Consider the following 111,219-nt stretch of genomic DNA (forward strand, 5'->3'; position numbering starts at 1 on the left):
AGAAGCCAAGCCTGGCTAAGACACACAGGGATCTTGGGCCTGCCACGGGCAGGCGCTTGGTGAACCAGACTCTCATCATTTTGACTGGACACAACCAGATCTCCTGGCAAGGAGGGAGTAGGGATGTGTCCAGGAAGCCTCTGCCATGCCTAGGGGGACCAGCTGTCCCATTTTGCCCAGGTCCGAGGTTCCCCAGCCAATGGGGGCTGTCCCCACCAGAGCCAGAACAGGCCTGGGGAAACCGGCACTGCCAGTCTCCTGGCCACAGCGAGGGCCTTCTGTGTCTCCTTGGCCACAAACAAGAGCCTCAGCACCAGGGCTTGCTCTCCCATCTCCCAGCCGCTGGCTGCACGGCCTGGGGCTGGTGAATGAGCCGGGGCTGGGGAAAGTCAGGGCGGTGGCGGTGTGCCCACACCTGCTTAGCGAGGAGGCTGAGGCCGGGGCCTGGGCGACAGGCCCCTTTGAAGAGCTGGTGGAGGCTTGGGCTCTTCCCAGCCACAGGCGGCCCCCTGACCCGCAGGGCTCCTGCTTTAACGAGGCCGGGAAATGTTCATGGGTAGCTAAACCACAGGTTAATGAGGGGTTTGGACAGAAAGTGGCATTAACTTTAACGAGGAGAAAGTACCCTGTGAAGGCGGCCCACGCCCAGTGGGGCGCAGATATAAATCCAGGCCGGCAGCCGCGTCCCCGCTCCAGGGCGCGTGGCCTCCGGGATCTGTCACTCCCATCTGGGCGGCGGTGGCCATGGCTTCCAAGTGCCTCAAGGCCAGCTTCTCTGCGGGGTCTCTCAAGAGCCCGGGCGGGGCCCGGGGGGGCTCCCCTCGCGTGTCCGCCGTGTACTCCAGCAGCTCCTGCAAGCTCCCGAGCCTCTCCCGCGGGGCACGGAGCTTCTCCGTGTCTTCCGCGGGGCTGGGCAGAAGCAGCTACAGGGTGGCCAGCTGCCTCCCCGCCCTCTGCCTCCCCGCCGGAGGCTTCGCCACGGGCTATGGCGCAGGTGGGGGCTGGTATGGGGAGGGTGTTCTCACGGGCAGCGAGAAGGAGACCATGCAGCTCCTGAACGACCGCCTGGCCAGCTACCTGGAGAAGGTGCGGCAGCTGGAGCAGGAGAACACCAGCCTGGAGAGCCGCATCCGGGAGTGGTGTGAGCAGCAGGTGCCCTACATGTGCCCTGACTACCAGTCCTACTTCCAGACCATCGAGGAGCTCCAGAAGAAGGTGAGGGGTCCAGAGTGTGGCCTTGGCTGCCCGGGAGCCTGGTGGCGTCAGCTCTGAGCTGGAAGCCCAAAACACGGGACACTTGGGAGGTCATAAAGCATATTCCATGTCTGTGGCCTCAGGGATGTCGTGAGCCCATTTTACAGATGGGAACACCGAGGCTCAGCTGGTGAAGACAATTAACGGCAATCAGTGGCGCCTGAGCTTGAGTAGAGGTTTATGAACTGACTGCCTGGGTGACCTTGGATGCTACCATCCGCCTCCCTGAGTTTTAATTTTCTCGTTATTTGATGAAGAGATTGGATTTGTTAGGTTGGTGCAGGTCAGGTTTCCCGTAAGTGACTGGCGGAAGGAGACGCCTGTCAGAGAAGTTTGCTTCTTGCCCGGCCCCACTCAGGAGCGGAGACTCCCCATGCACACTGTTAGCAATGAGCTGCCCTGGGCGCCCCGTGGCTGGCAAGACAGGAAGAAGGGAAAAGCCTTGTTCCCCCAGGCCAGGCAGCACGCCCCTGCCCTTCTCTCTAACCCCCGCACACGGGTCCTGGGGGCTCTGCTTTGGAGGAGATTCCGTGGCCTGTTCCTGTGGCATGTCCACGAGACCCGTGGAGCCCAGAAGGGGTGACTTGCCCCCTCCAGAGGCAGCCCCTGTCAGCACAGTGTCCTGCACTGCCCTGAAGTCACTTCTTTACGCCCCCAGACCCTGTGCAGCAAGGCCGAGAACGCCAGGCTGGTGGTGCAGATCGACAATGCCAAGCTGGCGGCCGACGACTTCCGGACCAAGTGCGTCGCCCTGCTCGCCCCTTGGGCGGGAGCTGGGGGAGCCTGGACTCGGGCTTTGGGTGCTGTCAGTTACGGAGGGATTGAAGGCAGGGCTCGGAGCTCCTGGCCAGTGTGGGGTGGGACCCGACTTAGATGCAAGAAGGAAACGTGGCTGCAGGTGCCCCGTTCTGCCCCTGCAGGTACGAGACGGAGGTGTCCCTGCGGCAGCTGGTGGAGGCGGACATCAACGGCCTGCGCAGGATCCTGGACGATCTGACCCTGTGCAAGGCCGACCTGGAGGCGCAGGTGGAGTCCCTGAAGGAGGAGCTGCTCTGCCTCAAGAAGAACCACGAGGAGGTGAGCATGGGGAGCAGGTGACGCCGAGGGGCGCAGGGGGCGGCCGCGGCTGGGAAAGCTCGCGCTGACCCTGTCTGTCTGTGCACAGGAGGTGAACTCGCTGCGCTGCCAGCTTGGTGACCGGCTCAACGTGGAGGTGGACGCCGCCCCTCCTGTTGACCTGAACCGCGTTCTGGATGAGATGAGGTGCCAGTACGAGACCCTGGTGGAGAACAACCGCCGAGACGCTGAAGACTGGTTTGACACCCAGGTAGACGGGGCTGCGGCCGGCGCAGTAGAGGGACCCTGCAGGTGGCACAGCCACGGTCCCGGGCTCTGACTCGGGAAGCCCAGCTGAATCCCTGCAGGATTTGCTGTCCTCAGGGGTGCAGTGGACAGGTTGGACTGGGTCATCTGGAAGGTTTTTGGCTGGTGATTCTGAGTGGCCCCTGTAGACCTCAGTGTCCTGACTAGGGGTGTGTGTGTGTGTGTGTGTGCGTTGCAGACCGAGGAGCTGAACAAGCAGGTGGTGTCCAGCTCAGAGCAGCTGCAGTCCTGCCAGGCCGAGCTCATTGAGCTGCGACGCACGGTCAACGCCCTGGAGATCGAGCTGCAGGCCCAGCAGAGCATGGTGAGCCCTGAGGCTGGGAGGAGGTGTGGCCGGACCAAGGCTGGGTGTTGCAGGCCCCGGCGTCCATGCTCTGGGGTCGGGGGCAGGTTCTTGAGCATCAGGGCTTGTCTGTGCAGTGGAGAGGGAAGCGGGGGCCAAGCCCCAGTCACGGATGCCCCCGTGGTAAAAGATAAAAGGCCTGGAGCAGCCAACGTGTCTGGGCATCAGCTCCTGCCTGCGAGTAGGCAGACAGCTACCAGGGAGATATGCACAAGGTCACGGAGGGCTGCGGGGGTAACCAGCGCCTCCGGACTGAGATGTCTGATTGCCAGGCGAGTCCCTGAGCTTCCATTCTGGATTCTGGGGCCTCACTAAGACCCCAGTGGCTCTTCCTTGCTCCCCCTCTGACCTCTAACCCTCCTCCTCCCTATGGACAGAGGGACGCCCTGGAGTCCACACTGGCGGAGACGGAGACCCGCTACGGCTCTCAGCTGGCCCAGATGCAGTGCATGATCAGCAACGTGGAGTCGCAGCTGGGTGAGATCCGGGCGGACCTGGAGCGGCAGAACCAGGAGTACCAGGTGCTGCTGGACGTGCGGGCCCGGCTGGAGGGCGAGATCAGCACGTACCGGGGCTTGCTGGAGAGCGAGGACTGCAAGTGAGTTCACTCACTGCCTGGGCTTTGGCTTGCTGCGTGCCATCCACAAGGCTCCGGGAGAGACAGCCCTGGGCTCCAGTCCCCCTCTTATCACAAACTCCTCCCTGGACTCCAGCCGGCCTCTGGAGCGGGGTGTGTGTGTGTGTGTGTGTGTGTGCGCTTCCTCTTGGGTAAAGTGAGGGCAGGATCAGCTTCCTCCTCCACGTAGCAGATCCTGGCATTGGCTCTGAGCTGAAAACAGTACCTGGAGAATCACTTTTTTTTCCTCCTTTCTTTCTTCTAGGCTCCCCTGCAACCCGTGTGCCCCTGACTACTCGCCCTCCAAGTCCTGCCTCCCCTGTCTTCCTGCGGCCTCCTGCAGCCCTGGGGTGGTCTGCGCAGCCAGCAGCCCCCGCCCTGTCTGCGTGCCCTGCCCGGGGGGCCGCTTCTGAAAGCTGCTGCCCTGGCTTCCGTGCCCTGGCCCTTGCGTGTGCCCCTGCAGAGCCCGCGGCCCCGGTCGGGCTGAGAGGGCTCGCCGCGAATGCTCGCCCACGGTTCCTCGGAGCCTGTGGCTAAGAAGGCCTCAGCTCCTTACCACGCTCAGGCCTGCCTTCTGGGTGTGTTCCAGTAGTTTCTGAAATGCAGCAGAGAGCTGTGCTGGCAGGACAATAAAGCAACTCGCTCTGGCTCCCAGTCTGATGTGCGTGGTTTTGCTGTGGCTGTTTCTTGTCTCCGTGGGGGTGGGGAGTGCGGAGGGCTCTTGGGCTGATAAATGGGGGTTGCTTGACCTTGTGTGACCCCGGGGATGACAGGGTCTCGGTGCCCCTGTGTGGCATGCTAGAGACCTGCAGTGGGAGTTTTGCTTGGTCCCCCGATGAAGACCTTTTTCCATGATTCCAACGTGGCGACAGGTACACAGCCCTCATCTGCTGTCCCTCTTGGTATGCTTGGCTGCTTAGTGCTGAGATCAGTACAACGTGAAGCATTTCAGCCACTTTATTAGCCCCATGTCATCGTAAGAGCCGTGACGCGGTGCCCCAAGCCCAGGGTACCCTCCCGGGTGTGCTGACATCAGCGACTCCCCTCTCCCACTGAAGCTGTTTCCTGCAGCCCTTCCGATCTTAACAATGCACATCCCAGCCTTGCCTGGCAGGGGATGGAGGTGAGGTTACTATTAGAACTTCTGCCCACAATCTGGGGCTTCTAGTCCCTGTCCCCCAGAGGCTCATGCATGTCCCTGTGTGTTCCTGACATCCGGGGCTATGGCAGCTCCCAGCATCCCAGCCCGAAGCTCTCATTTGTGCTCAGGATGTCTTCCCCCAGCAGACTCAGCCAATGTCAAGGTCCTCAGTCCCAGCGGGAAAGGGGGAAGGGGGGAGGCAAAACTGTGCAAGCCAGGAAGGAGGGCTGGTTGGCCCCAGATGGCCCTGCACGCCTGCAAGGAAGCCAAGGCACCTGCCAGGGAGGTCGGGGACGTTAAGAGAGCTGCTGAGTGCCGGAGGCGGAGGATGCAGTGGCGAAAGACGGCGCCCGGGCAGGCCCAAGACGGCCCCCGTGAGGGTGCCTGTTCGAGATGCCCCTGAATCAGCCTGGAGTCCTCCCTGCTGACTCCCTGTAAGCGAGGGCCTGGGCCTTCGGTTCTCCCGGCCCCCGGCCCTGGCCTCAGCTCTGTCTTCCCCGAGCACCTCAGCTAGTCTCGCTAGGGCAGCTGGGATGAGGCGGTGGTCTCAGGGTCCCTTGCTTCATTCACAAACCCTGACCGAGCTCCCACGGGTACCAGGCAGTGTGTTCCGCTCCAGGGTAGGACGGGGCCACGTGGGAGCGAGGCCCTGGGATGGAGCCGTGCCGGGGGAGCTCACCACTTCCCTGCCTTCCACCTCAGTGGCAGGAGCATAAGGGAGGTGGGCTCAGCGTGGACTCACTGAGCAGGGGTTGATTCTCAGCCTCCTCCTACCTGCGTGGGGGTGCATGAGCAGGTCCCAGTCCCTCTCCAAGTCCCAAGTCCCTCCTGGATGAGACAGGGCATGTGACACTTGGGCTGCTCGGTCCCCAGTGCTCTGCCGGGCCTGTGCTGGGTGTCTGGACACTGGTCAATGTGACGGCTCTTCTGGCTGGATGCCTGGATTGTTATGAGGGTGAGCGTCCGCGTCTCCCTGCCCAGGGTTCCATTTCCGAGGTTTCCTTCTAGGTAGCGACTCCCAGGATAAACCAGGCCAGTGTGAGATGTTGCTACGTGGTTAGTCATCCAACTCCAACTCTGACCATGGTTGGTGGGGAAGTCATGGTCAGCAGTGGACGCTGCCTTTCCCTGCATGTGGGCTCCAGTGAACTCTGGGTGCAAGCCACCTCCCTTTTCCTTTACAGCATTCTCAAGGCCCCTCCAAACCCATCCTGACGCCCCCAAGTGTAACCCTGCCTCTACCGGTGTTTGCTTTATTTGCCTGTGTCCTTTAACCAGAATGCTGTTTCCGTTCAGCCAGGTGGTCTCAGCCTTGCCTGCACGTTGGAATGATCTGGGGAGCTTTACAAAAACACTCATGCCTTTGAGGCAGCACTGTGATGCAATGGGCTAAACTGCTTGCTGGTTTGAGACCCAGCTGCTCCACTTGCGATCCAGCTTCCTGCTAATGCGCCTGGGAAAAGCAACGGAAGATGGCCCAAGTGCTTGGGCCCCTGCCACCCATGTGGGAGACCCGGAAGAAGCTTCTGGCTCCTGGCTTTGACCTATTGTGGCCATTTGAGGTGTGAACCAGTGGATGGAAGCTGGTTCTCTCTCCCTTTCTCTCTGTTGCTCTGCCTTTCAAATAAATACATCAATATAAAAAGAAAAGAAAAAACACTCATTCATGCTCTGACCTCAGAAATTCTGGGCATTGATCTGGGCTGCTCCCTGGTATTGGGGAGTTTCAAAGCTCCCCAGGTGATTCTAAAGCCCAGCGGGAGGAGAGGGCGGCCCCCAGGGGTTGCCTGTGGGCAGCACACCTGCAGATGGGGGCTCAGGACTGCCGCGGCACAGACATCAGCGCCGGCAGGCTGGTCTCTGTCAGCCAGCTCTGCCCTTTCTCTCTCCTTCTGTATCAAGCATTTGAGCTGAATTTCTAATTTCAGTTATTCTATTTCCAAAGAGTCTTTTTTCTTGTTCTCTGTTTATTTCTCTTTTATAAATCCAGCTCTTGTTTCATGGATGTAACTGCTCTATTTGTCTTAGAGGTCATTATTAGCATTCTTATTCCATGGTTTTGGATTCCACGTTGTCTCTGTTTTCACTAATTTCCCTTTTTACTGTTTTGTTTCTCTCTTGCTTTGTCTCTGTTTTTAACATTGGGAGCTCCTTTCAAATGTTTGCTGGTCCTTTTGTTTCTATTTAATGCTGAGACATCAAGAGGCCTGTAGCAGGTGCTCTGAGTACAGGTAGGTTGGATGGTAGTGCAACTTTAAATCAATTAAAAATCATTTGAGGGGCCGGTGTTTTGGCTCAGCGTTTGAGCTACCACTTGCAATGCCAGCATCCTGATGTTGGAGTCCTGGTTCGAGTCTCGGCTGCTCCTCTTCTGATCCAGCTCTCTGCCAATGTGCCTGGAAAAGCAGTGGAGGATGGCCCAAGTGGTTGGGTCCCTGGTGTCTATTTGGGAGACCTGGATGGAGTTCCTGGCTTCAACATAGCCCAGATCTGACTATTGCAGGCATTTGAGAAATGAACCAGCAGATGGAAGATCTTTTTCTCTTTCTGTCTTTCCCCCATAACTCTGCCTTTCAAGTAAATAAAATAAGATTTTATTAAGAATTATGAGAGAGAGAGAGAAACCTCTTGCTTACTTTTTAAAAAAGATTATTTATTTGAAAGTCAGAGTTACAGAGAGAAGAGAGGCAGAGAGGCAGAGAGAGAGAGAGAGAGAGAGAGAGAGAGAGAGAGAGAGGTCTTCCTTCTGCTGGTTCACTCCCCAGTTGGCTGCAATGGCCAGAGCTGCGCTGATCTGAAGCCAGGAGCCAGGAGCTTCTTCTGGGTCTCCCACATGGGTGCAGGGGCCCAAGGACTTGGTCCATCTTCCACTGCTTTCCCAGGCCATAGCAGAGAGCTGGATTGGAAGTGGAGCAGCCGAGACTTGAACTGGCGCCCATATGTGATGTTGGCACTGCAGCAGGCGGCTTTACCCGCTACACCACAGTGCCAGCCCCTTGTTTACTCTTTCACTCCCCAAATGCCCGAGACCACCAGGGCTGAGCCAGACTGAGACCAGGAGCTGGAAACTTCTTCCATGTCTCCCACATGGGCCATCTTCTACTTTCCCAGGCAGATTACCAGGGAGCTGGGCTATGGGTGCCAGAGCCCCAACCACTTGGGCCATCACCTGCTTTCTCCCACGGTCCGCATGAGCAGGGAGTTGAAATCAGAACTGGAGCTAGGACTGAACCCCAGGTGCTCTGATAAGGGGTGTGGGCATTTAACCACGAGGCCGAATACCCACCCCCAAACTTCCTGGCCCTGAGCTCAGTTTTCCTATGTCTTTTCTCCGGGCTCACCAAGCTTCGTTCTCAAAGAAGGGACTCCTGCTTTTCTATAGGGGAGAGAGGGAGGAAGGGAGGGGGGGAGGGCAGGTCCAGGTCACCAGGGCATGTGCTGTCCTTATGGCTAGATCATGCCACCCCTCCCCGCCTCTTCCTCATTCCCCCACTGCCTTGGCTGCCTTGGCATCACTTTCCCGTCTCTCCCCAGACGCACCTGCCCAGCCGTCTGCTCTGGCGTCAGACAGCCTGGGTTACCGTGGCGGTTACTCACGCAGCGCCCTCCGGGGCTGACATACAGGCCGGAAGCATGGCCTTCCGTGGCCTTGAACGTACTCCAGTGCTTCCTTCAGGGTGGAAGACACCGCTCCTGCCAAGCGCTCACCCATAGTGCCCTTTGCTGAGGATTTCTGGGGGAAGCTGGGGTCACCCCTTCCGGGTCCTCTGCTCCTCACTTCTGCCTCCCTCCCACCTCCCCCTCCCACCTCCCCCTGCTTCCATGATTGTCCCGAGAACTCCAGCTTCTCCCCCCGCCCTGTGGTGTCTTGCCAGTTAAATCAAGGCACATGGGGGCCTAACTTTTACCCCAGGAGATTCTTTCCAGTACGGTTTTTTCACCTCCAAGATTCTCACAGCCACCAGAGGGCTTTGCTAAGCACAGGTGGCGGCCCTGCCCTCGGAGTTCTGGGTTCAGAATATCTGGGGTGAGCCTGATGAATGGTGTTTCTGAAAGGTTCCTGAGAGATCTCGAGACTGCTAGTCCAGGGACTCCGCCTGGAGAGCCACTGCCGTGCCTGGCCACAAGCATGGTGATCCTACAGCACGAAGCGGGTAAACCCACAGCCAGGGCCCTGCGTGTGTTCACTAGGGGGGCTGGTTATGGTTTTGGGGAAGGTCCAAGGAGTGTCACCCCACATTGTGTGTAACATCATCATATCTTCTCGCCTCTGATGCCCGCTCCAAACACTCCCCCCCCCCCCCCGCACCAGGCAAGGGCACCAAGGCCCAGACAGGCACAGGGACTCCTGCGGTCACAAGGCGGTCACAATGTCTTAAGGTGTTTTCCTTTTCCTGTTCCTTTACCGACATGTCTGGGGCCGCTGTCCATCAGGGGCCGCATGGTGATGCTTCGGTCAGTGACTGCCTGCCCCTGTGACGGGGGTCCCCTGAGAGGACAACATTCAATGATGTCACACCTCTACGATGTTTGCAAGATAGCAAAATTGTACAATGTGGTGTTTCTCAGAACTCCTCCCTGTCGGCAGCGACGCTAAACTGTTTAAAAATGACAAGGACGTGTCCCCAGTATAGTTTTGGGAAGATGAGTGAATTAATAAGTGGCCACCCCACGCGTGTACGTGAAGAGTGGCGAGCCCGCAGCTTTGCAGCCAGGACTGAGCACCTCTGCCCCAGCACGTGCTGCTTTTTATTTTATTATTATTATTATTATTTCTTGACAGGCAGAGTGGACAGTGAGAGAGAGAGACAGAGAGAAAGGTCTTCCTTTGTCGTTGGTTCACCCTCCAATGGCTGCCGCGGCCGGCGCACCGCTCTGATCCGATGGCAGGAGCCAGGTACTTATCCTGGTCTCCCATGCAGGTGGCAGGGCCCAAGCACCTGGGCCATCCTCCACTGCACTCCCGGGCCACAGCAGAGGGCTGGCCTGGAAGAGGGGCAACCAGGACAGAATCCGGCGCCCCGACCGGGACTAGAACCCGGTGTGCCAGCACCGCAAGGTGGAGGATTAGCCTAGTGAGCCGCGGCGTCGGCCTATTTTATTATTATTATTTTTTAAGATTGGGGATGGGGCCGGTGCTGTGGCTCACTTGGTTAATCCCCCTGCAGCACTGGCATCCCATATGGGTGCCGGGTTCTAGTCCTGGTTGCTCCTCTTCCAGTCCAGCTCTCTGCTGTGGCCCGGGAGGGCAGTGGAGGATGGCCCAAGTGCTTGGGCCCCTGTATCAGTATGAGAGACCAGGGAGACGCACCTGGCTCCTGGCTTCAGATAGGTGTAGCTCCAGCCGTAGCAACCATTTGGGGGAATGAACCAACAGTAGGAAGACCTTCCTCTCTATCTCTCTCTCTGTCTATAACTCTACCTGTCAAATATATATATATATATATATATATATATATATATATATATATATAAAGATTGGGCTATTTATTTGAAAGTCGGAGTTACAGAGAGAGGGAAAGTGAGCAAGACAGGTGTCTTCCCTCCCCTGGTTCAGTCCTCAGATGACTGCAATGGCTCAGGCTGGGCCAGGCCACAGCCAGGGGCTTCATCTGGGATAGCAGGGCCCCAGCACCTGGGCCATCTTCCGCTGCTTTCCCAGGTGCATGAGCAGGGAGCTGGATAGGAAGTGGAGCAGCTGGGGCTGGAACCAGCGCCCATATGGGATATCAGTGTTGCAGGCGGCAGCTTTACCTGCTACACCACAAAGCCTGCCCCTAGCATGTGGCTTTAAGGGAATGCCCAAGTTCTAGAACAGGGGACAGCTGCTCCTGGGCTCCTGGCTTAGCTCAGCCTAGAGCTGAAGGGCGTCCGTTCTCAAAGGACCTGCCTCTCACTCTGAGGTCCCGAAGCCAGGCCGCCTGCCCACCACCACCACGGGATAAGATAGAGCCTCTTCCAGCCCTTTCGGCGAGCCGACAGCCGGCACAGGACTTCTCTGCGCATGCGCAAGGAGAGTTGCGGGAAGGATCCGGAGACCGCGACGACGGAGCCTGTGCAGTTGGAGAAGGCCGTGGCGGCGGTCTGCTTCCCCCAGAGCAGGCTCTGCACTCTTCTCTCCGCGGGGCTTTCTGCAGTTCTCTCTCCCCCCTTAGCAGGAAGACGATGCCCATGAGGAACCCCCTGAGGTTCTTTTCCCCGCCTCGTGCATCAGACCACCACCAGTATCCGGGTAGCTCCTGTCGCCCACGCATTTCCTCTTCCTCTAGGGGATGTTTCATTGCCAGGAGCGACGGCTGCCCTGCATACTCGCAGTGTAGTGGGCAAGGCCCGCGGTGGCACAGGGCCAGGCCACTGGGGTCCCCCAGCGGCCCCACCCTACTAATGAGGGCCCCGGCCCGGAGCTGTCCTTTGAAGCTCTGTCCCAAAGCTCGTCCCTGGTGATCAATGACAGGGTCCCCAGTGCTGCTCTCGCTAAATGACCAGTCTGGCGTCTTTTATGGGGGCGGGCACTCCTTGCAGGAAACCCCATTACTGATTAATTGGTGGCTTGCTCTGGGACGGGGTGTAAACATCCACAGCCCCCCGGGGGTGGCTGTCCGGCGCGAGCCCCCTCACTCTCAGGGTATAAGAAGGGCAGGTTGAGATCGGCAGACATCCAGACAGCTGCAGAGGAAAGCAAGCAAAGCACCTTCTCGACATGACGACCTCCTGCTGCATCGCCAACAGCTCGTCGGCCTCTGCCAAGAGCTGCCCCCGGCCTTCCTCCGTCTGCTTCAGCAACGTGAGCCGCCGGCCTGAGCTGTGCCTGGGCTACGTGTGCCAGCCCACGACATCCATGTCTTCCATCTGCTTGCCCACCACCTACCAGCCAGCCAGCTGCTTCTCCAAGACCCGCCTGCCCAGCTCCTGCAGGCTCAGCAGCCACCGAGCGGCCAGCTGCGTCTCCAGCCCCGTGGGCATCTATGGCTGCTACTTCGAGGGCTCCTTCAATGGCAGTGAGAGGGAGACCATGCAGCTCCTGAACGACCGCCTGGCCAGCTACCTGGAGAAGGTGCGGCAGCTGGAGCGCGAGAACGCGGAGCTGGAGGGCAGGATCCAGGAGGCCTTGCAGACCCAGGTGGTCACCGCGGGGCCCAACTACCAGTCTTTGTTCAGGGTCATCGAGGAGTTCCAGCAGAAGGTGAGAGCAAGTGGTGACCAGCGGGCGACTGGCAGGGCAGGGAGGGTGCTGGCGCATGGCCTCCCTGATTCGAGTCTTGTTCATTTGCTAAGTTGAGTGCAGGGCAAAGAGGCCTCCCGGGGCACAGAAGTCTCTTCCGGCGTGAGCCCCCGGCCGCAGCCCTCCATGTGGGAAGAGACTGGGAGCTGGTTTCAGGGCTGCTCTGGAGCCACTGCGGGATCCCAGAGGTCCCCTTCCCCTCCTGCAGGCCTCGGTGTCTTGCCCTGTAGAGCAAGGGTCACCTTGGCCTTTATCCCGTGGTTGTCCCGAGGGTGCGGGGAGACCCCTCCCCACCCATGCTGCTCACTACATCCAAGACGAAGCATTTGTGTTTAGTTACTTTATTAAAGGATAGAGGTAGAGAGAGAGAGAGAGAGAGAGCGCGAGTGAGCGAGCGAGCGAATCTTCCATCTGCTGGCTCACTCCCCAGATGGTCTCAGCAACCAGGGCTGGGCTAGGATGAAGCCAGGAGTCTGGAACTCCATCTGGGTCTCCCACGTGGGTGCAGGGGCCCAAGGACTTGGCCCATCCTCCACTGCTTTTCCCAGGTGCATTAGCAGGGAGCTGGATAGGAAGTGGAGCAGCCAGGACTCAAACTGGTGTCCATATGGGATGCTGACTCTGCAGACAGTGGCTTAACTCACTGCGCCAGAATGCTGGCCCCAAGACGTTTGTGTCTGTGAAGAGTCAGATGCTGAGAAAACGAATCTGCAGCTCTCCAAGGACTGGCAGCTCCCTCCATGTCCCCCAGAGCTCCAGGCAGAGGGGCTCGGCAGGGACGGCTGCAGGGCTGCTGGCTCTGCCTTTGCAACGGTCTCCTCCTCATTCGAATTCTTTTCTCTCCTCTCTTCCTGGTCTCGTCCCCTCTGCCTGCCTGGGCCCCTAGATTCTGTTCACCAAGGCCGGGAACGCCAGGGTGATGGTGCAGATCGACAACGCCAAGCTGGCTGCCGACGACTTCCGGACCAAGTGAGCTTAGCCAGGGGAGGGGCTGGGGGAGCACCCGCATAGGTGGTGGGGCTCTCCCAGCACAGCCTTGGGGCAGTTTCTGTCGTTGTCACGGACGTTTGGAAAGTTCTGGCAGTTCAAGGCCTGCCCTGAGTCCTGGGCTTCGTTCCAGTTTTCATGTGCTGTGTTCTGCCCCTGCAGGTACGAGTCGGAGCTGTCCCTGCGGCAGCTGGTGGAGGCCGACATCAACAGCCTGCGCAGGGTCCTGGACGATCTGACCCTGTGCAAGTCGGACCTGGAGGCGCAGGTGGAGTCCCTGAAGGAGGAGCTGATTTGCCTCAAGAAGAACCATGAGGAGGTGAGGACAGGAGTCCCGCTGAGGGCGCCCTGGGGAGCAGAGAGGGTGGAACGTGGCTGAAGCCCCCAGGCCTGTTGCTGTGACTGTCTCCTCTCTGCAGACTGTCTGAGCTTCCTCCTCTGCACAACAGGGGTAATGTTTCACTATTATTATTACTAGTTTTTTGAAGATTTATTTATTTATTTGAAAGGCAGAGTTACAGAGAGGCAGAGGCAGAGAGAGAGAGAGAGAGAGAAAGGTCTTCCATCTGCTGGTTCACTCCCCAAATGGCCTCAATGGCTGGAGCTGAACTGATCCGAAGCCAGGAGCCAGGAGCTTCTTCTGGGTCTCCCATGTGGGTGCAGGGCCCAAGGACTTGGGCCATCTTCTGCTTTCCCAGGCCATAGCAGAGAGCTGGATTGGAAGTGGAGCAGCCGGGACTTGATCCTGTGCCCATATGGGATGCCGGCACTGCAGGTGGCGGCTTTTACCGGCTGCACAATAGTGCAGGCCTCTCATTATTATTTTTTAAAGTATTTATTTATTTGAAAGGCAGAGAGAGAGAGAGAGAGTGAGCTCTTCCATCTGCTGGTTCACTCCCTAAATGCTTGCAGCAGCCAGGGCTGGGTTATACCAAAGCCAGGAGCTAGGAACTCCATCCAGATCTCCCATGTGGGTGGCAGGGGCCCAAGCACTTGAACCATTATCTGTGTGTGGCCTTCCCAGGGGCATTAGCAGGAAGCAGGATCAGATGTGGAGCAGCCAGGTCTTGAGCCGGCCCTCCTGTATGCGGCTGTCTCAGGAGGCAGCTTGACCTGCTACATCAGCGCACAGGCCCCAGAGAGAAGGTTTTCGGACAGGGCTCCTGGGAGACTGGAACGGGTCTCATGGATCATGGCTGTGGCCCAGGTAGTGGAGATGAAACACCTGCCTGTTCGTGGGCGCTCAGAAATGTAGCCCCTTCTCTTCGGCATTTGCTGGGCTAGCTAGTGGTGTGCGCCAAGTGCTCGCCGGTGGTGACTGTGTTTGTTTTAGCCACAGCCAGGAGCAGAGGGGTGCAGTAGGGCCAGGGGTGGGTTAGATTCTGGAACGCACATCAGATGGCCTTTTCCACATCTGCAAGCTGGACTGCTGGCCCCAGCTCCTGCAAGGGGGAGGTGGATGGCGGAGGTTCTCTTCCCTTTGATGACCCCGCCCCTGCTCCCCTGCCTCTCTCCCATCCGCGCTGAGGCCACCTGCAGCCGCCTTCCTTGCTGGTGTCTCCCCCCTCTCCAACAGGTCCCCAGAGGCCCACCTGGGCCTGGTGGTTTTCCTGCTAATCTGGGTTTTTGGCCCTCGGCCCCTTGAGTTGGGATCTGGATGAACAAACACCTCTGATTCCCGGCTGGGTGTCTGTAGGCTTCGGTGAAAGGCACGCTCCGTCTCCACGGAGCACCCTGGGGCGCCTGACTCATCCCACTTAAGTCAGAGAACTGGGAACGGCCCCAAGGAGCCGCTAATGAGGCATCATCGCACAGCCCGCCAGCCCCGGTGATAACTTTCTCTCTTTGGCAGCCGGGCTGGGGAAGTGCCTGCTCCGGCTTGGGCCTTGAACCAAGTAAAGTCAAGCTCCAGGCCCCTCCTTCCCAGATAAACGCAGGCTGGAAGGGTGATTGGGAAACTGGGGGTACGGATTTCTCACTGGGGCCCCAAATGGCTCAGACAAACCCTAGCACTGCAGTTGGCTTCTGCCAGAAGTGGCGCCGGGCGCCGTGTAGGAGGGCGCCTCCCAGTGCGGGGATGTCTGACTGGAGCCAGGAGACCCTGGGGATTCTGCAGGGTGCACTGTGGCCGTCAGGGGGCCCCTCGCACCTTTAGATCGTCAGCACCTTTTGTTGCAGCTGTTCTTGTCTCCCTCGGGAGGAGAGCTAGGACTGGGTGATTTTCACACTTGCCGGGGGGGGGGGGGGCTCTTGTGCCTTTTCAGGAAGTCAACACCCTCCGATGCCAACTCGGGGACCGCCTTAACATCGAGGTGGACGCCGCGCCCCCTGTGGACCTGACCAAGATACTGGAGGAGATGCGGTGTCAGTACGAGACGGTGGTGCAGAGCAACCTCAGGGACGTGGAGGAATGGTTCAACACGCAGGTGGGCCTCTCGCAGGGCGTCTCCTCTGCTCTGCGTCCCTGGGAAGATGCCCCCAACCTTCCCCGTCTCCCCACTGCAGATGGAGGAGCTTAACCAGCAGGTGACCACAAGCTCCGGGCAGCTTCAGAGCTACCAGTCGGACATCATTGACCTGCGCCGCACGGTCAACGCGCTGGAGATCGAGCTGCAGGCCCAGCACAGCCTGGTGAGTGCCGCGGGTGGGCAGCGCGGCCCCTGCTGTCCGTCTGAGGCAGCACCGAGCAAAGGGGCAGGCAGCCAGGGAGGAGGAAGTGGAGGCCCAGGTGTCAGCTGGCCGGGATGCTCACCCCGCCGCCCTGTCCTGGAGGGAAGGTTTTTGTGGGGTGAGCTCAGGGACCACAGGCGCTTCGCACCAGAGGAGGGTGAGGTGGACGCTGTCCAGCAGGACGCCCCGGGAAGGCTCGTCCTCTGCTGAGCCTGCCCTTCAACCCGTAGTGTTCAAGGGCATGCACAGGGATGAGAGTCAAAACTCCTGCCACCCACGGACTTCTCTGGGCCAACTGGATCAGAGTCTCTGGAGGTGGGGACGGGGCGTGGCTATTTTTAGGGCTCCCATGTGGCTAACGCGCAGCCAGGGTTGGAAACCACTCTTATTTATTTATTTGTTTGAGAGGCAGACAGATAGAGATAGAGAGAGAGAGATAGCCCCCATTTGCTGGGTCTCTCCTCAAATGCCCCCAACTGCCGAAGCTGGGTTAAGCTGGAGCCAGGAGCTTGCAACTCCATCCAGGTCTCCCATGGGAGTGGCAGGGACCCTGCCCTTGAGCCCTCACCTGCTGCCTCCCAGGGTGTGCATGAGCAGGAAGCTGGAGTCAGAAGCAGAGCTGGGACTTGGGCACTCTGAGGTGGCACTCGGGGCTCCCAAGTGGCACCTGGACTGCTTGTGCCAAATGCTCACCCCAAGGACCACTGTTCTCAGTGGCGCCACAGGAGGCACTTGGTGAACCTCAGATCTCAGTCACCAGAGGTCGTAGAAGGAACAAGGTTATGCACAACCAGATGTAAGACTTGGTTCAAATTGTGTGTGCGTGTTTTTTTTTTTTTTTTTTTTTAAATTTGAGAGGCGGAGTTACAGACCGAGTGAGAGAGACACACAGAGAGAGAGAGATCTTCCACCCACTGGCCCCAAATGGCTGCAAAGGCCAGAGCTGGGCCGATCCAAAGCCAGGAGCTTCTTCTGGGTCTCCCACGCAGGTGCAAGGACCCAAGGACTTGGGCCATCTTCCAGCAGAGAGCTGGATCAGAAGTGGAGCAGCTGGGACTTGAACCGGCACCCATATGGGATGTTGGCACTGCAGGCAGTGCCCACTATGCCCACTATGCTCACTATGCCACAGCACCAGCTCCCCAAATCGTGGACTTATCACGAACCTTGAACAAGTTGCCCAGTGACTTAGCGAGGGAGGGGTTATTTCCAACACCACACAGAGTCTTGGTTCTTCTTGGCTTCGCTTCTCACGGTTCTGATTTTCCTGTGTGTTAGAGAGACTCCCTGGAAAACACGCTGACAGAGACGGAGGCCCGCTACGGCTCCCAGCTGGCCCAGATGCAGGGGCTCATCAACAACGTGGAGTCGCAGCTGGGTGAGATCCGGGCGGACCTGGAGCGGCAGAACCAGGAGTACCATGTGCTGCTGGATGTCAAGGCCCGGCTGGAGGCGGAGATCAACACGTACCGGACCCTGTTGGAGAGCGAGGACTGCAGGTGAGTGATCCTGCTGAGGCTTGCCCTCCAGGGGCCATCAGCTTAGAACCCCGTCAAGATTAAGAAGCCATTGGAGGGGAGGGTGTGTGGCGCAGCAGGTTAAGCTGCCACCTGTCCATTGGGAGGAAGTCGGGCCGGTGAGACAAGGCCTCTGCTGTCGCGTTGGTTCCGTGTGTTTAGGGAGAGAGGCGGCCGGGCCATGGGGAGCCCTCTTTGGCTGGCAGAGATGACAGAAGGTAGCTTCCTGTGACTGAGCAGTGGTGAGCAGCCGGGCAGGCAGGGCCATCCGGGGCCGGTTCTTGGAGAACCACAAAGGCCACACAGGGGAGGGAGAGCTCTACCTGACAGGCAGGGGGAGGGGCGATGGAACTAGCTGAGCTCTGCCCTCCCCCCCCCCCCCCCCATGGTAGGCGTCTGGAATGCAGTGCCGCCAGCATACGTGTTTAGTCCATGCTCAGCACATAGTCGAGGTGCAGGGAGCGTTTCTTGGCTGAGTCAATGAAACCTCACAGCTACTCTGTCAGGGAGGTCACCCCGAGGGCAGCGGGGAGAACTGAGAAGAAGCAGGACCAGGTGGGGACACTGTCAAGGGGGCCCTGGCCATGGCCTGGTTGAGCCGAGGCGAGGGCCTGCAGGAGGGCGGTGGAGGCATCGGCCCCCAGTGCTCTGCAGGCAGAGTCCGCAGGACTGGGGGGCTGCCTGGAGGCGGGGTACCTCTGGGCGATGCACACCTGGCGGGAGGATGCCTGTTGTAGCAGTTTCTATTCCACAGCTAAGCTTGCTTCTCTTCTCCGGGGCAAGCATGGCAAAGCCAAAGGTTTGCAAGGCCCAGGCTGTTAGCTCACATCGTGACATGGTCGTGGGGGCCCAGCAGAGAGCTCCAGCCCCACGCACGGAGGGCAGTGCCGACCGCTCGGGGCCACGTGGACCCTGGGAGCAGGAGGGCCAGCGGCGCTGGGTCTTCTGATTGTTTGAGGGAGGCTGGGAATCTGGAGTTCTTAAATGTTACATTCTCCTGATTTTTTAAATATTAAAAAAGCCTATAAAACGCGATTTAATAGAAATTAAAGAAACATATAGTACTAGTCAAATGAAGCGCATCTCAGGCTGCCAGTGGGTCTGAGCCATTTGGTCTCCGGCCAGCGTCCAATGCGTTGCTGCCGGTCTCGAGCCCACACCTGCCGGCCTCTGAGGTCATCCCTCTTCCTTTCACCGTGTGCTGATTGTTGCTCCTAATGAGCACATTCTTCGTTAAGCACCTGCTCTGTGCCAGCTCTGCAGGGTGGGCATCCGTCCTCGGCTGCCCAGCAGCAGAGACCGACCGCGGCAGAATCAGCGCCAGTCTCTGCGGAAGGGAGCGTGGGGTGGTGCACGGGCATCTGACTCTCAGCAGTGGGGGCTTCCAGGAGGAGGTGGCAGCTGGGCTGGGCTCCGAAAGGCCTTTCACTCCGCTTTCTCTTCTAGAATAAAACACCTGAGGCTGTTAATTTATAAAGAAAAGGGGTTTGCTTTGGCTCGCGGTTGTGGAGGCTGGGAGGTATTGGCTTCTGCCTGGCTTCCGGTGAGGGCTGTGTGCTGCTCCCTGCGTGGTGAGAACGCGGGTGAGAGAAGAAGCAGGAGAGAGCTGGGCCGGGGGTGGGGGGGCTCGCTTTGTAGCCGTCTGCTCTGGCAATAACCAGGCCACTCTCCTGGGAACCACAGGCAGCCTATCCTGAGGGTGGGGCCCCCTGAGCTCAGCTCTGAAGGACCCCAGCATCTCCCATCACTGGGAGTCAAGTTTCAAACTGGAGGCTTGGCCGGACACAGACCACATCCAAGCCACAGCAGAAGAGAAGAAACTGACTAGGGGTGGGGAGAGGGCAGAGTGTTTTAGAAATAGGAGCCGGGGCTGAAGCCCCGGGCCGAGCAGCATGGTCCATGGAGGAACTGGGAGGAGTTCTGAGCACCCAGGGCTGAGTGGAAGGGGCCTGGAGCTGAGGCTGGGCTGAGAGGTGGGGGCAGGGTTATCACGCAGGTCCTACCGGGAAGGCTACTCCTTATTCTGGGCACCGACAGGAGCCTCTGCAGGTGTTAAGCAGGGGAGGGACAGGACGAGATGGAGCAGGGCAGGAGAGGGGCTGGGCAGGTAGCACAGGTACAGATGACAGGGATGCTGGGTGGAGAAGACACCCAGTGGGTGTGTCTGAGGGCATCTGGGGCAGCTGGGGCGGCATCTGCTGCCGAGCTGGGCCCCGCACCAATCTCCGCCACTGTGGCTTTCTCCCGCAGGACGCCCTGTAATCCATGCGCAGCTTCCTCCGTGCCCCCTTGTGTGCCCTCTCCCTCGGTGCCCCGCACCATCTACGTGCCTTGCACGCCCTGTCCCCAGGGCTGCCACTGAAGTCCCTCTGCGCTGCGGATCCTGCCTGCTGCTGCTGCCTCCTTAGACCGAGCCCGGCCCCATCTTGGTGCTCGCTCGAAGAGCAGGGCCGGCCTGGCCAGCAAGGAAGACCTTGAGCCGGACCAGCAGGTGGACCATCTGCAGCATCTTCTCCTCCTACAGGGGGCGCCCTCACCTCCCTTGCTTCAAAACCTCCTCTTCTCTTTCCATGGGTGCTCTTTTCTTGCTGTCTGTGTTCCTTGAAAGAACATGCATTCTTAGATAACTGGCAAATAAAGCTTCTTTCTTGCAAACGCATCATTCTGTAGTTGTCATGTGTGCTGCTGTATCCACAGCCAGCTCTGCGCCACTGGGCTCGACAGCAGGTCCCTCCTGCTTCCGGGGAAGCTTGACAGGTGCTCACTGGAAGGGCCGCTTGGAGCCAGGCAGTCGGTCCAGAGCCAGGTAGTAAATGAATACAGAGGAAAGGGAGACACCGATGCCAGAAACCTAGGCCAAACTACAGTAACTGGGGATCCTACTGGAATGAATCCCTCCCTGCGTCTCATTACAGCCGGTACAATGGGATCATTCACTCCTTCCTGCAATAAGTCTCTGAGTGCCTACTGAGCTCAGGTTCCGTGTTAGGGGCTGGCTGGGCCGGGTGTTGGTCCTGGATGCCTTGTTAATAATGCCTTGTTTAATTCTTGCAACAACCTATGAAAAGGCTCCATGATCTCAACATGAGGAGGAAACTGAAGCCAAATGAGGCTAAGAAAGTTGCCCGAGTGGTCGACCCAGGGCTCAAATCGAAGCCCCCGGACTCCACAGATGCTCAGCCAGCCCACAGGCAGCGTCCTCAATATTTGCAAACTGCAGCTGGGTGCAGGGCTTGCAAAAGGTCCATGTGACCCTCATCATCTAAACACTTGGGGTGGGAGGGGAGCTCAGGCCAGAGTGTGTGTGGCCCCCCTCCTCCTTCCTCACCCAGGCCCAGGGAGCAGTGGCGCTGTCATAGCGACACCGCCACCAAGAACTGCTCCCACTCTGAGCGCTTCCAGTGCCCCAAGTCCCGGGGTGAGGGTATTCTAGAAATGAACTCAGGCATCGTGCGGCATCGTGTCCATTGTGTGCAGGGGAAACAGCCACAGACAGTGGCTGAGTCCATGTAAGGATCTGAACCCCAGTCCAGCTGCCCAGCAGCGTTAACCATTCTGCTACACTGCCCTACCCAGGAAGCCTGCACACTCGCAGAGACTGGGAGAAGGTAAGCGTGGGGGGATCTGAAAAGGCGTCTTGTAACAGGAAGCATTGACGGGGACCACGGGGCTGGAATAGATGGGTATAGCACCCGACAGGTGCACGTGGGGGTCTGTGGGGCAGCCGAGGTCAGGCTTGGCTGAGGCTGTGGGTTCCGGCAGGAGACTGCTGGGAGTAAAGCTCAAAGGAGAGGAGCGCACTGGCTGGTGGGAGGCCTCAGGGGTCCCCTGCAGGGCCTGGACTGTCTCTCAAGGGCAGTGGGAGGGCTGCTGCAGGCCTGGGGCCCAGGGATGACATGACTGGAGTGGTATTTCAGAAAGCTTCCCCCAGGGAGGCTCAGGGGCAGGGAGAAAGCTGACGGAGAGTCTGTGCGAGAGGCTCTCAGGGTCTTAGTAAGGGCGATGGCAGTGGCCACAGAAAAATAAGGCTCCACTCCGAAAGATGCGGTGCGCAGTGGCCGTGCACTGCGGCAGGTAAAGGGGAGAGAGCCGGAAGCATCTCCCTCCACCTCACTCTCCAAATGCATGGTTCTGCCTTAATGAGCTGAGAGGAAATCCCTACTAAGTATCTGCCCTCTGGCTTTGCCAAGAGGTGGTGAGAAATGCATTGGCTCCAGAGGCTGTCCGTGGGTTCCCTGGACCGATGTGGTCCTGCAAGACCCCCCACCTCCCCGCAGACAGGGCCCTTAGCCTGATGGGGCCCTAGCTCGGCACGGTGCTCCTGGTTGGTGGCTGGGTAAGACTTTAATGAGCTGAAATGCCAGGGGGAGGCCTTCTGTCCTCAGAACTGCAGGCGAGTGTATTTCTAGAATACACTCAACTCGAGCGAAGCAACAGACCAGGCCGACCAAATCTTTGGCTGGAGCAATTGTTCTGTCCAATATGGTAGCCACCGTCCACGTGGTTGTCCCCTTTGTAAGGAAAGACAATTCGGTACAACTGTAGAGTTCAGTTCCCCGGTTGCACCAGGCCCCCGTGGCTAAGGGGTTCCCCACAGGACTAAGCAGACGGGGAGGATTCCTAACATCGCGGGGAGCTCCCCCGGACAGGGCCAGCCTACACTGGCGGAACCGGCAGGCGCCTTGCAGCCGCCGTGGCCCAGCCTCTGCCGCCGTACAGACAAGGAGTCTAAGACCCCGAGGGGTGGAAAGATGCGCTCACAGGCCCACGGCCGACAGGTGGGAATGGGAGCCAAGTGCCAGACGCCAAGCCCTGCAGCTCTCCCCAGCGCCTCCCGCTCTCCCCCAGCACCTGGGGTTTATTATTGTTTCAGGCTAATAAATATTTCCCCATGAATGGAGGTGTTTGCTTTGAGAGGCTGAAACTCTTCCCTGGGAATCCAGGGAACCAGCAACCTCCGACTCAGAATCTGCTTAGCCTCGAGGGTGCGGCTCTGTAGCAGCAAAGACCAGGGCCGCGGCCAAGAAGCAGGCGCAACCGCCCAGGGGATGCCAGCCTGGAACCCAGGGCTCGGGGCCCCTTTGGGACTTCCACAGGCTCCCCATTGCCCTCAGCTGTACCTGTGGGTCACTCCGACTTGCCAAGACCTGTCTGACCACCCAAAGCCTGCTAACGCTTTTTATGTGAAACCGAGCCTCAGAGCCCAGGGCCAGGAGTGCCGTCTCCCTGCTGGAGACGGATGGCCAGGACTGTCTGTGTCTGGATGGTACTTCCAAGCTGGAGGCCTCAGGAGCTGTCCCCTCCCTGTCCAGCCCCCCAGTCTTACTGCTGAGCGGTGAAGCCGCGAGTGCAGGCTTGGAGGAGCACTTAGGCCTGCGCTCCGCACACAGCGGTTCTTACATCACGACATTGGGATTTAACTCACTCTGGTTTACAGGGAAGCGTGGGCAGGGCTGGGCTCAAGCCGTGAACACTCTGGCTTATTTGATGTCTGGGAGGAACTCCCACAGGTACCAGGCGTCCCCCAGTGGGAGTGGGAAAGGAAGCACTTGCTTCAAGTCCCAGCTTTCCCTGGGGCCATTAAGCAGCTTGGGCCTGGCACCTGCCACTCACCGACCCAGGGCAAGGCCTCTCTCTGAGGTCTGGGAGTGAGGGTCTATGGGACAGAATTGCCCCTCAGGGAAACCTGGCTTCCCAGACAAAGACCCAGGAGTCAGGCATAGGGCTGAGAGATGGGTCAGTGTATGGACTTAGACGGCTTAGAACAAATCTCTTCCCACTCCCTGTACTAGGAAAGCTTGGTACAATAATACTTGCTTTGTTTTGTTTTAAAGCTTTATTTATTTATTCAAAAGGCAGAGTTACAGAGAGGCAGAGGCAGAGAGAGAGAGAGAGAGAGAGAGAGAGAGAGGTTTTCACTCACTGGTTTACTTCTCACAATGGCTAGAGCAGCGCTGATCTGAAGCCAGGAGCCAGGAGCTTCCTCTAGGTCTCCCACATGGGTGCAGGAACCCAAGGACTTGGGCCATCTTCCACTGCTTTCCCAGGCCACAGCAGAGAGCTGGATCGGAAGTGGAGCAGCTGGGTCTCGAACCGGCACCCATATGGGATGCTGGCACTGCAGGTAGCAGCTTTACCTGCTATGCTACAATGCCAGCCCCAACTTGGTACAATACTTGTAATGAGCTAAACAGGGACATGCCTCTTTCATGCTGTAACCAGGAACCTCACCAATAAGAAAACAATTCTTTCTGTTTTGTAAATGTTAAATATTTATTTATTTTTAACATGTTTATTTATTTTTATTTACCTGAAAGGCAGAGCAATAAGGGGGGGGGGTTAAGAGTGGGGGGAAAGAGAGAGAGAGAGAGATCAATCTTCCATCTGTTGGTTCACGTCCAATTGCTGCAACAGCAGGGGCTAGGCCAGGCCAAAGCCAGGAGCTGGGGCCTCCATCAGGATCTCCCATGTGGGTGGCAGGGATCCAAGTACTTGGGCATCTTCCACTGCTTCCCTAGGTGTGGACAGGAAGCTGGATTGGCAGCAGAGCTGGGGCCGGACCCCAGGCCCTCCCAGAGGGATGCAGGCTTCACGAGTAGGCTCACTGCTGCCCCACAATGCCCACCCCTATTTATTTATGTGAGAGTCGGAGACACAGAAATGGGGGTGGTGGAGAGAGAGAGCAAGAGAGCGAGAGAGCGCGCTCCCATTTGCTTGTTCGCTCGGTAAGTGCCCACAGTGGCCAGAATGGGGCAGAGCGGAGACCTGGAGCTGGGAACTCCGTCCAGGTCTCCCATGCGGGTGGCAGGACCCAACTGCCGGCGCCATCACTGGGCTTGCTAGGGTGCACTTTAGCGGGGAGCGGGGGCCAGGTGTGGGAGCAGGGGTCGCAGCCCTGACCCTCAGATAAGCGACGCAGGCGTCTTTCCCCGTATTTTAACCGCCAGGCCGGAGGCCCACTCCGTGCTTTGCAGAATTTAACACTTGAATCTAATGCTCTCAATGTGGCTAAACAGCAAGTCCCCAAAGATCCTCTGATGTCTGTCTTCCTGAGCGACGGGTCGAGGTAATTGCTGCTCCACCCAGCAGCCTCTCTCAGCCACAGCAAGTGAGCGACACACACAGGAGCAGCTGGCCATCAGGGAGCGCTCAGCCGCTTTGGTTTCGGGAGCGCTGGGCTGCAGCGAGTCTGCCTGAGCTGTCTCTGTGCCTCTCTGCCTCTGTTTCACAGGCTGTTGGCCCCCCCCCCCCCCCCCCCGCCAAGGCCTGGGCGGGGCTCTCAGTGCTTGTAAGTGTCCGTGGAAGGAAATCGCAACAAATCCCGCCTCTCTGACATTCCCCGAGGACAAGGGCGGCCGGGTCACTGTTCGGAGCTCTGCTGAGGCTCAAGTTTGAGAAACAGCAGCGGCAGCGGCACAGCAGAGCCAGCCCACGGGCGCCTTTGCTTCAGAGGTTCCGGTGCACGTCCAGCCCTGGTCGCCGGGTGCTGGCGGCGTGGATTCCGGGGGTCCTGCTCCCGCCCCTGTCCTCTGACTGTGCAGCAGACTGGAGTCTTCCCTGTGCTCCAATTTGGAGGCCGCACTCCCTGGGCTGTGGGAAGCAGGGGGCGGCAAACCACAGCTCCCAGGTCCGGTGCAGCTGCCGCCTGTCCCGGTGAATGAGGTTCTTATCCCACGCTGTTTGTTTCTGCGCTGTTTGTGCTACAGTGGCAGAGGGTGGCCCTGGTCCAGGCGAGGGCGGCCCTGGTCCAGGCAAGGGCGGCCCTGGTCCAGGCATGGCTCTGGCACCGCCTTGCCGAGAGAGGAAGGCTGTGCGAAGGCCGCTGTGGAGGGCTCAGCTCCAGGAGGATGCCTGGAGGCCCGGCAGAAGGACCAGGAGGTAGGAGAGCAATTAGGAAAAGGCGCTCACAGCCTTGCTCAGGGGCCGGGACCAGTGAGAGCTGCAGGTCTTCGCCTGGAGTTTGCACATGGGAGCTGCCCCGTCCCCAGGCAGTCTTCTGTCCTGCAGCTGACCTGGACCCTGCACTGAATGAAAGAACCGTGCACCTAGAATCTTGTAAAAGCAGTGTTGCCTCAGGCGCCTCAGGGGTTCTAGTCCACCTCCCCATATAGGGATGGTGAAACTGGGCCCAGAGAGAGGAGATTGTGATGGACACAGAAGGAAGGTGCAGGGAAAGTGTTTTAGAGGCTGTGTCCTGAGGGTCCCTGGGAGTCACGGAAGGGCATTTTACAGATGAGGCCATGGGGGCGGGGTGGGAAGTGACCGCCAGGTGGCGCTGTTCCTCGGAGCCCGTGCAGCCGGGTGGGAGCTCAAGTTCCGTGTGCTGTATCTCAGGGTTTTGTTTTCTTTCAGGTAGTAAGTAAGTGGAAAGTGAAGAGAGACGACTCTGCATGGTCTCCCTTATATGATAAAGTCAAAGCAGGGACAACTGTGGGACCGTCTGCGGCAGGACGACGGCGACATGGCGCTACTGCCGCGGCCCTGCTGCCCTGGTGGTTACGTCTTTTTTTTTTTTTTTTTTTTTTTTAAGATTTACTTATTTATTTGAGAGGCAGAATGAGTGAGTGAGAGAAAGAGAGAGAATCTTCCATCTGCTGGTTCATTCCTCAAATGGCTGCAACAGCCTAGGCTGGGCCAGGCCAAAGCCAGGAGCCAGGAACGCCCTAGGCTCCTGCTAGGGAAGCAGGGGTCCAAGCACTTGGGCCATCATCCACTGTCTTTCCAGGTGCATCAGCAGGGAGCTGGATGGAGGCATGGAAGCCAGGACTCCACCAGTGCTCTGATCTGGGACGTTGGTATCACAAGTGGTGGCTTAACCCACTGTGCCGCAACGTTGGCTCCCAAAAGAAGCATTGCTTTTCTTCAATTGAAAAAAAAAAAAAAAGCAACCCATAACGATCAAATCCGGCTTGGCCGCCCTGTCCTTCTGCCAGCCCCAGCTCGGTTTTGGGTTGTCCCATAGCTGAAGGATCGTGAGTGGCCTTGGGGAAATGCTTCCCGAGGAGTCCCTTGGCTGAGGCTCAGGGACTGTGGCGACCACAGACTCCCGCTGCAGGAAGTGGCTCCAAGCCAGCGTGGCCTGACCTGCCGCACATCACCGGATGGTGGCGCTGTCTTCCCCCAGGCTCTCAGGCGCCCGTGGGGCTGTGTAGCGAGGCAGTGCCGCGGTTCCTGGCCCCTGCAGGCTGGAGAGCGGCCTTTGCCGCTCAGGGCTACCTGCCCCACGCGCACTGCTTGTCCTCAGCTTTCTGACGGTCTGTGAGGCTGCCGTCGCTCTGAGAAACAAACTGGAGCAGAAACCAAGGCCAGCCGCTGTGCTCCGAGTAAACACGTGCTGGGCCGGGGTCGGGAGAGGGAAGCACCTTCGGTCCTGCTGGGGCTGTGCTGTCCAACGCCATGCAGCACCCCCTCCCCGGCAAGGGCACCTGCACCCCTGGAGCCCCCCCCCCCCCCCGCCACAGCAGCTCCTCCCTGGTGCCCCCAGAGACTGTTTGTGGGGCTGGGGGACCATCCTGTGATGGCGGATGAGAGGGAGGTGGATCGGAGAGACTCACCAGGGCTGAAGCGCGCCTTGCCGGTCGTCTGCACCCAGACCCGGCACGGCGGACCCTCCGGCTTCTCACGGCTCCCACTTGCTGGGGTTGTCAAGGACTTCGCTCTCCTGCTTGGGAACCGCCATCCTTCTTCTGTCCCTGGCCAATCCACGGACGATGCCCGTGAGTCTGCTGCTGGCATCTCACGGGGGTGTGATGGGGATGCCGCCTGTGAGCTACAGCTGTGACTGTTTTGATGAGCAGGATGGGAGAGAGACAAAGAGAACAGAAAAGAGAGGCATTTGTATGTGAACTTGGGTCTCAGCACCCACGCGTGTGTGTGGGTTGCAAAGCACGTTACGTCGTTCTAACTCAGGTTGCGCTCACGAGAGTTGGGGCACATGGTCGGTGTGTTGCGTTCCCAGCTGAGGACCTGGGGCACAGCGAGCCGGCTGCCCTGGCCTGGCCCACCGGTGGCTGAGCGGCAGTGCCAGGGGCACAAGTGATGGAGTTCCCCTCCCTCGTGTAAGGAGAACACAGCCTTAGGCGGCTTGCCCGGTGGGAAGAAGAGGTCCTGACTGCCCGGGTCACCTGCCCTTGGGGGCTGTCCCCGAGTCCTTGACCAAGATGGGGGAGTCTTCTATCACGGTCGAGAGCAGATAAAGGACCCCAGTTGTTGGGTGTTGGGTGGAGGGTTTTCAGGGAAACCCCACTCCAGGTGAAGAGCTCAAGAGGGGACTCCCGGACCCTGAATCTTAGGAGACCCACGGCCCTGAACTAACCTCATAGTTCTAGGAGGACAAGACCTTGTCTGAGAGCCTCTCCATCCATCCCCCTTCCCCTCTTCGTGCTGGGCTCCACGGCAGCCCCGCCCACATGCTGGACTCCTGGGCACCTGGACCAGGGAGAAGCTGAGCCTTCCGCGTGCTTCTTCCCTCTGAGAACGCCCCTCCTCTGCAGATGATTGACATGTTAGAGGGGCCCCACCTACCACAGGGGTGTGGCTCCCTCCTCACACATCAGAATTCAGCAGCCCAGTCCTGGCATCCCTGGAACACACTCGGACAGCAGCAGGAGAGGTGACCCCTGGCAGAGCCCCCATGCATGGACTTCCATCCAGACCCCTGATGGCTTTGGAGACCTTGGAAGCAAACCAGTGACTTATTCTGCCGTTGCTCATTCTACCCCGGAGCCGGCGCTGTGGTGGGTCAGCAAGTAAATCCACTGCCCGCAGTGCTGCCGCCGTCCCACATGAGTGCCCTTTCAAGTCCCGGCTGCTCCACATCCGATGCAGCTCCCTGCTACTGTGCCTGGGAAAGCAGCAGAGGAAGGCCTCTGCACCTACGTGGGAGACCTGGAAGGAGCTCCTGGCTCCTGGCTTCAGCCTGGCCCAGCTCTGGTGGTTGCTGCCATTTGGGAAATGAACGAGCTGATAGAAGACCTCTGTCTCTGTCTCTGTCTTTTTCTCTGACTCTGCCTTTCAAATAAATAAAATAAATCTTTTTTTATAAAAGAAACATTAAAGACAAATGAGTTATGAGAAAATTGGTTTTCATATGTTTTTGGGTTGAAGAATTGAGGTGATCTTCCACTATTTTATTAGAAGTTTTTCTTTTTTTAAAGATTCATTCTATTTATTTGAAAGACAGAGTTACAGAGAGAAGTGGAGAGAGAGAGAGAGAGAGAGAGGTCTTCTATCCGTTGGTTCACTTCCCAAATGGCCACAATGGCTGGAGCTGGGCGGGTACAAATTAGGGGCCAGGAGCTTCTTCCAGGTCTCCCACATGGGTGCAGGACCCAAGCACTTGGGCCATCTTCTGCTGCTTTCCCAGGCCATAGCAGAGAGCTGGATCGGAAGAGGAGCAGCCGGGACTCAAAGGGGGTATGGGGATACTCCATATGGGATGCCGGCGCTGCAGGCTGGGGCTTTAACCCGCTGCGCCACAGCGCTGGCCCCTCAAAGTTGTTTTATTAGCAAGTGATGACTTTGCTTTGTGAGATGTGAATCATAGCAGGTAACATAAATTAACATGTAAGAAATGCGCTCACAAATTCAGACTTGGCAAGTGGAGGGCTCACGAGGGCCGCTTTTGCATGTCCATTCTCAACTCCATGTACGGTGACATCATCTTGGTAGCTTGGTGGTTGTTTGCATATTTATACCATGGAAGCTGGCACATGCTACAAACTGGCGTATTTTCGAGATGTGATTGACCAGCTCATCCCTGCTTGTTTATTCTCACATTGCTTAGGCATCTATGATGTTGTTCCAGGATTCAGTAACACGGATCTCGGCTTGGTCTTACTATGCTTCTCAACACCTGCTTAATGAAGCCCGTTCCCAGGGAGCCCTTACTCTGCAACCAGGCCCTGTGCTGGGCTCTGGGGATAGAAGCCCAGAGCAGGGGTGCGGAGGGAGGCGCCAGCCTGCAGGGGTGGGAAGAGAGGGCCAGAAGAGCGAGGGCTCCTCACCTGGGAAGCGAGAGAGCCTTGGAGGGCGCGTGCCTGAGCCCAGGCAGCTCACGTGTCCGTGGCAGATCCTGGTCACAGAGACTCAGGGTATGTGATGGTAGTGTGTTGATGATGAGCCGAAGAAAGCAGAATTTTGCTGTTCCCCTGTTTCCCACCATGGAGACCTATGAGCTATGCCAGAGATCTATTTTCACTCTGGCTTAAGTAGAATTCGGTATTTTCCTCTCTTCTCACACTCACAGTCCATTTTCTGGGGTCTTTCCCCGCTAACTGTCTCCCTGCAGGGCAGGAGGAGCCTCCAAAGTGAGTGCCCCGGAGCACGAGGCAGAGGGACTAGAGAGACGCGTGGAGCAGCAAATGCTACCCAGAGGCAGGTCTGAGGCTCACAGGCGCCGCGGCGTGCTGTGCAGATGGGAGCCCATCACTCTGCTCCCTTCCATGGGGCTGTTCCCCCACGCCCGGGCCAATACTGCGTGCTCTTATTCTACTTAAAAAAATCAGATAAGGAGAAAACGGCATCTTGTCATTCTCATAATTTTGTATTTCTTCATCTTAAATGAACCTACACTGATAGGCAGGGAATTATGCACAGCCTTTCCTCTCCAGTCTCCAAGGTTTCCTCAACCTATGCATTTCTGGAGCACCATTTCCTGACGCCTGGGAGACACAGCAGTACCAGATGCTACGCGAAGTTGCCGTCTTAAAGCCTTGCACCCCCTGCAAAGTGTGGGATGGGCACAACTCCTGGGTGTGCCTGGGCAGCTTCCTGCGGTAGGAGCCACATGGCAGAAAAGGTGAGGCAGGCAGAATTTCCAGGAGCCAGCCTGCAAGGGCACAACTCCATCTCCCTCTGGCTGCCACACACTCCTGTGCACCCACACTGGATTTGAAAACAGCAACTCAAGACCAAACCACCCCCTCTGCGTGCAGCAGCCCTCCTGCCTCTGGAGAGCGGCACGTGGGGAGTCAGAATGGGAGCAGAGAGCCTGGTGCACACAGGTGCACACGGAGGGCTGAGGCTCCCTCCATACACGCTCTGTCTTCGCTTCTGGTCCGCTCACCTGTGGTCCCCAGGCACTCTTTTTAAAGTGCTGGAAGGGTAGGCAGTGTTCTCCACCCCACCAGCACTTCCTCTGAGAAAAATACAAATGAGTGGAACCCAGCGACTTACAAAGGGGTGTGAAGCGAAGCATTGGGGGTCATTATGCAAAACAGCTTTAGCTTAGAGGAGCGTCCCCCCAATTGATGAAGCTTCAGACATGATGTTGTAAAATCACAAGCGTCCTGTTTGATGAGAGGAGAGGAATCGTGGCTTTTAGTGCACCGGATGAGTCCCAGGAGGGTCAGGTGGGAAGATGGATTCTACTTAGCAAATCAAAGGAAACATGCAAAGTCTGCTCTCTGGTTTATAGAGATGCTGTGTTTATAGCCTTGCTGTGTGAGGAGGTGGGAGAGAATGACAAAGGGGTGTTTGAAGATGTAACACATGCAGATTGCACCCAGAGGCCTCTGTGGGGGGGTCAGGCTGGCTGGAGACAGCTCCTTCCTCCTTCCTCCTTCCGATGCTGTCTGTGAAAGGTTATTCATTGGTCAGCTCTGTGTAACCCTGAGGTTGGTGCCAACTCCCAGTGCATGTCCTGGGAAACCCGCTCTGTACTGAATTCTCCAATTCTATCTTTTTCTTGCTAGAACTTCAGCAGCTGGCGGTCCATGTGTACATATTTGCTCTTTAGAGAAATACGTGTTCAGCTTTGATGCAGTGCTCGGAGCACTGGCAAATATTCATTTGCTCAACCATCTCTGCTACCACCTTGGCGATCCTCTTCCATACCTGCTTTGCCTTGCTCTTAGGGGACCTATCTTCCTACTGTCCCAAATTCTGAGAGGGAGCTTTCGCGATGTGGGCAGTGAGCTGCCTTGGAGGGGCCAGGAGCTATCAGAAGGTGGGATGGTGGAGCTGAGACATTCCCTGGCAGCTTCTACGTAGCCTTTGGAGAAACCTGGCCCCAGGCTTTGGGACCTCACACAGAGATGATAGTAATACGGGATGTCAGGATTTGGTTTTGTGTCTTAATGTCAACTTCTTGCCTGGTCTTCAGGCCTTTTAATTCTTCTTGGTTCTCGCCATGACACAGCTGTTGTCCTTTTGGGATTGGGGCATGGTGGTGGCCAAGCTAAGAAGAGGAAAAGAAGAGGCCCTGGCGCTGAGAGACGGTGACACCGAGACGAGACTGTGGCACTGTAGGCTGGGTGTGGTCTTAGAAAAATGGCTTCACAGCCCTGGCTCCCACTGATTTTCTTTTTTCTTTATAAAATCAAGATAAGGATGTACTCACCACGTAGGCTGGTATAAGGATCAAGCAATATCATCAAAACCCATGATGAGCACTCGACAGCTGAGTTTAGAACAAGGAGGCGAGGCACGAGAAAGGGCTACAGACACTCGGATAACTCAGGGCTGTTTGGGTTTCATGTCTCAGGTCTGCTCTGGGAGTCAAAAAACTATTGCTCATTTTTGTTTGTTTCCGGCTTCTTGGGCTCACCCTTATCTGTCTGGGTCAGCTCTGGTTTTCTTTCTGTCTTTTTTTTTTTTTTTGAAGACTTAACTTATTCATTTGAAAGTCAGAATGTCAGAATTACAGAGATGGGAAACAGAGAGAGAGAGAGGGACTTCCATCTGCTGGTTCACTCCCCAGATGGCTGCAACAGCCAGCGCTGGGCCAGGCCAAAGCCAGGAGCTTCATCTGGGTCTCCCACGGGGGTGGCAGTGGCCCAAGCACGTGGACTGTCTTCCACTGCTTTTCCCAGGCCATTAGCAGGGAGCTGGGTTGGCTGTAGAGTAGCTGGGACAGGAACCTGGACCTATAGGGATGCTGGCATCGCAGGCAGCAGCTTTAACCTATTGCACGACAGTGACCCCCCCCCCCAACTATGGTTTTCAAAGCCCCCCTCACAAGCCCGAGCTGCTCAGACACTCTGTTGTCAACCTCCAAGTCTTCCCAAGTGTGGTTGCTTCCTGTTGGCAGGAACTGTACCATGCTTTGCCCCCTGCAGGTTAAGCCGCAGCCGGGTGCCTGCAATACAGGATGTTGGTGTGGATTGGATACATTTGTTGCTGCTTAAAGTAAGTCTGAAAGGTCAACAATCAAAGAAAGAATACATGTAGCACATCTTGGTCACCAAACACCATCAACCCACCAATACCAATAATCAGTTTTTTCTCTGGTTAGAGGAGGCCGGTGGAGTTTTAATACAGGGAGTGTCTGCTCTTCTGCTCCACCGTGGGCAACAAGGAATAGTCATGCATCCGTATGGGTTTGCCAATCACCAGGTCAACACCCACTCAAGGCACAAGCAGTCAATGGCTGCAAGGACTTTGCTTCTTCGAAAATAATAATAATAAAAAACTTTTGAACTCCCCCCAACAGCCAGCTCAATATCAAAGAGCCAAGAGGCACCTGCGCTTCCTCCACACGCCTTTAATGAGGCGAGGGATTGTAGTGGTCAGCTCCCCAGCTGAGTAACCAGGTGATGCACACAGCAGGCAGATAATCAGGGCAGTGAGCGCCAAGCACTGGAGCCAACGCCCACCTGGGGTGGGTATAAAAGGGCCTGGAGGGGAGGAGGCTCTCACACTCCTGGCCTGGCCTCCCCAGCTGATCAGAAACTCCCGCACAGCCTCAGCCCAGCAACATGACCTCCTGCACTGGCTCATCCTACCCTGCGGGCAGCATCCGGAGCCTTGGAGCAAGATGTGTCCCCATTGCCTGCTCTGAGGTCGGCGTCCAGTACGGACCAGAGGGCGACACCGCCCCCATGTGCCTCTCGGCCACCGTGGCGCACTCCAACCGGGTCCGCGTGGGGAACACCCCGCTGGGCAGACCCAGCCTCTGTCTGCCCCAAAGCTGCCGGACGGCCTGTCCCTTGCCCGGGACCTGCCACATTCCCGGCAACGTGGGCATCTGCGGGGCCTACGGGGAGGTGACCCTGAACGGGCACGAGAAGGAGACCATGCAGTTCCTGAACGACCGCCTGGCCAACTACCTGGAGAAGGTGCGGCAGCTGGAGCGCGAGAATGCGGAGCTGGAGACCACCATCCGGGAGACGAGCAAGTGCCACGAGACCAGCGTGTGCCCGGACTACCAGTCCTACTTCCGCACCATCGAGGAGCTCCAGCAGAAGGTGAGGCTTGCGAGAGCCCGGGGCGTCTGGTGTGAGAATGCGGGGAGACGTGGAAGAGCCCCGGAGCCCTGAGTTTGGGATTCTATGACGCGAGTGCCGTTGAGTGTGGAGGCCATGGTGGACCTGGGGTCCCGAGTGAGATGACCCACACGTGAGCTGTCTTTTTGGTTTTGCTCAGATCCTGTGCACCAAGGCTGAGAATGCCAGGATTGTCATACAGATCGACAACGCCAAGCTGGCCGCGGATGACTTCAGAATCAAGTAAGTGGGGAGGGTCGAGGCCCTGGTGACGCCTTCCTTCATCCTCCATCCCAATGCCAAGATATATGTCGAATGAAAGGATTTGCCGTCCTTTTTCTTACTTCCTAAGTTCCAAAAATTAGCATTTCCATTACAGTCAACACTAACGGAAGGTAGCAAAGAAAAATCATGCCTGTGTATTAGTTGCCCTTCATTTATTTCTCCCAAGTGGAAGATACGGCAGCCTAAGTTCATCAACCAGCAGCAAAGTAAGGAGACTCTCGGGGTAAAGTGGGCAAAGGCAGCCACTGCACTTTACGTGCGCGTCAGGGAATCCACTCACAGGCCAGGCCTGTCCAGGTTCACCTACGGAATCCTAAGGCCCCAGAGGTTTCCACTAAGCAAAAGGATGGGAAAACAGCCAAAGGCAAAATAAAGGAGCGGCCAGTCAACTCCCAGGCAGCTGGCCATGGCTCCCCGCTCATCCTAGCCGGCAGCTGCCTATGCCACGGGCTGAGCACTTAGCTGGGCTGTGAGACACAAGACCTTAGGCAAGGCAGCTAATGTTTCTGATCTCAGGAGCCTCAAATGCAAGGGCAAAGAAGTGTATTGTGCGATGTCCTCTTGTGGAAGCTTCAGCAGAACACGAGCTCTTGAGCAGAGGGGCTGTGTCTAATTCACCTCCAAGGCCAAGGGCCTCAGAGGAGGCGGCTCCTCCGGGGGCAGCTGAGAAAGGCTGGCCTTGGCCCCCTTGTGACCCGCGTCTCCCATGGTGGAAGGCACGAGAGCGAGCGCTCCCTGCGCCAGCTGGTGGAGGCGGACATGTGTGGGATGCACAAGCTCATGGACGACCTGAGCTTGGCCAAGGCCGACCTGGAGGCCCAGCAGGAGTCCCTGAAGGAGGAGCAGCTGAGCCTCAAGAGCAACCACGAGCAGGTGCGGCCCTGGGCTGCCTCGCGGGGGGGGGAGGGGGCGCTGGCAGGCCCCGGGGCAGCTGTCCTGCGGCTCTCAGAGCAGAGCCCGGCTCAGTGGGCTCCAGGAGCAAGGGGTGGTGTGGGTCTGGGAGTCCGGCCTGTGTGGAGTGTGGCAGTGTTGCCTTGGGAACTGGGGGGGCGGTGTCTCCAGAGGACTCTTCCCACTGGACCCTGGGCAAGACTTTGCCGTGGGCACGTGCGTGGGGCTCCCCTCCTGTTGCTCTGCGTGCCGTCAGAAGCCCTTTCTCGCTCATGGTGTCTGTCTGTTCCGTCCCTGCAGGAAGTGAACACCCTGAGGTGTCAGCTTGGGGACAAGCTGCGCATTGAGCTGGACACTGAGCCCACCATCGACCTGAGCAGGGTGCTGGAGGAGATGCGGTGCCAGTACGAGGCCATGGTGGAGACCAACCGCAAGGACGTGGAGCAGTGGTTCCAGGCGCAGGTGGGGGCGCGGCTGCAGGGCTGGGAGGCTGGGGTTCTGCTGGGGCACTGGGCTGGGAGGGCCGGGGCTCTGCTGGGGCACTGGGCTGGGAGGGCCGGGGCTCTGCTGGGGACACCGGGCTGACCTCGGCTGTCCTGCTGTGTTTCAGTCTGAAGGCATCAGCCTGCAGGCCATGTCCTGCTCCGAGGAGCTGCAGTGCTGCCAGTCGGAGATCCTGGAGCTGCGATGCAAGGTGAACGCCCTGGAGGTGGAGCGCGAAGCCCAGCACAACCTGGTAGGTGTCGTCTTCCCCTCCCCACCCTGTGAACGCCACCAGCCGTGGCCGGGTGGAACTTTATTTTGGGGACCTGCATATCCATGGATGGTCAATTTATTATTATTATTATTTTGTATTTATTGTCTCTGTCAGGGCAAACCAAGAAACAAATCTTTAAAAAGTCAGTCTTTCTTCTTATTTGTTTTTAAATGTCAGGATAGGCATTCATGGCTCAGACCTGTACTGAGTTCTGACATTTTTGAGGTCTTGGAGAGGCAGGGACGGAGGATCTGCAGCCTCCTGCGCCTTGGCAGTGGTGGGAGTTTGGGGCAGGTCTGGAGAGCTTGAGGAGGGTGTGTGGGTCTGTCCTGTTCTGAGTCGGAGAGTGTGTTGCAGGATCTCCAGCCACTGCCAGCACCCCTGAGATGCGGCAGGTGAGGCAGTGTCCCCGGAGGCCGGGAGTCTCTGACCCCCATGATTTCCCATTGCAGAAGGACTGCCTGCAGAACTCCCTGTGCGAGGCCGAGGCCCGCTTCGGCACCGAGCTGGCCCAGATGCAGATCCTCATCAGCAACGTGGAGGAGCAGCTCTCCGAGATCCGGGCGGACCTGGAGCGGCAGAACCAGGAGTACCAGGTGCTGCTGGACGTCAAGGCCCGGCTGGAGTCGGAGATCAACACGTACCGGAGCCTGCTGGAGAGCGAGGACTGCAAGTACGTGGCGCCTGGGCAGTACTGACCTGTTTGGACGGGGTTCTCAGGGTGGCAGCAGGGCCGTCTCTAGGCCAGGCCCTCCGAAGCTCCTCTCCATGGGTCCTGGCCCATCCTGCACTGCGCATCCGGCTTGGTTGGCAGAGTGTGGAGGGAATGACGGTGCGTACAGGAAGCTGTCACTCACCAGGGCTGCCCGGGGCTCCTGGAACAGGAGGTGTGCCCACAGACCCAGCAGGTTTTGGGCTTGCTTTTCCAGTCATTTCTATCCTAAGGGCTGGAACTTGACTCCCATCTGGGAAACTTGAATTCTGGAAGGCATTGAAGAGCCCACCTGCTGCAATCCCGGGGTACACAGGAGGGGTGGGTGGCCAGGGGCTTCTGCTGCTGGGTCTGTGTCCTGTTGTGTTGGGTGTCACTGAGGCTTCCTTTCATGCCCTGCCCTAACTGTGTTCCCCTTATTTTCTCTCTACAGACTCCCCTGTAATCCGTGCTCCACCCCGCCCACCTATGTGGCTCCGGCGTCCACCCCTCGTCCGAGCTGTGTCCCCCGCAGTGCCTGTGGGCCCGGTTCAGTCTGTGGAGTGAGCACTGGGAGCAGATTTTGAAGACATAGAGAGCAGCAGGGCTTGGTTCAGGCTAGGGGTTGCCCAAAGGAAAAACCGCTTGTGATATGTTTAGGAAATCTGGCTTCTGCCTATCGCTGAGTTTCTGTGCACATCGTCTTGTCCTGCGGGACACCAGGAAATGTGGCGTCTTCCTGTAGATCCTTGCTTCTCAGCTCTTGCTTTGAGCTCCGTGCCCTGGGCAGCTGGGCTGCCGTCACATGCATGGCTCGGGCTGCCCATCCTGGGAGACTGAGCCTGGCAATCAGCTTGCAGAGATGTGCCAGGCTGGAGACAGGCATGACTTGAAGGCGTATTTGCATTTCAAGGACATCTGTTTTAACTTGAGATTTTTATAGCTTGTGACGCAGGAAGTGAGGAGTGGACATCACTGCCTGGATTTGTCCACACTCATTGGCTTGTTCCCGACATCTCCAGGCCCCGATTAGAGCCCCTGGGAGGGGGAAATAGAACCTGACTCTGACCTCTCCTCTCCTCCCTCCTTTATCCTTGAAGTTGGCCAAGTGGGAACTTCCGTCCTAGCACATCCTGAGTGCTCTCCACGCACAGGGCTGCTCTCTTTGGAAAGAACACACCAGGCTGTTCTCCTCTAGGGCGGCACGGACTCTGACTGTGCAGAGAGAATCTAAGGTGCAAGGCGATCTCTTTTCTTTCTCTGTGACTGCTGACTCTCAGACTGTTGTCTGGCTATGACCCCTCCCTGCATCCAATTTTACAGCCAAATTTGAACAAGGACCACATCCCACTCTGCCCTCCGCCCACCCCCAGCAGTAGTTCCTGAACTACTGAGCCCACGGGTTGAGAGACTGGCTGGGCATGACAGTTTGAAGGAAAACAAACCACTAGGGTATTTTCACCATCTTTACACCTGCTCGTACCTGCTCCATGCTGCCCGCTGCTCACCACCCTCCAGCCACAGTGGACTTCCTGTCTCTTGGACCCCCGGAGGCCTGTTCTTCCCCCTCTCTGGAATGCTCTCCCCACTCCTTCCTGTTGTCCGGGTCTCAGCTGCAGCGCCGCCGCCTCCGAGAGCTCCTGCTTGACCCCCACACTCCCTGTCCTGCTTCTTAGCTGAAGGCCACGCATTGACCCACTGTTTCCCCCATGAAAATGTTTGCTGCTGCATCCCCAGAGTCTAGCCCACTGCTTGGTACACAGTAGAATCTCAATAAATGCTTGTTGAAAGAATGAAAGCTTCTGGTCCTTTCTCTCCGGCGTGCCGCGGGGCTCTTGCTCCATCCCTTCACACGTGTAGGCCTCAGCAGTTTTGCCCAGTATAAGGTGGAGATGGTGTGTCTTTCCTGCTGTGTCCAGATCCCACACGGATCCCGAGGGAGGCAATGGCAGTGGAAATGCCCCACCTCCCTCACCCAGAGGCAATGTGGAATAGTGCTTAGGAGGGCGGTGCTGAGCCTCACTGGCCGGGTTCAAAGTTCTCCGGTGACCCCCAGCCATCTTCCTCTGGGCACTTACATTAATCTCCTCTAGCAAACTCAACCCAATGAAAAACAAGATTGACTCAGCACTCGGTGACTTGCTTCCACAGCAGGTTGTATCCTAGTCCTGGCATCAATCCTAAGAGCGAGAAAACTACTGCCTTCTCCGCAGCCCCCTTATGTTGAGTCCAGCCAAGGAGAGGGGTCTCAGTGCCATGGGGGGGGCTCCTTTTCTTTTGTCCCCTTTGGGAGAACCCGGCACAGTCCTGCAGGCCTTCGGGCTGAGGGCTCAGGGAGGATGCAGGTCATCCCACTCGCAGCCATCACCTCTGACTGGGCTCCCTGCAAAGGAGCCCATCTCAGCCTCACTGCCGGTCCCAACTGTGACTGCATCAAAGAAAAAGCAAGAGGAGCAAAGGAGAAGTGACACTGGCCCCTGGGGTCAGACAGAGCAAGGGCGGCAGGGCTCAAGCCATCCTTGTCTTCCTGGGAAAGGAACCACTTCAGCTCCCGGTACTGGGCATGGGCTAGTGGTGAAGGGAATCCTTCCAGAAGAGCCTCTGTGACTGCACCTCAGCATTTGAGATCGACTGGCTGGGGTGGTTGGGGGTGAAGAACGTGGGTCTTTCTGGAAGCTGTCCCATCGCCCCATCCCTGCAGAGATCTGAGCTGAGTTGACTTTGTCCGAGAAGAGGAGCAAATGAACAAGGGGCCTGCTGTCCCGGTGCCCACTTGGGGATGCTGCCCTCACGATGCTCAGCCTTGTGCTGTGGTCCAGCTCTGTTTCCTGCCTCTGTGCCTGCTGAACGCCTTTCCTTGTGGTGAACCACAGCACCAGGCCTGCTTTCGCCTTCTCTGCCTTTGATCGTCAAAACACACGTGAAATGCAGTTTTGTGTAGCAGTGGCTTCCTCCTGCCTGGTGGTAGATGTGGTCTCTTGTCTCTGAGAACAGGACACTTCTTCCTAGCTCTTACCGGGCAGGCATCATGACCACTTTAAAAAGGCGAGAGAGTGAAACCCACAGAGGTTAAATAACGTGACTGAGGATATATATACATTTAGCAAGTGTGTGAGCCGGTACATCAGCTCTCATTGTATCGTATCACCCAGGTAATTTTATCTCTGGTTCCTTTCAGTGAATCTGGGCTCTCTCTCGCTCTCTTTCTCTCTCTCTCTCTCTCTCTCTCTCCCTCTCTCTCTCTCTTCCTCTCTCTCTCTCTCTCTTTTTGACAGGCAGAGCTAGGCAGTGAGAGAGAGAGAGACAGAGAGAAAGGTCTTCCTTCCGTTGGTTCACTCCCCTAATGGTCACTATGGCCGGCGTGCTGCGCAGATCCGAAGCCAGGAGCCAGGTGCTTCCTCCTGGTCTCCCATGCGGATGCAGGGCCCAAGGACCTGGGCCATCCTCCACTGCCTTCCCTGGCCACAGCAGAGAGCTGGACTGGAAGAGGAGCAACCGGGACAGAATCCGGTGCCCCAACCGGGACTAGAACCCAGGGTGCCAGCACCGCAGGCAGAGGATTAGCCAAGTGAGCCGTGGCGCCAGCCTGGGCTGTCTCTTTAAAAAATTATTTATCTATGGGGGTGGGGGGAGTGTGGAGAGAGAGAAATTCCCATTTCCCACCTGCTGGTTCACTCCCAAAATGCCTGCAGCCCCTCCCAGGTTGAAGCTGGGGGCTGGGAACCCAGGCCAGGCCTCCCAAGGAGCCAACTGCTTGAGTCCCCACCTGCTGCTGCCTCCCAGGGTGTGCACTAGCAGGAAGCTGGCATTGGGAGTGGACTTGAACCCAGGCGCTCTGTACAGGATGGAGGTATCCCAATCCGCAACTGAACCGCTAGGCCAAACGCCCACCCCCAAGCTGCCCTTTTAGGGGAGCCCCTGCAACGTGAGCCCCAGAGTCATGGTGTGGCTTAGTCACTGATACACTCGGTCACATCTTGCAGGACAGTTCAAGAAGCTCCAGCTTGTTAATCCCCGGCTCATGGCTCTCTAACTCTTGCTGGTGGCAGGGGCAGGCGGCAGCCTCACTCATACACCCAAACACTGGCCCCCCCTGCTGCTCCACTTCCCATCCGGCTCCCTGATGATCGCCTGGAAAAAGCAGCAGAGGACAGCCCAAGTGCCCCCCACCCCCCAACATGGGAGACTTGGACGAAGCTCCTATCTCCTGGCCCAGCACTGGCTGTTGCGGCCAACTAGAGAGTGAACTAGTGGATGGAGGATCTCTTTCTCTCTGCGTCGCCCTCTCTCTCTAACTCAAACTTTCAAAATAAATAAATAAGAAAAGAAAAAGAAGGATGTAGCCGGTAGCAGCTGACCATCCACGTCACTGTGGGAAGAAAAATCCATGCTCGTGTGTGCTCTGACCAAGGAATGCTGATGGTTTACAACGGAAACAGCGGCTGACGCCGTAGGCACCTCTTACTGGTTCTGACCAGGAGCGAACTGTGTGCTTCTAGGATGCCCAAATTGTTCCAGCCGCATCAGCTGCAGGACGAGGAGACTTTCAACAAGTGGGGTCAAGATCCTGGGCATTTTCTCTGAGAATTACAAAAGGAGCTGAAACGTGGCTCTGCCAGCACGATCCGGCAGCCACAGCACAGCCAAGGCGGCGGCTGCTGGGGGTGGGGCACGGTGGCCCTGCGACTGTGGAGGTGGCCACGGAGGCAGACCGGCCACATGCCAAGGTCGACAGAGCCAGGGGCAGTGGATTAAGATGCTCCAGGTGTTTTGCTTGGAGACTCCCTGATGCGCCAACGGGTGATGGTGTCTGCGTGTTTTGAGGGTGTCTGGAGCAGGTTAAGCCCGAGCGTGAGCGGGGCTCACGCTCAGAGAGTCCTTCTCCACCAGGACCAAGGATCGCGATCGCGGCTCATGCTCTCCTCCAGCAAAGGCAACCAGCTGAGAATTTCCATGGGGAGTCATCAGCCCCCAACCCCACCCAAGAGTCCTGCTTTGACTCCTTCTGAATGCCTTTTGCTTCCTAACCTTAAAACAGCTTTTCGATTTGTCTGCAGCCAGCAATGAGAATGGACTGCACTGACCTGAGGGACTGCCGGGCCCCTCCGTTCTCCCGGGCTGGGCCTCGCGGGTGCTGTCGGTGCCTACAGGTTGTCTTGAGCTGATGGGGCTTACGCTGAAGTCCATGTTCTCAATTTTCCCCGTCTTCCAACTTTCTTGTTTGCTTACCACTCTTCTGGCACAGTTGCTTTCAGAGGGTCATCTTCTTTCGAGTTACGAACTCTTTGTTGGGAGAAGACAGGTCTTCTATATGCCCCTCCCCCAGCCATTTTTATGGTGACCATGATGGTGATGGTTTGTCTCCACAGTGACACCTGGGGTCTGTTCTGAGCAATGCATTGTTAGGTGATTTTGTCATTATGTGGGTATCATAGAGTGGCTTGCACACACACAGATGGTCCAGGCTGATTTTTGTTTTTAAGTCCCGTATTTCCACGTTCTCAACCCCCCTCGTATTGGCTCAACATGCACAGGAAACGATCCTGGGACAGTGCCAGAGGAATAGACCAAGAGCGTCGAGGGGAAAGCCCTGGGCCAGTGGGGGCAGGGGGCGGAGGAGTGGTTCCTGGTCTGGCGCCCAGGGGGCTCCTCTGCCAGAGTCACTGCTCACAGAAGAAGGTGTAGAAGACCAGGGGGCTCCCGGATGCTGGGGCAGGAAGCATGATGTCTGCAACCCAGCCTGCTCGGTGCACAAGTCAGGGACCCCTGCAAGTACAGATGGAGCCCGCAGGAGTCCAAACTCACAGCACACTGAGCCCGTCTGCTTGCCTGTGTGCTTGTCGAACGGCCTCTTTAAACACAGATCAGATACGATAGAGCCAGAATCGGGACCCACGTTCTTGGTCATTGCTGCTCTACACTGCTGTAAGAGCCATTGGGGCTGGCGCTGTGGCACAGCAGGTTAACGCCCTGACCTGCAGTGCCGGCATTCCATATGCGTGCCGGTTCCAGTCCTGGCTCCTCCTCTTCCAATCCAGCTCTCTGCTATGGCCTGGGAAAGCAGTAGAAGATGGACCAAGTGCTTGGGCCCCTGCACTCGTGTGGGAGACCTGGAAGAAGCTCCTGGCTCTTGGCTTTGGATTGGCGTAGCTCCAGCCATTGCGGTCATCTGGGGAGTGAACCAGAGGATGGAAGACCTCTCTCTCTGTCTCTACCTCTCTCTGTAACTCTGTCTTTCAAATAAGTAAAATTAAATAAATTAAAAAAAAAAGAGCCTTGTGATGGGCCCTGGTACGAGGTCAGAAGGGAGAATGTTCTGTTCCAGAATGAAGAAGCAGAAACCGTAGGAGCAGGGCACAGGAGGAGGGGCAGTGAGGAGAAGTCTTTCATCGTTCAGTCTCTGATTCCCTGGGGACCCAGGATGAGACTAAAGCGGAATAGAGCTTGAGAAATGATTGAAAATCAAACCGAGTTTCCCCAAGGAAATGGATGTTCTAATCCTACTGCTAGAAAAGAAAATGGCGACTGTTCCTTCTTCAGAAGTCAGTTGGAGCTGACCATGGAAACCACCAAGTCGCTTCAGGGCGCCCTTCCTTGCCTGGCGGTCAACTGGCCCAGAGGGTCCGAGAGGCCGGCGGGCACAGTGGTGCCGGGGAGGAGCACTTGTGGGGGTCTCACGCTTTCCCTGGGTGTGATCCCCACTGTGGAAGCTGCGGCGGGCTGCACCTGCTTCCTTGGCTGTCTTCAGAACGTCCCCCTACAGGTCAGGACGGCGGCTGTGGGTGCGACGCGGACCCTTTGGTCTGCTCCAGCACCTCTGCTCTCTCTCACTGTCAGTAGATTCTAATACCCAGGGACTGAGCCCGCCTCTCTCTCTCTCTCTCTCTCTCTCTCTCACACACACACACAATCTCGCCTCTACTGGTTCTTTCCCCAAACATTCACAAAAGCTAGGGTTGGGTTCTGGCTGAAGCCCGAAGCTGGGAGCTCAGTCTGGGTCTCCCACATGGGTGGCAGGGACCAAGCTGCTTGAGCCACCGCCCGCTGCCTTCCCAGGAAGCTGGAGTTGGGGGTGGGGGGTGGAGGACGGAGCTGCGCCATGAATGCAGGCCGTCAAGGGTGCGATATGGGCGTTTCACGTGTTGTCTTAACCCTGTGCCAAACTCCTGCTCTAGGAATTGTTTCTAAGGAGGGAGCACGAGGTGGCAGCCTGGGGTGACAAGGATGGGCTCCTCCTTGGACACGACCCAGTGCGTCGTGAAGCCACATCCCACACCTTGCACTTAGTGCCAGTTCCTTTGAGACAAAGGGCAGTTGGCAGAAGCCCCTGCTTTATAGAGGAGGAGGCAGCGTCCACCACGTCTTGGAGGAAGCAGCATCCACGCGTCTTTATGCAAAATGGACCCAGAACAGCCCTGGCCCAGCCCTCGCCCCAGGGCCACAGATCAAGCTTGGGGCGGGGAGGGGCGTCAGCCTGGGATGCAAAGCTTCAGCTGGGATGCTTAAAAAGGAACTAGCGTCCCGTGTGCGGAGAGGGAATAGCTGTGATTTCAGCCAAGGGGACCCGTCCTACCGGGAGCCGGGGTCAAGGGATGGATCCTAATTAGCAAATCAAAGGAAACCATTTGAATGGTTCAGTTCTCTGGATTGCTGTCACGCTGGGTGGTGAGGTGGAGGGGGAAGCAAAGGAAGCTTTGAAGATGGAGCACAGGCAGACTGTCCCCGACAGCAGAGGACTGGCCCGGTGGAGGGTGGAGGAGTGTTCACCCCTGACCCCGGGCCACTGGCAAAGCCGCAGCTGACTCCGAGTGGGGTTCCTTTGGGAAGAATTCCAGACCTGGTATCTCTTCTTTAGATAATTCTAAGAGCCTGGGTTGCACCAGCATTCACATCTGCTGCCTCCCATGTGTCCCACTGGGTCTGGCTCAGTCTCCAAGTCCCTCTGCCCCCCCACTACTTTGTAAGGACAACTCCCGGGCTCACAGACACAGGGATCCTCGTTTCCCCAACTCTATGGGAATCGCTAGGGACTCAGCTATGTTGCACATTCTCGTCCTCGCGTGCGCTTTTCACTGTGCGTTTTATAGTCCTCTTGGTCTCAGTACCCAAACTTCTTTCTATGCCAGAACTCAAGGACCCTTGACAATTTTATTTCTTTTCACTGCTGTTTCTTGTCCAGTCACCAAGTCTTTGCCTCTCCCTTCAGGGCCAGCAAGGACACAGTTGTGTTCACAGAGGACCATGTGTGACACTGAATCAAGCCTTTGCCACTGGATAGCTTTTTTTTTTTTTTTTTTTTTTTTTAACAGGCAGAGTTAGGCAGTGAGAGAGAAAGGTCTTCCTTTTTTCCCATTGGTTCAACCCCTAAATGGCCGCTACGGATGGTGCGCTGCGCCGATCCGAAGCCAGGAGCCAGGTGCTTCCTCCTGGTCTCCCACGCAGGTGCAGGGCCCAGGCACTTGGGCCATCCTCCACTGCCTTCCCGGGCCACAGCAGAGAGCTGGACTGGAAGAGGGGCAACTGGGACAGAATCTGGTGCCCCAACCGGGACTAGAACCCAGGGTGCCAGCATCACAGTCGGAGGATTAGCCAAGTGAGCCGCGGCGCCGGCCCACTTGATAGCTTTGACACTCAGGAAGTGGACCTCGGGGCAGGCACTGGGGCATGGCAGGTTAGGCTGCTTCCTGGGAAGTACACGTCCCACATTGGAGCAACGGTTGGAGTGTTGGCTGCTCCAGCTTCGGATCCAGCTTCCTGCTGACGTGCCCGGAAGACAGAGATGACAGCTGAAGCCATGGAGCTCAGACTCCTGGGGACAGTGCTCCCAGGTGGGAGACCTGGCTTGAGTTCTGGGCTCCTGGCTTCAGCCTGGCCCAGCCATGGCTAGTATGGGCCTTTAGGGAGTGAGTAAGTGGATGAAAGATCGCTCTCTGTCTCTCTCACTCTGCCTCTCAAGTGGATGAAAACAAATAAAAATAATGATTGAAAAAGTACTTTGCTAGGGGCTGGCGCTGTGGCGTAGTAGATAAAGCCGCCACTTCTGGTGCTGGCATCCCCAGTAGATTCCGGTCGAGTCCCAGCTGCTCCACTTCAGATCCAGCTCTCTGCTATGGCCTGTAAAAGCAGTAGAAGATGGCCCAAGTGCTTGGGCCCCTGCACCTGCATGGAGCTCTCCCTCTCTCTCTACCTCTCCTTCTCTCTCTCTCTGTGTAACTCTGACCTTCAAATAAATAAAATAAAATCTTTTAAAAAAAGATTTTATTTTATTTATTTGAAGGACAGAGTTACAGAGAGAGGTAGAGGCAGAGAGAGGTCTTCCATCCTCTGGTTCACTCCCCAGATGACCGCAATGGCTGGAGCTGCACCGATCTGAAGCCAGGAGCCAGGAGCTTCTTCTGGGTCTCCCACACAGGTGCAGGGGCCCAAGCACTTGGTCCATCTTCTACCGCTATCCCAGGCCATAGCAGAGAGCTAGATTGGAAGAAGAGCAGCCGGGACTAGAACTGGCGCCCATATGGGATGCCGGCACTGTAGGCCAGAGTGTTAACCCCCTGTGCCACAGTGCCGGCCCCAATAAATAAATCTTTAAAAAAATGTACTTTGGGAGCTGGCACCATGGCGCAGTAGGTTAATCCTCTGCCTACAGTGCCAGCATCCCATATGGCACTGGTTCTAGCCCTGGTTACTCCTCTTCCAATCCAGCTCTCTACTATGGCCTGGAAAAGCAGTAGAAGATGGCTCAAGTGCTTGGGCCCCTGCACCCGTGTGGGAGACCTGGAAGAAGCTCCCGGCTCCTTCTTCGGATCAGCACAGCTCCGGCCGTTGCGGCCATCTGGGGAGTGAACCAATGGAAGGAAGACCTCTCTCTTTGTCTCTACCTCTCACTGTCTATAACTCTACCTCTCAAATAAATAAATAAAATCTTTTAAAAATGTACCTTGCTCATCTGTATGTTGAGGATATGAGTAGCTGCCTCACAGGGCTAAGGGCAGAAGAGTGCCAGCTCTCCACAGACGCAATAAATGTGAGCCCCTGAACTCTTGTTTAAATATGGGTTGAGTTGCAGGCCAGTGTCCCTGTCCTGGATGAAGCAATGCTCATGGGTTTGCTTGCTTATTTGTTAGTAGCTTCTCTCTGGATGCTTCCTTGGTCAAGGCCATAGGCTCTGGGTCCCTCCCCCTCTAGCTCTCATTGGTTTTTGATCTCATTCGAGTCTGTGTAAGACCCCCTAAGGTTTGGGTGCCAATGTTTCCTCCTAAAGAACAGGAAACAGCTGAATCACTGATTCTGATTCCTTCGCACCAGTGCTGTCCTTCCTTGCTCCTAAGGAGAACACACGAGGTAAAAGACAGAAGAAAGGAGAGACGGAGCGGGCAGCATTCAAACATCAGCAGACTTCTCACTTGCAGAAATGGCACCTTCTTTTCCAAAGAAAGGCTGGTGAGTCTGAGGGGACAGTCACTGGGTCTCACAGCCTCTCGGTCTCTCCTGCTACCAAACCACTGAAGATTCGCCACATCCAAGAGACACCAACCCAGTCCAGGGGGAGCGATCGGGGGCCTGAGTTAGCTGCTGGAGTGTGTTCAGCAGAAATAGGCTTCTCTGTCGTCCCCTAAAGACCACCGATATCAAAGAGCCAGGAGGCACCTGCGCTTCCTCCACACGTCTTTAATGAGGCGAGGGATTGTAGTGGTCAGCTCCCCAGCTGAGTAACCAGGTGATGCACACAGCAGGCAGATAATCAGGGCAGTGAGCGCCAAGCACTGGAGCCAACGCCCACCTGGGGTGGGTATAAAAGGGCCTGGAGGGGAGGAGGCTCTCACACTCCTGGCCTGGCCTCCCCAGCTGATCGGAAACTCCCGCACAGCCTCAGCCCAGCAACATGACCTCCTGCACCGGCTCATCCTACCCTGCGGGCAGCATCCGGAGCCTTGGAGCAAGATGTGTCCCCATCGCCTGCTCTGAGGTCGGCGTCCAGTACGGGCCAGAGGGCGACACCGCCCCCATGTGCCTCTCGGCCACCGTGGCGCACTCCAACCGGGTCCGCGTGGGGAACACCCCGCTGGGCAGACCCAGCCTCTGTCTGCCCCAAAGCTGCCGGACGGCCTGTCCCTTGCCCGGGACCTGCCACATTCCCGGCAACGTGGGCATCTGCGGGGCCTACGGGGAGGTGACCCTGAACGGGCACGAGAAGGAGACCATGCAGTTCCTGAACGACCGCCTGGCCAACTACCTGGAGAAGGTGCGGCAGCTGGAGCGCGAGAACGCGGAGCTGGAGACCACCATCCGGGAGACGAGCAAGTGCCACGAGACCAGCGTGTGCCCGGACTACCAGTCCTACTTCCGCACCATCGAGGAGCTCCAGCAGAAGGTGAGGCTTGTGAGAGCCCGGGGCGTCTGGTGTGAGAATGCAGGGAGACGTGGAAGAGCCACTGAGCTCTGAGTTTGGGATTCTATGATGCGAGTGCCATTGAATTTGGAGGCCATAGTAGACCTGGGGTCCCGAGTGAGACGACCCACACGTGAGCTGTCTTTTTGGTTTTGCTCAGATCCTGTGCACCAAGGCTGAGAATGTCAGGATTGTCATACAGATCGACAATGCCAAGCTGGCCGCGGATGACTTCAGAATCAAGTAAGTGGGGAGGGACGAGGCCCTGGTGACGCCTCTCTTCTGCTCTGTTTCTAAACACCTGTCACGGCTCTTGGCCCCAGCAGGTGTTGTTCAAAACCAGGTTTTGTTGACTAGAAGAAGAATGAGTCAGTGAGGGAACATCCACTCTTCCTTCTATAAACTTGATTTAGCCCATTCCTAGGAAGGGTCCTTAAAGAGGGCGGAAGAGAAGGAACGCTTAAGTCTGAAAGAGGCAGAGCAGTCGGGACCGGTCAGTCCCAGGTCCTGTCCATCGTATCTAGAGGATAGTGGGGCTTCGTTGGGTCCATGCTCAGCTCACTGAGAGATTCACTCACCCTTGGCCAAATCCATGGGCGGGAAGGGTTGTCTTTGCAGTTCCTTGATATCAAGACTTGTGGTTTATGAATGAGCAAGGCAGGAAGTCAGTGGGAAACCTAATCCAGTGGGTAAAGCTGCAAACATGAGGTCCAGAGGTTCACCTAGTCTTCTTTTCCTGGCACACTGGCTCCACTTTCAGTAGAATTAATGCTGCATTTTATCAGAACACTTCGGTGGAATCTACGCAGTCACTCTCAGCCAGGCATAGAATCCAGGACAACCCACTGATTCTTTCTGAGCCTCAGTTTCCATTTAGTCAATAGGCACAATGATGATCATGATCATGAGCTCTGGAGCTACAGAGTAGAACAGGGGGAATGTCGATCAAGTACCAAAGGCAAGTTCAAGGTGGTGATGGAAGTGGGAACTGGGGGCGGCTGAGAAAGGCTGGCCTTGGCCCCCTTGTGACCCGCGTCTCCCATGGTGGAAGGCACGAGAGCGAGCGCTCCCTGCGCCAGCTGGTGGAGGCAGACATGTGTGGGATGCACAAACTCATGGACGACCTGAGCTTGGCCAAGGCCGACCTGGAGGCCCAGCAGGAGTCCCTGAAGGAGGAGCAGCTGAGCCTCAAGAGCAACCACGAGCAGGTGCGGCCCTGGGCTGCCTCGCGGGGGAGGGGGGCGCTGGCAGGCCCCGGGGCAGCTGTCCTGCGGCTCTCAGAGCAGAGCCCGGCTCAGTGGGCTCCAGGAGCAAGGGGTGGTGTGGGTCTGGGAGTCCAGCCTGTGTGGAGTGTGGCAGTGTTGCCTTGGGAACTGGGGGGGTCTCCAGAGGACTCTTCCCACTGGACCCTGGGCCAGACTTTGCCGTGGGCGCGTGCGTGGGCTCCCCTCCTGTTGCTCTGCGTGCCGTCAGAAGCCCTTTCTCGCTCATGGTGTCTGTCTGTTCCGTCCCTGCAGGAAGTGAACACCCTGAGGTGTCAGCTGGGGGACAAGCTGCGCATTGAGCTGGACACTGAGCCCACCATCGACCTGAGCAGGGTGCTGGAGGAGATGCGGTGCCAGTACGAGGCCATGGTGGAGACCAACCGCAAGGACGTGGAGCAGTGGTTCCAGGCGCAGGTGGGGGCGCGGCTGCAGGGCAGGGAGGCCGGGGCTCTGCTGGGGCACTGGGCTGGGAGGGCCGGGGTTCTGCTGGGGACACCGGGCTGACCTTGGCTCTCCTGCTGTGTTTCAGTCTGAAGGCATCAGCCTGCAGGCCATGTCCTGCTCCGAGGAGCTGCAGTGCTGCCAGTCGGAGATCCTGGAGCTGCGATGCAAGGTGAACGCCCTGGAGGTGGAGCGCGAAGCCCAGCACAACCTGGTAGGTGTCGTCTTCCCCTCCACCCTGTGAACGCCACCAGCCTGGGCCAGGTGATGAAATGCATTGGGAATCTCACCAGTTCCTTCAACTCCAAGCCAGAGCTCAGGGTCCGGTTCTCTCTATTCTTGCTGGAGTTTCCTTCCTGTCCAGTTCAACTGGACTCCGAGGAATGGTTTCTATGGAAACTCCCCTCCACTTCCTTTGGAAGGAAACATGGCTGTTCAGGCCCTCATCCAACAAACCGATATCGAGTGCCTACTTTTTGTCAGGTGTTGGGGATGTAGGGAAGAGCAGGCCACTTTCCACAAGTCAGACGTTTCTGGTGAGAATGACGTCACCCTGATGGTGATTGCCCTAGATCTCTGGGGATGTCCTATGACATCTTAGGGTTTTCCCCATGCCTGGTGAGTTTGGCAATGATTTTCCTTGTTGAATTTTGAGGCTCTTGAGTCTCTGACCCCCATGATTTCCCATTGCAGAAGGACTGCCTGCAGAACTCCCTGTGCGAGGCCGAGGCCCGCTTCGGCACCGAGCTGGCCCAGATGCAGATCCTCATCAGCAACGTGGAGGAGCAGCTCTCCGAGATCCGGGCAGACCTGGAGCGGCAGAACCAGGAGTACCAGGTGCTGCTGGACGTCAAGGCCCGGCTGGAGTCGGAGATCAACACGTACCGGAGCCTGCTGGAGAGCGAGGACTGCAAGTACGTGGGGCCTGGGCAGTGCCGGCCCAGCCGCGCCCCTGACTGTTGGGCGATTCCTTAGCAATCACTCACGTGATCTCACTGGAAGGCACTCACCTGGCCACGCCCTGCTCATTCCCCTCTCCTGTGTTGGTGGCTGTCCGGTCCATCCCAGGGCACCTGGTTGTGGAAGGCACAGAGGGTGTGGAAGCCAAACGGCTGACGTGGATCCCTGTGGTCCCGCAGGCTTGTCCTTTCCTCCAGCCTTACCCTCATCCGCCCATCACCGAGATATGTGTCGCTTCCCGGTTCTCACTCTTTCTCTGTTTCTCCTCTGCAGACTCCCTTGTAATCCATGCTCTACGCCTGCCCACTGCAGCCTGCGTCCAAGCTGTGCCCCCAGCACCTGCTGGGCTCCGTCAGCCCCTGCGGCCAGCACCGGGAGTCGATTCTGAAGGTCCGCATTCCGGCGCAGGAGGTTGTGGCTGCGTGCGCTGGGCCAGGCTGCACCATTTTTCTGTCTTCTTTCCAAAAAGAGCAGACCCACTGGAGGAGGCATTTTAAATAAACCAGAGAGCAGCAGATACTTCCAAGTCGTGCCTTCCTGTCTGTGCCTGAAGCCGCACTCTGGAATGTGATTATCTTCTACTCCAGTTACTGGTTTGCTTTTTTTCAGTGTCTTTTCTGGGATTTTGGTCTTAATCTGATGTTTCAAAATCCCCTAAAATGTAACTGGTTCCTGTATGAAATGGCCAATAAACCTCCTTGCTCTACAAGTGCTGTCTTCCTGTTGCTGGCTGCTGCCTGGTGGGCGGGTCCTGCCCCCAGTCCTCGGGTCCTCCCCAGGCCCTGGCGTGTTGCTCCATGAGCTCTCTGCAGTGCGAGGGTCTCAGCCTCTGGATAAAGGCCCCTCCCCGACATTGCATGTGTGCTCTCCCTGCCCATGGATCCTTACAGGCTGGCAAAAGGATGTGATGCCGGCTGCCAAGCCTGGATTCTTCCAGAACAGCTCAGAACTAACATGTCCCTGCCATGCTTTTGGCATCTCTGGCCTCTCGGCGTTTTGTCCAAGAACAAAATCACAACACTCCACGTTCCAGTCTGGTCCAAGGGAGCTCATGTTGAGACCTGCCTTGGCCAAGTTGCCCAGATGCTTCTAGCTCAAGCTGGTGCCGTCACGCACGGACAGGACCCTTGCCCATTCTCCCACACAGGCGGAGGCCAAGGCTGGGCCCCAGGGATGGTTGCCGTGGTCCCGGCTTATCGGCAGGATGTAGTTTTTACAGAGAGAGGCTCCCCCTGGGGGGTGTGCTGTGTGCTTGGAAGCCTGGACTGTGAGGGCTGCGGCCGACTGCCTCTGGCATGGGCCCTGGTGGTGGAGCAGGGGAGGAGCAGCCCCTGGGAGGCTGTGTTGCCTTCTGCATGGTGTGCCCAGGCAAATGACACACTCAGGTCTTGGCTCACCTACGTACCCCATTGCAAAGACCCATGCACGTGGGGGCTTCCGCATGGCAGCATGGAAACGCCTCTTGCATCAGGCTGACCCTGGGCAGGTGGCGGTAGCTGAGTGAGGCTGGTCAGGCCATGATGCTGTCTCGGGGTCTAGTCCCACTCATGAAGGGAGGCTATGTTTGTCCCCCTCTCACTGTGGTTGAGGGGTCACCCCCACAAGGCTCCTGGCACACAGAGGTGCTCAGCGGATCACGATTTGCTGGGACTCCCTGGGGGCCTGCAAGGACAGCCTTGGCCTTCTCGGAGGGGAAGAGGAGTTCAGGGGGCAGCAGCAGGACCAACCCCCAGCACCAGGGGCCCTGGGTTCCCAGGCTGGGCGCTTGGGAGTTTGAGCACGCCCTGTGTCCACCCGTCTGCTGTTGCTAAGAGGGCTCGGGGTCTCACTCCAGGGCCTCACAGAGAGAAGCACCCTTGGGGTTCTCAGAGGGCATGAGTGTCTGCTGGGCTCTTGTGGCTTTGTTGGAACGAGTAACCCATGAGCGTCAAGTTGTATGCAGTGCGCACAACCCCTGCATGTGTGGGGGCCTCTGAGGTCTGGCCTGTGCTCATCTCGCCTGGTCAGGCTGTACCTGTAAGAAACTCCAGGTCCCATGGCTGCCAGGCATGGCAGGAGAGGACACTGAGACACAGAGGGCCGCGGGCGGGAGAGGCTGGCGGGTGGCACCTGATGCTGCAGTCTTATTCCCCCCAGCCATTGCCGCCTGGGGGACTAGTCTCTCCTCGCTTTAGTGCCAAATCCCCAGTCCCAAGCCCCATCTCACTCTCCCTACAGGTGCATTCTCCCACCTTCTCTCAATTTCATGTTTATTTACTTATTTGAAAGGGAGAGAGATCTCCCAGGTGTTGGTTTGCTCCCCCCAAATGCCCACAACGGCCAGGGCTGGGCCAGACCAAAGCCAGGAGCCAGGAACTCCATCCAGGTCTCCTACGTGGGTGGCGGAGGTGCCAGGACTTGAACCAGCACTCTGGTACGGGGCGTGGGCGTGGCCAGTGGTGGCTAACCCGCGGCAGCACAGGCCTGCTCCTCCACTGGTACTTAAAGCCTCTCTCGGGCCTCCCTGCATCACCTTACTCCTGTGAGTGGATCCACATGGCCCCGGAGGGGGTGTCTGGTCGGGCTTGGGCCACAATGATTGCAACCAGGTTGCTTTCCAGGGGGCTCTTGCTTTCCTTGCCCTGAGACTTCTGCTCCTCAGCTGAGGACCACGTCTGGTTCTGAGCCCCCCACCCATGTTCTGTCTCACGGCAATGCCCCTTTCCTGGCTGGCTGGGGTGACACCAGTCGCGCCTCACCAGGGCCCCCACTCATTTTTTTCCCCTCCAAATGCCGTTTGCCACAACAGCCCAGGCGAGAGGAGAGGTGAACGGACAGGCACCTGCAGGCCCTGGGGTGGACACTGCGGCGCTGAGCCACCCGGGGGAAAACCACTTCTGCTCCCAGCACTGTCCACACTGGGAAGCCAGGGACACGCAGGTGGAGCTCTGGCCTCTCCCAGACAGGCGCGTTTTTCTTTAGATACAGCTATTTTGGGGGGGGTCCATGGTGTGTGATACCGAGGCTGCTTGCGGGTCCCTCACCCCCTACCCCTTCTCTCAGCATCCGTCCTTCACCTTCCTCACCAAGAATGAAATCAGCTTCTTGTGGCTTTTTGGACTATTTTTAGTGTTTCTTTTTTTTTTTCATTGAATTCTGTGTTTCTCAGCCATACTGGCCCACTTCCTTCCTATAAATATACCTCCTTTCCTCACCTAATGCTGTTTTTGACCTTCAAAAATATAAATAACCCAAGGTGGGCACCTGGCCTAGCAGGTGACGCCTGCTACCCCCACACCCCGCATCTGATGCCCGAGTTCGAGTCCCGGCTCCCCTGTTAAGTTCCAGCTTTCTGCTAACAGGCATCCTGGGAGCCAGTGGTGATGGCTGGAGTAGCTGGGGCCCTGCCACTTGCGTGGGGCCGAGTTCCCAGCACCTGGATTTGACTTGGCCCAGCGCCAGCTGTTGCAGACATTTGGGGGATGAATCAGCAGATGGCAGCTCCCTGCCTCTCAAGAAATAAATAAAAAAAATACATAAATATCAAACAAGTCACGGTTAGAAGACGGCTCATGCAGAATACAGGTTATGCTAGTTTCAGCGACACTCCCTCGCACCCCACAGCTGCCCTGCCGCTTGTTTTGGGGATCCCCAACGTCGCCTCCGCTTCAGGACTCCTTTCCAAGTAGGAGCCTCAAATCAAGCAGCCGGCCAGGCATAGCGCCCCCTAGTGTCGGAGGAGGAAGGTGTCTCAGCAGTTCAGACAAGCCCGGCTGCTCCATCAGGGCCGCTGACCCCTAGTGGCCAGTGCCCCGCAAGCCAGGCGGCACACCAGCGCCGAGCTGAGTGCAGCTTCTGCCCTTGAGCTGGCTCTTCCCCAGGGCTTCCCAGCTCCCCCGAAGCAACGATTGTCCCAGGAACCCAAGGGTGACCTCAGGGTCACTCCTGGTTTCTCTTTCTGCCTTGACAATGTTCCCTCCCCGCCCCCAGTACAGTCCCCCCGTGCGACCCCTCTGCATCGCTGGCCGCCTGCTTCCCTCTTCATCGGCTCTGGTTGTCATCAGCCTGCCAGGATTCTTGTTTTTGTTTTTAAAGATTTATTTATTTACTTGAAAGTTAGAGTTATTGAGAGAGGGAGACACACACACATACACACACACACACTCGCAGAGATGAGAGAGATGGAGGTCTTCTGTCTGCTGAGTCACTTCCCAAGTGGCTGCAACAGCCAGGGCTGAGCCAGGCTGAAGACAGGAGCCAGGCGCCTCATCCAGGTCTCTCATTTGGGAAGTGGGGGCCGAAGGACTTGGGCTGTCCTCCACTGCTTTTCCTGGCCCATTAGCAGGGAAAGGGATTGGAAGTGGAGGGCCGGCGCTGTGGCACAGTGGGTTAATCCTCCACCTTCGGCGCCAGCATCCCATATGGGCACTGGTTCTAGTCCTGGCTGCTCCACTTCCGATCCAGCTCTCTGCTATGGCCTGGTAAAGCAGTGGAAGATGGCCCAAGTGCTTGGGCCCCTGCACCAGTGTGGGAGACCCAGAAGTTCCTGGCTCCTGGCTTCAGATCGGCTAGCTTTGGCCATTGCGGCCATTTGGGGAGTAAACCAGTGGATGGAAGACCTCTCTCTCTTTCTTTGCCTCTCACTGTAGCTCTGCCTCTCAAGTGAATAAACAGAATCTTAAAAAAAAAAAAAAAAAAAAAAGAAGTGGGCAGCCCGAACACTAACCAACACCATATGAAGTGCTGGCACTGAAGGTGGTGGCTTTACCCCTGACGCCACAATGCCGGCCCCTGCCAGGATTCTAGAAGGAGCCTCCTCCTGCTCCCATCTCTTCTCTGCCAAGGTCATCCTGCACACACCACTGATCCAGTGCTCTTGTGTGTATTTATTGAGTGTATATTATGTCCTCCGAGGCACTGTGCAATGTGCTAGAGACCACACATGTTAGAGACTCAACCTTCTCACCCCAGGGTCCTTATTGGGCAGCGAATTAATTTCCCTAGCCTGTTCCTTTGACAGCAATCTCTCTTGTCTGCTCAAGCACCTCCGGAGGACACCTTGTGTCCCTGTCTGTATTTCTAGCTCTTTAGACACATGTGTGGCCAGGGCAGGAACTCAGCACCTATTTACCGAGTGAGCTGAGTGGCTGTCTGTGGCATGGCTGGGTTCTGAGGGCTTTGGCTTGGAGCTCGGTCCAACCTCCGCAGTCTGGTCCCCGCCGGGCCTCCTGCGAAAGCCAGCAGAACTTGGCGAGGCAGACCCAGGCGAATGTTTTGAGGACTAGCTTGGTGAGCTCAGACCGGTGACTTGGTTTTCTTTGTTCTGCAGTGGGATACTCAGAACTACTTTGCAGGTGTGTTGCAGTGTAGGAATTAAAGCCTGTCGGTGTCTAAAGCATCTAGTGTGCGCTTGGTGGCACAGAGTAGGTGGCCAACCACGGTAGCGGATGTCTGCTTTGCATATACAGGGCCGGGGTTGGGGGGGGGGAGCTAAGTGCAGTACTGGAGGTCAGACGGCAAGCCTGACTCCAGCACTGGGGAGGTGGCAGTAGGACTTCCCTGACCTCTGCTTGCCTGCCACAGACACTGTTTGCTATGTGCGCTGGCTTCTGTCCCGCCGTGGGAACCACAGCGTGTGGGCTTCCTCCTTGGCCCGCCCTTCTCCTTCCATCTGAGATGTTCTCATAAAACAAACCTTGGTGAACCAGGAAAACAAACAGAACTTGTTTAGTGAGAGAGACAGAGAGAGAGAGAGGAGGGGGGAGATAGAGAGGGAGAGAGAGGAGATCTGTCTGTTGCTTCACTCACAAAATGGCTGCAACGGCCAGGTCTGGGCCAGGCTGAAGCCAGGGGCCCAGGAGCTCCATTCTGGTCTCCCCCATGGGTGGCAGGGACCCAAGTGCTTGAGCATCACCTTCTGCTTCCCAGCATGCATTAGCAGGAAGCAGAGCAGCTGGGACTGGACCTGGCAATCAGACGTGGGCTGCGGGCATCACAAGTCGTGTCCCCCCACGCCACAGTGCTGCTGATCTTAAATGCGATTACCCAGACAGTGCCCCCCGACTCATCAGGTGCCGCCTTGTCACGTGGTGCTTCGCTTGCACAGGCGACACTCTCTACAGAGTGTGCGTCGTGCTGTGGAGCAGGGTTTCTGTCCTTAGCTGTGGTCCCCAGGCCTGCAGCATCAGCATCTCCTGGGAACTTGTTAGAAATGCAGATTCCTGGGCCTGGCCCCAGACCTACGGAGTCGGGAGGTGGAGACCCCTCCAGGTGATTCCGAGGTGGGGTTAAAGTTTGCGAACCACAAACCCTTTCCCTTGCAAACAGAAGCAGGGCTGTGGTTGCAGCACAGCTGAGCGTCCGCTTCAGCTCTGTTCTGCCTGATTTTGCGTGGTTCAGACTTCCTGGGGGCAGGCCTGGTGCTGGCTGCACACCTGCATTCCTGAGGCTGCACCCTGCTCTGCCTGAGCCCAGCAGGCCGGCGTCACCTCTGATGTTTGCGCGCACTCATTTATTGCGGTCTCCAGGATTTTCAGAGAGCCTTCTCTCCCCTGCTCTCGCTGGCCAGCCCTTCCCAGATAACATCTCTTGGGTGTACCCTGTGCGTCTCCAGGGCCCAGGCCTTCCGCGGAGTCTCGTGACCCAGCTCTCTCGCTCTGAGCTTACTGTGAGGACCGAGTTCCCCTTATCCATCTGTGCACCTGCACGATGTCTTGAGGAGGGCTTTGCCTTAGTGAGAGCTCATGAACACCAGAAACTTGGAGTAGTGAATGCCACCCACGTCTGTACACAGAGTAGCCAGGGCAGGTGTCCCCCTGAGTCCCCCTGGTCCTATAAGGGACTGAGTGGCCGCTGCAGGGTGAGGGCTGAGTAGCTGGGTGGTACCAGAACAAGAGTCCTGGACAGGAAAGGTTTCTGGGCCATCTACAAGCAGTCTCTTAACCTAAACTCCCATTCTAGGCCTCCTCTTAGGAGTGACGGGAACTAGGTGGCGTGTTCCCAGAGGAATATACACAAGGTGGCAAGGGGACCCAGACGTGTGCTACATAAAGAACCCGAGGGAGCAATCTCACATCTGTTGCAGAGAGCTGAGAGTCAGAATGAAGGGATTTGTCCCCCGGGGCACTCCTGGGCAGAACTAGATGACCTGAAGGGCGTCCTCTCTGGCTGACCTGTGAAGGCATCACCAGCCTCCAGCACAGAGGAAGGCCTGTTTGCCGGGTGAGCGGATGCGTGAACACGGGGCGACAGATGTGCACCTGCGTAAATGACTTTCTTGCAATATCCCACGCTGTGAGCTCCTCCAGGCAGAGCTAGATGCTGTTTATCGCTGGAGCTCAGGGTCTTGCACAAGGCCTGGGAATCTGTAAACCACAGGGCCCGAGTTGGCCCAGGGTGGCAGGGACCATGGTGGGAAACGGCCAGCTGGACCCCCAGCGTGCGAGAGGTTATCGGGAGGGACTTCATGCCCAAAGGGATGGTGAGATCCCTTCCAGCTTGGAGAGTCCAGGCTTTAGGGTCAGCTCAGACACACACACACACACACACACACACACACACACACACACACGGCTCATCCTGGGAGTGGGGTCAGGGCTGCGTCTTCATTAGCATAGACTGGAAGCTGGCTGGCAGCCCTTGCCTGAGCTTGATTGAAGCCAGCAAGCTGCTGGTTGCTGCTTTCAGACATAGAGGAGGCCGTAAAGCTTCTGACGCTCTGAGTGTGTCTGAAGATTAAGGAAATTTAAATTTTGCTCCAGAGTCCTCCAAATAATGCGCCATCAAGGTAGGTGTATTTCAAAGAAATGCAAAAAACATTTCAAAAGGTGAAAGATCAAAGTTTTGAGCGTGTGTTTTTTATAAAGAAGGCAAGGAGGGGCTCTGGTGCGGGGCAGCAAGGAGGTGGGTGCTGGCCAGGAGGGCGGGGCCCTGAGAGCAGACACCACAAAGCCCTAACCACCTGTGCGCGTGGTGTGCCTGGACGGCAACGCGCAGGCGCGCGCTTTTTATTTCTTGGGAATCTCGATTACTCAGCTTCATTCATGAGTTTTTTCTCACTTTCACAGCGGCTGACCTGTTTTAAAATAGCCAGAATCAGCTTGATGTTTTTGTTTTAATTGGCTCCAAAATACTCTTTAAGTTTCTCATTTGATTTCCTCTTGCACCCCCTGGTTACTGACAAGACTGTTCGTTTTCAGGCTCCCACATTAATCTGGATTTGGGCTGCCTTTTTTAAAAAAAAATTTTCCAAGTTATTTATTTTTTAACAGAAAGGGAACAGATTTAATGCCCTTCATAGATACAATTCTAAGGATATAGTGCTAGTTTTCCTCCCACCCCTCTGTGAATTTGTTTTAACTGTATGTGGTCATGAATGGAAATAGAAATGTGTTGTGTTAATTTCATATTTTGTGTGCTGTGGTCTGTTGATGTGAGGCATTGTGTTATTGATTGGCATAGGATAAATCCCACTTGCTCGGGGTGAAAGATCTTTTTTTTTTTTAAATCAATGAATTTAGTTTTTAAGGCGAGCACCTTCCCTGCGTGTCATGCATACGGCTCTGGGAGCAGTGATGCTTCTCGCCCCTCTCCTGCCCACGCTGCACCCCCTCCTCCCTCCTCTCTTATTCTTCCTCTTCGTCTTTACAATGATCCACTTTCAGTTTATTTTATACTCATAAGAGGAACCCTGCACTGAGTGCAGAATTCAACAAAGAGTGAGCAGAAAATCACACTGCTCACCCCAGGGCTGCTTTCCATTGTTCTAACTTTGTCTCTCTTCCTAATGTTTGTGACAGAAACGTCCATCACTTTCCTTCCAGAGGAGCCTGGATCTTAACTGGTCTTCCCTCACCTTCTAGGAAAGCCTCTTGCCAGGGGGCGGATTCCTGTCTCACCTGGAGACCCCGGGATGGTGCTGATGTCCGAGGCTCCCCACACCTGGGCGAGATGCAGCTGTCCAGGCCGTGAGCACCAGCATGGCCGGACCGCTCGCCGCTTCCCAGCAGGGCATATGCTGTCCATTTTGTCCTCTGTGAGAGCTGTTCTCTCCCCCAGCCCTCCGGGAAAACAGCACCCGGAGGTTAATCTTAAATATCTTAGATATCCCTCATTCCATGAAGTCTTTCTCTGGCCCCTCAATGAGCTCATTTTTAGAAAAGCACTTTCTCTTTAATACCAAGGTCATTGGCTTTGCTTCCCCCCTCGTCTGAAAGATCTAAGCCCTCCTTGTCCACCGAGGCAGGCCCCGCGCAGGGTCTATTTCACAGATGTGAGCCGGCAGAGGGAGAGGATTTGCAGCCACAGAGAGCGGGCAGTGTGGAGACCTGGTTTCCTCCATGTCCGAGGCCCCCGGGAGCATCCTCTGTGGGTTAAGGCCTTTTTCATGAGCTCATTAACTCTTTATAGGAGACAAAAATCCCTGACTAATAGAGTGATTGTACAACAATCGACATCAATATTAATGAGGAAAATGCCCATTTTCTTACACCAACACCCATGAAGGACCTATATAAAGTCTGCCAGCGAGGGGCGGTTTTGGCTTTAAGTGGATCCAACCGCGAGCGAAGTCGCAGTCCTGGCTTCTCGCGCCATGAATTCTACGCCTTGCAGCTCCCTCCGGGGCAGGCAGGTTGCAGAAGCCGAGGCGGCTGCCCCACCTCTCTTGGCCACTGTGGCGCATGCCAACCGGGTCCGCGTGGGCAACACCCCGCTGGGCAGACCCAGCCTCTGTCTGCCCCAAAGCTGCCGGACGGCCTGTCCCTTGCCCGGGACCTGCCACATTCCCGGCAACGTGGGCATCTGCGGGGCCTACGGGGAGGTGACCCTGAACGGGCACGAGAAGGAGACCATGCAGTTCCTGAACGACCGCCTGGCCAACTACCTGGAGAAGGTGCGGCAGCTGGAGCGCGAGAACGCGGAGCTGGAGACCACCATCCGGGAGACGAGCAAGTGCCACGAGACCAGCGTGTGCCCGGACTACCAGTCCTACTTCCGCACCATCGAGGAGCTCCAGCAGAAGGTGAGGGCTGTGGCGCACAGATCAGGGGTCAGCCTGCGGCTCCTCGCCCCGGGGGGCCAATTCCTGCCTCCTGGCTGCTTTTGTAGAGTCGGGCGGGGGCCCTGGCTCGGCTCACCCGTGTCTGTGGCAGCTTTTGGGCTGCAGGGCAGAGCTGGGGTGCTGCGACAGACTGCCTGGTCTGCAGAGGTGCGTGATTGACTGTTTAGCTTTTGGTAGAAAAAGGTGACTGACCTTTGCTCTCGATGCGCAGGGCCTGGGCCAGCAGTGGGATCAGAACCACTTGCGATGTATCTTGAATTATGGGAAGAGAGTGTTTGGAGTGACGGTGAATGGGAGTGTGTAAAGGATGGGATGGGAGACTGATTTATTATTTACTTCTTTTTTCTTTGAGAGGGAGGGAGATAGAGCGTGAGTCCACCTGCTGGTTCACTCCTCAAATACCTACAGCAGCCGGGGTTGGGCCAGGCCGAAGCCAGGAGTCTGGAACTCCATCCTGCCTTCTGCACGGGCTGCAGGCCCTCAAGTACTTCATCCATCATCTGCTGGCTCCCAGCGCGTGCATTTTGAACCCAGGCACTCTGATACAGGACGCAGGCACCCCAAGCAGTGAATTAACTCCTGCACCTCTCACGCGCCCTGGGAGGTAGGATTTGTCTTCCCAGGATTCTGAGTCCAGGATTAGTCTCTGTCCTTACAATTCCTAAACTGTTGTTACGAAACCAGTGCTACTGTTAGGAGAGCAACTAACCTGTGGTGTAGCCAGACAGTGAGAGGAGTCTTTTTAACGCGCTTGACGAGCAGTGCCTGTATGCTCAGTAGTTGGCCTCATGGGCATAGCTCCCATCTTTGATTATCCACCGAGTGCTTCTTAAGAGCCTGCATCTTAGTTGGGAGACAGGAAGATGAAGAGCATCAACACAGGAGCCGTAGACACCTGGTTAGATTCTGAGAAGAGCTTTGCGAAGTTGCACAACCAGAGGGAGGGACTTCTTACTTGCAACAGAGCCCAGTTTATCCAAAGCTTTCGTGGCCAGTCCCTTGCTCTGTGGCCCAGATTCCAACTCTTGTTTGTATCAGGCTCAGCATCGTATTTGGCAAACCCGAGCCTTTGCTGTCTGTGCACTTGGCCGCTGCTTCCGTCTCCTGCTTCTGTGACTCCACGCCTTCCTGTTCCCAAGACACCTCCTGCACATCCTCACCCCTGGAGCACAAAAGCATGGCTTCCGTGTGTGGGAGTTCGTGGTGTCCGCGCAGAGCGGCAGGGAATCCCTCACCGGCCTCCTTCCTCCCCCAGATCCTGTGCATCAAATCTGAGAACAACAGGCTGGTGGTGCAAGTGGACAATGCCAAGCTGGCTGCCGACGACTTCAGGACCAAGTGAGTTGGGGGCACACAGGAAAAGCTAGCCCACAGTTAGACTGCAAGGGGAGGGTCGCTGGGATCTCAGCTGTAGGCCACATCGCTGCGCCCCTTCTTGCTCACTGACTCCGACCCCCGTACCTGCCCCGTGGAAGGTACGAGACGGAGCACTCGCTGCAGCAGCTGGTGGAGGCCGACATCTGCGGCCTGCGAAAGGCGTTGGACAACCTCACCCTTGCCAAGAGTGACCTGGAGGCCCAGCTGGAGTCCCTGCAGGAGGAGCTGCTCTGTCTCAAGAAGAACCACGAGCAGGTGCGTGGCCCCTTGTGCAGGTGCGTGGCCCCTTGTGCAGGTGTACGGCACCTTGTGCAGGTGCACGGCCCCTTGTGCAGGTGCACGGCCCCTTGTGCAGGTGCGTGGCCCCTTGTGTGCCGTGCTGACGTGGTGGGGGGTGAACTCAGGCTCACTATGGGGAAGAAACGAGGCGTTCTCCTGCTTGAATATTGGCAGCTCTGCGGGCTTCGCCTTGTAGCTAAGCCTCACAAGCTATGTAGGCGAGCTCTGGCTCATGGCGAGAGGCTGTGCCTCTTCCACAGCCCCTGGAAACTTCTAGGCTGGCGCTGGCCCTGCTGCCTCTTCAGAGGACAAGAAGTGGGGGCCCAGGGGAGCAGCGGGGGCCTCATGAGTGGCCGCCTTTTTCCTTTGCCCCCAGGAAGCCCACACCCTGAGGTGTCAGCTGGGGGACAAGCTGCGCATTGAGCTGGACACTGAGCCCACCATCGACCTGGGCAGGGTGCTGGAGGAGATGCGGTGCCAGTACGAGGCCATGGTGGAGACCAACCGCAAGGACGTGGAGCAGTGGTTCCAGGCGCAGGTGGGGGCATGGCTGCAGGGCTGGGAGGGCCGGGGTTCTGCTGGGGCACTGGGCTGGGAGGGCCGGGGCTCTGCTGGGGCACTGGGCAGAGAGGGCCCTGGCTCTGCTGGGGCACTGGGCTGGGAGGGCCTGGGCTCTGCTGGGGCACTGGGCAGGGAGGGCCCTGGGCTCTGCTGTGGACAGCGGGCTGACCTCGGCTCTCCTGCTGTGTTTCAGTCTGAAGGCATCAGCCTGCAGGCCATGTCCTGCTCCGAGGAGCTGCAGTGCTGCCAGTCGGAGATCCTGGAGCTGCAACGCACGGTGAACGCCCTGGAGGTGGAGCTTCAGGCCCAGCACACAATGGTGGGTTCCTGTGCGTGTGTGCCTGCGTGCCTGCGTGCGTAAGGTTCCCGGGGCTCCACTGCCCTGGGCTCAGTTCTGGTCTCATTCATACACCGAGCAGGGCCTCAGCTCATAGCACGACTTCGTCTCCTCTGCGGAACCTTCTCATGGGTGTGGGTGCTAGGGGGTGAGCAGGACCCCAGGTGGGGAGGGCCTGCGTGCACCGTCAGGGCACTAACTGTGTGAGTTCTTGCAGCTGAAGATGCTGAAGGCAGCTGGGTTCGTCCCTGGGCCCGGCGGGCTCTGGGGGCGCAGGTCTCCCTGAGACAGTTGGGGGTGAGGAGTCTTGATTTTTCCGCCTGAGCCCGCCTTTCTTTGGTGCTGCAGAAGGACTGCCTGCAGAACTCCCTGTGCGAGGCCGAGGCCCGCTTCGGCACCGAGCTGGCCCAGATGCAGATCCTCATCAGCAACGTGGAGGAGCAGCTCTCCGAGATCCGGGCGGACCTGGAGCGGCAGAACCAGGAGTACCAGGTGCTGCTGGACGTCAAGGCCCGGCTGGAGTCGGAGATCAGCACGTACCGGAGCCTGCTGGAGAGTGAGGACTGCAAGTAGGTCCCCCAAGGTTGCGCGCATCAGCGGGTCACCAGCATGGACGAAGCAGGGATCTGTTGTAGGAAATGACCTACCAGTAGCCCCGGGCCTCATCTTTGGGGAGCAACTTGTACCCCAGGAGGCCTGGTGAGCACACATCCACCTGGACATCTGGGTGGATGAAGGTGTGCAGCTCACGCCTCCTGGGCTGCTTGGCAGGTTGCACTCCTCCAGGTCTGACTCTGGCGAGCTCAGGGCGTGCAGGCTGGGCTGGGTTCGCTCTGGAAGCAGCATCCCAGGGACAGGGATTCTCCGTCCTCAGTGCTGTGCTGAGGGCATGAGCACCTGTTCTTCTGTTCCAGTTCCTTGGTAGCCCCGCGAAAAGGCTAATGCAGATCAACCAGTTCCCCCTCTTAGGCCATAAGCAACAGGGTTAGGGGCTCTTTAATTGAGAGAGTGGCTGACATCAGGATTCTTTGCTGCCTCCGGCTCTTCCCGTCTCTCCATTACGCCCCCTCTGCACAGGAGGTAGCTCTAGCCTTTGCACTTAGGGCCTCTGTGTGCTGGCCTTAGTCTCCAATCCAGGCATCTTCCTGCCCATTTGGGGGCTTACAGCGCCCTCTAGAGTCTAGTGCTGGAGTTTGCCCTCATACACTAAAGTGTGTACAGACTTGTGTTGTTCCTGTCTCACACCAGTGTCTTCAACCACTCCTTCTGTGTCCACAGGCTGCCCTGCCACCCGTGTGCCACGCCAGCCTCCAGCACCAGGGGGCCAGCCCCGGCCCCCTGCGCCCCCTGCCCTGCTGGGCCTCCCCGGGCCCCCTGTGGGTCCTGCTTGTCCACTCGACGCTGACACGGGCCTCAGCCTGTGGGAAATGGGTCCGTCCTCAGATGCTGTGACTCGGCTCTCCAGGCCTGCCTTCCCGGGCCAGCCCGGCGGGAGACCGAGGCGAGGCGGCTCCTTGGGGGACAGTTTTGTGAGTCCAGCCGTGCAGCCCCTGGCCGGGATGTGTGCTTCCTCTCCTCGGGGTGTCCTGTTTCTCTTCTGCTGCTGCCAGATTTCCTGTTGGCTTTATTTTCATTTTGCTAATAAATTTCACACTTGCAACACGACGGGTCCTCGTCCTTCTGGTCTCCTTGTCTCCATTGCAGGCTGAGAACCTTGCCGGGTGCTCCTGGAGCCGGCTGCCCCCATGGAAGTGGCCGCTGTGGCTTGCTCACCAGACTGGCTTTGGGAGAAGGCAAAGCCAGCGAGGACGGGACTTATAATGGGACAACAGGGAATGGCAACTGGCCTGGCAGCCAAGATGCCACTTAGGACGCTCCTGTCTCGTATCAGTGTCTGGGCTCCGTGTTGGCCTCTGGCTCCTGACCCCAGGTTCCTGTTAACATGGACCCCAAGGGGCAGCAGTGATAGCTCAGCTGCTCGGGTCCCTGCCTCCCACGTGGGGGACCTGGATTAAGTGCCTGGATCAGCCCTGGCCGTTGTGGGCATGGGGAGTGTGAACCAGCGCATGGGAGACCTCTGTCTCTCTGTCTGTGTCTGGCTTCTCAAATAAAAAAATTTTTAGAAATGGGCCCTGACCTGACCACACCTGTTTGGAGCCAGAGTCACAGACACAGCTTTTAAAACGCAGACGCGAAGTCAAGTTCGCCTTTCTTGTGGCTAAAGTCACCTGATCCTCGGGCAAAGCAAAGGCTCAGATCAGTGGTCCGCGGCCCCCACCCCCTGGGCACCCCACTCACATCGAGCGTTTGCGATCACACACCCCTTCTGAGGCCTGTGTGCAGCTCTAGCCACCCAGACGGTGCCTTTCTCCTGCCTACTGGGAAACACTGTCAACATTAGACGATGGTCATCGTTGCACCTGTCACATGATTCGTCTAGAAAGGTGCAGACAAGCTGACCCACCCAGGTTTCCCAACCAGCTCCATGGATCGGTTCTCCTGGTAGCTGCCTGGCTTGGAATTTGCAGGCGATGGACACATGAACCGGAAGTTCCCCATTTAGACAACTGTGGCCAAGAACCAGCGCATCTCCAGAACTCTGTGTGACAGCTGGCCAAGGATAGGCAGTAGTGAGTTCCCCATCACGGGAGGTGTGCAAGCAGAGGCTCCACAGCCATGTCAAGGGCACTCAGGTGTGCGGTGGGGCTGGATGGGGCAGTGGCTGAGGGTCTGCTGCTGGCCTGCACACCCGGTGGTGGCCTCTGCTTTCCGGGTCCCTGCAGTGAAGCCACAACTGATGGAGCTACCAACCCGCTCTAGGAGCTGGGCTGTCTTGTCCCTCTCTGTTCTGTGCACTCTCTGAGTGGCAGTAGCTTGCTGGGGAATCTTCGAGGGTGGCTGATGCACAGGTAATCCAGCCCACCCTGGCTCAGGCCCGCGGGGCAGGCAAGACTGCAGCCTCAAACCCCAAGGCTTGCCCGAGAATCTGGTTGTGCTGTGCCTCCAACTGGCTGCAAGTTCAGGACCCACCCTTGGCCACTGTCCTTGTAGATAGAACAGACTGGCTGCAAGTTCAGGACCCACCCTTGGCCACTGTCCTTGTGGATAGAACAGACTGGCTTGGCGGTCACGAAGACGTCCATCACAGGAGGCTGGGAGGTGGGGGAGATGGGGGGCTGCCACACCCTCGCCTCCTCTGGGCTGTGCCTCTGCTCTTTCCCCCCAAGGGGTGCAGAGGTCAGGCACAGGTGACACACCCTTGTGGCACTCACCCAAGAGTAGGGTCCCAATAAGAAAGAGCAGTCTCGGTAAATTTAGCACCTGACCCAACCTCCCTCGCCTCCTCCTTTGTACTTAAATAGCTCCTTTCATCCAACAAGTTCAAAGCCATGTAATAAAACAAACCCACATATTCTTGCGCCACAACAGAGGAGTCAAGCATTGTTTTCCCATCTAAGGAAGAGAGAGGAGGTGAATCACTCAGTGGTTGAGGGGTTCTTCTCGTGACATAAAATGAGTCAGTGGGGCCTGTGTTTCTCAAGTTCACTTCCAAGGCCCTAACACATTTATAATGAAAAGATTACCTTTGATGAGACATGTGGTTGTGTGTGCGTGTGCATGTGCGTGTGCGTGTGTGTGTGAAGAGAAGCTTCCCTGGAAACCAAATAGCCCATTATTGCCATCACCACCACGAGAATCATCATCACCGTCACACACCATCATGGATGTCAGCATTGTCATCGGAGCAAATGCGTTGAGCTCTGTGAGCCAAACGCTTAGCTAAATTAGAGACATGCGGCTAAACATAAACTCATTTGGTCTATGACAATCCCTTGAAGTCAACGCTATTGCTTCCCCATTTCTCAGACGAGGACCCAGGGTTCAGGGAGGTCAACTAACGTGCACCAGGTCACACAGCTGCGAGCTGTGAGCTGGCGGAGCCAGGACGCGGATCCAGGCAGCAGGCGTCCTCCAGCTGTGCTTTGTGGAGGCCGAGTCTCAGACTGTGACAGCTGGGTGACAGAGCCCAGACAGTGCGCTGTTCTGAGGCTTTCCCTGGAAGGAGATGAGATTGCTGGCTAGGGGAGCCATCTCTGAGAATGTGCACCACCGAGAGTGGTGCAAGGAATGGCGGTTCTAGAATAGCTCAGTGTGACCTGAAGCTTGAGGGCCCTGGCGGATTCAATGACCTGGAACTACCACGTCATTAAAACTGCCTGCCGGGTCCGGCGCTGTGGTGTAGCGGGTAAAGCTGCCGCCTGCAGTACCGGCATGCCAAGTGGGTGCCGGTTTGAATCCCGGCTGTTCCACTTCCATTCCAGCTCCCCGCTGTGGCCTGGGAAAGCAGTGGGAGACGGCCCAAGTGCTTGGACCATGGCATCCGTGTAGGAGACCCAGAAGAAGCTCCTGGCTTCTTGCTTCAGATCAGCCCAGCTCCGGCTGTTGCAGCCATTTGTGGGGGAGAGGGGTGAACCAGCAGACAGATGATCTCTCTCTCTTTCTGCCTCTGACTCTCTGTAACTCTGCCTTTCAAATAAATAAGTAAATATTTTTTTTAAAAACTGCTTGTCATTACTAAAACCCCTTTGCCTACTGAGAAATAGGAGAGAAATGGCCTGAATCCCTTACAGATAAGATGTTCATTGCTTTCTTCTCTACAAAGCACATTTATAACGTACTAATTGGAGCCCACAAGCAGCCTGGAGAGAGGCAGAGCCGGCGTCAGGGTCTCCACTGTGCAGCGGACGTTCGGGCACAGGCAGGGGAAAGGACCCCTCCACAGCCTCCCAGCAGGTGCCAGGGGCAGCGCCAGGCACTCGGGCTCATCGTCTCAGCGCTGGTCCGCCGCGCCTGGAGGGACATCTGTACACAGCTCCACACTGGAGTGCTCTCAAACGCTGGAGTGGGTTTTGCAGGGAGAGCCGTTCTGGGGTCTGGAATGTCCCTAAGGATAATCTTCCTGGCGCTCTCTCCCAGCCCGCAACGTCATCCCTGCCTAAACTCCATGCTTAGACAGAGTTGCCAGCTTCTGGCTGTTTCCCGGCCTCCCTCTTGGTGCTGGTGTTTGCGCCCGAGTCTCCCTTGCCTTCCTTCCCCGGTTGGTTCTCTGGCGTCCTCTACAGACGACCCGGGTCCTGCACATCGGCCTCCTAGGAGATCCCTCTGGTCTCCAGGGGGCAGAGTTGTGTCTGCTCACCCGCAGGCCCACCTGCTGCCCCTCCCAGTCTCCTTTCTTTTTCCCGTCCTCTCAAATGTGCTTGCTTTACCATTGCCTTTTCTTTCTCTGCCCATGCCACATCCTCAGAGTGATCTTTTAGCACCTGCCGAAGTCTCTGTTTTTGCACCTGCCAAAGCTTCCCTATGGGCTGCCATAGGACGCCCATCACCATCACCCTTCCTGTGGTCTGCAAAGCAACAAGAACCAAATATCCAAACGCCTAATCACCAGGCACGGCTGCAGAAAAGATGCTCCAAGAGATGAGGACTCTGATGAGATCCTTGGACTCCTACTTAGCAGTCGCCTAGGGAGGGGGATACACGTCCGCCTCCTTCCGGGTACTGAAGTGACTTTGTCCCCTCACCTCATGGCTGAGAATCATGAACTGGATTGAAACAGCCCGGCTGGAGACTGGGGCAGGAGCAGGTGTGGGAGGAAGGGACTTGGGGGGTGAAGGGCCCAATTACACGGTGTTCGTTGTAGACCTGCCTGCTCAGCAGGGATGGAGCTCCTGGAAGATGGGGTCACATCTTCCCCTGCCTCCACCATGTCCCCTGTCCCTGGAACTGTGCCAAACACACAGCAGGTGTTCAACAAGGGCCTGCTGTCCCATGCATCTCATGTGCGGTCTTCTGTTTACGTTAACTGAAAACCTATTTCCAAATGCCCACCTCACAGCTTCTCAATATCTCATCTCCTAACCTTTGGGCTGTTTCTCATATATTTTTTGGCACTGATGCTATTCATAGAAAGAAAATCCTTTACCAGAACTATGATTCTCCTATTTCAGGTTAATCCCGTGCCCAGCATGGAGAAGTCACTTAATAAAAGAGCTTTGGATTAAATTAAACTCAATAAAAAATGTGGGTTTGATGGTCCGTTGACAACTCGACTTCTCCTTGAATAGTTAAATTTTGCAAGTATATCAACTAGGAAATCAAGAGAGTACACAAAATCTACCCCCAACCTACATGAGATCAGGGGGCTGTTGTGAGCCTGGGGTTCCGTGTCCGCGCTAATTCAAGAAGCAAATCTGCCCAAACTTACTGGTATCTTAAAAATACTGCAAGAGAAAGGCTAGATTACAAAGGATGGCCGCGCTGTGCTTACTCACCGGGCAGCCTGCCTGCAGTCTCCTCTCCAGATCCTCGTGCCATTTCGCCTTGTGCAGGGCAGCCAGCAGGGGACAGCAGCCTTCTCTAGCATCCGTCCTCTCCTGCGTCTCCAGTGTGGCTGCCGCCTGGCCATGGCCTCAAGCCACAGCAGGTCTGCTCGTCCCTGGTCCCTTTTTCTTCCTTCGTTTGTACGATCCTTGTCGGTTAGAATCGCTCCTCCCCCGGGTGCAGACGGGGATGCATTTCTCAGCCACCATCACATCTCCGACTGGATCAAGGAGGAGATGCTCGGCTCTGGACACCTGGGAGCAACGTCGCTCCCTTCAGAGGCTCCGGAAGCTGCGGTCCTGTGTCTGAGTCATCTCCACTGGTGTGTCACAGGACACAGGGCTGCGGGGCCACTCTTCCGTCCATCAGCTTCGTTTGTCTTGGCTGCTTCTCAGCTTTCCTTTTCCAGGTTAGCCCATTTGAATAGGGTTAGCTGTGTCTGATTTGCATGGCCCTGGACAGTTCTGATGATTCAGCCCAGGTTTCCCTCTTGCTTCTTCATTTGCTTCTCTCTCTTATCAAGCACAGCCCCCCTTGTCTGCAGCTTGCTCCATTTCTCTGATCCCCTGCTTTGTACAGAAATATTCTATTTTTGCTTTTTTGTTGACCCAATTCCTGAATCTTCTCATACTCACAACCTGAACAGTCTCCTTTGCCGGAAGCACGCATGCTCCTGCACCTGCCGACCAGTGGAGTGGACCGAAGAGCGTGGAGAGTGCTGCTGGCATTCCTACAAGTGAGTGCGCACCAGTGCTCACGGGCCTTTCCACTCACCCCAGTCCCTGCCTGCCAGCCTCTGTGCTTCCTCCTCCTTTGATTGTCTTGGAAGAAAACAAAGAAAATTGGATTTTATTGCCACTCTGGGATCTCTTTGTAGTACTGGGAGCTTTTCATCTGAATGGCATTATAATAAGCCATGATAATGGTCTTGGGGAGTATAGCTGAGGGGCCTTTTATCTGAGACCCAAGCAAAGCATGCCATGAAGACTCGTGACAGCTCCATGGGGGGAAGGACTCCAATAATTGTCCACAGAGCTGTAGCCCTGGCTGGCAGCCAAAGCCGCGGGGGAGGTTGGGGTGCCGCCTCCCGCAAGGCAGGTGGTATCTGGAGGTGCCTTTAATTGGACATTTTAAAGATGATTTGTTTATTTAGTTATTTGAAAGGCAGAGGAAGATAGACAGAGAGCGAGCGGGCGAGTGAGTGAGATCTTTCATCCATCCACTGGTTCATTCCCCAAATGGATGCAACAGCCAGGTCTGGGCCAAGCCAAAGCCAGAAACCAGGAACTCCATGTGGTCTCCCACTTGGGTGGTAGAGGTCCAAATACTTGTGTCATTTTCCACTGCCTTCCCAGGTGCACTGGCAGGAAGCTGGGTCGGAAACAGAGCCGCAGGGTCTTGTACCAGGGCTCCTGTCTGAGATGCTCGAGGTGCAGGTGGCTTAGCCTGCTGAGCCACACACCAGTCCGAAGCAACTTCTGTGTGTTCAGAACTGTGGCCGCCCCTTCTCCAGGCCTCCCGGTGCCTTCCTTCACCTGCCTAGGCAGCCCCAAATGGCTCCGCACTGCTTCACACAACCCCTTGCTTTTCCTTCCCTGGTGCCCAGGTCCTTAGATTCAAGTACAAAACCACAGAGTCCTCCTCTTGCACCTTCATATCTTTGGTGCTTTTAAAAACGCACGTATTTATTTTAAAGGCAGACACACACACACACATGAGAGAGAGAGAGAAAGAGAGAGAGAGAGAGAGATGTCTCTCATTTGTTGGTTTGTTTTCCAAAAGCCTCCAACAACAGAGGCTGAGCCAGGCTGAAGCCAGGAGCTGGGAATCCAGGCCAGGTCTCCCATGTGGGTGGCAGGGATCCAACTACTTGAGGCATCACCTGCTGCCTCCCAGAGTGTGCATTAGCGCCAAGCTGGATTCAGGAGCACTCGACCCAGGCACTCCAATATGAGGTGTGGGTGGTCCAAGAGGGGTCGACCCCTACACCAGGTGCTTGCCCTGATACCTTTTTTTTTTTTTTTTTTGACAGGCAGAGTGCAGAGTGGACAGTGAGAGAGAGAGAGAGAGAGACAAAGAGAAAGGTCTTCCTTTGCCGTTGGTTCACCCCCCAGTGGCCGCCGCGGCTGGCGCACTGCGCTGATCCAAAGGCAGGAGCCAGGTGCTTCTCCTGGTCTCCCATGGGGTGCAGGGCCCAAGCACCTGGGCCATCCTCCACTGCACTCCTGGGCCACAGCAAAGAGCTGGCCTGGAAGAGGGGCAACCAGGACAGAATCCGGCGCCCCGACCGGGACTAGAACCCGGTGTGCTGGCGCCGCAGGTGGAGGATTAGCCTAGTGAGCCATGGCGCAGGCCCCTTTGGTTTTTAAAGCAGGTTGTATGTAAGCCAGTAGGGCTGGGGAGCCCAAGACAGAACATGGAGCATCCTGGTGCTCTATTCAATTCACTTACAGAATTGGGGAAAAGGTTTGAAAGTTTAAGGGGAAATTTAAGAATGATTTTTTTTTATGTTCAAGCCAACACGGAAATATTATGGACTATAAGGTCATTGGTATAAAGTTTTGGGATCAACTTCAGGTGATTGGCCCCATTGGACTTCCCCCCAATTTTCCCAATGTACCCATTCTCTGTGGAAAAGTTGGACGGCACTTCCTCATTCCAGTCTCACTCACTTCTGCCTCCAGACACTTTTCCTGGGCAGTTTAAGTGCATGCATGTGGGTCTCCCAGCTTGCATTTTTAAGCCCTCATTTAAAATTTTTTTCCAGAAAATTTCCCTTTGTCAAACTAATTATTGAAGCCCCCACCCCTAAAACCCTCCCCTTACAGCTCTCAGACATGATGCAGAGGGCATTGTGTACTCCCTTAAAGCACTAACAGGTGTCCAACCTTTGCAACCATGGCCCAAGTCAACCTTCATCATCCAGCTCAAGACTTCCAGGGACGGGGGTGCTACATCATTTAAAGACTCTTCTCTTAAAGCAAAGGGCAGGAGAGTCTGCTGCTGCCATTTGAGGCGACTTCTTCCTCAAAAGCAATCTGTGTCTCCCCCTGGAAATGTTGGGGCGGGGGGGGCAGGACCTGAGATACTTTTGCACTTGCAGCATCACGTGACACAGAAGAATGCCACTGCATGGACCAACTCCCAGTTAATGGCCTCTTTGAAGGTCTACCACAGAGCGTGAATTCATGGGTACACAGCCCGAGCTGGAGCCCTGACTTAGCAAGAAGCTCAGTAAAGAATTTTATGGGAGAAGGGACTCTGGCGAGGAAAGCAAATAACAGACTGGGGCGAAGGGCGTTTGAAAACCAGTGAAGAAATAAAAAGAAGAAAGACATCGCCTACCACGTCCACGCCTCCACGGCGGGGGTATAAATGCAGCCCCGAGGAAGGAGACCCACAGCTCCGTGGCTTGGAGAACTTGGACTCGCTCTTCAGCCGGGCACCTCGCTCCCTCCCAGCGCCATGCCGTACAACTGCTGCCTGCCCAGCCTGAGCTGCCGCACCAGCTGCTCCTCCCGGCCCTGCGTGCCCCCCAGCTGCCACGGCTGCACCCTGCCCGGGGCCTGCAACATCCCCGCCAACGTGGGCAACTGCAATTGGTTCTGCGAGGGCTCCTTCAACGGCAGCGAGAAGGAGACCATGCAGTTCCTGAACGACCGCCTGGCCAGCTACCTGGAGAAGGTGCGGCAGCTGGAGCGCGAGAACGCGGAGCTGGAGAGCCTCATCCAGGAGCGCTGCCAGCCGCAGGAGCCCCTGCTGTGCCCCAGCTACCAGTCCTACTTCCGCACCATCGAGGAGCTCCAGCAGAAGGTGAGCCGCGGGCTGCCGTCTCCGGGCCAGGGGGAGTTCGCTCTGATTCTCACTCTGGGTGTTTTGCTTCTGCGCCATCAGGATCCCTGCTGCATCTTTTGCCTATGAGAGAGAATTGGATGGCTTCATACTTAGTTTCCATGCTCACTAAGCAACCTCTCCCTCCCCAGATCCTGTGCACCAAGTCTGAGAACGCCAGGCTGGTGGTGCAAATTGACAACGCCAAGCTGGCTGCCGACGACTTCCGGACCAAGTGAGTTGTTTAGGATCTACACGAGTACCCGTTGCTTTTGTTTCTCCTCTAGTTAAAGGAAAGAGATTTCTACAGCTTTCCTAAACACCAGAGCGATCCAGCGGTAGTGAATGATGCTGTAGAGGACTGGGGGAACCAAGGAAAGAATCACAAAACCAGATGAGGGCTCAAACCAGCCTGTTCAGCTGGGGATCAGTATTGGGCCATGACTCGGCCTCCAGAGCTCCGTCTCCTGGGTCTACTCCCTGCACGATGTATGTGTGTGTGTTTGTGTGTGTGTGTGTGGTGGGGTGGGGGACAAGCCCACAGGGTCATCAGAGATCTTCCTGTGTTTCTTAAAGACATGCCAGTTGCTGCTCTGACCCTGTCCTTGTGCAGGTACGAGACAGAGCTGTCCCTGCGGCAGCTGGTGGAGGCCGACATCAACGGCCTGCGCAGGATCCTGGACGAGCTGACCCTGTGCAAGTCGGACCTGGAGGCGCAGGTGGAGTCCCTGAAGGAGGAGCTGCTCTGCCTCAAGAGGAACCATGAGGAGGTGAGGCTGGGACGAGGAGGTGGAGAAACATGATGGGCTGTCGGGCTGAGGCGGGGCTTCTGCGGTTTGGAGAGGCAGAATCACGACTATGAGTATCAGGCTGAGCCTGTCTTCATACATTTTCTTTCAACACACCCAAACGTGGAGACGAAAGACCTGGAGAGAGGCAAAACCTGGCCATGTTCCCTCGCACACTCAAAACTAGTGCACCGTTGGGGATTCCAGAGCAGCTTCGCCCGTGTTTGCTCTGTGTTGGAGCCGGGGTCCCAGCACTGCTGGGCAGAGTCAGTTTTGTCTCCCCAGTGTCCCCAAATCAGACCCCACACGTGGGTCTCCACTGCTTCAGTCTTGGAGAAGAAAGACGAGCTTCTCCTCTCCCTGTGGGGAGGGGTCGGGACACGCCCTGACTTCTCGCTCGCTCCCAGTGGTTGATACACAGCCTCACATGGTGCAGCCGGGGTTCTGCACCCTGAGGTTCTCACAGCCAATCTGCAGGCCTGGGAAGTTGCGGACTAGTCAGTGCGCCCGTCCTTGGCATCCAGCAGAACCTGGGATGCCTTTTTGAAGCCGGCACCATAGCATGGCCATGGTGAGGAGGCAGCTGTGTGATACGACTGCAGACAATTTGCCTAGGGCTGTCACAGACAGCTCCCCTTGCCGTTCCTTTCCTGGTGAAACACACCCACAGGGCTTCCACAGGCAATGCTATTTCTGAGAGCCCATTCTTTGCTGAGGTTGCGTAACTCTTGATTTTCCCCCACCCACAGGAAGTCAACACCCTGCGCTGCCAGATTGGAGACCGCCTCAACGTGGAGGTGGACGCCGCCCCCACCGTGGACCTCAACCGCGTGCTCAACGAGACCAGGTGTCAGTACGAGGCCCTGGTGGAGACCAACCGCAGGGAAGTGGAGGAATGGTTCACCACGCAGGTACGCACCCGGGACCCACCCCGAGCCCCACGTCCTGCAGGGCCCTTGAGGCAGGGTCTGACCCCATCTTCTCCCCTTGGGCGTTGCAGACCGAGGAGCTGAACAAGCAGGTGGTGTCCAGCTCGGAGCAGCTGCAGTCCTACCAGGCCGAGATCATCGAGCTGCGCCGCACGGTCAACGCCCTGGAGATCGAGCTGCAGGCCCAGCACAACCTGGTGGGTACCGCTCGCACCTGCTGGGGGCACCGCGAAGCCGGGGAGGCAGAGCCGCTAGGGTACCCCTGGGGCCACGCGGCCTCCTTGGCTGTGGAGGGAGAAGCCCCCAAAGAAACCCTGGAGAGCAGCAGCCGTGTGACCGTCGCCTTTGTGTTCTGTCCCCCACAGAGGAACTCCCTGGAAAACACGCTGACGGAGAGCGAGGCGCGCTACAGCTCCCAGCTGTCCCAGGTGCAGTGCATGATCAGCAACGTGGAGTCGCAGCTGGGTGAGATCCGGGCGGACCTGGAGCGGCAGAACCAGGAGTACCAGGTGCTGCTGGACGTGCGGGCCCGGCTGGAGTGTGAGATCAACACGTACCGGGGCCTGCTGGAGAGCGAGGACTGCAAGTGAGTTCACAGCTGGAGGTGCCCGGTGCAGCTGCCGTTGCGAGGGTGCTGCTCGGTTGGATCTGCGCAGGGATTGCACACCTTGGGAGGGGAATCACGCCTTCACCCCAGGCGGGTGCAAACAGGTCCCGGCAAGCATGCTATGGTCAGCATTCAAAGCCTGGAATGGTTTGGGTAGAGAGTTGCTGGATAGAGAAGCTGACACTGCATAGCCAACTGCATTCTACTGAGATGATAGTGCACCCCGGTTTGCATCTTGATATGACACACGAGCGATGACGTCTCTCATTCTTACAGTGCCGTGTTGTGCAAGGGTCCATTTCTGTGTGCTCCCTTCTCTGGGGTTGCAGTTACTGCCAGGCAGGCTGGATTTGGTTTTCTCTCTGCAGTCTATAGAGGAAGACCCCGGGTCTTGGAGAAGGCCAGTGACTGGCCCCTGGGTCCCAGCTAGGGAAGGACGGAAGTGGGAGATGTTAGAGTTTGTGAGTGGCTATGGTGCTTTGGGACCCTATGGCATAAATACCATTAGCATTTTTTTTTCCAAGTAGGAGAGCCTGTGGCCGCTCTCTGTGGAAGGCCAGGCCAGGTCCTGACGGGCATGGCACTTTTGGGGTCACTCTGATATTTTATTCTAACGCTTCCCCAACTCATCCTTGCACCTCCTTCTTTTCCTCCAGGCTGCCCTGTAACCCCTGTGCCACGACCAACGCGTGCAGCAAGCCCATTGGGCCCTGCGTCTCCAACCCCTGTGTCCCCTGTGCTCCCCCGACCTCCTGCACACCCTGTACCCCACGGCCTCGCTGTGGGCCCTGCAACTCCTTCGTGCGGTAGAAGCCAGGGCATGTGGCAGCAGCTAGGATGCAGGGCCTGGGGCTCAGAGCTGTGGCCTGGCCCTGGGTCATGCCACAAGAAGGGCCTGAAAACACGACCTGCATGACTGGCGCCATCCCAGCGAGGCAGGCGAGAAGCTCCCCGCAGCCCCAAGCCGCTCGGACCTCCTCTGACCGTCCCGCCACCCTCTCCTGGAGAGCTCTCTTAAGGGCCAGCGGCCCTCCCTTGTATCCTAATAAATGCAACTTCTCTGGCAAAGCAGCAGCCTTGCTCATTGGTATTCATTTGTTTCAGCGCGCTCATCACTGAGTAGTCCATAAAAAGCCACTTGAAAGCCACACCATATAATGTCCTGACTCTCAGCCGCCAGAGCCATTCCATGCCCGGGGGCATGCGGCTGGCCCAGTGCCCTGGACCCATGGGTGAGGCAGGCAGGCCGCCGGCAGGGAGGAGGGCGAGGCAGCAGCAGCGCTGTGGTCTGCATCTCCTCCAGACCATTCCTGAATATTTCTCTTGGCCTGCACATCTCCAAAGTGGAACCTGGGAGGCATGAGCTAAGGGTTGAAGACAGATGCCAGGAAACTCATCTTTCCTCTGCAGGAGGAGTCTTATTTTTATCTTCTTAAATTATCTTAATTTTCTTTGAAAGAGAGATACACAGAGAGGGGGAGACAGAGAGGCAGACAGACAGACAGATCTTCCATCTTCTGGATTACTCCCCTGCAACAGCCAGGGCTGGGTCAGGCCAAAGCCAGAAGCCTGGAACTCCATCCAGGTCTCCCATGGGGCTGGAAGAGGACCCAAGGACTGAGCCTTCATGTGCTGCCTCCCAGGGTGTGTGTTAGCAAGAAGATGGATCAGAAGTGGAGTCACCGGGATGTGGACCAGGCACTCTGAAATGGGATGTGGGTGTCACGGATGGCATTTTTCTAAAAAAAGATTTATTATATATTTATTTGAAAGTCAGAGTTACAGAGAGGGAGAGGCAAAGGCAGGGGGAGAGAGAGGGAGAGAGAGAGAAGAGGTTTTCCATTCGCTGGTTCATTCCCCAAATGGCTGCAATGGCCAGGACTGGGCCAGGCTGAAAGCCAGGAGCCAGGAGCTTCATCCAAGTCTCCCACGTGGGTCCAGGGACTCAATGACTCGGGCCATCTTCTGCTGCTTTCCAAGTGCCTTAGCAGGAAGCTGAATCAGAAGTAGAGCAGCTGGGATTGAGCCAACACTCTGATATGGAATGCAGTCGTCCCAAGAGGTGACCCAACACAACTCAACACAACACTAGCTCCTGAGTTTTTAAAATCATTCTTCTTACTTTATAATTATATCTCATGCGTAACTATAGATAAAACCTGGTTCAAAACCCTTAGTGTCTAGTAATAAGCTGTGATTTTGAGCAGGTTTCCAAAGCTCCATTTATTAATCTGAAAAATAGGCTTAGTTTCCAGAATTGTCACGAAGATTAATTAAGATAACGAATCCATACATTTTCAATAAATGAAAGCTATGTAGTTTCCTATTGCTGCTCTCATGAATTATGACAAAGTTAGTGACTGAAAACTGAAAAATTTATTACCCTAAAGTTTTCTAAGTCAAAAGTCAAAAATCAGTCTAAAAATCAAAGTTTTGGGTTGTGTTAAAGTTAGGATATCAAGTTGTATTTCAATATACTAGTAATGAACCATCTGAAAAGGAAATAAAGAAATAATGCATTTGAAATTGCAGCAAAAATAATAAAATACTTAGGAACAAACATAACTGAGAAGAGTAGGACTTGTGCAATAAAACTGCAAAACATTGCTGAAAAAATTGAAGATATAAAGTTATATCATGTTCATGGACTAGAAAATATTCCCATTTTAAGATAGCAATAATTGCCAAAGAAATCTATATATTCAATACAATCCCTACCAAAATCCCAGCTACATTTGGGGCAGATTTTTAAAAAAATATGAAAATTTATATCGGCTCTCAAGGAACCCCCAAAAAACAACAACAAATGGGGCTGGTGCTGGGGCGTAAGCAGGTAAAGCCATTGCCTGCAGTGCTGGCATCCCACATGGGTGCCAGTTCTAGTCCCAGCTGCTGCACTTCCAATCCAACTCTCTGCTGTGGCCTGGGAAAGCAGTAGAAGATGGCCTAAGTCCTTGGGCCCCTGCACCCATGTGGGAGACCTGTAAGAAGCTCCTGGCTCCTGGCTTCGGATCAGCTCAGCTCCAGCCATTGCAGCCATCTGGGGAGTGAACCAGCAGATGGAAGACCTGTCTCTCTCTCTCCCTCTATGCCTCTGCCTCTGCCTCTCTGTAACTCTGCCTTTTGAATAAATAAATAAATAAATAAGATTAAAAAAAAAAACACCACAATTTTTGAAGAGAACGACATTGGAGAACTCACTTCCTGATTTCAAAGCTGAGCACAAATCTACGGTAATTAAAAGTGTGACATCAGCATTAAGATTTATAGGTCAAAGGACTAGCATTAAGAGCCCAGACATCAACCCTCACATTTATTATTGAATGACTTTTGTCAAGGGTGCAAGATCATTCAATGAGGAAAAGATGGTTTGATCAAGAAATGAGACAGCACTCTGGAGGGACGGGTAGTTCTGGCCAGGGACGGAAGTTCTAGATCTGTAAATCCTGCCATTTTCCAAAACCAAAAATCTTCATCTATGTAGCTGTACCTTAATTTTGTAAATAAATGGGTTCTATATTTCTTTAAACACTTCCATGCGGCTCTTTATTTTTCCCAGGTGATCCGCCAGGGTCATCAAACACACAGCAGGACAGTGGCCTTGCTTTGGAACCCGCCTGGCTCCGGTCTGCTCTCAGAGCGTCTGCAGTAATTGGTCTTGGGTTCAGCCTGGCCACTCCCAGGGAAGTTGTAGAAGCTCTACAAGTCACAAGTTTGCAATGAGTCAGGTTGAGACCCATTTACTAGAACCTGGGTTCTAGCACGGATGGATCCTCTTCGCGACTGTTCTTGGCCAGGACGTGTGGCTCCTATGAACTTTAGTGTCCCCAAATGTGAAGTGAGAGGTCACCAATCTTCTCTACCTGCTTTGTACACATGCCAGGAGGAATGTGGGGAATTGAGTTTATGGAGACACTGGTAAAACAGGATGTTTTTATTAGGATTGTGGATAATTTTGGTTATCACCAACCCAACACATAGCTAAGCTTCTTAAGGGTAGGAAAGCATGATATATTTTTCTTCTTCTTTTGGATTTCATGCCCAGCAGTGGAATATCTGTATTGTCTTATCAGCTTTCACACCACCATTTCTTTCTTTTCTACACCTTGCTCAGCATCAGGGGTATAGGCTTTGCCCAGTATTGCTTGGCACTCCTTGGCTGTGGCTCATCTTCTGATGGGTGCCCAGTTGGATGGCTTCATGGTGTGACCTGTTTTATTGGCTCCTGGGCTTCCCTGGACTCACTCTTAGCCAGCTACATTTATTGCTTTCAGACATACAACCTCCCAGGTTCACCTGCTGAGTGTTTTTGCCAATTCTTTTCCTTTCTGTTTCCCTGAACATGTTATGTTTGCTATGAGATAGAGATAAGCTGCTTTTCTTCATGCCTGTATCTGCCATCATTTGAGTTCGTGAAGGCTGAGGCTTCCATTAGCACCTGCAGAAGAAGATCAATGTGGTCCAGGGGTGCCCCGCATTTTCTTCACTGACGGCCTGTCCCAGTACTCCTAGGAGTATAAGCCTGTGGGACTGGCCACTTTTTAATCTCAGTTTAAAGTAAAGCAATGTTCAGGAAGCCTAGGTTTGTCTTTTGTTAAAAAAATATTTCTTTATTTGAAAGGCAGAGTTACAAAGAGAGGGAGAGACACATAGAGATCTTCTATCCGCTGGTTCACTCCCCAAATGGCCACAATGGCCAGAGCTGGGCCGATCCAAAGCCAGGAGCCAGGAGCTTCTTCCAGGTCTCTCACGTGGGTGCAGGGGACCAAGCACTTGGATCATCTTCCACTGATTTTCCCAGGCCATAAGCAGAGAGCTGGATTGGAGGAGGAGCAGCTGGGACATGAACTGACGTTCTTATGGGATGCTGGCACCGCAGGTGGAGGCTTAGCCCACTACGCTGCAGGACCTGCCCCTAGATGTGTCCCCAGATCTGTGTGCTCAGAGCAGCATTGGAACCCTGGACCTCTCTTTGTGTCTTCTCCCAGTTCTTGCACCCCAGCCTGGGTCAGTGTCTGTAACTCACACGGTGTGAAGAGCCAGACAGACCTGAGTCTACTCACTCGTGTCATTTTGGATGAGTTATATTTCCACCCAGCATCTCAGATTCTTCATCTCTGACACAGGGTGACAGTAATGGAGTCCCAGCACCTAGGTTTCACTACCACTGGGGCCATGTGGGCAATGGGTCCAGGCACATACTCAGTAGAGTTTCACAAAATCCTTCATCTGACCCTCTGGGCAAATGACGAGAAGGATGAAATTCATAGAAATCACCCTCATCACCCCCTTGCCTGACCATGTTCTCACACAATATCTCAGTCAACTTTCACGAAAAACCTCAAGGCAGGCAGCATTATGGTCACCTCAGTTTAAGAGATAACGAAAGCAGCACTTAAAAGGAACTAGTTTTCTGAGCTCATATCATAGAAAAGGACATGGATCCAAGTCATTGAACTGCAAATGTGTGGTTTTTTGAGGGGTGGTAATGGTATCAGTGAGATGATGGACTAGAAAGTCCTGGACCCCCCTTACTGCTATGCACATGGTAATCCAAAAAAATACACAGATCAACTCCCTTTGTGAGAAATGCAATAAATAGTTCAGGGTTTAATAACCAAGCTGCCAATGCACTAACTTCTGTCTTCCTTGCTTGCAGTGCTGATGGAACCAGCATACTTTATTCTTTAGACATATAATTTGAAAGGTGGAGGAGAGGGTTGGAGGAGGAGGGAGAAGAAGGCAGAGAGAGCTCCCATCCACTGGTTCACTTCCCAGATGCCTACAATGTCTGGGACTGGGTCAGGGCTGGAGTCAGAAGCCAGAAATTCAACTCAGGTCTGCATGGGCAGGAATCTAGAATCAGGAGCTAAAGTCAGAAATGGAACCAAGATACTCTAATGTGGATGCAGGGTCATAACCACTAGGCTTGATATCCTCTCCCTCAACATACTTCAGACAGCTAGGAGCCATTGGGAACAAAAATGGTGATTTGGGTAGTTTACTCACATTTGTCACAACACCTTCCTCCTGGCCCAGTGCAGAGTGAGCTGGCAAAAACCAGAGATCTTAGTTTCTCCCTGGAGAAAGAGTTGGGTCACATGTCCAGCGTTCTGACTTTCCTGGGGCTGCCTGAGGATGGTTCCCTATCTCATCTGTGTTACACTGATTATCTCTGTATATCTGGAGGCTGCCAAGAACAAAGATGGTGCTTTGGATTAGGACAAGGCTTTGAGAGGTCTCCAGAACATCTGGCTGGGCTGAATGGTGAGGGTCTTCTCCTGTATGACTTCAGCCCATAATGTGTGGGTAAGGTTGTTTTTTATCTAATGCACAGAAAACAGCTCAAATATTTAAGAAAAATGAAGAAACAGGGAAAATATGCCCTTAAAATGGCACAAATCTCCAGAAACTTACCCCAATGAGTGAGCTATGTGATTTACCTGGAACAGAATTCAAATAACCACCATGAAGATGCTCTTTGAGGTCAGGTGAACAATTCATGAACAAAATGATGATTTTAACAAAGAGACAGAAAATACCAAAAAGTATCAAACAGAAGATATGTTGCTGAGAACATAATAAATGAACTGAAAAATTCAGTGACACATAAAATTGTGCAGAAGAAAGGATCATCAAAGTTAAAAACAGGCTGCTGGAAATTATTCAGTTAGGGGAGGAAAAGGAAAAAAGAATTAGAAAGAATGATGAAGGTGTAAGGGACTAAGGGACACCACCAGGTGGACCAATGTACACATTATTGGAGAGGGGAGAAAAAAGGGTGGAAAGTTGGTTGGCACCGCAGTTCACTTGGCTAATCCTCCACCTGCGGCACCAGCACCCCAGGTTATAGTCCCGGTTGGGGCGCCAGATTCTGTCCTGGTTGCTCCTCTTCCAGTTCAGCTCTCTGCTGTGGCCCAGGAAGGCAGTGGAGGATGGCCCAGGTGCTTGGGCCCTGTACCCCATGGGAGACCAGGAGGAAGCACCTGGCTCCTGGTTTCAGATTGGCGCAGCGTGCCGGCCATAGCGGCCATTTGGGGGTTGAACCAATGGAAGGAAGACCTTTCTCTCTGTCTCTCTCACTGTCAAACTCTGCTTGTCAAAAAATAAAAAATAAAAAAGGGTGGAAAGTTCATTCAAATAGTAGTGAGAACTCCCTAAATCTGAAGAAGGAATCAGACATCCAGACAGGATGTCCACTGAACCCCAAAGAAGTTTACATTGATCAATACTGCAATTAAACTGTAAAAAGTCAAAGACAAATAATTTTGAAAGCAGAAAACATGACTTAGCACATGCAAAGGAACATACATAAGACAACCAGCACACTTCTAAGCAGAAACCTTGCAGACCAGAGCAGAGTAGGATAATACATTCAAAATGCTGAAGGAAAAACTCTGCTAACCAAGAATACTATACCCAGCACAACAGTCCTTCAAAAGTAAAGGTGGAAATAAAGACTTTCCCAGACAAAAAGCTGAGAGAGTTCATCACCACAAGCTCTGCCTCAGAAGAAATGCTAAGAGGAGTTCTTCAAGTCGGAACGAAAGGATGCTAAGTAGCGCTGTAAAGGCATATGAAACTATAAAACTTGCTGGTGAAGGTAGAAATATCGACAAATACAGAATAATGTAATATTGTAATGATGGTAGATGATCACTTCCAATTCCAACATGAAAGCTAAGACAAAAATATTAAAAATAACAATACTGATGGGCTATGTTAATAGATTTATAAGATAAAAATGTCAGTTGTGATATCAGTTATATAAAGTGTGTGTATAAGAAGTAAAAGTGTGGTTTTTGGGTAAAGCTGAATTTAAGTTGTCAGCTTAAGACAGACTGCTGTGGCTGTAAGCTGTTTTGTTTAAGTCCCATGGTAACCAAAAAGGAAATAGCTATAGAAGAGAGACAAAAGAAAGAGAAAGGGATCAAAGCATATAAACATAAACAATAAATGAAACATGAGAGAGTAAGAATGGAAAGGAGGGACAGAAGAACTACAAGACAGACAAAACATGAACAAAATTGCAATATTAAGTCCTTCCCTATCAGTAATTGCTCTAAATATAAATGAATAAATCAAGAGACATGGAATAGTCAAATGGGTTAAGAAAACAAGATCTGTCTACATGGCATCTACAAGAGACTGGATTCAGATCTGAAGATACACAGTGAAGGGATGGAATCACACTCTACCCAATACATAGGCATCATTATTATCTGCCAATTAAAAATTATGAAAAGAGAGAGTAGAATGGCTACACTTAGGTCATTCAACAATGTAGACTTTAAGTCAAAAACCGTCACAAAGAGACAAAAGTTCACCAGGAAGATAAAGCAGTCATGGATATATATGCAGCCAACATCAGAGCACCTACATATAAAGCAACAATTTATAGAAGTAGATGGAGAAATAGATAACAACACAATAACAATAGGAGATTTTGATATGCCACCTCCATAAAGGATGAAACATTCAGAGAGAAAAAAACCAGTAAGGAAATAATGGGCTTGAACAACACACAGAACAAATGGAACGAGCAGACCCATCCACAGAGCATGCCACCAGCAGGAGCAGAATTCACACTCTTTTCCAGGGTACACCGAACAGTATCCAGGCTCCATCAATATTAGGTCACACATTTGAGAAGATTGAAACCACATCACATCTTTTGCTACTGCTGTGAAATGAAACTAGAAATGAATAACAGCAGAAGAAAAGCCCAAACATGCACAAATAGGTAAAAATTAAACAGCATACTCTTGAATAACCAAAGGGTCAGAGAAGGAATCCAAATAGAAATTAAAAAATATATTGGTGCATGAAGAAAACACAATATATCAAAACTTGTGACAGGCAGCAAGAACAGTACTAAGAGGAAAGTTACAGCGATAAATGGCTGCTTTAATAAAGAAGGAACATCTTGGCCGGCGTCGTGGCTCACTAGGCTAATCCTCCGCCTTGCGGCGCCAGCACACCCGGTTCTAGTCCCGGTTGGGGTGCCAGATTCTGTCCCGGTTGTCCCTCTTCCAGGCTAGCTCTCTGCTGTGGCCAGGGAGTGCAGTGGAGGATGGCCCAGGTGCTTGGGCCCTGCACCCCATGGGAGACCAGGAGAAGTACCTGGCTCCTGCCATCGGATCAGCACGGTGCACCGGTCACAGTGTGCCAGTTGCAGCGCGCTGGCCGCGGCGGCCATTGGAGGGTGAACCAACGGCAAAGGAAGACCTTTCTCTCTGTCTCTCTCTCTCATTGTCCACTCTGCCTGTCAAAAAAAAAAAAAAAAAAAAAAAAAAAAAAAAAAAAAAAAAAGGAACATCTTAAACAACCTAATTTTATGCCAGTAAGGAAATAATAAAGGTTAAAGTGGCAATAAATAAAAATAGTAGAAAAAAACAATATAAAAACCAATGAAACTAGATTTTTTTTTTTGGACAGGCAGAGTGGACAGTGAAAGAGAGAGAGACAGAGAGAAAGGTCTTCCTTTGCCATTGGTTCACCCTCCAATGGCCACTGCAGCCGGCGCGCTGTGGCTGGCGCACTGCGCCAATCTGAAGCCAGGAGCCAGGTGCTTTTCCTGGTCTCCCATGGGGTGCAGGGCCCAAGCACTTGGGCCATCCTCCACTGCACTCCCTGGCCACAGCAGAGAGCTGGCCTGGAAGAGGGGCAACCTGGACAGAATCAAGTGCCCCGACCGGGACTAGAACCCAGTGTGCCAGCGCCGCAAGGCGGAGGATTAGCCTATTGAGCCACGGCGCTGGCTGGTTTTTTTTTTTGTTTTTTTTTTTTTTAAGATCTTATTTATTTGAGAGATAGAGTTACAGACAGAGAGAGGGGGAGACAGAGAGAGAGGTCTTTCATCCACTGGTTTACTCCCCAAATTGCTGCAACGGCCAGAGCTGCGTCAATCCGAAGCCAGGAGCCAGGAGTTTCCTCAGGGTCTCCCACATGGGTGCAGGGGCCCAAGCATTTGGGCCATCTTCCACTGCTTTCCCAGGCTATAGCAGAACTGGTGGGAAGTAGAGCAGTCAGGACTCGAACCGGGGGCCCATAAGGGATGCCAGCACTGCAGGTGACAGCTTTGCCTGCTATGCCACAGCGCCGGCACCAAGATTTGGTATTTTAAAATGATAAACAACAGCAACCTTTAGCTGGACCAGCGAGAAGGAGGACCCAGATACACACAGTCAGAGGTGTGCTTGTCTGACCTTCTCACGCTGCCCTTGAAATCTGGACGCATCCGTCAATGGCTTGTGCTGTGTCCCACAAATAACCTTCTGGGATTTCATTGAGCTATGACTTTGTTTCTAGGAAAAGCAGAACGACAGGGGGAAAGAATGTGAGGCGTGGAGGGCTGCTCTGTTAAGATTCACTACTGGGGATCGGGAGACTCCACAGGGCCTGGAAGGCAGTGGGTAACATGACCCCAGAGGTGCTGGAGAGGCGTGCACCTGCCAGACAGTATTGCTTTCAGGGCAGCAGAGTCCAGCTACACCCTTGCAGGACGGTGACTTGTCCCAGGAGCGTCTCCAGCTGCTGTGCTCCATACCTCCAGGGGCGCTAATACCCTTAGAGCGTCAAGTCTGGGAAAAGGGACAGAGAAGTTTCTCTCTTTCATGTATTCACAGAAACTGTGGCTGCAGTGCAGGTTGGTAAAGATGTTCTGTTACGGGCTGGATGTTCTGTTACAGTTTCTGTTGCAATGACTTTGCCAATGGACAGCTTGAGCAGCCACAGGCACCACCTAGGTGAACAGCACGGCTGTGTTCTATTAGATGTCACACACACACACACACACACACACACTGCAGTTGTTGGCCTGTGGACCTTACATTGTGGATCCCCCTTCCATGTTCTCCTCCCACCCAGCCAGCCAGTTTCCATGTTACGTTTTCCCTACCCAGCCACCGACACCTAACTGCTTCAATCCCTGCATATAGAGGAGAATTCACTAAGCCTTGGCCAACACTAAGGCTTGGGTCCTTACAATGAACACAAGGCGAGAGTCTGCGGTAGAGACCTGGTGACCTGAATGCTGAGCGGAGGGCAGCTCTGGGAGGAGGGGGCCCCTGGAGGAGTGCTCCCCTGAAGCTCTCTTTCAGGAAATGTAGTGGCGGCACCGCATGGGGCGGGAGTCTCAGGCTCCCAAACGACTCCACCCCACGTCGCCGGCTGTCCTCCCCTCTGAGTAATGGGGACAGGCTTTTGGGCAGCGATTATTCGGCCTCCTTTGAAGCCATCTGATGAAACTCTGATTTCATCAACCACTGAGCAGCCAGGAGGAGCCTGGTGTGACACAAGCTAAATGGAATAATTTTATGGGAGCATTATTTTGGAAACAACTAACTAGCATATTTTGGAGAAAAATTAGCTGAAGCATTAGAAAAGGAAGTTATGCTATGTGCCAGTTCCCCACCCACATTTAAGGGTATAAAAGGATCATGGAGGCAGGAGAGACTCAGACCTCACCCACATCCACCTCCAGCAGCTCACCTGCTCACCCGTCACCTCTCCCAGCGCCATGCCGTACAACTGCTGCCTGTCCAACCTGAGCTGCCGCTCCAGCTGCTCCTCCCGGCCCTGCGTGCCCCCCAGCTGCCACGGCTGCACCCTGCCCGGGGCCTGCAACATCCCCGCCAACGTGGGCAACTGCAATTGGTTCTGCGAGGGCTCCTTCAACGGCAGCGAGAAGGAGACCATGCAGTTCCTGAACGACCGCCTGGCCAGCTACCTGGAGAAGGTGCGGCAGCTGGAGCGCGAGAACGCGGAGCTGGAGAGCCTCATCCAGGAGCGCTGCCAGCCGCAGGAGCCCCTGCTGTGCCCCAGCTACCAGTCCTACTTCCGCACCATCGAGGAGCTCCAGCAGAAGGTGAGCCGCGGGCGCCGGGGCACCCAGCAGCAGCTGGCTCTCCTGGAGCAGCAGAGCCTTTCCAGCGGAAGTGGACCTCACACTAGAACTTGTGTTTCAGATCCTCTGTGCCAAGTCTGAGAACGCCAGGCTGGTGGTGCAGATCGACAACGCCAAGCTGGCCTCTGATGACTTCAGGACCAAGTACGTGGATCCCTTTGGGTCACAGGACCCCCCAAGGCCCTCATGGCTCCTGGATGGGCCCAAGGGGAAAAATGTCATCTCTCACTGTTTATTCTTCCTCTTAGGACTGCTCATGTCAAATCAGGGTCTCCTGGGCCGTTCATTCTTCAGTTGACATAGATTGAGTATCTCTTACCCCGAATTCGTGGGGCCAGAAGTGTTCCAGATATTTTTTATTTTTGGACTTTCTCATATTTGCACTTACATAAGAGATGTCCTGGGGATGGCACCCAAGTCTAAACATGAAACTCATTTAGGTTCCATACATGTACAACTTCTATACACAGTTTGAAGGTAAATTTTATGCAATATTTTTAGTGCACCTGTATTTTGACTGCAAACCATCCCATGAGGCTGGCTGTGGGATTTTCTACTTGTGGCTCATGTTGGTGCTCAGAAGGTTCCAGATTTTGGACTTTTGCATTGGGGTTGCTCAACCTATTTTGATCTTTATGGAAGGGCTTCTTAAACTCCATAATTCAGAATTGAAATTAGTTTTTTTTTTTGGGGGGAAGGGGGTGGGTTGATTTGGTGATGTATTAGTTGGCAAATTGCGAGCAGAGTGAAAGACTCCATCTGAGGAACCCCTCCTGGTGTTGGAGTGAGCCTGTGCATGCATAGCTGGAGAGAAACATGTGGAAGGGAAGAGGCAGGGAACTGTGTGAGCTCACAAAGATCCAGGCCAATCTTATTCAAACAAGACCTGGACGAGGAAGATGGGCATCTATCCTGGCTCATCCTTCCCCATCCTTTGTGCTGGAAGGTACCAGACGGAGCAGTCCCTGCGGCAGCTGGTGGAGGCCGACATCAACAGCCTGCGCAGGATCCTGGACGAGCTGACCCTGTGCAAGTCGGACCTGGAGGCCCAAGTGGAGTCCCTGAGGGAGGAGCTGCTGTCCCTCAAGAAGAACCACGAGGAGGTAGGAAGCAAAGCGAAAAAGAATGATGCTGCAGAGATAAGCCACTAGCATCGGGAATCGGGAGGCCGTTACTGTCAGGCTCTCTGGTCTGGGATCATCTCTGAAGAACTCAAAGTTAACGCAGCATGAGTTGGTATGCATCTCTACCAAGCAGCTGCGTGTTGGCTGGGGAGCTGTTGGCAATGGCCAGGAAGAACACCCACCAACTGAGCCCTGCTCTCTGCTGGTCACTGTTAGGGCCTGAATCTGGATGTGGAGATGGGGGAAAAGGGAGAATGAAGACGGGGCTTCTGTCTTCAAAGAGCTCATGGTCTTGTGTGGGGAGACAGTCACGCAGACACCGTGGTGGAACCCTAGACAGTGAAATGAGTACCGCGTGAGATGGGGGCAGAGCATTTCCGACCCAGTTGGCCTGGGAAGACACAGGGAGCTCTTCTCAGATGCGAGGGTGGGAGGGCCATGTTCGGGGCTCCAGTCCAGGGGCGAGGCTGAGCAAAGATGCAGAGGAGGACGCGCAGGGTGTGTTTGACTGGGGCTGGATGTGCAGCACCTACGGGGATGTGGGGGAAAGAAGATGAGAGATGGGACTTGCTCCAGACCTTGCACTTAGTCTTAGAGGAAGTGTGAATTTGTTTCTGTTTATTTGGAAAAGGGGTTGATGTGACCCCTGTTTGGCAGGTGTATGCATGTCTTTGGGAATGATTAGGCTTTTTAGTGCTTTTTGGGTAGGGTTGTGTTCATGTTTGTAGGCAGGAATTGCAGGTGCATTTCTGTGGGTTTATTCCCTCCCCCTGCTCCATCAGGAAGTCAACACCCTGCGCTGCCAGATTGGAGACCGCCTCAACGTGGAGGTGGATGCCGCCCCCACCGTGGACCTCAACCGTGTGCTGAATGAGACCAGGGCTCAGTACGAGGCCCTGGTGGAGACCAACCGCAGGGAAGTGGAGGAATGGTTCACCACACAGGTGCGCACCTGGGACCCACCCTGAGCCCCACGTCCTGCAGGGCCCTTGAGGCAGGGTCTGACCCCGTCTTCTCCCCTTGGCTATTTCAGAGTGAGGAGCTGAACAAGCAGGTGGTGTCCAGCTCGGAGCAGCTGCAAACCCATCAGGCCGAGATCATCGAGCTGCGCCGCACGGTCAACGCCCTGGAGATCGAGCTGCAGGCCCAGCACAACCTGGTGGGTACCGCTCGCACCTGCTGGGGGCACCGCGAAGCCGGGGAGGCGGAGCTGCTGGGGTACCCCTGGGGCCACGCGGCCTCCTTGGCTGTGGAGGGAGAAGCCCTCGGAGAAACCCTGGAGAGCAGCAGCCATGTGACCGTTGCCTTTGTGTTCTGCCCCCCACAGAGGAACTCCCTGGAAAACACGCTGACGGAGAGCGAGGCGCGCTACAGCTCCCAGCTGTCCCAGGTGCAGTGCATGATCAGCAACGTGGAGTCGCAGCTGGGTGAGATCCGGGCGGACCTGGAGCGGCAGAACCAGGAGTACCAGGTGCTGCTGGACGTGCGGGCCCGGCTGGAGTGTGAGATCAACACGTACCGGAGCCTGCTGGAGAGCGAGGACTGCAAGTGAGTAGGGTAGTAGAGGATTCCTGGGAGAAATGCGTCTGGTGGGGTGCAGGACACAGTGGACCAATTTTCAGTTGCCAACAACACACATTAATCAGTGTCTGCTCTGTGGAGATGGGTGATAAGGAAATGAGGAATGGTGAAATAAAGGGAACATCCCCTGCCCGGAGGCTGCCCATGTCAGGTGGTGGTAGGGAGATGGCCAGGCACAATACCTTTGAGTAGGGCAGTTTGTGTTAAATTCCATGACAGCTCAAGAGCATGAGATACTATTTTCTAAAGGTTAATTTTCCACTTTTGCCCACAGCAATCTGGGAGAGGCAAGGGGAGAAGGATTTGGTAATAATTAAAATCTGATTCTCACCACTGGGAATTCAGAGAATGTCTAGTTAAGCACAAGGTATTGTGCGTGTCTTAGAGTTCTCTCCATGCCCTGCCCGATCCATTCTAAACCACTGTGTCCCCCAGGCTCCCCTGCAACCCGTGTGCCACCACCAACGTCAGTGGCAGCTCCTGCGGACCCTGCTGCAGCTCTCAGAAGCGCTGCTAATTGAAACCCTTGCATCCTCTTCGAAGACATCAGTGAAGCCTCCTAGCTCACGCACAGGGAATGTCCTTAGCTCCTGTCTTTGCGGAAGTGCAGTTGCCATCCAGAAACCTCACCGTGCCAGCTGCCATGTGGCTTCACACTGAACCACGCTCTACAGCCAACAAGCCACGGCCCTCGTCAGCTTCCCACACCGGGACAAAGCCTTCGTGTGGCGGCTTGAGCCTCACTGTTTCCGAGGGTGCTCAGCTCCCCGCACCGGGAGCTCCGAGGGTGACTTTTGGGCGTTTCCTGTACGTGCTGCGTTTCCTGCTCTCCTTTCTTCTTTGGTATTCTCTGGAATGTCAGGAGGCTACTTCATTTACTTCCCAATAAACTTTATTTCTGTGGCATAGTAACTGCATTTCTCATCCATATTCATGCCTTGTTAAGTACTCATCATGACTGTTTCGTAAAAAATACCCCTTCATTAAGACAATGAGGTGGCTTAGATGACCGAGCCGAGCCTCTGTGCTCCACAGGAAACACAGCTGGCGAGCCAGGGCCGTCCTGCTGGGACGCTCTCTCCAAGGGCAGAGCTCACAGGAAGCCAGGCCTCCGATGTCTGTGCCTATCCTGCCTTGGCTGCCAGGCCCTTGGCAATTCTGAGAATGCTCCTCAGACCTCACTGCTGGCCCCCACTGTCACCCTCATCAGACTAGAGGGGTCCACTGCCTTTCCTCCCGAAGACAGCTTCTGTAGAAATCACCCAGAGAGCAGCGATCCGGGCCGCTCACCTCACCGCACCTGCGTCACCTGTGCAGCTGCTGGCTCCTCCCTCAAAATGCATCTTCGCTGATTTCTGTGGCCTCACAGGCTCTGGGCCTCTTCCTATTCCTCTGATCACATCTTCTCAGTCTTCTCATTAGCTGTCTCCCCTCCCCTCTCCCAGATGGGGTAAGCACCTGGATCCTTAGCCCTCTGTTTTTCTGGCTTGCTCTCACCTCAGCTCAAGTGTAGGGGTCCGACTGTGGCCTAGTTTTGCTGGTGTTGAGCCATTGCATCTTGTTCAACTGGACAAAGACTTATCTTTGCCAGATCCGTGCATCTTGCTACCTACTTGCTATCCAGAACCTGTGGCCCCCAAAAAGACTCTCAATGCAGTCAACTCTCTTCCCTCGCTTTTTTTATGTTCATTCTTTCCCTTAGATCCTCGCTCATATCTATAATGTTCTCCATAATCTTTTTTAAAGATTTATTTATTGATTTGAAAGTCACAGTTACACACACACACACACACACACATACACACAGAGAGAAAGAGAGAGAGAGAGAGAGAAAGGTCTTCCATCTGCTGGTTCGCTCCCCAGATGTCCGCAACCGCTGGAGCTGTGCTGATCTGAAGCCAGGAGCTTCTTCCAGGTCTCCCACAAGGGTGCAGGGGCCCAAGGACTTGGGCCATTTTCTTCTGCTTTCCCAGGCCATAGCAGAGAGCGGGATTGGAAGTGGATCGGTGCCAATATGGGATGCCAGCACTGCAGGCGGTGGCTTTACCCGCTACGCCACAGTGCTGGCCCCTCCATAACTTTTTTTTTTTGACAGGCAGAGTTAGACAGTGAGAGAAAGAGAGAGACAGAGAGAAAGGTCTTCCTTTTATGTTGGTTCACCCCCCCAAATGGCCACTGTGGTCGGCGCACTGTGCTGATCCGAAGCCAGGAGCCAGGTGCTTCCTCCTGGTCTCCCATGCGGGTGCAGGGCCCAAGGACCTGGGCCATCCTCCACTGCCTTCCCGGGCCACAGCAGAGAGCTGGACTGGGAGAGGAGCAGCCGGGACAGAATCTGGCGCCCCAACCAGGATTAGAACCCGGGGTGCAGGCGCCACAGGTGGAGGATTAGCCAAGTGAGCCGCGGCGCTGGCCCTCCATAACTTTTTAATCATCGCATTTTTTATAATTCTAAGAAAGGTTAATGTTCATTAAATAACCCCCAACAAATATGAATCCTAAGGAACCCTCAACTTGCCACATCTCTGACTTTTCAAAGCAGTCAAGTCTATAGGCTACAATCTCAATTATCCATTCAACTTATCTCTGTCTGGTTGACACAACTATAATCAATTATATATGAACATATATGCGTAGAATTAGTATGCACACCAGGTCTGATGGGGGTTCCTGAGAAACACAAGTGAGTGACCCCCAGTCCCAGCTTGCAGCACGTTTACAACCTGGAGGGGCTAAGACGCAGAGACAGACCTCGCAGACAAACATCAGTGTGGATCAAGGACTGGGAATCTCAGAGAGGGTGCTGGGAAGAGGCTCCAGAGGATGTAGCACTCAGGGCCAGTGCTGTGGCACAGTGGGTGAAGTCACCGCCTGCAACCCACAGCCCGTGTGGGCACCAGTTGGTGCCCCAGCTGCTCCACTTCCAATCCAGTCCCCTGCTAATGTGACTGGGGAAGCAGTGGGAGATGGCCTGAGTACTTGGGTCCCTGCACCCGCGTGGGAGGCCCTGATAGAGTTCCAGGCTCCTGGCTTTGGCCTGGCCTAACTCTCCTGGTCATTGCAACCATTTGGGGAGTGAACCAATAGGTAGAAGACCTTTCTCTTTCTCTCTGTCTCTCCCTAACTCTCTCTTTTAAATAAATAAATAAATAAATAAATAAATAAATCTAACTTTTTTTAAAAGAAGGATGTAGCACTCAATCAAGGCATTGAAAACCAAAGTAATATGTCTGTGTACATTTTGTCTGCCTTTCTTGTGCTGCAGGCCCTGCAACAAGAGATACCATCACTCCATTAAAGACTCATGTGAAACATGACCTACCGTGAGTAAAATCAATAAGGAAGAGCAGCACTAATGAAGATTCATGAGAAGGTTATTAAAACTTTATATACCTTCCCTGGTTTCACCTTCAATCAACTGTTATTGGGTGATATAAGCATAATTCTGAAATCAAGTGTGAGAGGATCTGTTTGGACAGATGACTTCACAGATCTGAGAAGAGGGGAAGTTTTCTAAGCAAGAATTTGCCTGGTGAAAAGATGAGAACTCAGAAGGTATTATTGGAAACTGACCAACTAAATCCTAACCTGGGATGGAGGGTGACTGGGACAATGGAAGAAAAAACTGATGGTAGTGAAACCATATCTGAGAGTCCTTTGAGTGGTTCTCCATAGATTTGAAATATAATATCCATCAGATGGTATCTCGCAGCTCTGTCTGTACTGGGGCATGGTGGGCATTTGATGGAGTTGCATCAAACAGAAGGAAGATCCACAAGGAATCTGGTGAGGGATAACCAGGTCTGATGTGGGTGGAGGATGGGGTAAAGAAGGGATGGGTTTTAGAGGTGTGGCTTAGGATATGGAAGCCGATTGGAGGTAGGGGACTGTGGAGAGAGAAGGAAGGAAACTAGTAGGGATTGAGCACTGTATCAGCCAGGGTTCTTCAGAGAGACGGAGCCAATAGGGAGATATGTAGCCAGGGATTTGCTATAAGGGACCGACTCACACGCTTATGGAGGCTTAGAAGTCCCACAACCTGCTATTGTCAACATGGCCTTGAAAAGCTCAGGGTTTGGTTGGAGCCCCAGCCTAGAGGACCAGAAGCATCCTTGTCAGAGGTCAGGGGAAGGCGGATGTTCCAGCTCAATGAGAGAGAGAGAGAGAGAGAAAGAGAGAGAGAGAGAGATACTACATTTTCCTTTCGTCTGCATCTTGTTCTGTTTCTGTGCTCAACAGATTGGACAACACCAGCTCACCTTGGTGAGGGAGGCTTTTCCACCAGTAGACTGATGCAACTGCCTCTCTCTCTCTCTCTCTCTCTCTCTCTTTTTAAAGACTTATTTTATTTATTTGAAATACAGAGTTATAGAGAGAGGAAAAGACACACACACACAGAGAGAGAGAGAGAGGTCTTCCATCTGCTGGTTCACTCCCCAGATGGCCACAACAGCTGGAGCTGCACCAATCCGAAGCAAGAAGCTAGGAGCTTCTTCTGGGTCTCCCACGTGGGTGCAGGGGCCCAAGGACTTGGGCCATCTTCTACTGTTTTCCTAGGTCATAGCAGAGAGCTGGATTGGCAGTGGAGCAACCGGGACTAGAACTGGTGCTTATATGGGATGCCGGTGCTTCAGGCCAGGGCTTAAACTGGCTGCGCCACAGCGCTGGCCCCATCTTGATCTCTTTAAAAAAACACCCACAGATATTTCCAGAAGCAACACTTCACCAGCTGTTCATCAGCTGTCTGGGCATCCCTTAGCCCAGGTCACTTGATCCATAAAATTAACCACCATACACAACTACTAGGGACCTGAAGTTTTTGAACTTGAGATAATGAAACAGCAGCAGGCCTCCAAAGGAAAGAGCTGGAAAAGAATGACTGGAGACCATTGATCAAACGATAGAGCTGACACGCGGCTCTCCTAAGTCCCTGACACAAGATTCAGCTCTGGTTTTTCCAGGTCTCCAAAGGTAGAGATGACGTCTGGCTGCTGTAGGTGGAAGTGAAATAGAAGTGGTGGAAGTGATACAGAGGTCAAGGGTTGCCAGAGTTTAAAAGTGAGAGTGGCGATGGAATACGAGAATCAGAAAACCTACTGGATAGAGAAATGGGGAGACCTCTAGTTAGTAAAAATGATGGCAGGATCTGTGGTTTTCTCAGTGAAGGAGCTGGCTTCTAGTGGTCCCTTCACAAGTGTCTCAAGTCAACGGCTTGACCGTGAGTTTAATGTGAAAGTTCTACACAACACATTCACACTAAGCATCAGTCTGCTTCTCTTTATCCTCTGTGTTCTGCTAAAAATGTTTTAGCATCTGACCTTATCCTTGATCTTCAGAGAGTCTACATAAATAGTCTTCATTTCTTCTATAAAGGATCCCGGAACCCAGCTTCCCCAGGAAGACATTGTCCTGGATTGTTTGACACTCTTTGCCTCTCTTCTAGACCAGATGGAGTCAAACCACAGCCTGGATGAACTTGGCACTTTGGTGACACTGTTTGATACTTGAAGACCCCTAAACTCCATTCCCACTAGAAGTCCAGGACCAAGTGTAAGGGAAGCAAAGGTGGCTCTGGGGGGAGCCTCTGGACCTACAGCCTCTGAATCCCATTTGGAGGTGTTGGTCACTGTCTTGGCTCAGCCCATCTTACTACCGACCTGAGTGGTTTTCCATCATTTCTCCTGCTGGTCCCTCACCAGAAGTCCTGTTGAGTAGGTGTGTTTGCTGAGTTCCTGGATTACCTCCACTCTTTCTCCCCTTGATGTAGTGAGGCTAGGGGACCGATGAATTAGCAATGAATTAGCAATGCCTGTATCTTGTTCTTGTAGGCAACTCTTGACTGGCCCAGCAGCATGGCTGCTGTTGACATGGGACAAAGAGTGCTTTCAGTCCTCTACCTCCCCTTGAAGTCCCCCTTTGGCATAAAGCAATCTTTTTTGCTCTGTGTGTGCACCAGGATACCACTCCTGGATGGTCCTGGCCGTCTGGACACGTGAAAATACAGTTAATCTGTAAGTGGCCCAATTTGTTACTTTGCACTTCTAGGAGAACAGCTTTTGCATTTCCACTGTGAGCATTTCAAGCTGCAGGGCCTGGCCATCAGGGAAGATGGTTCTGAGAGGAGGGAGGTGTCTCCATGCCTTTAAGGTCAGGTCGCAGGGCGGGTGGCCTCAGCAGGAGGCTGGCCGGACTCCACGCCTTGGTTAAGAGCCACTGGGCACTGTGTGTAGCTTCTCCCTGGAATCAGCCTTGGCTTCGTAATAAATAGCACCCTTCAACCTCAACTGCAATTTGCTCACATCTTGGGACCAGAAGCCCAGCCATGGCGTCTGGCACAATTACTCGGGCAGGTGTAAAGCCTTCCTAGTTGTTAGGATTTGATTTGCTCATCATGCTTTTTGAAAGGTCATTGGCAGAGACAATATCATTACTAGTCAAAGGCAAGAATTCATCATACCCAACAATTGGAATAAATACCAAAAAGCTGCCTTCCTGAGTTCTTGGGAAGCTAATTGCAACTTGGCTCTTTTTTCAATAGATCCACGTCCCCCTTTGAATCATCCATGTTTGAGGACCGTGTAGCTATGCACCCGTCATGATTGCATGGACCCAAGAAGTGCTGAAGGTCACATTTTCTAAACTCTGCCCTCCACTTTCAAAGATACGAGGTCTCTCTCTTATTTCTGAATTCTTCCACTTTGGCTGAGGTAGACGGTAGTCTGACTCCATGGATTCTGATGAGTGCATTTGGTAGTCTGCAACAAGTTGTTCTTTTTCTATTCTTTAAAATTGCCATTTCTAGGGGCTGGCACTGTGGTGCAGTGGGTTAACGCCCTGGCCTGAAGCACTGGCATCCCATATGGGCGCTGGTTCAAGTCCTGGCTGCTCCACTTCCAATCCAGCTCTCTGCTTTGGCCTGGGAAAGCAGTAGAAGATGGCGCAAGTCCTTGGGCCCCTGCACCCACGTGGGAGACCCAGAAGAAGCTCCTGGCTCCTGGCTTTGGATCGGCGCAGCTCCGTCCTTTGCGGCCAATTGGGGAATGAACCAGTGGATGCAAGACCTCTCTTTCTCTCTGTCTCTACCTCTTTCTGTAACTCTGTCTTTCAAATAAATAAAAAAAATTTAAAAAATTTTTAAAAATGCCATTTCTAGTTTTTTTTTTCTTTTGAATCTTGGAGAAAATTAAATCAAAGGGGAGAAAGACAAGGGGTAGTGGAAAGCTAGTGGATCTGGTTACTTGTTTTATGTTACGTGATCTCATCCAATAGGACTTCAATCAACTTCACACTGGTTTTAAACTGACATACCCTTTGCACATCTCACTCATGGGAGGGGGTGGATAATTTTAAGGGCAGAGAGTTGTGGCCTGTGAGTGTTGTGGAGGGTATTAGTATCTTCAGGGTCACTTTCGAAGACCACCCATTCTTTCCCAAGAAGCCCTTTGCAAGAGCATATTTGAAACGTCTCCATGGAAACGTCTTTCTGATCATCCAGAAAAACACAGGTTATTATTTTACAGTCACAACTTGTTTCTGATCCATTAAAGATGTTACTCATCTTGGTTGTTTATCCTACTCACGGGGCTTGGTTCCAAATGACATTTAGTTGGTTCCAAAAATAAGTGCACCCTTGGAAGATGAAGATTTGCTTCCCATGAGGATAACCAAAAGAATGTATCTGGGGCTGCAAAGGCAAGTTTGAAGAGAGGCTGATCTGAGCCAGGACTGCAGGATAGGAATTAGCACATGGCTTCCCACAGGAGCTGCCTTGAGCGCACTCAGAACTATTATAAAACTACTATAAAGCCCTCAGAGTTCACAGCTCCACTTAGAATAGCACAAGAGAAGAACATCTGTTTGCCAAAATGTCCCGATGGCTATGAGATGCCGGCTACGCACAATGAGAGGGGGCGACTCTGCTCGTCCTTCAGAGAGCAAGGCTCGGGTGTTCCGACATCAGGCCAACCCAGAGTTTCCTGTGTCCAAGTCTCTAGTGGGAATCATGCCTTCTTGCTTAGGAAAATTCCGTGACAATACTTTTGGCTCCCTGATGGAGAAGGACAGGTGTGTTCATTCTTGGCTGATTCTAACGTAGGAGAGGATATTGTCCAGCACTGACCGAGCTGCACGGAGCTCAGGCCGTCTCTGCGCTGTTACATCACAGTAGTGAGAAGACTGGAAAAGAGGGGCGGTACCATGTGATGCAGAGAGCATGGCCACTGGACCCGAGAGAGCAGCGACCTAGTCTTGACTTCCTGTTGGCCGTCAGTGACCTTGAGCGACTTCCCAGAAGTACGATGTCCTTGTCTATAGACATTGGCTGAGGGTCAGGAGGACTGGAGGAGTTAAAGCAGATGAGCACAGCACAGTGCCTGGTGTGCAGTGCGTGCTTAGCAAGCAGGAGCCCTCACCAAAAGCAGAGTCATCCCTGCCTAAACATGTAGTTCCATGCTTCATGCATAGCAGGTGCTCTGAAATTGTTGCTTCTCTTAATGTTCTTGTGAACACTGAATAATAGCAGAAAAGGAGCCAGGGAGACTTCCCACAGTAAGAGGGCAGAGTTGTCCCGCACCTGCCAGGCTCAGTCATGAAGGAACATTGAACTGATGGCTGCAGTGGTCCTTTCTGAGCAGGGTTGCCAGTGTCCCTTGCCGCACAGTCTGGCTTCCAGATGGCTTTTTCCACAGCGTCCTAGCTGAGTGTGCGCCGGGCTCCTGGTGCCCCCGGCTCCGGAGGTCAGCCCAGGGCTGTCACTCTAACCCAACGCTCTGGGCACAAACACTGCCGGTGGCAAAGCTGGTCACTTTGAAGCCAAATCATGATGCTGTAACTTAACCAGCCAGCCTGATTGTCAGGAGTCCTGACATAGCAAGAAGCCAGAGTAAAATGTTTTATGAGGCGAAGGACTCGTGTGAGGTGGCTAAACAACACGTGGAAAAAATTGGTGAAGAGGGTAAAAGGGACTAACGCGTTACCCAATCACCACACCCACTGGCAACAGAATATAAAGCCCTGGACAGGCACAGGGCTTATACCAGAGGCCAGGAATCAGGCTTTGAAACTGACCTGCAGAGCTCTACTCCCTCCCAGCGCCATGCCGTACAACTGCTGCCTGCCCAGCCTGAGCTGCCGCTCCAGCTGCTCCTCCCGGCCCTGCGTGCCCCCCAGCTGCCACGGCTGCACCCTGCCCGGGGCCTGCAACATCCCCGCCAACGTGGGCAACTGCAATTGGTTCTGCGAGGGCTCCTTCAACGGCAGCGAGAAGGAGACCATGCAGTTCCTGAACGACCGCCTGGCCAGCTACCTGGAGAAGGTGCGGCAGCTGGAGCGCGAGAACGCGGAGCTGGAGAGCCTCATCCAGGAGCGCTGCCAGCCGCAGGAGCCCCTGCTGTGCCCCAGCTACCAGTCCTACTTCCGCACCATCGAGGAGCTCCAGCAGAAGGTGAGCCGCGGGCGCCGTGTGCCATTTTAATGAACTATTAGCCCAAACTTAACCTGCCAGTGTCTGAGTGGATCTCAGGTTGTTTCACGTCGATGTTGGGGATGATAAAGACGAAGAATTCATTGCCTTGGCTAGGACGTCAAGAAGCTGTAGAGCATTGATTTAAGCTGAGTGTAGAGTAGGGCATTAGCCCAAAACAGTCACTGCCCCTGGATTCCTTGCTTCTGCTCAGACCCACTTGTCTTCTTTTCATAGCCTTGAATATAATAGACACCTGACTTATTTCTCTGAGATAGGAATTTCCTGAGTGAATTCTCAAATCCTTAAAGCCTTTCAAAGCTCCTGCAAAAGACAGTGTCTACAGCAAAGCAAGAGTCTCTGGCTCCATTAGCCTCACTCGTACACACAGTCACACAGAGCATCTACTAAGAGCAGGTGTGCACAGAAGGGACAGGCCGGGCCACATGCGGGATGGCCAGGGGTGCAGGTGGGGAAGTGGCTGGGAGGTGGGATTAATGCCTGGTGTTGGTTAGGGAGGGCTCCCCCAGAAGAGGCAATAGCTGAGTGGGGTTTGGAGGATGAGCAGGAGGTTTTGTCTAGTTGCACAGGCCCTGAGCGCTCAGAGGGAATTGGCTGTCTACTGTTCAGCAGTCCTGGCTAAGCAAAAGCCAGAAAGGGATGGCGCGATCAGAGCATCCTTCGCCGCTTACCCCCAGTTGGTGGACATCAGGCTCAGCGCTGGGTGGGGGATAAAGCACTGGGTGGGTTGGTCTCCTGGAGCTCCGAGTCCAACAGGGGAGACGGATGTGGCCCATACGAGTGCAGCAAAAGCCTTCAGGAGTGTTGACTGCGTACGGGCCGAGCTGGTGACGCAAGGGCTCTTACCAGGGGTGCAGCATCAAGGGCGTCCCAGGTGGAGGGGGAAGCTTCTCGCAACAGCATGCACAAGGGACAAGGGCACCATGAGGGGCGTGGGAGAGCTCAGCGGGGCTGGGATGAGGGTGGTGTGGGGGGGTACCCAACTTGTGCCAGTTCCCCTGGAGCTTTTCCGATTTTAGCATCCCAGGCACCCACTCAGTTCTTAGCAAACTGGGAAGGTTGGTCTCGCTTACCTAAGGCCTGGCTGCCCAGAAAGCTCAGTGCCTACAGGAAACTAGGGGCCGACCAAGGAGGGTAGAGCTCCTGGCCAAGGGCGCGTTTCCCCTCGGCTCCTCTGGTGTTGAAATGCTCAGCCCTGTGAAGGAGTCCTCCTTTTATCCCCAAGCTGACGATCTCAAAGCAACTCAGTGGTGTCGGGGAAGAGTGTGGCTGGGAGCCAGAGCACAGGCATTTCTTTCTGGAGTAACTCACTCCACGGCTAACCCCCTCTCCAGATCCTGTGCAGCAAGTCTCAGAACGCCAGGCTGGTGGTGCAGATCGACAACGCCAAGCTGGCGGCCGATGACTTCAGGACCAAGTAAGATTCTTTCCGTTCATTCTGGGAATGTGTGAGCAGAAGCTTCTGGATGATGGCAAGAGGATTCTTGCAGTGGGGCACTGTTAGGTTAAATGTCAAGTCTCCCCGCCAAGGGCTGTGCGTCTCTGCTTGGAGCAAGAAGGAGTGTCAGCAGCCACCCTTCTTCTTCCTTCTTCTTCTTCTTCTTTTTTTTTTTTTTTGACAGGCAGAGTGGACAGTGAAAGAGAGAGAGACAGAGAGAAAGGTCTTCCTTTTGCCGTTGGTTCACCCTCCAATGGCCACCGCGGCTGGCGCACTGCGGACGGCGCACCGCGCTGATCCAAAGGCAGGGGCCAGGAGCCAGGTGCTTATCCTGGTCTCCCATGGGGTGCAGGGCCCAAGCACTTGGGCCATCCTCCACTGCACTCCCTGGCCACAGCAGAGAGCTGGCCTGGAAGGGGGGCAACCGGGACAGAATCTGGCGCCCCGACCGGGACTAGAACCCGGTGTGCTGGCGCTGCAAGGTGGAGGATTACCCTAGTGAGCCGTGGCGCCGGCCCTCTTCTTCCTTCTTGACTCAACATCTGGGCCAAGTTTCAAAGTGAAATTTCACACTGGGCTCTTAGGGTGTATCCTTCACTACCAGTCCATCGGGAAGAAGTTCTTGAATCACGGAGACGGGAGGTGAAGCCCGTTCCAGGGACTCAGTCGCTAGTGTTAGGCATGGCCGTGGCCATCACGGGGATGCTTTGCGTTCCATGGGACTTGTTTACAATGCCGAGTTTCCAACATCACTTCTTCATCTTCAGTCCGACCCTATGCTGCGTTCACTCTGACTTCATTTCCAGATGAGGCGTCTGAGTCTCTGAGATTCAGGAATTTATCTCCAGCCACAGCACGGCAAAGGCTGGGTGGGGTGGACTCTCGTTTCTCATTGCGATGCTCCTTAGCTGGTTACAGAGGTCAGTGGGGCAATTTACAGCAAAATTACGGAGCTCAGTGACTGGCTGGACCAGGCAAAGATGGCAGGGCTCGGCTGGCAGTGCCCTGAGTGGGCTTGCTAGAACAGGTGTAGCTTCTGCTAGACCACGCTCTGCACAGGAAGCCCGCTGTCACCTTCTCTGCTGGTCTCACCGAAGAAAGAGGTCTTTGAAAGAGCTTGTAAAAACTTCAACCTCTCTCGGGATAACAGGAATTTGGTTAGGTCAGCCTTCCTCTCTGACCTCCTTTGGCCTTGGGCTGTGTGTGCAGGTATGAGACGGAGCAGTCCCTGCGGCAGCTGGTGGAATCCGACATCAACAGCCTGCGCAGGGTCCTGGACGAGCTGACCCTGTGCAAGGCTGACCTGGAGGCGCAGGTGGAGTCCCTGAAGGAGGAGCTGCTGTCCCTCAAGCAGAACCACGAACAGGTGAGAGAGTTCCAGTCCCTGGCAGCCTGATTGCGAGAGTGCGTGACTTCCCAGAGCAGGGTGAGGGGCGGGGTCCGGACTTGCCAAGCACCCAAGAGGTAACAGAACACTTCGCTGGTTGATCAAGGATGCTTGGGGGATTGTCAAGGACCAAGTCACAGGTTGGCCTCTTTTACAGAAAGGAGCTTCGTTGGCTCACCGATTTCCACTTGGGGCTAGTTGGATGGCCAAGTGTCCACACCAAGGTCTTTAACATCCTTTCTAGTGTTTGATAAGATCTGTTATCTTCTGAAGGGCCAAGACTGGAAAGAGATAGAGAACATTCAGTTTGAGACACCAAGCAGGGCGAACAGGTGGTCGGACAGATGGATGGATGAGTGAATGGGTGGGAAAGCTGGGAGAGGGAACTCAAGTGGTGATCCATGCAGATCAATGCAATACTCAGAAGTCAGATGCGCGTCTCCACCGGCAGATGCGCGTCTCCACCATCAGATGCTTTCCTGGGGAGGAAGCATGTCTGAAGGCAGAGGACATGCAATGAATGGGAGGAGGTCAGAAACCAGCAAAGAGAGTGTAAAAAAGAAAGCAGAGAAGCCCGGAGGGGGAAGAAATATCTGCAATCCTTAATTTAGCGTCTGCATTATGCAGAGAGGAGGGCTGGTCACTGGAGGTCACTTCCCTGGGTTCTTCATCAACCAGGCCTCAGCTCATGCTTTCTAATTCCCACTGCGATCATCTCCCACCACATCAGACTCCCTCAGAGAGAGTTTATTTGTAAGCTTCTTACCTGGGTTTATTCCCTCCCTCTGCTCCATCAGGAAGTCAACACCCTGCGCTGCCAGATTGGAGACCGCCTCAACGTGGAGGTGGACGCCGCCCCCAATGTGGACCTCAACAGCGTGCTCAACGAGACCAGGTGTCAGTACGAGGCCCTGGTGGAGACCAACCGCAGGGAAGTGGAGGAATGGTTCACCACGCAGGTACGCACCCAGGACCCACCCTGAGCCCCACGTCCTGCAGGGCCCTTGAGGCGGGGCCTGACCCCGTCTTCTCCCCTTGGGCGTTGCAGACCGAGGAGCTGAACAAGCAGGTGGTGTCCAGCTCGGAGCAGCTGCAGTCCTACCAGGCCGAGATCATCGAGCTGCGCCGCACGGTCAACGCCCTGGAGATCGAGCTGCAGGCCCAGCACAACCTGGTGGGTACCGCTCGCACCTGCTGGGGGCACCGCGAAGCCAGGGAGGCAGAGCTGCTGGGGTACCCCTGGGGCCACGCGGCCTCCTTGGCTGTGGAGGGAGAAGCCCTCGGAGAAACCCTGGAGAGCAGCAGCCATGTGACTGTTGCCTTTGTGTTCTGCCCCCACAGAGGAACTCCCTGGAAAACACGCTGACGGAGAGCGAGGCGCGCTACAGCTCCCAGCTGTCCCAGGTGCAGTGCATGATCAGCAACGTGGAGTCGCAGCTGGGTGAGATCCGGGCGGACCTGGAGCGGCAGAACCAGGAGTACCAGGTGCTGCTGGACGTGCGGGCCCGGCTGGAGTGTGAGATCAACACGTACCGGAGCCTGCTGGAGAGCGAGGACTGCAAGTGAGTACCTGGGACGCAGCAGCCCAGGAAGGCAGGTGCACAGTTGCACTACAGGACTCTGTGGATCAGGTTCCTGAAATGTCCGTCTCCATCAGAGTTTTGCGTTGTGGCCATGGGAAGTGTAACTTACTTGTTACTAACATTCCCTGGGCTACTATTTTTTTTTGTTGTTGTTGTTCTGGAAGACAGTCATGAGCCTTGGCTCTCCTCCCCAGTGGCGGTCCTTCGGGTGCAGGTGGCTTGTCATAGCAAAGGGGAAAGCTGTGAGGGCCGTCTGAGGCAGGCAGAGTTGGAGTCATGATAGCATCTTAGACGTCTGAGCATTTGATTGTCAAAAGGGAAGATGACTCAGTGGCTCAGAGGGTGCAGCACTTGGCACCAACACAGTAATTCATAAACTCTGTCTGGTGGAATTTTTATACCTGTGTGGTAGGCAGTACCAGCGCTCTTTTATGGGGAGGGAGCCTGGGGCTTGGAGGGATGAAAGGACTTCTCCTCGTCCCCGGGTTTGAGAAGGGAGGCTGGACTTCCTTGCCTGGCCTTCCCAGCTCTCCTGCCACTGTCTCAGAGCTTCGCAGGAGTGATCTGGACCAGGCTTGCCTTCCAAGCCATCAAACCCTTTCTGCCTTCTTAATGACCCTTCTCACGCTGACAGTCTCACGATTCCGTGTCCCAGGTTGCCCTGCAATCCCTGTGCCACCACCAACGTGTGTGAGAAGCCCATCGGCCCCTGCGTGGCCAATCCTTGTGTGTCACGCTCCCGCTGTGGACCCTGCAGCACCTTTGGGTGCTAGATGACCCAGAGCCAGCAGGAGGATATGTGAAGACAGCATGGCCGTCAGCAGACCAGCTCAGCCCCGCGACCCCTCTCAGCCTCAGGACCCCGCCCCAGGCATCACCAGGAATTGTGGCCTGGAAGGAGAACAAGCCCGGCCACCACATGCGTCGCCCCCGTGCCGTCTCGCGCCGTCCATCTGCATTCTCGCGGCCCAAGAGTCTTGAGCTGCGGAAGTGTCGCGGGCGGTGTTTTGCGGTTGCCTCTGCTGCTTCCACCTCCCTGGCAGATCCCCAGGTCTAATAAAGTCCTCTTGCCCAGCAGACGGGATTCTCATTGGCATTCATTCTTTCCCAAGTGTTCACTCGGTGTGTGCTGCTTATAAAGCCACTTGAAAGCAGGAGAGGACTTTATGGCTCGGCCCTGTCCTCAGAGGTCTTCGTGATTCATTAACATTCATTGCACACAATGAGCCAGCAGCCACTCAGGCCTGTGCCAAACCAGCCAGGCACTGGGGCGGGAGCTGCATCTGAATATGACGAACACACTCACTACGGGACCTTAGTATCATCTAACTGTTACCACATCCAGAAATGTCCACATTTTCTTTCTCAAATTCCTGCAAGGAGAGGACAGGAGCTAACATTTATGGAACACCTGCCGAATACTGGGAACTGTGCGGCCAGTTTTTCCTCCTCCTCCAGGGGGGTGAGCCTGGGCTTTGCTCTGCCTGTTGGTTACACACAAGGTGTGGCCACGAGAGAATAAAACTGGCTTCAAACAGATGCCCAGAGCCTGTATGCGCTCCTGGGGAGACTCGGAGCTGTTAGCAGAAACTTTTGTTTTTAGGAAATACTGAGTAATTCATAATAGTAAACAGGGTCATTTGTGACATTTTACTAATACTTATCAGTTTTTTAAAGATGTGGTTTCACCACAAAAAAAGGAAACCTGTTGAAGTGAAAGGGACACTATGAGAAACATTGACTTGATCACCCCTTGTCCTGACTGTTGATGTACAATTTAATACTTTATCCTTTTAGTATTTTTTGTTCTAGTTAATACTATTGGTTGAACTCTGTAATCAACACATATTTATTCTTAGGTGTTGAAATTTAACTGAAAAGTGATCCCTGTTAAATATAAAAGTGGGAATAAGAGAGGGAGGAGATGTACAATTTGGGACATGCTCAATTGGACTTGCCCCAAATGGTGGAGTTAGAAATGTGCCAGGGGATTCCAATATAATCTCATCAAGATTGCATGTACCAATGCCATCTCACTAGTCCAAGGGATCAATTTCAATTCACAATTGATCACACTGATAGGTCTAAGAGTCAAAGGGATCACACAAACAAGACTAGTGTCTGCTAATACTAACTGATAGAATCAAAAAGGGAGAGAACAATCCAACATGGGAATTGGGATACACAGCAGACTCGTAGAATGGCAGATGTCCTAAACAGCACTCTGGCCTCAGAATCAGCCCTTAAGGCATTCGGATCTGGCTGAAGAGCCCATGAGAGTATTTTAGGCATGGAAAGCCAAGATATTCTGGAAAAAAAAAAAAAAACTAAATGAAAGATCTCTGCGAATGAGATCCCAGTAGAAAGAACGGGCCATCAAAGAAGGAGGTACCTTTCTCTGAAGGCAGGAGAGAACTTCCACTTTGACTATGACCTTGTCTAAATAAGATTGAAGTCAGTGAACTCAAGAGGATTCCATAGCCTTGGCAACTCATGACTAGACCCTAGGGAGATTTCTGACGCCATAAACAAGAGTGTCAAATTGTTAAGTCAACAACAGGAGTCACTGTGTACTTACTCCTTATATGGGATCTCTGTCCTTAATGTGTTGTCCAATGTGAATTAATGCTATAACTAGTACTGAAACAGTATTTTACACTTTATGTTCTGTGTGGGTGCAAACTGATGAAATCTTTACTTAATATATACTAAATTGGTCTTCTGTATATAAAGATAATTGAAAATGAATCTTGATGTGAATGGAATGGGAGAGGGAGCAGGAGATGGGAGGGGTGCAGGTGGGAGGGAAGTTATGGGGGGGAAAAGCCATTGTAATCCATAAACTGTACTTTGGAAATTTATATTTACTACATAAAAGTTAAAAAAATAAAAAAGTGGTTTCAAAATTTATTTATATGAGAAAAATAGAGAGAGAGCGATAGAGAGAGAGAGAAAGCATGAGCTTCCATCCACTGGTTAATTCCCCAAATGCACATAACTGCTAGGGCTGGGTCAGTCTGCAGCCAGGAGCTGAGAATTCAGTTTGGGTCTCCCATGGGTGTGGCAGGGCTCTGAGTACTTGAGGCATCACTGCTGCCTCCCAGGTGTGCATCGGCAGGACTCGAACCCTGGCTCTGATATGGAATGCAGTGTCCCAAGTGGAGTCTTCCCCGCTAGACAGAACACTGCCCACCCCACACCCTCTCCACCCCCCACAACAGATTTGTAAAATGTTCCTCTTCTTGTGCAAATGTTTTGACCACTGGAACTGAATTTGCACTTTGAGACTCTGTTGTTTAGAACCAGACTAGGATCTCAGGTCTCTGGTTCCTGTGAGGGCCTCAGGCGGCAGCTATGCCGGGTCCCTGTGCCTCTCCTCCTGGTGCCCGCTCATGTTTAGCCAAGGTGTTGTGTGTGATGTGTGCGCCCCTCACCGTGTGTGATGGGGCTTGTGCCAAGGCTACTGCTCCTGCGCCCAGGCTGTCCTCGGCGTGACCATCCTGCGATTCTCCGTGAGATGGAGCTGACGCCATCCCCCCTGCAGGGACGATGCTGGCTTTACTACTAGTCTTAAACCTCTCGTGTGCTGGATCTGGGATTGGCCACCTGGTGTGGCAAGGGGATGCTGCCCCCTCCTTTGTTGGTGGTGTTGGAGGTCGGGCAGCAAACCTGGGCTGGTGGCCCGAGTGACGCTCGACACTGTGCCCAGAACACCCCAGGGCCAGTTTCAGGGCGGCCTTGTCCCCAGGAGCCACCCCCAGGTGCGTGCAAGCCACTCTCTGCCACCTTCCCATCAGTCATCTGTGAGATGGGACCACTGGCCTGGGTTAGAGGCTGCACAGTCGTCTCCGTCTGGACGGCTGCCTCCCCAGCCCCTGTCCGCTGCCCGGCGATGGGAGCTCAGCTCTCTCTCCTCAGTAAGTATACTGGGTTCTCACTGCTTGCAGTGTAAATTATTAAAATAAGCCTGGTCTCCGTTTCTGGGAGGCCATGTCAGAGGGAAAGTGCCACCGGGGAGGTTGTCCTGAGCGCCTGTCTCGCCACGGTGCCTGCTTTGGTGGAAAGGAGACAGGAGGATCGGAGAAATTCCTGTTTCCTAGGGCAAAGCCCGGTGGGTGACTGCTGAGCTCACACACTCGGCAAGGTAGGGTGCAGTGCACAGGGACGTGTGTGGGATCTGGGATTGGCCACCTGGCGTGGCAAGGGATGCTGCACTCCTGATGTCAAATGGCTAATGATGAAAAATTCCAGAGTGAAGACAAAACAGCCTGAACATTTCCAGCCAAGATTTCAGTGATATTAACGGTTTGCCACTTGTCTTCACCTCATCTCCCTCTTTTTTCCTTATGAAGTGAAAAGTTTTTTTACTTAAATGTTTATTTATTTAATCTGAAAGGCAGAGTTACAGAGAGAAAGAGAGACAGAGAGAGAGAGAGAGGGAGAGAGAGAGAAGGAGAGAGAGAGAGGGAGAGAGAGAGAAGGGGAGAGAGAGAAGGGGAGAGAGAGAGAGAGAGAATTTTCCATCGGTTGGGTCCTTCCCCAGATAACTGCAATGGCCAGCACTGGGCCAGATTGAAGCCAGGAGCCTCTTCCGGGTCTCCCATATGGGTGCATGGGCCGTCCTCTGCTGCTTTTCCCAGGAGCATTAGGGGGAGCTAGATCGGAAGTGGAACAGCTGAGACTCGAACCGACGCCCATATGGGAAGCGGGCATTGTAGCGGCTTTCCTGCTACACCACAGCATCAGCCCCGAAATGCAGTCTTCTCAACTGAGATACAACCCCACCTTTATCCACCTGTCTCTCTCATGGTCTCCGGGAGATGGCTACAGTCCTAAACTTGGGAGGAGGCTTAAAACATTTCTAAAACTGCACATGGATGTATCCGTGTGCAATGCTTTTGTGTGCGTCACTCTGACGCGTGTGTGATGACGCAGCCGTTTAGTGGGAACAGGTTGTTAGCATAAATCTCACTGTGGAGCTCCCCCATTCCATGCTGTCCGAGCTTCACCTGCTCAGAACCTGGTGCTGCTGTTAGTTCGCTCTGTGTAATGTTCCAGAGTGGAAACCAAGCTTGCGTTTTCTCTCTCTCCACTGCAGGAGAGTGAGGTTGGTGATTTTTTATCGTCAGAGACAGCGGTCCAGGGCCATCCCCGGCTAGCGCGTCCTCGGTGTGTGGCCCTGGCATGCTGTCAGGGGTGCTGGCTGCACATCCCCACAGTAGGCCTGCAAGCCCAGCGCCCCGTCAGTGGCTCCCTGGGTAACCCTGACCTCCTGGAGGCCTGAGGAGCCGTCACCGGCTTCAGATGGCAGCTTTCTCGTTGCTCAAGGAATCGAAGTCTCAAGAATGTCTCAGCCCTCGTCCCCACTGTTGAGGAACAGGGTTTTTTTGTGTTGTTTTCCGTGCAAAAAAGTTGTTGAACTCTTTACTTAGTATAGCGTTGGTCTTCTGTGTATAAAGTTAATTGAAAATGGATCTTAGTGGAGAATGGGACTGGGGATGGGAGAGGGAGGAGGAGGAGGGGTGGGAGGGCGGGTATGTGGGAAGAACCACTGTATTCCTAAAGTTGTGCTTATGAAATGCACATGTCAAATGGCTAATGATGAAAAACTCCAGAGTGAAGACAAAACAGCCTGAACATTTCCAGCCAAGATTTCAGTGATATTAAATATCACTGAAGGTTTCTTTCAGGGAGAAAAAATAAGTGACCAGAACTCTTCAAGGTCAAGAAAGGCTGAGGCCAAGGAATTATTCCAGATTAAAGTTGGCATGAAATGAAATATAACCTGTGATTTTGACTTGGATCCTGGACTTGAAAAAAAGGACACACAACTGCTAGAATTTGCATGTATATAGATTAGTCTTTAAATATTGTAGCAAAATGAATTTGCTGGTTTTGATGACTATACTGTAGCTTATATTGTATGTTAATATGTGGGGAAGCTGTGTGAAAAGTCTATAGAAATTCTTTGTGCTAATTTTGTACCTCTTTTGTAAGTCTGAAATTATTTCAAAATAAAAAATCTTTAAAAATAAAAAACCAGATAAAAAGTGTTCTTATCAACCATTCAGGTTTCTTCTCGATCAGCTTCATTCAACTCCACAAATAATCAGTGAGAGCTTTGAGATGGCGTTGGACAGCACTACGGACAAAACAGAGACCTGCTCCAAGGACTTGCTGTGGGTGGGGCTGATGGGCAGGGCGAGAGCTACAGACAAAACCAAGCAGGAAATGTCTTGGGGGGAAGGCTTAGGATGTGGTAGTCACTGTAAATAGGACTTCAGCCGTTTACATTTAATGTGATTACTGCCAGTTTGGGATTTATTTAAAATCTTATTTTGTGCTTTCTATGGAGTATGGTGTTCTCTCCGTCTATTGTTTCCTCATTTCCAGACATCTGCCTGCTCCATAGGCTTCCTCTATGCCCCCCATCCCCCTACCTTCAATATCTATTCTTCACTCTTAAATGTGCACCTTTGTTCTAATGTTATTGAATTTTAACTGATATTAATTTATTTCTTGCAAATAAAACTAGGACCATAAAAGATTGTATGCATTTTTTTATTCTTTGTTTTTAAAAGTTTGTATTTATTTGTTAGAGAGAGAGAGTGAGAGGGAGAGAGAGTGTGAGAGGGAGAGAGAGAGGGAGATGGGGAGGGAGAGAGGGAGAATGGGGGGGAGAGAGAGGGAGAGAGAGAGAGAGAGGGCGCTCATCCACTGGCTTGCTCCCCAAATGCCAGCAATGCCCAGCAGGAATTGGGTGAAGGCTGAAGCCAGGGCTGGGAACTTAACCCAGCTCTTCCTTGTGGGTTGTGGGAACTGACTTACTTGAGCCGTCGCCGCTCTCTCCTAGGGTCTGGAAGCAGGAGGTTGGAGTCGCCCAGGAACCAGAGCCGGCACTGGACCAGGTACGCTGACGTGGGTTCCTAAGACTTAACCAGCATCTCCAATGCCAGGCTAGATAGATGCCCACCCCTTGAATTCTTTATATTTAGTTCTACCTTGGTTTTATGTTCCAAATTTGTTCCTTGTTATTAGAATTACATACGTGTTTATTTGTTTACAATGTTCCTTGTACTTTATTTTTCCTTCCTGGTTTCAATTTTCTGTTTTCGAAAATATATTCTTTGGTAGTTCTTAAAATGTGTAAGTGACAAGTTCTCTCAGTTATTGTCTGAAAATGTCTTTCCTTAGTGATCACCCTTAAATGGTGGTTTGGTTGGTACAGGATTCTAAGTTCACAGCTTTTTTACTGTAGTGTTTTAGAGAAGTGAAACCAGGGGCTGGCGTTGTGCACAGTGGGTTGAGCCAATGCTTATGACACAGGCATCCCATATCAGAGTACCAGTTCATGTCCTGGCTGTTCCACTTCCGATCCAGTTTCCTGCTAATGTGCCTGGGAAAGCAACAGAAGTTGGCCTAAGTGCTTGGTCCCCTGCCATCCATGGGGGAGACCAGGATGGAGTTCCAGGCTACTGATTTTAACTGGACCAGCCCCAGATGAGGAGTGAGCCAGCAGATGGAAGATTCTCTCCCTCTCTCTCAAATGAAATAAATAAATCATACAAATAAAG

The 111,219-nt window shown here is 54.6% G+C and overlaps 5 protein-coding genes and 1 long non-coding RNA gene across 13 annotated transcripts; 5 read left to right on the forward strand and 1 right to left on the reverse strand.

The window, feature by feature from the left end:
- The first annotated feature begins 668 nt into the window (after positions 1-668).
- Positions 669-4,250, forward strand: LOC100343930 (keratin, type I cuticular Ha5). The gene is made up of 7 exons (XM_002719379.4): positions 669-1,215; positions 1,913-1,995; positions 2,175-2,331; positions 2,420-2,581; positions 2,816-2,941; positions 3,358-3,578; positions 3,862-4,250. The coding sequence occupies exons 1-7, from the start codon at positions 745-747 to the stop codon at positions 4,007-4,009; spliced, it is 1,368 nt and encodes a 455-aa protein (XP_002719425.1). The 5' UTR covers positions 669-744; the 3' UTR covers positions 4,010-4,250.
- Positions 4,251-11,381: 7,131 nt separating this feature from the next.
- KRT32 (keratin 32) lies at positions 11,382-19,792 on the forward strand. Its single transcript, XM_002719155.5, has 7 exons — positions 11,382-11,920; positions 12,846-12,928; positions 13,109-13,265; positions 15,211-15,372; positions 15,452-15,577; positions 16,895-17,115; positions 19,384-19,792. Exons 1-7 carry the CDS (start codon positions 11,438-11,440, stop codon positions 19,493-19,495), a joined length of 1,344 nt encoding a protein of 447 aa, XP_002719201.3. The 5' UTR covers positions 11,382-11,437; the 3' UTR covers positions 19,496-19,792.
- A 3,193-nt stretch (positions 19,793-22,985) lies between these two features.
- On the reverse strand, positions 22,986-69,810 carry LOC108178584 (uncharacterized). 2 transcript variants are annotated; one of them, XR_007911321.2, is made up of 3 exons: positions 68,943-69,810; positions 26,688-26,914; positions 22,986-25,157 (listed from the first exon to the last, which is right to left on the reverse strand). It is a non-coding gene; the product is annotated as an uncharacterized lncRNA (long non-coding RNA). The 2 variants fall into 2 exon arrangements; XR_007911320.2 differs by having other exon boundaries at positions 22,991-23,647; positions 68,943-69,805.
- On the forward strand, positions 32,760-37,760 carry KRT38 (keratin 38). The gene is made up of 7 exons (XM_002719378.5): positions 32,760-33,320; positions 33,499-33,581; positions 34,340-34,496; positions 34,815-34,976; positions 35,125-35,250; positions 35,724-35,944; positions 36,417-37,760. Exons 1-7 carry the CDS (start codon positions 32,832-32,834, stop codon positions 36,547-36,549), a joined length of 1,371 nt encoding a protein of 456 aa, XP_002719424.1. The 5' UTR covers positions 32,760-32,831; the 3' UTR covers positions 36,550-37,760.
- On the forward strand, positions 46,762-104,722 carry LOC100343422 (keratin, type I cuticular Ha3-I). Of its 7 annotated transcripts, none has more exons than XM_051824957.2 (7): positions 46,762-47,333; positions 47,512-47,594; positions 48,403-48,559; positions 48,869-49,030; positions 49,146-49,271; positions 49,751-49,971; positions 63,889-64,275. In XM_051824957.2, the coding sequence occupies exons 1-7, from the start codon at positions 46,845-46,847 to the stop codon at positions 64,013-64,015; spliced, it is 1,365 nt and encodes a 454-aa protein (XP_051680917.1). In that variant the 5' UTR covers positions 46,762-46,844; the 3' UTR covers positions 64,016-64,275. The 7 variants fall into 7 exon arrangements, with proteins under 7 accessions (XP_051680917.1, XP_002719423.1, XP_069916804.1 ...); XM_002719377.5 differs by lacking the exon at positions 63,889-64,275 and adding an exon at positions 50,291-50,726 and having other exon boundaries at positions 46,763-47,333; XM_070060703.1 differs by lacking the exons at positions 46,762-47,333; positions 47,512-47,594; positions 48,403-48,559; ... (1 more) ...; positions 49,146-49,271; positions 49,751-49,971 and adding exons at positions 59,523-60,017; positions 61,312-61,394; positions 61,532-61,688; ... (1 more) ...; positions 62,467-62,592; positions 62,959-63,179.
- On the forward strand, positions 72,371-76,217 carry LOC100343164 (keratin, type I cuticular Ha1). The gene is made up of 7 exons (XM_002719376.5): positions 72,371-72,804; positions 72,975-73,057; positions 73,436-73,592; positions 74,360-74,521; positions 74,611-74,736; positions 74,905-75,125; positions 75,803-76,217. The coding sequence occupies exons 1-7, from the start codon at positions 72,457-72,459 to the stop codon at positions 75,954-75,956; spliced, it is 1,251 nt and encodes a 416-aa protein (XP_002719422.1). The 5' UTR covers positions 72,371-72,456; the 3' UTR covers positions 75,957-76,217.
- Positions 104,723-111,219: the final 6,497 nt, after the last annotated feature.

Source organism: Oryctolagus cuniculus, chromosome 17 (genome assembly GCF_964237555.1).
Source record: "Oryctolagus cuniculus chromosome 17, mOryCun1.1, whole genome shotgun sequence".
NCBI classification, from domain to species: domain Eukaryota; kingdom Metazoa; phylum Chordata; class Mammalia; order Lagomorpha; family Leporidae; genus Oryctolagus; species Oryctolagus cuniculus.

Coding starts and splice junctions, on each gene's coding strand:
- LOC100343164 (XM_002719376.5), top strand. CDS start 72,457: ATGCCGTACAACTGCTGCCTGCCCAGCCTGAGCTGCCGCACCAGCTGC. Junction 72,805..72,974: donor TCGAGGAGCTCCAGCAGAAG/GTGAGCCGCGGG, acceptor CTCCCTCCCCAG/ATCCTGTGCACCAAGTCTGA. Junction 75,126..75,802: donor CTGGAGAGCGAGGACTGCAA/GTGAGTTCACAG, acceptor CTTTTCCTCCAG/GCTGCCCTGTAACCCCTGTG.
- LOC100343930 (XM_002719379.4), top strand. CDS start 745: ATGGCTTCCAAGTGCCTCAAGGCCAGCTTCTCTGCGGGGTCTCTCAAG. Junction 2,332..2,419: donor TCAAGAAGAACCACGAGGAG/GTGAGCATGGGG, acceptor GTCTGTGCACAG/GAGGTGAACTCGCTGCGCTG. Junction 2,582..2,815: donor AAGACTGGTTTGACACCCAG/GTAGACGGGGCT, acceptor TGTGCGTTGCAG/ACCGAGGAGCTGAACAAGCA.
- LOC100343422 (XM_051824957.2), top strand. CDS start 46,845: ATGACCTCCTGCACCGGCTCATCCTACCCTGCGGGCAGCATCCGGAGC. Junction 48,560..48,868: donor TCAAGAGCAACCACGAGCAG/GTGCGGCCCTGG, acceptor CCGTCCCTGCAG/GAAGTGAACACCCTGAGGTG. Junction 49,972..63,888: donor CTGGAGAGCGAGGACTGCAA/GTACGTGGGGCC, acceptor CTGTGTCCACAG/GCTGCCCTGCCACCCGTGTG.
- KRT38 (XM_002719378.5), top strand. CDS start 32,832: ATGACCTCCTGCACTGGCTCATCCTACCCTGCGGGCAGCATCCGGAGC. Junction 34,497..34,814: donor TCAAGAGCAACCACGAGCAG/GTGCGGCCCTGG, acceptor CCGTCCCTGCAG/GAAGTGAACACCCTGAGGTG. Junction 35,945..36,416: donor CTGGAGAGCGAGGACTGCAA/GTACGTGGCGCC, acceptor TTCTCTCTACAG/ACTCCCCTGTAATCCGTGCT.
- KRT32 (XM_002719155.5), top strand. CDS start 11,438: ATGACGACCTCCTGCTGCATCGCCAACAGCTCGTCGGCCTCTGCCAAG. Junction 15,373..15,451: donor AGGAATGGTTCAACACGCAG/GTGGGCCTCTCG, acceptor TCCCCACTGCAG/ATGGAGGAGCTTAACCAGCA. Junction 17,116..19,383: donor TTGGAGAGCGAGGACTGCAG/GTGAGTGATCCT, acceptor TTTCTCCCGCAG/GACGCCCTGTAATCCATGCG.